At 37.9% G+C, this 144,179-nt stretch overlaps 4 protein-coding genes, 1 long non-coding RNA gene and 5 pseudogenes across 6 annotated transcripts; 3 read left to right on the top strand and 7 right to left on the bottom strand.

Annotated features, from left to right (window-relative positions):
* OR6C284P (olfactory receptor family 6 subfamily C member 284, pseudogene) lies at positions 14,490 to 15,425 on the top strand (annotated as a pseudogene).
* On the top strand, positions 18,224 to 106,309 carry LOC132345396 (uncharacterized). 2 transcript variants are annotated; one of them, XR_009494743.1, is made up of 3 exons: positions 18,224 to 18,285; positions 19,647 to 19,742; positions 105,939 to 106,309. It is a non-coding gene; the product is annotated as an uncharacterized lncRNA (long non-coding RNA). The 2 variants fall into 2 exon arrangements; XR_009494742.1 differs by lacking the exon at positions 19,647 to 19,742 and having other exon boundaries at positions 105,931 to 106,309.
* Positions 26,332 to 27,261, top strand: OR6C374P (olfactory receptor family 6 subfamily C member 374, pseudogene; annotated as a pseudogene).
* On the bottom strand, positions 34,650 to 35,576 carry OR6C4C (olfactory receptor family 6 subfamily C member 4C). Its single transcript, NM_001389852.1, has one exon. The coding sequence runs from the start codon at positions 35,574 to 35,576 to the stop codon at positions 34,650 to 34,652; it is 927 nt and encodes a 308-aa protein (NP_001376781.1).
* OR6C366P (olfactory receptor family 6 subfamily C member 366, pseudogene) lies at positions 47,588 to 48,644 on the bottom strand (annotated as a pseudogene).
* Positions 57,292 to 58,227, bottom strand: OR6C38 (olfactory receptor family 6 subfamily C member 38). Its single transcript, NM_001390113.1, has one exon. It carries the CDS (start codon positions 58,225 to 58,227, stop codon positions 57,292 to 57,294), a length of 936 nt encoding a protein of 311 aa, NP_001377042.1.
* On the bottom strand, positions 67,981 to 68,902 carry OR6C295P (olfactory receptor family 6 subfamily C member 295, pseudogene; annotated as a pseudogene).
* OR6C2F (olfactory receptor family 6 subfamily C member 2F) lies at positions 87,956 to 88,891 on the bottom strand. The gene has a single exon (NM_001390331.1). It carries the CDS (start codon positions 88,889 to 88,891, stop codon positions 87,956 to 87,958), a length of 936 nt encoding a protein of 311 aa, NP_001377260.1.
* Positions 104,144 to 105,482, bottom strand: OR6C281 (olfactory receptor family 6 subfamily C member 281; the record flags this gene model as incomplete). The annotated part of the gene is given in 2 exon segments (XM_010805245.3): positions 104,144 to 104,158; positions 104,160 to 105,482. Coding segments are annotated over 2 exon segments (942 nt in total), but the record flags the coding sequence as incomplete, so codon positions are not given.
* OR6C362P (olfactory receptor family 6 subfamily C member 362, pseudogene) lies at positions 121,225 to 122,144 on the bottom strand (annotated as a pseudogene).

Below are 144,179 nucleotides of genomic sequence, written 5' to 3' on the forward strand. Positions count from 1 at the left end.
AGGCTCCAGTTTCATCCACCTCATTAGAACTGATTCAAAAGTATTCTTTTTAATGGCTGAGTAATACTCCATTGTGTATATGTACCACAGCTTTCTTATCCATTCATCTGCTGATGGACATCTAGGTTGTTTCCATGTCCTGGCTATTATAAACAGTGCTGCGATGAACATTGGGGTACACGTGTCTCTTTCCCTTCTGGTTTCCTCAGTGTGTATGCCCAGCAGTGGGATTGCTGGATCATAAGGCAGTTCTATTTCCAGTTTTTTAAGGAATCTCCACACTGTTCTCCACAGTGGCTGTACTAGTTTGCATTCCCACCAACAGTGTAAGAGGGTTCCCTTTTCTCCACACCCTCTCCAGCATTTATTATTTGTCGACTTTTGGATCGCAGCCATTCTGACTGGTGTGAAATGGTATCTCATAGTGGTTTTGATTTGCATTTCTCTGATAATGAGTGATGTTGAGCATCTTTTCATGTGTTTGTTAGCCATCTGTATGTCTTCTTTGGAGAAACGTCTATTTAGATCTTTGGCCCATTTTTTGATTGGGTCATTTATTTTTCTAGAGTTGAGCTGTAGGAGTTGCTTGTATATTTTTGAGATTAGTTGTTTGTCGGTTGCTTCATTTGCTATTATTTTCTCCCATTCTGAAGGCTGTCTTTTCACCTTGCTAATAGTTTCCTTTGATGTACAGAAGCTTTTAAGTTTAATTAGATCCCATTTGTTTATTTTTGCTTTTATTTCCAATATTCTGGGAGGTGGGTCATAGAGGATCCTGCTGTGATGTATGTCAGAGAGAGTTTTGCCTATGTTCTCCTCTAGGAGTTTTATAGTTTCTGGTCTTATGTTTAGATCTTTAATCCATTTTGAGTTTATTTTTGTGTATGGTGTTAGAAAGTGTTCTAGTTTCATTCTTTTACAAGTGGTTGACCAGTTTTCCCAGCACCACTTGTTAAAGAGATTGTCTTTAATCCATTGTATATTCTTGCCTCCTTTGTCAAAGATAAGGTGTCCATAGCAAATGAAGCAATTTTAATTAAAAAAAAATTATACATGTGTTCCCCATCCTGAACCCTCCTCCCTCCTCCCTCCCCCCTCCCAAAACCTGTGGGACACAGTAAAAGCAGTCCTAAGGGGAAAGTTCATAGCAATACAGGCACACCTCAAGAAACAAGAAAAAAGTCAAATAAATAACCTAACTCTACACCTAAGCAACTAGAAAAGGAAGAAATGAAGAACCCCAGGGTTAGTAGAAGGAAAGAAATCTTAAAAATTAGAGCAGAAATAAATGCAAAAGAAACAAAAGAGACCATAGCAAAAATCAACAAAGCCAAAAGCTGGCTCTTTGAGAGGATAAATAAAATTGATAAACCATTAGCCAGACTCATCAAGAAACAAAGGGAGAAAAATCAAATCAATAAAATTAGAAACGAAAATGGAGAGATCACAACAGACAACACAGAAATACAAAGGATCATAAGAGACTATTATCAACAATTATATGCCAATAAAATGGACAACGAGGAAGAAATGGACAAATTCTTAGAAAAGTACAACTTTCCAAAACTGGACCAGGAAGAAATAGAAAACCTTAACAGACCCATCACAAGCACGGAAATTGAAACTGTAATCAAAAGTCTTCCAGCAAACAAAAGCCCAGGTCCAGACGGCTTCACAGCTGAATTCTACCAAAAATTTAGAGAAGAACTAACACCTATCCTGCTCAAACTCTTCCAGAAAATTGCAGAGGAAGGTAAACTTCCAAACTCATTCTATGAGGCCACCATCACCCTAATACCAAAACCTGACAAAGATCCCACAAAAAAAGAAAACTACAGGCCAATATCACTGATGAACATACATGCAAAAATCCTAAACAAAATTCTAGCAATCAGAATCCAACAACACAGTAAAAAGATCATACACCATGACCAAGTGGGCTTTATCCCAGGGATGCAAGGATTCTTCAATATCTGCAAATCAATCAATGTAATACACCACATTAACAAATTGAAAAACAAAAACCATATGATTATCTCAATAGATGCAGAGAAAGCCTTTGACAAAATTCAACACCCATTTATGATAAAAACTCTCCAGAAAGCAGGAATAGAAGGAACATACCTCAACATAATAAAAGCTATATATGACAAACCCACAGCAAACATTATCCTCAATGGTGAAAAATTGAAAGCATTTCCTCTAAAGTCAGGAACAAGACAAGGGTGCCCACTTTCACCATTACTATTCAACATAGTTTTGGAAGTTTTGGCCACAGCAATCAGATCAGAAAAAGAAATAAAAGGAATCCAAATTGGAAAAGAAGAAGTAAAACTCTCACTGTTTGCAGATGGACTCCACTTTTATGCAACACCAAAGCAGTATTAATTACAGTATGTGGTGGTAGCTCAGAGAAACACATTTCCTTCAGCAGATGATACAGTGAAGAGCTCACCTATTGAAAGCTACACTAATCGCAACAAACAGAGTAGAAATCATGACAATGTCACAACATTTCAGAGCACTTTTCCATGGAGAAGTCCAGGACGTTCATCCACCCACACCTGCTCTGTGGTTTGGTCTTGGCCTCTATAGCTCCTGTGGTCCTGGGAGAGGTGGGTGAAGGGCAAGGAGGCACAGGAGGCACAGCTGTCCTTGTCTGGAGCTTATGTGTTTCCCCTACCCGCAAGGCTAGAGCAGGCGAATCCCTGCAGGACAGGAGGAGGAGCAAAATCTCCACAAGGAAAAACTCTACAATGAAAATGAAGGAGAGCTGAAAGCAGGGAAAGACTGAAGATGAAGGAAAGTCAGATGAGGCAGCCGAGGAAGGGAAACCAATACATAAGGCGGGGAGCAGGGTGAGGGGAAGGCAGTTGATGAGCGGCAGCCAGATGAGGGAAAGTAAGGAAAGCACGGAGGATCTGAAGGTGAGGGAACTTCACCAGGTGAGGGCTGGTGGGAATCTGAGGCCAGCAGGGACACAGTGTGGGCTGCCAGATGGCAGCAGGCTGAGAGTTGTGTGGCAGGAGAGCAAACAAAAAAACAGGCAGGGAAATGGGGAGTGGAGGATTCTTTAGAGCTCTCTTTAGGACTTCCAGGGGAGGCCTTTGTGCACTGAAGAGACAGTGAGAGAATATGGAGCCAAAGATTCAGGAAGAGCTAAGGACCTTCTGTTTCTGTTTTGCATATAGGGTCAATTGTATGGCTTTATTTTTATTTATTTATTTATTTTTTTAGATTTCATATATGAGTGATATCACATGAAATTTGTCTTTCTCGGTCTGGCTTACTTCACTTAGTATGATAATCTCTAGGTCCATCCATGTTGCTATAAATGGCAGTATTTCATTCTTTTTTTGTGGCTGAGTAACATTCCATTGGTCTTCCCCAGTGGCTCATCGGTAAGGAATCCACCTGCAGTTCAGGAGCTGCAGGAGATGCAGGTTGGATACCTGGATCTCGAAGATCCCCTGGAGGAGGGCATGGCAACCCACAACAGTATTCTTGCCTGGAGAATCAATGGGGAGAGAAGCCTAGTGGGCTACAGTCCATAGGGTCACACAGGGTCAGACATGAGTGAAGCAGCTTAGTGTGCATGCATGCGTATATATACAAATAACTTTGCTATACTCCTGAAACAACATTTTAAATCAACTACACTTGAAAAAATAAAAAACCTAAGGAAAACAGTTTTTGTTGAATAGAGATGTACGAGCTCCATTCTGCTCAATGGGCTGACGGATGTCAGGGGAGTGAGGGGTAGAGATGGGGCCGAAGGGGTTTCAGTTCTGATTTCTCTGGTGAGAATACTGCTGACTCTGCTTTCCCTGGTAGCCAATTGCTGGGCCCTGTGCTCTAATCTAAGAAGATACTTTGCTTTATATGTCGCTGTTGTTACCAGCGTAGTACACAGTTAACTTCTTCCACTGGGTGGGAGTGTCAGTATCTGGAAAACAGCTCAAGGATATCCTTTAAAATGTTATCTATAGTCCTTGAGGAGGAACTAAAAGTCCTTGACTTTTTAAATGGCTGAACTATTATTTTGCCTTGCTTGACTGCTTTCCTTTGTTTCGGCATTTTCTCTCTTCTCTAGTTAAATTTGCTCTTGGAACTTGGGGAAGGCCGAGGAGGCTATAGTTTTTCTACAAAGAAGAGGCAAGCAGAGGACATGGAGGGGTGTGTGTGTGTGTGTGTGTGTGTGTGTGTGATGTGTTCCAAAAAGGCCCCATAGGGTCTTGCTTGGTTACAATACTGCTAAATGTATTGTGGGACTACAAATTTTAAGTACATGGGATATTTCTCCTGACTGTAAGGAATATTCCAATACAGAATTAGCAAAAATAGGACAATGATAGTGGGTCACATGTACAAATGCATGTCCACAGGCTTCCCCAGTCCAGTTATGTAGTTGTCATAAAGCAGTGCAGAACATGAAGTATGAAAGTAATTACTAAACTGATTAGTAAGCTGGCAAAAGCAGTGGTGAACAAGAAAACCACCTGAAAGACTGTACAGTTAATTCTAACGAGACTGGCAGCTGATATCAGTCTTTGGTTCACACACTCTTGGTAAGTTTTGGTTATAATCAATCAATATCCTTGGTGGCTTCATATCTATCCTACTTTTAGGACCAGTATAGTCCATTAACCATTACCATATATCCGGCAGATCAGGTACTCTTTTGAGCATTACTTTCTCTTCTGGTCTTGTTTCTAGTCACAATAATTATGTAACCTTATGTCTGTGACACTGAAGTTCCACCATCTGGTGTCTGTTGTATTGGAATCCTATTGTCTCTATTGTCAACGGGGAGCCCAGTTCTAAAATGGCCTCTACTACTCCTTCATGAGAGTAGAGGACTCTCATGGACAGCCAACATTGAGTATTTCCGTGATGCCAATTCTCCTCTCATCAATGCATGATTTAGTGCTCTAAAGAATGTAGGATCCTTTTGGGAAATAGTCAGTTGATGCCTTCCCTAGTTTTGGATAATAAATTCTTTTATTTCTGCATCCCATCTTTTGGTTTCCTTGAATCTTTATTCCTTATTCTGACATGGCAGTTTCAGCATCTCTACCTTTAAAACCTAAGTTCATTATTTGACACATTCAGAGAGTCATGCCAGCAATATCTTAACATGTCCAGGTGTCAAAGTCAAAATATTAGATCCTGAATTCCTCTTTGATATCAAAAAAGTTATCCTTATGCAGCCTTAAAATGTGCACTTCTCTCCAAATTCAACATTGTCAAGATTCATTCTCAGTTCTATCAGTCCAGGTTCTGAAATCTGTTCATTTTTGGAGATTAAATCCATTTCTTTCACAACAGAAAACTACTATGAAAAATGTGGATATTAACATAGATGGAATTCTTAGAATATAACAAGAGGATATCATGGAAAACATCATCTCAATATGTTTGCATACTTAGAGAGTGGATAAATTCTTTGAATTAGTTATCTGTAATGTGTAACAAATTACCCCAAACATAGCAGTTTAAAACAACAGATACCTCACAGTTTCTGTTATGTCAGGAGTCTAGGCAGAGCTTAACTGGGGCCGGGGACTCACACGGCTCTTCTAGGGATGCAATCAAAGTATTATCCAGGACTGTCTCAGCTCGAGGGTTGATTGTGAAAGGATCTGCTTCCAACTGTACTTATATGGCTATTGTGCATGTGTGTGTGTGTGCGTGCGCACGTGCACGTGTGTATGCTCACGGCCAGTCATGTCTGCCTCTTTGGGACCCTATGGACTGTAGCCTGCCAGGCTCTCCTGTCCATGGGATTTTCCTTGCAAGAATACTGGGGTAAGTTGCTATTTCCTCCTCCAGGGGATCTTCCTGACCCAGAGATTGAACCTGCATCTCTTGCATCGCCTTTATTGCAGGCAGGTTCTTTACCACTGAGCCACCAGGAAAGCCTCATATAACTGTTGGCAGCCCACAAGTCTTCATTGGAAAAGACCTCAATGCTGGGAAGATTGAGGGCAAAAAGAGAAGGGGGTGACAGAAGATGAGACAGTTGGGTGGCATCACTGACTCAATGGACAGGAGTCTGAGTAAACTCTGGGAGACAGTGAAGGACAGGGGATCCTGATGTGCTGCAGTTCATGGGGTTGCAAAGAGTCAGACATGACTTAGGGACTGAACAGCAGCAACAGCAACAATGACAACAACAAAGTCTTCACTTGCTGTTGGCCAGAGATATCAGTCCTGTGCCATGTGGACCTCTCTACAGGATACTCACAGCATGGAAGCTGTTATCACCCAAAGTGGGGGCTTTGACAGAAAATGAAATGAGAAGAAAGCCACATACTTTTTATAACCTAATGTCAGAAGTGATATTTTCTGTTTTGTTGCAAGTCACTGTGTTTAACTCACACTTAATGAAAGGGTATTGCTTGAGTAACAGGAATTAGAGATGATAGGGAGGTATTTTAGGGGCTACCTAAGAGTGCTTACCTCACTCTTAGCACTGATCTCAAAATAGAAAAATTGTCATAATCTATAAGGGGATGAATATGGTCAAGAAATTTCATAAAACATCCCAGGCGGTTGGTTGAAATAGCAAGTTATAACAATCATTAAGGAAACTGATAACTTACAACCTTTCCAGAGAAGAGGAGATGTATCCTCAAGTCATTGTAGCATTAGGTCAATAGCTAAACCTGATAAGGGATGTCAAGAATAGAAAATGATAGTGATCTCTCTCTCTTAAACATACTTGCAGAAATCCTGAAAGAAGTATTAATAAATGGAGCCAGTAATACACTAGAAGTATAGTGTAGTTCAAGCAAGATGAATTCATCCCAGAGATGCAAGTTTGGTTTAATATTTGAATAATCAAAACCTAAAATGAAATGATGATATTCATAGATGTAGAAAAGACATATGGTAAAATTCTGTGTCTGTTCAACAATTTTTAAAATATCTAAGCAAACCAAGAGCAGATATGCACTTTCTTGATTTCTTTAAATCAGAACCTACAGCAAATATCATAGTGAAGTATAAAATTGTAGTTTACATCTCTTTTTAACTAAATGGGAAGAAATATGTTTATCATTACTGTTAACCAATAATAAAGAATAGATTCTGATTTATAAATAGTATCTTAGTTTCTATGCTTGGATCGAATTTGTTATTATTGCATCTTATTCTCTCAAAGGACATTAATCCCATTGGTGCTGGATTGAGATTCTTTTGACAAAATGAATTATATTAGATAGATTAGAGACTTTTGAATCAGGTCTTTCAAGGACCTTCACTCCACCCCTTTTTCCCCCCTGGGAATCTGTTGCAGATGGAGGTTATAAAGGAGGTCTTTAATGTAAAAATCTGTGTGCTTGAAAGCATCTCAATTTCTCTTTGTTTTGAATTTTTTATCTTTCAGTTCCTCAGTGTGCAGAGAAATGTTTCTTAATTTAAAAATAAGATAGTCTATGTTGTATTTTAGAAGCCAATATATACTAGCAATAAGTGTGTATGTGTTTCTAACAGCAAGGGGTTAGTAATGCATTTAGATGCTCCTCCTGCTGCGGCTAAGTCGCTTCAGTTGTGTCCGACTCTGTGCGACCCCATAGACGGCAGCCCACCAGGCTCCACCATCCCTGGGATTCTCCAGGCAAGAACACTGGAGTGGGTTGACATTTCCTTCTCCAGTGCATGAAAGTTAAAAGTGAAAGTGAAGTCGCTCAGTTGTGTCTGACTCTTCAAGACCCCATGGACTGCAGCCCACCAGGCTCCTCCATCCATGGGATTCTCCAGGCAAGAGTATTGGAGTGGGGTGCCATTGCCTTCTCCTACTGGAATGTATTTTTTCAAATGGAGATTCACTTCTGTCATCAGATGTCCAGCTTCCAGACAAAACAATGAAGAATGTGAAAGGTAAGAACTGAGTATTTTATTAGTTGAGTAACTTTCCATTCGTAACTGATGGAGAAGATATTTATGTTTTATTTATATAAAACATTTTACTCTGTATGTTTTACTGTAGAAAAGGAAAAAAATTTGTACTAGTTTCAAAATTTGTCTTTGATATTTCACTAAGAAAACCACTAATTTCTGAGATTATTTCTAGAGTGATGAACTTTCATTAGCTTGAAAATATGGGTAATTTTCACTTATGCATCATTAACTTGGCAGAATCCCAGGTACAGGGACTAATATATTATTTAGGGCTTCTTCTCATTTTTTGATTGGGTAATATTTTTTGGATATTGACCTCCGATGAACTGGTTACATATTTTGGAGATTAATCTCTTGCCAGTTGCTTCATTTTCAAATATTTTCTCCCATCCTGAGATTGTCTTTTCATCTAGTTTATGGATTCTTTTGCTGTGCAAAAAAAATTTAAGTTTAATTAGGTCCTATCTGTTCAATTTTGTTTTTATTTTCATTACTCTAGAAGATGGATCAAAAAAGGTCTTGTGCAGTTTATGTCACAGAGAGTTCTGCCTATGCTTCCCTCTAACAGTTTTGTAGTATCCAGCCTTGTGACTGATTCCTTTGATAAAAGTCTATTTGATGGGACAGTATGGTGGAGGCAAGACTGATGAAGAAAGTCTAGTGAAATGGAGAGTCACTATTTGATGGGTATGGTTTCAGTTATGCAAAAAGAATATAATCTAGAGATCTGTGTGCAATATACTGCCTATAATGAGCAAGAAAGTGAAAGTGAAAGTGTTCATCGAATAGTTGTATCTGATTCTTTGCAACCCCATGGGCTGTGGCTTGGCAGGCTCCTCTGTCCATGGGATTTTCCATGGCAAGAATACTGGAGTGGGTTGCCATTCCCTTCTCTGGGGATCTTCCCTACCCAAGGATCAAACCCAGATCTCCCGCATTGCAGGTGGATGCTTTACCATCTGAGACACTTAGAGACATGGTACACTTAAAAATGTAAGAGAGCAAATCTCATGTTAAGTGTACTTTGTTGCTGTTGTTCAGTAGCTCAGTTGTGTCTGACTCTTTGTGACCCCATGGACTGCAGCACGGCAGGTTTCCCTGTCCTTCACCATCTCCCGAGGCTTGCTCAAACTCATGTCCATTGAGTTCGTGATGCCATCCAACCATCTCATCCTCTGTTGTCCCGTTCTCCTCCCGCCTTCAATCTTTCACAGCATCAGGGTCTTTTCTCATGAGTCAACTCTTTACATCAGCTGGCCAAAGATTGGAGCTTCAGCTTCAGCATCAGTCCTTCTGATGAATTTTTCTGCTGTATCCCTAGACACAATATTCATTTGTGGATGTGAGAGTTGAACCATAAAGAAAGCTGAGGGCTGAAGAATTGATGCTTTTGAACTGTGGTGTTGGAGAAGACTCTTGACAGTCCCTTGGACAGCAAGGAGATCCAGCCAGTCAATCCTAAAAGAAATCATTCCTGAATATTCATTGGAAGGACTGATATTGAAGCTGAAGCTCCAATACTTTGACCACCTGATGCAAAGAACTGACTCATTGGAAAAGACCTTGATGCTGGGAAAGATTGAAGGCAGGAGGAGAAGGGGATGGCAGAGGACGGGATGGTTGGATGGCATCACCAACTGGATGGACATGAATTTCAGCATGCTCCAGGAGTTGGTGATGGAGAGGGATGCCTGGTGTGCTACAGTCCATGGGGTCACAAAGAGTCAGACACAACTGAGTGACTGAACTAAACTGATCCTTAGCAATTCATTGTGTATGTCCAAAGAATTGAGATATTTACTTGGAAAACCACAGTATTGTTCAGTAAATTTAACACTAATAAAATAATTTTATCTAATTCATTATCCACATTTCCATTTGTCACTGACACAGTAATGTAATTTTCCCCTTCCTTTTGCCAAGTATCCAAATTGGATAAAATATTGCATTTATTTGTCATGATTCTTTATTCTCTTTTATTTGGAACATCATATGTGTATTTTTTTTTAAGATAGGCATTTTCGTAGAATTCAGTCTCTCTTCATCATCTTTTTCTAATAGAATTTCCTCAGTTTGATTTTCTCTGATGGTCCATCATAGTTAAGCTCAGGTTATTTATCCTCGGCAAGAGTATGAAACAGATGATATTATATTATTCTCACAGAGACAAGTCTGATCACTAGGTCTGATCATTATTCCATTTATCCAGTATATAATCATTCCAGTTTCCTTGGCTATTAAATGTCTCTGAGAATATACCTTAGGACCATGAAAGTATTCTGCTTCTCAACAAAAAACACCCCTTGATTGTCCATTCTTGGCGTTTTTTGTTTGCCTGTTTCCATCTTTCAGTTCAGTTCAGTTCAGTAGCTCAGTCGTGTCTGACTCTTTGCGAGCCCATGAATCAAAGCATGCCAGGTGTCTCTGTCCATCACCAACTCCCGGAGTTCACTCAGACTCATGTCCATCGAGTCGGTGATGCCATCCAGCCATCTCATCCTCTGTCATCCCCTTCTTCTCCTGCCCCCAATCCCTCCCAGCATCAGGGGTCTTTTCCAATGAATCAACTCTTCGCATGAGGTGGCCAAAGTATTGGAGTTTCAGCTTCAGCATCAGTCCTTCCAATGAACACCCAGGACTGGTCCCTTTTAGGATGGACTGGTTGGATCTCCTTGGAGTCCAAGGGACTCGCAAGAGTCTTCTCCAACACCACAGTTTAAAAGCATCAATTCTTTGGCGCTCAGCCTTCTTCACAGTCCAACTCTCACATCCATACGTGACTACTGGAAAAACCATAGCCTTGACTAGACAGACCCTTGTTGGCAAAGTAATATCTCTGCTTTTTAATATGCTATCTAGATTGGTCAGAATTTCCTTCCAAGGAGTAAGTGTCTTTTAATTTCATGGCTGCAATCACCATCTGCAGTGATTTTGGAGCCCCCAAAATTAAAGTCTGACACTGTTTCCACTGTTTCCCCATCTATCTGCCATGAAGTGATGGGACTGGATGCCATGATCTTAGTTTTCTGAATGTTGAGCTTTAAGCCAACTTTTTCACTCTTCTCTTTCACTCTCATCAAGAGGCTTCTTAGTTCCTCTTAACTTTCTGCCATAAAGGTGGTGTCATCTGTATATCTGAGGTTATTGATATTTCTCCCAGCAATCTTGATTCAAGCTTGTGTTTCCTCCAGTCCAGCATTTCTCATGATGTACTCTGCATATAAGTTAAATAAGCAGGGTGACAATATACAGCCTTGATGTACTCCTTTTCCTATTTGGAACCAGTCTGTTGTTCCATGTCCAGTTCTAACTGTTGCTTCCTGACCTGCATACAGATTTCTCAAGAAGGAGGTCAGGTGGTCTCGTATTCCCATCTCTTTCAGAATTTCCCACAGTTTATTGTGATCCACACAGTCAAAGGCTTTGGCATAGTCAATAAAGCAGAAATAGATATTTTTCTGGAACTCTCTTGCTTTTCCCATGATCCAGTGGATGTTGGCAATTTGATCTCTGGTTCCTCTGCCTTTTCTAAAACCAGCTTGAACATTTGGAAGTTCACGGTTCATGTATTGCTGAAGTCTGGCTTGGAGAATTTTGAGCATTACTTTACTAGCGTGTGAGATGAGTGCAATTGCATGGTAGTTAGAGCATTCTTTGGCATTGCCTTTCTTTGGGATTGGAATGAAAACTGACCTTTTCCAGTCCTGTGGCCACTGCTGAGTTTTCCAAATGTGCTGGCATATTGAGTGCAGCACTTTCACAGCATCATCTTTCAGGATTGAAATAGCTCAACTGGAATTCCATCACCTCAACTAGCTTTGTTCTTAATGATGCTTTCATCTTTAGTGATTGCAAAAGACTGTTCCAATGCCAGCCCTCTTTCTCATCTACCAGCTTGTCCTTGGCATTCTACTATAAGCAAGAGCTTTTCCTTTTCATCGACTTTTACTTGATCAATTTATTGTTCATTTGTACAGACTCGTGCATTCCAAGTTTTCAGTGGGTTATAATTCATTGTTGTATTTAATAATCCTGATCCTCAAAAGGTCTCCCATTTTCTCAGACATGTTTAAGCTGACTTCTGTAGGCCTTGAGACAAGCTCCCATTTATTATCTAAGGATTTCCTTATCTTCTGGCATAATAAGATGTTACATGTTCACTTTTTACCTCCTCCATTCAGCCCTAGTTGGCCAAAGTTTTAGGGAGTCCTGGTTCATTTTAATGAGACACAAATATGGACTGTACATGAGCTCAGTGTACTGTGGTATCTTTCTTCTCAGCCATTTTAGTTGTCTGAAGACATATATGGAAGCATATACACATATACTATACTACAGCATAAAAATATCCCCAGATATAAGCATACAAGAGCCTCTTGATGAAAATGAAAGAGGAGAGTGAAAAAGCTGGCTTAAAACTTAACATTCAAAAAACTAAGATCATGGCATCCAGTCCCATCACTTCATGGCAAATAGATGGGGAAACAATGGAAAGAGTGACAGACTTTATTTTCTTGGGCTCTAAAATCATTGTAGATGGTGACTGCAGCCATGAAATTAAGACATACTTGCTCCTTGGAAGAAAAGTTATGACCTACATAGACAACATATTAAAAAGCAGAGACACTACTTTGCTGACAAAGGTCCGTCTAGTCAAAGCTATGGTTTTTCCAGTAGTCGTGTATGGATATGAGAGTTGGACCATGAAGAGAGCTGAGCACCAAAGAACTGATGGTTTTGAACTATGTGTTGAAGAAGACTCTTGAGAGTCCCTTGGATGGCAAGGAGATCAAATCAGTCAATCCTAAAGGAAATCGGTCTTGAATATTCATTGGAAGGACTGATGCTGAAGCTGAAACTCTGATGCTTTGGCCACCTGAAGTGAAAAACCGACTAATTAGAAAAGACCCTGATGCTGGGAAAGAGTGAAGGCAGGAGGAGAAGGGGCCAGAGGATGAAATGGTTGTATGGCATCACTGACTCCAATGGACCTGAGTTTGAGCAAGCTCTGGGAGTTGGTAATGGACAGGAAAACCTGACGTGCTGCAGTCCATGGGGTAGCAAAGAGTTGGACACAACTGAGGGGCTGAATTGAACTGAACTGATGTTGGGTGCATAAATATCTACAAGGGTTATATCCTCTTGTTGGACTGACCTTTTTAACATCTTCTTTTTTTCTCATTCCAGGTTTTTTTTTTTTTTTTTTCTTAAGGTCTATTTGTCTGATGTAAGTATAGATACCCCTGCTTTCTTTTGGTTTCCACTTTCATGAAATATTGTTCTGCATCCATTCACTTTTGTGCTGTGTATGTCCATAAGAGTGAAGTTAAATTTTTGTAGGCTTCACACAGTTGGGGCTTTTTTCTTTTTAAGGATGTATTCACCACTCTATTTTTAAACTTTAATAGAAGTACAGTTGATTTACCACTCTGTGCTTTTTGATTGGAGAAATGTCCATTTACACTTAAAGTAATTGTTGATAAGTATGGATCTACTATTGCCATTTTGTTAAATGCTTCTTTCTGTTTTGCAATTCTTTATTTTCTTTCTTCTTCTCTTCCTTTGTAATTGGGTGATTTTTCTGTAGTGATATACTTAGATTCCTTTATCTTTTGTGTATGTATTAGAGAGTTTTGCTTTGTTTTCCATGAGACTTATAAAAATAGCTTTGTAGCAATATTTTTAAGATGAATAACACTTAGGTTTGAATGCATAATGAAGATCTCCATTTTAGTCTTTCTGCCAAAAAAATATGTTCATAAGTTTGGGTTAGGTCTTTTTTCTTTGTCATTGTATGGTTATACATCTTTTGAGGTAAAAATGGGTTGATTTTTTTTCAAACTGCTTTCAGTTTTTTGTTCTCCCACTCATCTTTCTTGATATAAATTGCTTTTATTTTTGGATATTCAGATTAATGTGTTTCTAAATGTCAAAACCATATCAAAGCTATAGGAAACATTAAAATTATGATAGAAATGTTACTCCCCAATGGGAAAGATTTAAAATATTATATGTGGAATACCAGAGAGAGTTTTATGCTGATGAAATTAATCTAGAGATGAGGAAGAAAATAATGAGAGAGGGAGAGATGCTACCTGAGAAACTAAATGTGTTAAAAAAATTTTTTTTGAGATTATGAGAGATTGGCATCAGAAAATAAGAAAATAACATTTATACAAAGATTATTGTCTCTTGTTTACTATTATAAGGATGTTATATGGCATATCTTATTTAACTCTCAGAATAACACTATGATGTAGTATTATCATTAAAGCCATCTTATTAAGGAAGACAGTGGGAGCACAGATCGGTTCAATGTCCTTCCCAAGGTTTTTCATGCAGTAGAGGACAGAGATATGATTAAGCCCACACAAAATGCTTTTATCTACCCTGTGGTACATTCAGTGGCTTTTGAGGGCATCATTTCATGAAAGATGAATCATCAAGGTATAGAAGGAAATGCATGTGACTGATTTAATTGTCATTTAAAGGCATCCTTTGATCCTGTCTTATTTTGAAATTGTTCCTCAGATCCAATTTCTGTGACTTTCATTTGAAGATCAGACAATGCTACCAAGTCAGTGATGAGAAACCATTCAGCAATAACAGCATTCATCATACTGGGTTTGACAAATGACACACAACTAGGGATTTTGATTTTTGTCTTTTTGTTGGTCACATATATGCTAAGTGTAATTGGGAATCTGACCATAATTTCTCTCATCTTTGTGGATCCTCCTTTAAAAACAGCTATGTATTTTTTTCTTCAAAATTTCTCTTTCTTAGAAATCTCATTCACAACGGCCTGTGTGCCCACATACCTCTACATCATATCAAGTGGGGAAAAAATGATCACCATCAATGCCTGCTTCAGCCAAATCTTTTTTATTGTCCTTTTTGGAGCTCCAGAAATTTTCCTCTTGACTGTGATGTCTTATGACCGCTACTTGGCCATCTGCAAACCCCTTCACTACATGAGCATCATGAACAGCAGAGTCTGCAGGAGCCTCATTCTCTCTTTTTGGGTATCTGGCTTCTTGTTTATCCTTCCACCCCTTGGCCTGAGTGTCCACCTGGAATTCTGTGACTCTTTTATTGACCATTTTTTTCTGTGATGCTTTTCCAATACTGAAGAATGCTTGTTCGGATACAGGGTTCATAGAGCAGCTGGTTATATTCTGTGCTGTGTTGACCTTTATAGCGACCCTTGTGTGCATAGTTCTGTCCTACATATACATTATTAGGACAGTTCTAAGATTACCCTCTGCTCAGGAAAGGAAAAAAGCCTTTTCCACGTGTTTTTCCCACATGATTGTGGTTTCCATCACCTATGGCAGCTGCATTTTATGTATGTGAAACCTTCAGCTAAGGATGAAGTGGCTCGTAATAAGGGAGTTTCTCTGCTGACTACATCTATTGCTCCTATGTTGAACCCTTTCGTTTATACCCTGAGGAATAAACAAGTAAAGTGGTCTTTCCATGACATTCTTAAAAGGTTAATATTTTATTCAAGAAAGTAGCAGAACATTACACCAGAAACTCTAAAGTAACATATGTGTCATTGGTATGTGGATGGCAATTTGTGCCATGAGAGTGAACAAATTTGGGCAAGCATTAAAGAAAACTGAGAACATCTAAGAAAGAATCCTGAAGGGACTAACATTATGTAGCTGAGCATTTTTCTAATCCTCTGAAACTGCTAACCCTTTCTATATCTGCCCAATCTGCAATTTAGCAATTCCACTTAACATTCTCAAATTCATTAGTTTTGCACATGTAACCTATTCTGGACATATCACTGCTTTTTCCTCTTTGCAATAAAATCTGTTTTGAAGTGCCTTTATTTTTCAAGAGAAGTACATAAATTTTCAGGAAATGTAAGCAGCCTTAATTTTAACTTTAAGCCTGTCAATGTTGCTTTACAATAAATAATATGTTAATTTGTATAACTTAGAATATTTTAATATCCCTTCCTATTTGAATGTACTAAAATGAAGATAGAAACAACTGGCCACCCCCTTGGCAATATATAAAAATTGTGACTACATAGTATTTAGAGTTTATGGGTATATTTCCTCCTCCTCTAGTAACTTGTGTAAGAACACTTAAAAAAGGCAGATACCAAGCAAAAATCATTGGCTTAAAGCATCAGATGGTGGTGAAACAGTAAGGATCTGAAAGTCCAGAAATTTGCAAAGGGCAGAACTGTTGAAGGGTGAGCTGAATGTATGCAGCTACTTTTGACCTTTAGAGGTATTTTCAGAGTCATGGCTGTGGTGGGTTAACGGTTGTTTCATATTCTTCAACCTCATTTCCTCCTCATGAGATGTAATTTACTTCCTCTTCCCTTTAACTTGCCTGGGTCTGTTTTTGATCATGAGAGTGTGGTAGAAGTGAAGTTGTATGACTTAAGAGATAAGAAGCTTTGCAACTTCTACCTTCTTTTTTGGGAACACCCTCCCTGGGGGGGATCCAGGTGCCAAATGAAAAGTCTGAAAACCTTAGTCTTGCCAAGCAGTGAGGAAACCTAAGCTAGCCTCATGGAAAGACCATAAAAAATGCCTGGGCAGCCCATCTCTTCCAGGCCTCTCAGCTGCGGTGTCAGACACTTGACTGAAGATGCTATTTTAAATAAAGAGTCCACTGCAAGCCTCATGTCATTCCAACCCAACATATTGTCTGATTACAGCTCAATGACAGACTCAAGTGAGATCTGAAACTGTGTCCCCCTAAAACTGAGTTCCCTTGCCAAGTTAATGATTCAACTCTCTATCCAAAACTTTATTTCCTTTCTTTTCTCACCCTTGTTCACTTTGGGATTGAAGAGTAGCAATGAAAAGGGGACAAGCAGGACCCCAAGGGGGAACTCCAGGGTCAAAGCCTTTCTGTGTTCCATGTTTCTTGTTTGTAGAAAAAGGCCTTGATCTCCTAGAGCTTCACTGAGCTCCAAAGAGCAGACTTGAGAAGTTACTAATTAGGGAGTGAGGGAATGGGGAAAGAGAAGTGTTGCAGGAAGGGGGATTATTTCCAGGGCCTTGTCTAACACTCGGAAATGAATTATCTGAGGAGACACATGTACTTGCAAAGCAAGAGACTTTACTGGGAAGGGTGCTCAGGTGGAGAGTAGGAGGGTAGAGGAACCCAGGAGGACTGCTCTTCCATGTGGCTTGCAGTCTCGAGTTTTATGGAGGTGGGATTAGTTTCTGGGTTATCTTTGGCCCATCATTCTGACTCAGGGTCCTTCCTGGTGGCACACTTATTGTTTAGCCAAGATGTATTCCAGCAAGGAGGATTCTGGGAGGTGGCAGGACACATGGTATCTCCTTTTGACCTTTCCTGAACTCTTCTGGTGTGTGGTGCCTTGTTAGTTCCGTGTTCCCTATTAGGACTCCTGTCATAAAATAACTCAAGCAAATGATTACTCAGCCATCTCCTCAGTGCACAAATGCTTCCTCTAGAAGTCCTAAAGATAGCTCTGGAGGATCCCCTCGCTCCCCATCTCCCTGACTGCTATTTTGTTTGCTTTCCTGCCACACAACTCTCAGCCCGCTGCCATCAGGCAGCCCATTCTCAGTCCCTGCTGGCCTCAGATTGCTACCAGCCCACACCTGGTGAAGTTCCTTCATCATCAGAGAAGATGATGAGAGAATATAGAGCCATATCAAAGGTTCAGGAACTCCTAAGGACCTTCTATTTCTGTTTTGTATATAAGTTCATTTGTATTTTTTTTTTTTTCTTTGTAGATTCCACATGTAAGTGATACTACTTGAAATTTGTTTTTCTCTGTCTGGCTTACTTCACTTAGTATAATAATCTCTAGGTCCACCCATGTTGCTGCAAATAGCAGTATTTCATTCTTTTTTTAATGGCTGAGTTATATTCCATTTCATATATATATATATATATATATAATCTTCTTAGACCAAGTGTCTGTAGATGGACACTTGGGATGCTTCCTTTGTCTTAGCTGTTGTAAATAGTCATGCTCTGGACATCAGGGAACATGTGTCTTTTCAAATTATGGTCTTCTCTGCGTATATGTTGAGGAGTGGAATTGCAGGATCATATGATAACTCCATTTTATGTTTTCTGAAGAAATAATTCTTTTGGTTATTTCAGATGTATATATATGGGTTTCCTGTAAAGAACCTGCCTGCCAATGCAGGAGATGTCAGAGACATGGGTTTGATCCCTGGGTTGGGAAGATCCCCTGGAGGAGGGCATGGCAACCCACTCCAGTATTCTTGCCTGAAGAATCCCGTGGACAGAGGAGCCTGGCAGGCTTCAGTTGATGAGGTCACAAAGAGTCAGACACAACTTAGTGACTGAACGGCAGCAACAACACCACCTGTCTGCATGTCATCTGTCTCAGAAACCCAGGTTAATGTCTCCTTGTTTTATTTTTCATGATTTGGCAAACTTGCTGTGTTGGGGGACTCCACCTGGTGGGATCTAAACACTTTACAAGGAGAAAGGATAGCTTCATATCCTTGGTGTAGGGAACATACCCTTCAGGGATATTTGTGGGAATGATTAAAAGTAGAAAAGCTAATTAGGAAACAATGTAATCAGTTCCTGTGAGGTTTTAAAAACATCATCTAATAGAAAGGATTTGGAATTTCTAACAACTCTAGTCAATAGGAGTAAAATGGAGCCAAGTTCGGAATTTAAAGCTTTGTAGTAGTACTTACAAAAACTGAAATAAAATAAGAAAAGTGAATTTAAATTGCATATTTTGTTTATATCAGTATATTTAGCATAATACATTCATAATAATGTTAATAAATGATAATAAAACATGAAAAAGAATATATATATATATTCATAACTGAATCACTTTGCTGTGTACCTGAAACTAATATGATGTTGTAAATCAACTGTGTGCCAATTAGAAAATAAAGAAAAGAAACATCAGTTATCTGCTTGGAAGTTATGTCAGGGAGGATAAATCCAGAACATTTGATTATTTTTTCTCCTCATTAGCATGAATATGAAAACATTAATGTTCATCATCATTATTATTATTATAAAATATTATTTATAGATACTGGCAAAAAGCATCTCATGAGAGACTTTCCTTTGCCAAATAGCTCCTAAAAATATTCTTAGAGTTTCTGTTGTAATTTCCTTGCTTACATTATAATGTCTGTTTAAATGATTCTCTTTGTACAAGTATAAAAGTCGGTATTTCAGCAAAAGTTGTCATGCAAAGCTCTATGCCTGACACTGTCCTCAGAGATGGGTATAGGGGAAAGTGCAAGGTATTTGAGTTCCTTTCCCAAGTGGAACTTATAGTTGGTGGTAAGTGAGGGGAAGACAGATAATTTCAGAATTTGTTGATTATTAGGAAGAAGATGAAAAACAGCTGGCGCAAATTTTAGTAACTAAATGATGACGGGCCTCACTAAATCTGATGATCAGGGGAGGACCTAGAAATAGGTGACCTTTGAGCCAAGCCTACAGTGACAAGAGGCATCCAGGAGCACTGCAGACAGGAGAAGAATAATCTAGAAAGATGGCTCAGTGTGTGCAATGGCTCAGAGCAGGGCTTCCTTGAGGATCAGAGAGAAAACCAGATGATTAGGGAGTAGTCAGACTGAAGCGACTTAGCAGCAGCAGCAGCAGAGAGAGAATGATTGGAGATGGTTAGGAAGTGATGGCTCATGAGTAATAAGAAGGTACTGTTGCATTTTAATATGGAGAGACATGGACTAACCTACCTTTTAAAAATGTCCCTCCAGCTTCCACAAAGGAAAGTGTTTAGAGAGGGGATGAGAGGGTACACTGAAGATCAGTTGACAGACAAGATGGGGATTTTGCTCCCTGTGCTGGTACTGGTAAGCTGTGTTGGATTATAGATGTATTTTAATGTAGAAAATACAGTATTTGCTGATGTACTGGTGTGAGGAAGATGGAAAATAGGGAGCCAAATATATTTCTTAAGTTTTACATTGAATACTTGGTTGACAGTGTTGCTAAAACTGAGATCAAGGGGAGGAAAATGGGTGGGCAACTGAAGAATTTCATTTTGTGAATGTTAAAGGAGGCATTTGACATACAAAAGGAATTCATATATATATTCTATCTATTGCATCACCATCATCATTATCATCACCTGAGCATCAATAAGAATTAGATGTCACTGAAATAATGTGATTAGTAAGGTCACCTTGGGACAGTATGTAATATAAACACAGGAGGGCAGTATGGTCCTTTATTTTTTGATAATTTGTATAAGGGAAGTGGTGGCTCCCCTGGTGGCTCAGAGGTTAAAGTGTCTGCCTGCAATGCAGGAGACCCAGGTTCAATCCCTAGGTTGGGAAGATCCCCTGGAGAAGGAAATGGCAACCCACTCCACTGAGAAGGAGGGAGCACTGAGCTAAGGATTTCAAGGGTGTGGTAATAAAGAAGCTAGGAGTAAAAAGAGTTTTTGAGAACCTGTTTAAGAGTAATTGAGTTTGAAATAAGTGAAGATTAATGAGTGGTTACTGCATTTGATATCAAGGAAGTGACTGTTTCTTTTGATAAAAGAATATTTGATGGTATAAGACTGTGAAGGCAAGATTGATGTAGAAAGAATAGACCTGTGCTGTACAATATAGCATCTATAGTCAGCAATACTTAAAAATTTAAGGGAGCAGATCTCATCTTGTGTTCTTACCAGAATATAAAATCTAAATAGAGGAGTAGGAAACATTAATTTCTAAAAACTCCAAGTACTTCCTGTGAGAAAAAAAAGAGCAGGTAGGCAGCAAAGAGATGAAAACAGACTGAAAATTCTTTGGAGGAAATTTGCTGTAAAATGGAGGAAAGAAAAATATGGAGCCTTTTATACAGAGTGAAGTAAGCCAGAAGGAAAAACACCAATACAGTATAATAACGCATATATATGGAATTTAGAAAATGGTAACAATAACCCGGTGTACGAGACAGCAAAAGAGACACTGATGTATAGAACAGTCTTATGGACTCTATGGGAAAGAGAGAGGGTGGGAAGATTTGGGAGAATGGCATTGAAACATGTAAAATATCATGTATGAAACGAGATGCCAGTCCAGGTTTGATGCACCATACTGGATGCTTGGAGCTAGTGCACTGGGACGACCCAGAAGGATGGTATGGGGAGGGAGGAGGGAGGAGGGTTCAGGATGGGGAACACATGTATACCTGTGGTGGATTCATTTTGATAGTTGGCAAAACTAATACAATTATGTGAAGTTTAAAATTAAAAAAAAAAGCTTCATTTAAATTAACATTTCATAAAAAAAAAAAAAACCCACACACACACACACAAAAAAGAAAAATATGGAGCGATAGATAGGCAGTAAGGTAGTATGAGGGTTTTTCTTTAACTTCTTACATGTAAATTATTTTAAATTTACAGAAAACTTACAAAATTGGCACTTATGTCAAGAATATGTGAATATCTAGGTGTACCCATTGTTAATATTTTCCCCATTTACTTTGCTATTTGCTGTCTAATTTTCTTCATAATTCTCTTCCCTGATGGCTCAGATGGTAAAGAATCTGCCTGTAGTGTGGGTGACCCAGGTTCAATCCCTGGGTCGGGAAGATCCCCTGGAGAAGGGAATGGCAATCCACTCCAGTATTCTTGCCTGAAGAATCCCATGGACAGAAGAGTCTGGTGGCCTACAGTCCATGGGGATACAAAGAGTTGGACATGACTGAGTGCCTAACACTTTTGCTTTTTCTCTTCATAATAATTTTTTCATGATATATGTGCAGGAAAAATATTTTAATCATTGCCCTTTACTACTGCATCCCTAGACAATTTACTGTGTAAGTCCAAAGAATTGAGAGATTTACTTGCAAAGTCATAGAAAGTTCAAGGAATTTAACACTTAGATAAAATAATTTTACCTAATTCATCACCCATATTTCCATTTTGCACTAACCCAATATTATAATTTTTTGTTCCCTTTTACCTAGTATCCGCATTAGATAAAATATTGGATTTAGTTGTCATGATTGGCTGCTTATATTTGGTGCATCATGTGTGTATATATTTTAAAGATGTACATTTTTGTAGAAAGCAGTCTCTCCTCACCTCCTTTTTTCAATAGAATTTCCTCAGTTTGCTTTTCTCTGATGATCCTTCATAGTTATATTCAGATTATTTATCCTCGGCCAGAGTACTACCGGAGAAGGCAATGGCGACCCACTCCAGTACTTTTGCCTGGAGAATCCCACGGACGGAGGAGCCTGATAGGCTACAGTCCATGGGGTCGCTAAGAGTCGGACACGACTGAACGACTTCACTTTCACTTTTCACTTTCCTGCATTGGAGAAGGAAATGGCAACCCACTCCAGTATTCTTGCCTGGAGAATCCCAGGGACAGAGGAGCCTTGGTGGGCTGCCGTCTATGGGGTCGCACAGGGTCGGACACGACTGATGCGATGCAGCAGCAGCAGCAGCAGCAGCAGCAGCAGCAGCAGAGTACTATCAGTTCAGTTTAGTCGCTCAGTTGTGTCCGACTCTTTGTGACCCCATGGACTGCAGCATGCCAGGCTTCTCTGTCCATCGCCATCACTTGTCTATCACCATTAGAGTACTACACCCATGGTATTTTATTGTTCTCAAGGAGACACTTCTGATCACTCTGTCTGATTCCTATTTGCCTTTTCCATTGTATAATCATAACAGTTCCCTTAACTAATAAGCAGTCTATGGGAATATACCTTATGACCATGCAAGTATTCTACTTCTCAACAAAAATTTCCCCTCAAGTTTGCATTTATTGATGTTTTTTGCCTGATTCAGTCTTAAGTGATTCTAAAAGACTGATGTCCAACTCTGACAATCAATGTGTATTTATTTGCTTATTCCTATAATAGATATAAAATAATGTCAGCCTAACTTTTCCCAAAAGTTTGATTTTACCACCAGAATCTCAAACTTAGAACTTTTTTTACTAAAAATAGTTCAGAATTTATTTACAATTCTTCCTGCCCTCCTTTCAGACTGAGACTGAAGATGTATGGTTAAGTAATTTCTCGCTCTCTCTTATCTCAGTTTTATTGAGATATAATTGACATATAACATTGTATTAGTTTTAGGTATATAATGTAGTGATGATATTTTGCATATTTGATATTATAAAATGATTGCCATAAATTTAGTCAAGTTTACCACTTCACATTTTTTCCGTATTTCATTGTGGTTGGAAAATATATTTGATATGATTTCAATGTGCTGAAGTTTATTAATAATTGTGGCCTAACATATGACCTTTCCTAAAGAATATTCTAGTTTTGCTTGAAAACAATGTGTATTCTGCCCCTTTGGGATGGAAGCTTCAGTAAATATTAAGTCCATCTGGTCTAATGTGTAGTTTCAGTTTAATGTTTCAGTATTGATTTTCTGTCATGATGATCTATCCATCCATGATTGATTGTGGGGAATTAAAATCTCCTACTATTATTGTATTGCTGTCTATTTCTCCCTTTAGGTCTGTTATTTGTTGGGTCCCACGTTGGGTTCATAAATATTTACAAATGTTATATTCTTTTATTTGATTTACTTTGTTATCGATATATAAACATCTATCTCTTATTGCAGACTTTTTATTAATGTCTGTTTGATGTAAGTGTAGATACCTCTCCTTTCATTTGATTTCCATTTTAATGAAATATCATCCTCTAATACTTCCAGGCTGACCTTAAAAATGAAGTGAAAGTTTTGTAGGCCTCATACATACAATTAGGGCTTTTTGTTTTTAAGATGTATTCAGCCTCTTTATTTTTTAAATTGAGGTATAGGTGATATACCACTCTATTTTGTTTGTTTTATTTTGTTTTTTGACTGTTTTTTAATTGGAGAAATGTCTGCTGACAGTCAAAGCAGTTGTTGATAAGTATCAACTTAGTATTACCATTTTGTTATATGTTTCCTTCTGTTTTGAAATTCTTTTTTCCTTTTGTCTTCTCTTGTTCCCTCCCTTTGTGACTGGATGATTTTCTGTAGCGATATACTTAGATTTCTTTCTCTTTCTCTTTTGTGTATCTATTACAGGTTTTTGCTTTGTGTTTACCCTAATACTTATAAAAAAAAACTTACATTTGTAACAGTCTATTTTAAGTGAATAACAACATAAATTTGAAGGCATAATCTCAGTTTTATTCTTCCTCCAAAACAAAATGTTGATAAATTTGGATTAGTTCTTTTTCTTCTCTGTGATTGTAACAGTTAAGGTATTTATTTGAGATAGAAATGGGTTAATTTTTTTTCAAATTGCTTTCAGTTTTACCTCCTTCCTCCCATCTTTCTTGACTGAAATTGTTTTTGTTTCTGAATGTCTAAATTAACATGTTTCTAAGTAGCAAATCTCTGTGAAACTATATGAAACATTATGATAGAAATGTATGATAAATATATGATAAAAATTGTATGTGGAAAACCATAAAAAATTTGTATGTTCATGAAATTAATCCTGAGGTGTGGAAGAAAATACTGATGGAACAAATCTACCTGAAAAGCTAAAGGCATTTTTGATTTCTTGTGAAGGCTGAGTTTTGCATGTATATTCACTGGTGAACTTAATTAATAAACATGTAACTTGTTAAGATTATAGTACCAATGTTAAGTAATGAATCTAGTAATGCATGGAGTAAAGGCTTAATTTTTATTTTATTTTTTAACTTTACAATATTGTATTGGTTTTGCCATATATCAACATGAATCCACCACAGGTATACACGTGTTCCCCATCCTGAACCCTCTTCCTTCCTCCCTCCCCATACCATCCCTCTGGGTCGTCCCATTGCACCAGCCCCAAGCATCCAGTATCATGCATCGAACCTGAACTGGTGACTCATTTCATATATGATATTATACATGTTTTGATGCCATTCTCCCAAATCATCCCACCCTCTCCCTCTCCCACAGAGTCCAAAAGACTGTTCTATACATCTGTGTCTCTTTTGCTATTTCGTATACAGGGTTATTGTTACCATCTTTCCAAATTACATATATATGTGTTAGTATACTGTATTGGTGTTTTTCTTTCTGGCTTACTTCACTCTGTATAATAGGCTCCAGTTTCATCCACCTCATTAGAACTGATTCAAATGTATTCTTTTTAATGGCTGAGTAATACTCCATTGTGTATATGTACCACAGCTTTCTTATCCATTTCTCTGCTGATGGACATCTGTGTTGCTTCCATGTCCTGGCTATTATAAACAGTGCTGCGATGAGCATTGGGGTACACATGTCTCTTTCAATTCTGGTTTCCTCAGTGTGTATGCCCAGCAGTGGGATTTCTGGGTCATTAGGCAGTTCTATTTCCAGTTTTTTAAGGAATCTCCACACTGTTCTCCACAGTGGCTGTACTAGTTTGCATTCCCACCAAAAGTGTAAGAGGGTTCCCTTTTCTCCACACCCTCTCCAGCATTTTATTGCTTGAAGACTTTTGGATTGCAGCCATTCTGACTGGTGTGAAATGGTTCCTCATTGTGGTTTTGATTTGCATTTCTTTGATAATGAGTGATGTTGAGCATCTTTTCATGTGTTTGTTAGTCATGTGTATGTCTTCTTTGGAGAAATGTCTATTTAGTTCTTTGGCCCATGTTTTGATTGGGTCATTTATTTTTCTGGAGTTGAGCTGTAGGAGTTGCTTGTATATTTTTGAGATTAGTTGTTTGTCTGTTGCTTCATTTGCTATTATTTTCTCCCATTCCGAAGGCTGTCTTTTCACCTTGAATATAGTTTCCTTTGATGTGCAGAAGCTTTTAAGTGTAATTAGGTCCATTTGTTTACTTTTGCTTTTATTTCCAATATTCTGGGAGGTGGGTCATAGAGGATTCTGCTGTGATGTATGTTGGAGAGTGTTTTGCCTATGTTCTCCTCTAGGAGTTTTATAGTTTCTGGTCTTTCATTTAGATCTTTAATCCTTTTTGAGTTTATTTTTGTGTATGGTGTTAGAAAGTGCTCTAGTTTCATTCTTTTACAAGTGGTTGACCAGTTTTCCCATTCCACTTATACAGTGCTTATCATCTCCTATGTATCACCGTAAGATTGTTATGCCTTATCTGATTTAATTCTCACAATAAGGCTACAATGTAGTATTATTGTTAAACTCATCTTATTAAGGAGGAAAATTGGGAGCACTGATTGTTTAAGTGACCTTCCCAATGTTGCTCATATAGTAGATGACAGAGATATGTTTGAAGCCACAAAAAATGCTGCTAGCTTCCATGTGGTGTATCAGCTCTTCTGTCATCCATTCAGTGGAGTTTGGGGTCATCATATCATGAAAGATGAATTATCAGGTTATAGAAGGAAGTGCATGTGATTGGTTTAATTGTTATTTGTAGTTATTTTGATCCTGTGATATTTTGAAATTGTTCTTCATATCCAATTTCTGTGTTTTTAATCTGAAGAATGGGCAATATACAGAGTCAGTGATGAGAAACCATTTAGCAATAACAATATTTATCATACTGGGTTTGACAAATGACCTACAACTAGAGATTTTGGTTTCTATCTTCCTGTTGGTAACATATATGTTTAGTGTCATTGGGAATCTGACCATAATTTCTCTCATCTTTGTGGATTCTTGTTTTAAAACAGCTATGTATTTTGTTCTTCAAAATTTCTTTTACTTAGAAATCTCATTCACAATGGGCTGTGTGCCCAAATACCTCTACATCATATCAAGTGGGAACAAAACCATTACCACCAATGCCTACTTCAGCCAGATCTCTTTTATTGTCCTCTTTGGGGCTACAGATTTTTTTTCTCTTGGCTGTGATGTCCTATGACCACTATGTGCCATCTGCAAACCTCTGCATTATATGACCATCATGAGAGTAGAGTCTTGGAAGTCTTATCCTCTGTTGGGTATCTGGCTTCTTGATTATCCCTCTACCCCTTGGCCTGAGTCCCTACCTGGAATTCTGTGACTCTGTTATTGACCATTTTCTCTGTGATGCTTCTCCAACACTGAAGAATTTATGTTCTGATACATGGTTCTTAGAGCAGCTGGTTTTATTCTGTGCTGTGTTGACCTTTATAGTGACCCTTGTGTGTGTAGTTCTGTCCTACATATGTATCATTGGATGATTCTAAGTTTATCTTCTGCCCAGGAAAGGAAAAAAGCCTTTTTCCATGTTTCTTCCCACATGCTTGTAGTTTCCATTATCTATGGCAGTTGCATTTTTATGTACGTGAAACCTTCAGCTAAGGATGAAGTGGCCATTAATAAGGGAGTTTCTCTGCTCACTATATTGTTGCCTCTGAGAAATAAATTTCTCATTTATCCCATGGGAAATAAACAAGTGAAGTGCTCTTTCTATGACATTCTTAAAATATTTGTATTTCATTCAAAGAAGTAGTAGAACAGCATACTGGGAATTCAATCAAATCATGCTCTCACTCCCCCTGCTGCAGCAGGGTCCCTAATAGAGCCTTGCCAGAAAAAAAGAAAAAAAAAAAAAAGAAAATCAAAGCTATGTCATGAGAATATAGATGGAAATTGAAGTCATGAGAATGACACATTTTGATAGGCATGAAACAGAATTGAGAAGAAAGAATGCTGAAGGACCCAGCATAAGGGCATGAACGTTTCTCTTCTTCTCTGAAACTGCTAAAACCTCTCTCTTCTTAATTTGGAATTCAGCCAATTCTTCTTAGTCATTTCAAATATGCATCTGTCATGAGACTTGTGTGTCACTTTTGGTATTTATCACTTCTTTCCCATTTTTGCTATACATTCTGTTTTGAGGAGTCTTCCCTTTTCAAGAGGGAAATATGTGAATTTTCAGGAAATGAAAAGCTCTCTTCTTCCTCAGACCAGACTTGTCAATATGTTGCAGTATAGCCTTTGAAGAGTAACTGCTCAAAGAACAACTAGAAAAGCCAAAATACAACACAAAAACCATTGGCTTAACGTACTCAGGTTGCTGCTGAAACAAGATTCTGCAAATGGTGGAACTGTTGAAGAGGCAGTTGATTGTATGCAGCTACTTCTGCCCTTAGAGGCATTTTCAGATTCATGGCTGTGATGGATTAAAGATTGCTTCACATTATTTAATGTCAGCCTCTCCATCAGGGCACAAAAGGTTTCTTTTCTCTGTTTTGGCTTGGCTGGGTTTATAACTCTGCTAGTCTATAATCTGTGATGAGAGTGTAGTAGAAGTGATGTGACAGTGGCTGATCAGTCTACAACAGCCCCACAACTGGGATCCTTGAAATTAACTGTCATTTTGTCAGGATTTTGGACCATCTGCAGTTGACATTTGTGCACCTTTTCACACAAGGCCACCCAGTAATCAGCTGGTAATCAAAATATGTGTTGGACATTTTACATACTCAAGTGTTTATAGCTGACATTCGTCTTTGGAACTAAATGTTTTAAATAGGTGAAATATTTCTACTATTTATACGGGATGTTCCCAATAAGCAACTCCCACCATTTGGAAAATGGTAATGAGATGAGTGCATAACCTGAGTGTATGACCTCTCAAGTGGTTGGTGCATATGATAAACAAATATAAATGAAAGCAAAAGTGCTCAAGAAAATCAATTAATTTTACAGACTGCTCTCCAATGAAGTAAGTTAGTCTTTTTTTCCTTTCTTTGGTAGAGGGAGGTATTTATCATTTATTCATCGTGATAAATGAAGTTCAGGCATTTACTTTGCAATACAAGGAAGGAAATATTCAGTTCTAGAGGATAGTGAAAGTCCCTCAGTTGTGTCCGACTTTTTGTGATCCCATGGACTGTACAGTTCATGAGATTCTCCAGGCCAGAATACTGGAGTGGGTAGCCTTTTCTTTCTCCAGGGGATCTTTCCAACCCAGGGATGGAACCCAGGTCTCCCTCATTGCAGGTGGATTCTTCACCAGCTGAGCCACAAAGGAAGCCCCACCCCCCCAGTTCAAAAGAAACATATCACCAAAATAGCACTTTTTTCCCACTCCATTTCATAAATTACATTCAAGCAACAACTGCTTTAGAATAAAAATAGATATGAATGGCATTTTGTATTTTGATTAATATGTCTTAGTTTTGAACACATTTCTGAAACTTTGATAGTAGCATCTAAATTTTTTTGTAGGACCAAAGTACTATTTATTTATTTGGCTGTGCCGGGCCTTAGTTTATGGCACGTGGGATCTTTGATCTTTAGTTGAGGCATAGAGGATCTAGTTCCCTGATCAGGATTTGAACCCGAGACCTCTGCATTGGGAAAGCAGAGTCTTAGCCATTGGACCACCAGGAAACTTCCAAAGTGCTATTTTTAAGCCTTACCCTTAATTACCATTTCTTTCCTTTCATTTCATAATTACCAGAGTACATGAAAGTAAAATTTATATTCTTAATAAAGTAGCAGACTATAGTATGATTAATATTTTGTTTATTGTCTTCACCATTTATTTTAGTTTACTGCCTTCTAATTTGCTTAATGACACAAGCATTTGAGTATGTCTTTTAAAAGGGTCTTCAAATTTATCTTTTGTGTGGCAAGGCTTCTGAGGCGTTCTTTTATTTTACGATCACATTTAAATGTCTGATTTCTTAAGAGGTAAAATTTGGTTTTCTGTCTTGTTTCAGGGCTTCCGCATTGGCTCAGTGGGTAAAGAATCTGCCTGAAATGCAGGAGACGCAGGAGACTTAGGTTCAATCCCTGGGTTGGGAAGAACCCTGGAGAAGGAAATGGCAACCCACTCCAATATTCTTGCCTGAAAAATCTCATGGACAGTGGAGCCTGGCAGGCTGCAGTCCATGGGGTCACAAAGTCAGATACGACTGAGCGACCAAGCACATCTTGTTTCAGCATTCTTGGAGATACCCATCTTTCTCTAGTGTAGGAATATACTATCATTTCCTTCTGTTAATCTTCTCCCCACCTGTAACACTTATTATCTAGATTTGGTATCTGCATTTATTTTTTGGTGCTTATCTACCTACCTATCTATTGTTTTCCATTATCAACTTAATGTCTTGTTTTCTACTGCTTTCAGTTCAATTAAGTTCAGTCACTCAGTCGTGTCTGACTCTTTGCCACCCCAGGGACTGCAGGGTGCCAGGCTTCTTTGTCCATCACCAACTCCTGGAGCTTACTCAAACTTATGTCCATCGAGTCAGTGATGCAATCCAACCATCTCACCCTCTGTCATCCCCTTCTCCTCTAGCCTTCAATCTTATCAGGGTCTTTTCCAAAGAGTCAGTTCTTTGCATCAGGTGGCCAAAGTATTGGAGTTTTAGCTTCAGCATCAGTCTTTGCAATGAATATTCAGGACTGATTTCCTTTAGGTTTGACTGGTTTGATCTCCTTGCAGTCCAAGGGACTCTCAAGAGTCTTCTCCAACATCACAGTTCAAAAGTACCAATTCTTTGGTGCTCATGTTTTTTTATGGTCCACCTCTCACATCCACACATGACCACTGGAAAAACCATAACTCTGACTATATGGGACTTTGTCAGCAAAATATATTTGTTTACTTTTCTGTATCAGAGACATTACTTATTAAAAAAACAGCTTTTTAATATGTCTAGGTTGGTCATAGCTTTTCTTCCAAGGAGCAAGAATCGTTTAATTTCATGACTGCAGTCACCAATCTGCAGTGATTTTGGAGCCCCCCAAAATAAAGTCTCTCACTGTTTCCATTATTTCCCCATCTACTTGCTATGAAGCAATAGGACCGGATGCCATGATCTTAGTTTCCTGAATGTTGAGTTTAAGCCAACTTTTTCACTCTCCTCTTTCACTTTCATCAGGAGTCTCTTTAGTTCTTCTTTACTTTCTGTCATAAGGGTGGTGTCATCTGCGTATCTGAGGTTTTTGATATTTCTCCCGGCAATCTTGATTCCAGCTTGTGCTTCATCCAGCCTGGCATTTCACATGACATACTCTGCATATAAGTTAAATAAGCAGGGTGACAATATACAACATTGACATACTCGTTTCCCAATTTGGAACCAGTCTGTTGTTTATCTACTGCTTTATGGAAAGGTTTATCAGATCTGATGTTCTAGCTCATTATTTTTGTTTTAGTTCTTTCTTTCCTGGTATTAGTCTCATCTTTATTTCATTTATGTTTTTCAGCAGTATTTTTTACCTATTTTTATAATGTTTTATCCTTCGTTTAATCAGTATCATTCCTATCTTTATGAGGAACTTATACTTATTTTAAGCTCTTGATGCTTTTTTTCTTTGGCTCATATATTGTCTTTTGTGTAATCTTGTCCCCAGGCCTTACTGTACCCCACAGTGGATGCATTCCTCAGATGGGTAGTTCTTTTGGCTTCTGAACTCATGACCTCTGCATAGCTTCAGCTATCCTGTCCAGTGATGTATGGGCTGAAGCTTAAGTCCTGGTCTGTGACCTTCTGGATGAATTTAAAGAAACGACAAAGCTGATCCTCAGGGCAGAATGTCCAAGTCATTATGGAACAGTTCTTACCTTACTTGGGTTCTTAAAAAGTTCTTTAAAAAATTTCTAAGTTTTATTTTAAACTCTTTGCAAGAAGCAGCATTCAGAAAAGACCATCTGTTTAGATTTGTAATTCATAAGTCCACAACCTTGGGGATTTTGGGGAGAGGATAGAGGAATGAACACCCAGTGTTTTTATTATCTCCTTACCCTAGCACTGCTCTGATGTTATCTTGAGAATACTAGGTAGGTAAAGCTGTTTCTTTTGATTCTTGTCTACAGTGGTGACAGGAGAGATAAAGCCTACCAACCTACACATTTAGACATTTAACATTCCAAAAGTTCATCTGCAGAATCAGTAAATTCATTCCTTTGCTTTGTGACTTGAGTTACATACCCAGTAAGTATTGACATAAAGCTAGCAAGATGAACAGTTTCAGAAGGGCATGACTTGTCTTTTTATTTTTCTTTCTCTCTTTTTTGAACAAGTACATTTAAAAGGTGATACATTCCTTCCAAAATTCATTTCTAAATGTTTATATTATGAAGGCTGACTGAAGCCCTGGCTAGTGTCCTTGTACTTTGATTTACACCAAGTACTCTTATTCTTCATCTCATTTATACTCAGAGATATCCAGGTCACATGGGGTTGATGGCAGCCTAGTCCTAACAATCTGCTGCCAAGTGTTCTGCCTTGTTTTATCAAATGTGTGAATAATCTAGCTATCCAAGGATGCAAGTGGACATAAGAGGAATGGAAATAAACTGGTCTTTTGCACAGGGATTTCAAATCGAATGACCAGCATTTTTACAGTCCTGCTTATGTTAATACAATCAATTTAGTGCTTATTCTTACTAGTTAAGCCTGAGTTTCTTGAAAATGACATTGATTATATTGACATCCATATTGTTATAATGGACGTCATTTCTTAAGCATAATAATGACTTAAAAATTTTATGCCTATTATTTTATTTAATTCTCACAACTACCCTATAAGATAGACACTATATTATCCACATTTTAGAGTTGAGAAAAATAAGCTTTAGGCAGGTGAAAAAGTGTTCCAAGCAGACTTGGGTAGAAGGTTGAAAATCTGGGATTTGAACTAAAGCCTGTATTTTCAACCACTATATGGCATTGTCTTCCATTTCACCATGGGCTCTGGTAGAAATGTGGGTATGGGGGAAGTTAACGATTCAGGTGTGATCATTTGAGAACATTTCTTTATTAATTAATAATTCAGTATATTTGGAGTAAATTAAAAGACATCATTAATCCTTAGCTCAAACGGTAAAGAATCTCCCTGTGATGCAGCAGACCAGGGTTCAATCCCTGGGTTGGGAAGTTCCTCTGTAGAAGGGAATGGCAATCCACTCCAGTATTCTTGCCTAGAGAACTTCAAGGACAGAGAAGCCTGGCAGGCTACAGTCAGTGGGGTTACAGTCACAATCCCTAGCTTAGCCATCAAGGAAACCCAGATATTCAAAATAGCCATGGCTTACAAAAAAGGTCATTTATTAAAAGTATTATACACTCTTCACTATCTTCTGTGGTTTTGGAAACTTTCTCTCATGGTCAGGCTGGTACAGTTTTTTCCTTAAGTGATTAAGAAGCATCATTCCACTCAATATTATTACCACATATAAAACATGTGAATACATCAGATGATGCTCCATTTGCATCTCAATCAGCATTCTGCAATGAATTAGGGTGTTACTAAACTATGTATAAATAATCAGCTTTCCAAAATGTCCTAAGTTCCATTGACATTGAGTTCCTACCATCACCTCTTCAAATTCAGTTTGTTGTTACCTAAAATCCATGTGTGGATTGGTAGGGTAGTCTGTTCCCAGTTGGTTGTGAAGAGTCATAATTTGGAACATTCTAGATATAAAACTGTGTGATACTTTGTATTTTTTCACTTTATGAAACAGGTATCCATGGGTTATGTAAAAAAAGCAAAAATTTGGGGAAAAGTTGAAAGAATGAAGCCATATCACAAAATTTGTCCTTTATAAACCTAACAAAAGTAAACAAAAAGATGAAAATTAAATTGTGATTGAAAAAAAATTTTTCAAAGACTACCAAAGAGAGAGAGAGAGACAGAGTGGTTAACTCAGTCATTAACTTAGAAAGATGTCAGCTATGATCAGCAACAACAGGTAAGAGGATGGAAACCTTTCCTCTAGAACTCTAACCAAAACTTCTAGAAAATGAATGTGTAAGTTGACAAAATCTTGAGAGTTTTTGCCCCATTTGGAGAAAAGTGGACCTAATTTACAGGAGGATGGTAGTCTCAATGGCTACATTTGTAAGATAAATGAAAAAGAGAAGCAGAATAAAAAATATTTTCCCTTTAATAGAAGCATGGCTCCACATCATGCTAAAGCTGAAACTCCAGTACTTTGGCCACCTCATGCAAAGAGTTGACTCATTGGAAAAGACTATGATGCTGGGAGGGATTGGGGCAGGAGGAGAAGGGGACGACAGAGGATGAGATGGCTGGATGGCATCACTGACTCGATGGACGTGAGTCTAAGTGAACTCCAGGAGTTGGTGATGGACAGGGAGGCCTGGCGTGCTGCTATTCATGGGGTCGCAAAGAGTCGGACACAACTGAGCGACTGATCTGATCTGATCTGAATGCGAGATTTCTTTAGAAACAATGCTAATACAAAATTGTAAAATTTAAAAATAAAATAAAATTAAAAAAAAAACCATAAAAAAAAAGAAACAATGCTCATAGCATCACTTCCTTTCTTAAAACGTCTCTTGGCTTACCAGTGTCCAGTTTACTCCAGAAAACAGCTAATTCTTTCCAGTTGTTCTTTTTAGACTTTCTCATTCATCCTTCTCTATTAACACTTACCATATTCTTTTATTTTTTGTAATCTTATGACTTGGGGCTTCCCAGGTAGAGCTAGGGGTAAGGAACACGTATGATAATGCAGGAGACATAAGAGATGCTGGTTCAATTCTTGAGTGGGGAAGACCTCCTGGAGGAGGGCATGGCAACCCACTCCAGTATTCTTGCCTGGAGAATCCCATGGAAAGAGGAGCCTGGCAAGCTACAGTCCATAGTGTCACAAAGAGTCAGACACAATTGACGCGACTTAGCACACATGCACGCACGCAAGCTTATGACTTATAAGTAAACTGCAAACTTGACAATTTACAGTTTATATACATTTCTATCACATTACACCATAGATTCCCTGAAATTAAGACATATGCCTTTCATATTTTTATCCTTAAGTGCCAGGTCAGCACTTGAATTATGGTAGACACTCAATACATATTTACTGAATGAAGTATATCTTTCCTTGAAGTGTATTTTGTTTTGTTAAAACTTTACAATCTTTTTGATGGTGTCCTTGAAGGCTTGTTTCACTTGCTGATTTCTTAGAGTATAAATGAAGGGATTTAACAAGGGAGTAATTGAAGTAATGAGCACGGCTATTCCTTTGTTGAAAGCACCTTCTTCTTTTGCAGAAGGATTAATGTACATAAACATGCAGCTGCCATAAGAGAGCGAGATGACAATCCTGTGGGAGGAACAAGTGAAAAAAGCCTTTGCCCTTTGCTGAGCAGAAGGAATCCTCAGAATGGTCCTGATAATATATGTATAAGAAAGTGTCACCAGCACCAGAGTAACCACCAAAGTCACAACTGCCAAGGAGATGACCATCAGTTCTAAGAGGCTTGTGTCAGAGCAGGCGAGCTCCAGGAGGGGCCCATAGTCACAGTAATAGTGATTCAGAACATTGGAAGCACAGAAATCCACCTGGCTCATTAAGATGATTGGGGGAAAGATAGCCAGGAATCCCCCTAGCCAGGAGCAGAACACAAGTTGTATGCAGACTCTGCTGTTCATGATGGTCAGGTAGTGCAGGGGTTTGCAGATGGCCACATAGCGGTCATAGGACATAGAAGCCAGGAGGTAAAACTCTGTTGCCCCAAGAAATATAGCAAAAAAATATTGAATTAAGCATCCAGCAAAGCTGATGGCTTTATTTCCTGTTGTCATGCTGGTCAGAAATCTGGGAATGAAAATGGATGTGAAGGAAACTTCTAAGAAGGAGAAATTCCGGAGGAAGAAATACATGGGGGTTTGGAGGTGAGAATCTACTAGAGTGAGAATGATGATAGTCAGATTTCCTAGGACACTTAGCATGTAGGTGAGAAACAGAAAGATGAATATCAGTGCCTGGACCTCAGGTTGATTTGTGAGGCCCAACAAAATAAACTCAGTAAATGTTCGGTTTTTCATTGTTGACCTTCAGTAGATCTAAAGGGAATAGGTGAAAATGATGAAAACTAAAGTTTTTTGGGGCTGGGGAGATAAAGCTCATTGTAATCAACAGAATCAGATCATATATAACTCTCCATCTAGTTGGGCCAAACTAGTGTCCATTGGACTAGACTTGTTCCATGTAAGCCCCTCTGTTGCTCATGTAAATGACCTTATTCCTAAAGTCTTTGTAATTCCTCAAGTTGATCTATTCCTGCACACATAAGAGAATTATTACAGAATAATTACTTAATTTTTTTCAGAAGAATAAATTTTTGTACCCATCTTTTCCTTACAAAGTCTCCGTATTGAAGTCATATTTCTCTGACTCTGATAATCTCATACCTCAGGGCACTTGGTAGAAATATCTCTATCTGATGCTATTTTCTGTGCTTCTCTCTCCCCTCTGTTGCTTTTCCTATACTGTTTCCCCTTCCCTGTAATATTCCCCCTCCTTGTACTATTTAATGTTTAGATGAATACCTGCCACAGATCCTCATCTCCATTACTATATAAATCTCTGACTTCCCTTGTTCCAGCAACCAATATGGTATGGGGAAGGAGGTGGGAAGGGGGTTCAGGATTGGAAACACGTGTACACCTGTGGCAGATTCATGTTGATGTATGGCAAAACCAATACAATATTGTAAAGTAATCAGCCTCTAATTAAAATAAATAAATTTAATTAAAAAAAGAAATTTCCCCAAGTAGATAATTCTGAAGATCTTGATGCATAACTGATATTTCTAGACCCTCCCCCCTTCCCAGGTGGTGCATTTGGTAAAGAATCTGCCTGCTCATTGCAAGATACACAAGAGAAATGGGTTTGACTCCTGGTTTGGGAAGATTCCCCTGGAGCAGAAAATGGCAACCCACTCCAGTATTTTTGCCAGAAAATTCCATGGACAGAGGAGCCTGGTGGGCTACAGTACATGGGGTCACAAAGAGTTGGTCATGACTAAGCATGCACACACCAGTTCTTTTGTAGGGTGAATTTGTAACAGTGCTTTAGGACTTAAAGACCTTTAGTTCAATATTCTATCATTTTATTTTGACTACATGAGCAAGTTTAAGGCATTAATAAATCATATTCATTAGCATTTACTTTTATTTCTCTGCCATTTTCAAAGTCTCCTATACACTGATTTGGACTATATTTCTTTTTTTTAAATTTTATTTTATTTTTAAACTTTACAATATTGTATTAGTTTTGCCAAATATCGAAATGAATCCGCCACAGGTATACCCGCGTTCCCCATCCTGAACCCTCCACCCTTCTCCCTCCCCTCCCCTCCCTCTGGGTCGTCCCAGTGCACCAGCCCCAAGCATCCAGTACCATGCATCGGACCTGGACTGGCGACTCGTTTCATACATGATATTATACATGTTTCAATGCTATTTTCCCAAATCTCCCCACCCTCCCCCTCTTCCACAGAGTCCATAAGACTGATCTATACATCGGTGTCTCTTTTGCTGTCTCGTACTATATTTCTGAGAATAGAAGTCTTGAGAGATCCACAGGCAGCATCTCAGAGTAGATTTTGCTCAAAGCCTCAAAGAGTCCTCAGTGGCAAACCAAGGATGATCAATTTATCATGCTTCAAATTTTCTTGGCATACAGAACCCAGGAAGAGGAACACTCATGTTTCTGACAATGAGTCCTTGTACATAAATTGGTAATCCCCAAGGAAGCAAATTTTACTGGTGGTATCCTGTGTGCCTCTTTAGGTTTTTCTGATTAAGAAGCAGAAACAAGGTAAAATACCACTCTAATTCACACGTGTAAGAGTAAGGAAAATTAGACCCTCACAATCATTTTTGTCAACCTCTCCATTATTCCATATAGCTTTTGGAGGTATTGACCTATATCCTGCTACAACCCTGCCTTCCTTGTCTGTACTAACCTGTGGTCTTTGGCAAATGCTTCATTTTCATCCAGATTTTCACAGTTGGAGGATTTAATCGATCCATATTTATAGAATAATAGCATCATTCACTTTAAAACATTCAGTATTCTCACCCTCATTGATCTGATTGACTGTAGTGGGCTGTTTACCTTGTTGTCCCCAAGAGGTAAATCAAAGGTGAGATGTGCCATGTGAGTCTCTGAGTTGTATAAAATTTAGTATTTTTTAAAATTGGCTTCCCATCCACATTCAATTATTCTTTCAATGGAAGTACCCAAGTTTTTAGAGCTTAACTGGAAAGGAAGTGTATTACTTCCATTCTTTGAATCTGAATCAGAATCAAATCACAGTTTCTGAGACATAGACTTCTTCACATGTATAATTAAAAAAAAAAAGTGCAAATAATCACCTCCTTCTCCTGGCAATAATAGAATTAAAAAAGAGGACTTTAATAAGCTGAAAATGTTTCTGTTCTAAGAAAGATTATTGCAGAGTCCTTAGAAGGCAGGGTATGGGTGGGCTTCTTTGCAGTTTCTGTGTTCATTAGAGTGACATGGACTTTATTTGCTCTTTTTAGAGCAGGCACATGGGGATCAGTTTCTTAAAGAAGTTAAAGATGCCCTGTGGACCCAAGTATAAAAGTTGCAAATAAACTTCAGTTGACAGTTTGGAGAACAAGTTGTAAACATGTAGCTGAGGAGAGAAGTTCCTGAGAGACCATAAGGGTGTCATGAAAGAATCTGCGACAGTCATGAGGTTTGTGATGTTGAGAGTGATGGAGTGATAACCCAGGGGATTGGTGTGCCTGCCCGAGTCATTATTCCTATTATTTTTCCCTTTAACAAACTAGTTGGCCAGTGCTCAAACTTGATATAAATGAGTGTCACTTCACAGTGGATTATCACAACCTTGGGGCTTCCCTGGTGGCTCAGTGGTAAAGAACCCATCTGCCAATGCAGGAGATGTGGGTTCGATCCATGGGTTGGGAAGATCCCCTGAAGAAAGAAATAGCAAACCAGTCCAGTATTCTTGTCTGGGAAATCCGATGGACAGAGGAGTCTGGAGGGCTATGTCCATGGGGTCTCAAAAGAGTTGGATACGAATTAGCAACTAAACAACAACAACAACTTTAATGCCATGGTATCCTCCATTAAGATCTGCATGCTTATTATTTCTGAAATTAATACTCCATCCAATTAGCACCTGGAAAATATTTTTCTATGGAAGATTTGATTTTATGTATACATTCTAGAGGTCTACAGGCTCACAGAAGCTATTTGCCTTCACCTTCTGAAGGAATAGTATGTTTTCACTTGCCTCCCTGTGAGATATTCTAACAACCTTGCCTATTGCACATAACTCTGCAGGCAAGCTCTTAACCACATCCAACTTATTCCAGGAATACAGCTGTGACATTATATTGACAACATCCTTCTGCAAGGAAATTCAAACAATGCTTTCACATGGGCTAAACAAAACTTTTCATAGAACTTTCTAATCAGAATTGGTCCACTGCATCGTATAAAATTCAAGGCCCCGCTACTGCACTAAAATTCCTGAACAATACTCCTCAGCCCAGGAATGATTTATACCTGATGTAGTAAGGAACCAATTCTCCAGTTTTATCAGCATTTGCTATTTTAAAGGAGTCTCAGTGTTTACATGCTTAATTGGTTCTCAGAAGCAACATGCTCCTCATTTAGGAATTTGATTTCAGTCCATTATGCTGCTTCTTACAAATGGAGTCACTTTGTTTTGCTTTAAAAAATTAATTAATTTTAGAATTATCATAATTGAATACAACATTGCATTAATACAAGATAATGAGTAGATATTTATATATATATTACAAAATGATCACTACAATAAGTCTAATTAATATCTGTCACCATACATAGTTATAGATTTTTTTCTTTTTTTTTTTTCAAAGACCAAATATTTTTTTACTGTGTCACACTACTTCTTTAACACATTCAAAAAAGTTCCAAGGTATCAAATAATTTACTTAGTTGAGGAGACTCTAAAGACATGATATTCAAAGGAGAGAAAACGTTTTTAATCATGAAAAAGCATACTTAGGAAAAATAAGCTTATAGGTTTTACTCTGGAAACACATCAACTAAAAATACAAAGAAAAATTAAAAGAGATACAAGTTATTGAGTACAGATCTCCCTAGACTTACAATGATGTTACGTCCCAATAAACCTATTGTAAGCTGAAAACGCATTTCATCCATCTAACGTACTCAACATCATAGCTCAGTCTGCTACTGCTGCTGCTAAGTCGCTTCAGTCGTGTCGGACTGTATGCGACCCCAGAGACGGCAGCCCACCAGGCTCTCCTGTCCCTGGGATTCTCCAGGCAAGAACACTGGAGTGGGTTGCCATTTCCTTCTCCAATAGATTTTTTTTCTTATGATAAAAGCTTTTTAAGATAGACTCTCCTAACAACTTTCAAATATACAATACAGTACCAATAACTATAGTCATCATACTATATAGTACATCTCCATAACTAATTTATTTTATAACTGGAAGTTTGTATATTTTGGCTCTCTTTACCCATTTCTCCTAGCTCCATCCCCCACCTTTGGCAATCACCAGTCTGTTCTCTGTATCTATGAGTTTAATTTTATTTATTGATTTACAAAAATTTTTATTAGAGAATAGTTGATTTACAGTTCTGTTAGTTTCAGGTGTACAGCAAATTGACTCAGTTATATATAAACACATATGTGCTCTTATTTAGATTCTTTTTCCATACAGGTCATTACAGAGTATTGAGTAGAGTTCCCTGGGCTATTTAGTAAGTCCTTAATGGTCATCTATTTTACTTTTTATTAAATGTTTTGTTTTGTGTTAGAGTATATCCAATTAATGTGATAGTTACAGGTAGACCAAGGCAAAGGGACTTAGCTACATATACACACACATATACACATATATGTATATACATGTACATATATGTATAAATACACATATATACACATGTATCCATTCTCCCCCAAACTTGCCTTCCATCCAGGCTGAAACATGACATTAAACAGAGTTCCCTGTGCTATATAGTAAGTCCTAGCCTGGAGAATCCCAGGGATGGCGGAGCCTGGTGGGCTGCTGTCTATGTGGTCGCACAGAGTCGGACACGACTGAAGCGACTTAGCAGCAGCAGTTATCTATATTATATATAGTAGTAGTGTGTACATATTAATTCCAATCTCCCAATTTATCCCACTCCCCCTTACCCCACCTGGTAACTGTAAGTTTGTTTTCTATATCTGTGACTCTATTTCTGTTTTTTAAAGTATTCATTTGTACTTTATTTTTAGATTCCATACGTAAGGAGTATCATATGATATTTGTCTTTCTCTGCTTGTCTTACTTAAATTAGTATGATAATCTCTAGATCCATCCATATTGCTGCAAGTGGCATAATTTAATTCTTTTTAATGGCTGAGTAATATTCCATTGTTTCTATCTATCTATATACACCACATCTTCTTTATTCATTCTTGTGTCAATGGACATTCAGTTTGCTTCCATATCTTGGCTATTGTAAACAGTGCTCAGCGAACACATGTAAGAGAGATCAAGCATTATTTGTTTTTCTCTGTCTGATCTATTCCACTTAGCATAATGCCCTTAAGGTCTCTCTATGTTGTTGCAAATGACAAGATTTTCTTCTTTTTTATGGCTAAATAGTTATATATATTTTCTTAATTCATTCATCTGTTAGAGGATACTTAGGTTGTTTCCATATCTTGGCTATTGTAAAGAATGCTGCAATGAATGTGGGGGCACAGGCACCTTTTCAAGTTAGTGTTTTCATTTTCTTCAAATAAATACCCAGAAGTGGAATCGATGGATCATATGATTTTTTTAGTTTTAATTTCTTGAGGAAACTCTATACTGTTTTTCATAGTGGTTGAATATAAATTGGCTTGCTCCTAATGGCTTGCCACCCCAAACCAAAAATCACTAAATTGCAATAAAACAGGCACTTCTATCAGTGTCATTCAACTGTCCCAACCCCCCAAACTTCTTCACTGGAGAGGCTTTGGCTACCTTACCTTGGTCCTTTTGGAGTCCCTGAATCAGTCATTGTTCGTGGGTTTCTGCTGCAAAAAACTGCCTTCTCTGGCTGCACATTTCACAGCCTTAGGATGGCAACTGTTGGCTGTATAGTGGATCTTTCTTGGAATAAGTGCTTTTACAAATCCTGAACCTTTGACTCTGCACCCAGTTGTTCATTATGCCTTGGGTCTTTGAAGCACCACCCCACAAACTTGGCATGGCCACAAAGGCCTCATTATTCAAATGAAAATGCTACTTAGAGAGCCAAACTTGGGCCTTCTGGCAAATCTCACCCACAGGAGGAAATGATCTCCATGTCCTCAATCCTTTGCTAGATGCAGTGGTGCCTGAAGAGGTCACCCCTCCCCCATATCCATTGGTCATTTGGGGAGCCTCTTGGGATTAACTGAGTGATCAGGAAATGGAATTTGCATACTTTATAGACTCAGCACCAACATCACACAGGATGAAGCCCACTGAAAATCTTCTGCACTAGGACATCCCTAATCAAAGGTGGGACCCAGGGGTCAGCACAGTAATTTTATTTATTTATTTTTAATTTATTTTAATTGGAGGCTAATTACTTTACAATATTGTAGTGGTTTTTGCCATACATTGACATGAATGAGCCGTGGGTGTACATGTGTTCCCCATCCTGAAACCCCCTCCCAGGTCCCTCCCCATCCCACCCCCTCTGGGTCATCCCAGTGCACCACAGCACAGTCATCTTAATATTGGAGGATGTGATGGCCAACAATTGGCCCCTTCACATTTTTATAGACTCTTGGTCTGTTGCCGACCATGTAGTCACATGGTCTGGCTAATGGCAGCAACAACAATCCCTTATCGAAGTTGTTTCACACTCTCCTTTGGGGTAAAGAACTCCAGGAATTTCTTGCATCACAGATACCCAAAATGCAAATCAAGGTTGCATACTAAAATTCAATTTTCAGGGCCTCATTACAACGCACAGGCTGATAAATTAGCTTGGATTTCTGAAGTACACACTGGTACAGTCTCAGATCTGATGCCACTAATCTCTTCTGGTGGGCCCATGAAATGCCAGTCCATAGTATGGCCTCTGCTTTCAAGGCCTGAGAAGAATTAAAGGGACTTCCCTTTTCCAGTGGGATCATAAGATAGCACAGTGACTAATCCATGCATCTTATGAGGGAAAACGTGCCCCTGCCTATATAATGGAAGAAGATTATCTCCCTGGGGGATGGCCCTTAGCCAGTGGCAAATAGATTTATGAGGCCACTGTCTCCCTCTGCTGTTAGTTACTATTCTTGGATCATGGTAGACACCTGGAAATAGTATTCCCCTCTCCTTCCAGACATGCTAGCATTGAAGCCACAATACCAGACCTCAATGAGGCTTTTCTTATACTTTTACTAAAATGAGCTAAAGCTCTTGTTGGTAGTTTGTCAAGAGACTATGCTAGAAAATGGATGAATTAATGAATGATCTCAAGGGAGCCTGACCCAGAACAATGTTGCCCAACACGTTTCTTTGTTCTACTGATGATAAGAATGGTCTCTCTGATATTCAGCACAAATTGAGTATGTTTTCCCACTTTGTTAGCCTAAATATTGAAACCATTTAGGTCATCAGAGTCTAAATTGAAGGTGACCACAGTCCTTGAGACTTCAGATTCTGCCCCTGCTTCAGCATGGTTGCTATCCTGTGGTCCATTGCATCTGGGCTGACTTGTTGGCTGCTGCCAGCTCTCAAAATCTGTGTACTGCTGTTCACTATTTAGCTCTCAGTTCTCTAAAACCTGATGAAAGGAAAATGATCCTTGTTCTAATACTCACATGCTGGTGATCATGTACTGGGGACCCTTGCTGATTTGCTACCTCCTGGGGGTGTGCTGGTCCTGTCTTCAATATCCTGCAGTGGATTTGAAATCCAGGTCCCTCAGACTAGTGCACTCTGCTGTGATCCTAAGGAAAAGGGTCCTGGCCTTTGGGGAACCACAATTTCCTACAGTGGCAGCCTTCCATAACAACTCTAGTGGGAAGGTGTTCTAATGCGGTTAAGAAATAAATTCTCTTCAGTGTGATCTCTAGACTTAAAGCACTCTAGTCAAGGCTTCCCTGGTTGTCCAGTGGCTAAGACTCTGAGGTCCCAATGCAGTGGGCCTGGGTTCGATTCCTTGTCAGGGAACTAGATTCCACATACTGCAACTTAAAGAGCCTGAAGAGCCTGCATGTCACAACTCAGACTCAGTGCAGCCAAATAAATAAATTAGTAAATAAATATTTACCAAGAAAAAGCAATCCAGTCAAAATTCTAGCAGGATTTTTTGTAGATATAGATAAGTTGATTTTAAAACTTACATATAAAGAAAGGCAAAGAAACTCAGATAGTATAAACAATTTTGAAAAGAATAACAAAACTGTAGCATCCACACTATTTAATTTCCAGCCTGTAATGCAAAATAGATAATTTTTTTGGTATGTGTGTGTGATCAGTTGGTTCTGTATTGCTGTTGAGTGGGCTGTGATCATACACTGTTTTCAACAGTAGTCATTTCAATATCCTGCTGCATGGATCTTGTTGATTTCTTTATATTAGATAACCCAGTTGCTGAATCATTTGCCATGGCATATACTGCATGACTTTTACAATCCTGAAGACCACATATTAGGTACTGTAAGGCAGACAAACTTAGATAAAGTTTACTATTAAAGTTTGCAAATTGTCATTGTCCTAGATTTCTAAATCTGGGCTACAAAAGCATGTCTTTGTTTTTTGTTTTTTTATTTGGTTCTACCTTAGATAATTATATTTTAAAATATGGATGTAGATTGTTTAATTTTGTAAAAATAATTTGTCATTGTACAGCAGGATGTGTTTACAGTGGTACATACATTCTCTTAACTGAAGGAAATCTAAGGTTGTTTTGCCTTGATAGTTGAGATAGTTTGTCCTTATGTCTAAGTAAAACCATTGGAGGAGCTCCATGAAGCCCTAGATTCCTTATTAATCAGACATTCCACTGACATTGGCACTATGATTGGAGCTGAGCCTATTGAGATTCAGAGCAATCTGTTTAAATCTCTTTCCCAATTTTTGTAATACTTTTTAAAACCAGAATCCAAAGAAGTCTTAAGGCCAACCATGGAAGATATAATAGGAAATCACATTATGCACCATCCTTGCAACATTCTTGTCCTCCAAGGTAAACATAATACCATTGAGGAAATAGCTCGACAAATTCAAAACTCAGGATTAACCAATGAAGAAGAGGCAAATATGGGACCAATTATATGAACACTAGTTTATTTATTTTCATCTCCACCTCTCAAGCTTGTCCTATAAAAACTGTTCAACTACACAAAGCAAACTTTTTCTCCTGTGGATCAAAATGACTGGAGGACTCTTGTAGCAATCATAGAACATTCCAGGAACGATATGTACACATTTTATATGTGTACTCTTAGAGTCTGCTTACTTCGAGGGGACCAGACATTCACTGGTTTGCCACAATCCAATCTTTATAAGCTTATGGGAATGATTATAAAAGATTTCCAGAATTTCATATTACCTACTCTCCCAGTTGATGATATATGCTAGGTAAAGGCTCAATTGTTGGTGGGTACAACTCACTTCATCTTAAGGCATTTTTCTGGACAATAATACCTGCTGTATTTGTAGCATCTGAGATAATCTTTATCCAAGAATAACCCTTATCTGTGGGTCTCAGGAATTGTTCCTACATGTTGAAACATCTTATTGTTTAATTTTATGATACACAAATGTATTTTGAGTCTTGGTTTTTGATTTATTATCTTTTTGTAATGTTCTCCCATTGTTGTAATTCTTGTTGAGTGGTTATAACCCATTTTACTCTTAAAAATTACATCTCATTTCACATTTTAATCCATTAACCAACAGTGAATATAGGACAACTGTTGAACATACACAGAAGGCCACTTGTACAGATGGAGTAGGAGGATGGAAGCCTTAGAAGTGAGGTCTTTAGAATGCAAGAGGACTCGATAGAATGTTTAACAGACAAACATTTGAAAATAAGATATGGCAAATAGTGTTAAATAAAAAGGTAATTATGTGTCACTAGACAATTAAAAAAGCTGTTCAAGAAAATAATGTAATTGTATGGTACCACTGTATTTATTGAAGATGGAAATGGCAACCCACTCCAGTATTCCTGCCTGGAAAATTCCATAGATAGAGGAGCCTGGAGGGCTACAGTCCATGGGGTTGCAAAAGAGTTGGACACGACCGAGTGATGGAGGCAATTGCTTTAAAGTGTTCAAAGTCTCCCACCTGTGCATTTAAAATACAATTGATGTATAACATAGGGATCTGTCACCCAGTGCTAGGTGACAACCTAGAAGGGTGGGATGCGGGTGGAGGGGGGAAGATTTAAGAGGCAGGGGACGTATGTATACTTATGGCTGGTTAATGTTGTTGTATGGCAGAAATCAATTATCCTCCAATTAGAAATAAATTTAAAAAACACAATTGAGAAAGCTTTTCAGAAGAAATCATAAGACACTAATTTTAGGGAAAATATCAAACAGCACAGATGGTGGATTATTATTATGAAAAGAGGCACAGTGAAATGCTTCCACTTGCCAGGCAAGTAGATTCAACATTTTTCTTGTTCTCATTATTTCCTTCAGTGTCTACCTTGCATGTCTAAGACTTTAATTTCTTTTAAAATTAGGTATGACAGTCTTTTCCTTCTCTACATGACCTCTAGTTGTCTGGCATTACTAGATTGAAATAATTTTGAACTTGACTTATAAAGCTTTGAAAGTATAGTGAACCTTTTTAACACTGCCAATTCAACTGCTTTGCTTCCAATTCTGACAATTTTTAAGCCTATAATTTTTGACTTCCAGGGGGACGTTTTACTTCCTTTTCTATATCTCTTTATTTCCTTTCTCCCTTTTTTCCTTTCTCCTTCCCTTCTTCTTTTCCACTGTCTCCCTCCTCTTCCTCCTCTTTCATCTCTCTGATGGCTACTATTGGCAGACTTTATTTCAGAATATCCTTGATTAGAAACTATTTTTCAGACTGTTTCCTAAGTCTGTGCTCTTCAATCACTCTGAGATAAAAGCCAGACATTTATGTCCAAGCCTCACTTGTTCCTTGGATAGCTTGCTCAAATTTACCTTTAAATTAATCTTACATTCCACATGTCCTAAAGCTGAGTCCATTGGCACACTGATAAACAAATACTTCTCATACATTTATTTTTTCATCTGTGTTTCAAAACAAACTTGATTAAATATAATTTGTAAGTATTAAGCTGACAAATGTTTTTCTCTTGAATCCTTCATTTGATTTATGGCTTTATCAACCATGCAGTCTTCCATGCTGGAAAACTTTCTCATTTCTGTCCACTACATTGCTTGGATTGAGATTGTAATTGTGTCCTTTCTCTCTATTTTATGGACCATAATGAAACGTTTACTATTGTTTGTGAATGCTATTCTTGAGTAATTGCTTGTCACTCATCTTGTATGTAAAAGTTAATTTATTCACTGCTTTATTATATTCCTCATAAAGCAAAATTGATATATTACTTTCTTATAATTTCTCTTGGCTCAGTAATACTTAGTTAACTCTTAAATGTGCAATAAATATCTTCACTACTGGGCTCCTACCATTCACTCTAAATTAATATCCTCCTACTGTTCCCATTATACACCATTTTGCCTCTCAAATGTCTCAAAAGTGAGAAATCAAATGTCTCAAAAGTGAGAAATCATGATATCAAGAGCAAAGTTGTCTCAAATCATTTTTTATACATCTCATTTATTTCTTTGTAATAGCATTTATTTAGTTTCATTATAATTTATATGTTTTTATATCTCTCTATGATACTGGCCTGGAGGTTCTTAGAAATTTGGGAGCTATGTTTCTTGTATTTCTATTCTCAGTGCCCAGAATATCCTTTGAAACATAGTCAACACTTATTAGATATGTATTAACTCAATTATTTGTTAATTTTATTAATTAAAATAATAAATTATGATTATTAAAATTTTGTAATTTTTTTATGGTGTTCTTAAAAGCTTGCTTCACCTGCTGATTCTTTAGGGTATAAATAAGGGGGTTCAACAAAGGGCTAACTGAAGTCATGAGCAGAGATATTTCCTTGTCGAAATTCCCTCCTTTTTTTGGTGATGGGTTCATGTATAAAAAGATGCAGCTGCCATAAGAGAGTGAGATGACAATCATGTGGGAGGAACAAGTGGCAGAAGCCTTTGTCCTTTGCTGGGCAGAAGTAATCCTCAGAATGGTCCTGATAATATATGTACAACAAAGTGTCGCGCCGCGCGCCTGCGCGGGCGGAAAGCGGGGGCGGTGCGGTGACGCGCGGCGCGGGCGGTCCTCGGGAGCGCGCCGCCCTCAAAAAAAACCAAAAAAAAAACCAAAAAAAAAAAACAAAGTGTCACCAGCAAAAGAGTAGCCACCAGAGTCAAAACAGCTGAGAAGATGACTACTAATTCTAAAAGTCTTGTGTCTGAGCAGGCAACCTCTAGGAGGGGTCTATAGTCACAATAATATTGATTCAGAACATTGGAGGCACAAAAATCCATCTGGCTTATCAGGATAATTGGTGGCAAGATAGCCAGGGCTGCCCCTAGCCAGGAGCAGAACACGTTGTATGCAGACTCTGCTGCTCGTGATGGTCAGGTAATGCAGGGGTTTGCAGATGGCCACATAGTGGACATAGGACATAGAAGTCAGGAGGTAAAACTCTGTTGCTCCAAGGAGTATAGCAAAAAAAATACTGAGTCAGGCAGCCAGGAAAGCTGACAACTTTATTTCCTGTTGTCAAGCTGGTCAGAAGCCTGGAAATAAAACATGGATGTGAAGGAAACTTCTAAGAAGGAGAAATTCTGGAAGAAGAAATACATGGGAGTCTTGAGGTAAGGGTCTACCAGAGTGAGAATGATGATAGTCAGATTTCCTAGGACACTTAGCAAGTAGGCGAGGAACAGAGAGGTGAATATCACCACCTGGGTTCAGGTTGATTTGTGAGGCCCAACAAAATAAACTCAGTAAATGTGGTTTGGTTTTCATTGCTGACCTTCAGTAGATCTAAAGGGAAAAGGGAAGGTCAGTGATCAAAACTGGAGTTTCTCAGGCTAGGAAAAATGAAGTTAATTGAAACCAACAGAATCAGGTCATATTATCAACTCTTCATCCAAATTGGCCCAAAGTGGCATCCCACTGGACTAGGAATGGCTCATTGGAAGACCCAGGGTTCCTATGTAAGTGGCTTCATTCATAAAGCTCTTTTTTGGAAACTGCATATTTTAATGGATCAATATTTTCACATTAAAACATGAATAAAAATGATTAAACACAAAGAATGATCTAAAATACACACAGGAATGATGTGCATAGAGAATTCATATAATGAAGTTAAAAACAGCAAAACATAAAATATTGGTTCAATTAATAAAGCTTTTGTCATTTCTCCTATTCCTGGGTTCTTAACACAGACATGTCACACAAGAATGACTCTGCCTGTACATGTCCTTACTTATAAAATATTCATAAATTTCCTACATTTAAATAATTTTATCTGATTTTAGTTCTCTATGTCTTTTTTACTTCTATGTTCTTGGTATAAATTTTTCTCTTTGTTCTTCTTTTCTCTTCTTTTTGTGTTCCCCTTCATACACTACCCGATACTTCATCATATATGTAGCTGACTCTCATCTCCTTCACAGTCTAGTTGCCTGGTTTCCTCTTTAAAGTAACCTGTGGAAATTCTCCCAGTACAGGCAATGTTACAAACCCCCAATCCAAAGCTGTTTGTTTTTGTTACCTTCCTGAACTTTTTTCAGATGAATGTCTATTTGGCCTTTAAGATTATGAGACTGTTTCAGAATGCTATCATTTTATACCATAAGTTTTTTCCTATGTCCAGGCTTCTGCCATCACTAAATTGTATTGATATGCATTAAGCCTTATGCTTTATGGGCTTCCCTGGTGGCTCAGATGGTAAAGAATTTGCCTGCAATACAAGGGACTTGGTTTGATCCCTGATTCAGAAAGATCCCCTGGGGAAGGAAATGGCAACCCACTCTAATATTCTTGCCTGGAGAATTCCATGGACAGAGGAAATTGGCAGGCTAGAGTCCATGGCGTTTGCAAAGAATTGGACACGATTGATGACTAACACTTTCACTTTTCACTTACACTTCATTGCCAGAGTCTGCTGGGCACTGATTTGGCATACAACTGGGGAGAGAGATATTGTGGCGGTCATAGGACATAGCTCCCAGAATGGATTTTGCTCAAAGTTTTGAAGACTGCTGAATGGTATCTAGGAATAGAGGCTAGTTATAAATCTCAAAAATATGTGTTTTCACTGTTCGTAGAGCACAGAAATGAGGAAATTGATGCCAGTATTATTGGTTATAATTGTTCTTTGTAGATATATTGGTAGTCACTAAGGAAGGCAAACTTGATAGTTACATGTTTTTGCACCTGTAGCCTTATCTGATTAAAAATATTCTTGTGGCAAAGGACATTTTAAGGGATCCTTTAATCAACCTGTATGGTTAGTTAGAAAAGTCATATACTTTCAGACATCACTGATATCCCATGATGGCCATACATGAATATTGAGAGACCAGGTAAGGTGAAACCTGAATCTGGTTTTCTCAGATCTGGATCTTATTTCCCTGGTTGTACTCACCTGAAATTTTTAACAGTGGCTTTACATTTTCTTTCAGAATTTCACAATGGTAAAATTTCATGGTCTATGTCCACTAATGATTCCATCAGTGATTTTGGAAACTAGAAACATAAAGGGCTTATACTGTTCACAATTTGAATGACTGTGGTGGTCTGTTTACCTGGTTGATACTAAAAGGTGAATCAAATGTGAGATTCACATATGAATCTACAAATAGCAAAAAATTAGCATAATTTATTTGTATTGTCTTGCCTTATCCTGCCATGCTTTTTCATGGAAGTACTCAACCTTATAAGGCTTAACTAAATAGAAGAGAATTATTTTCTCTATTACTTCAAATAATTCAAATTAGATTAAACTTCAGTTCTTGAGAGACAGGGTTCTACTTAACAGGGGCTAATAGCATACCAAAAAACTATAAAAAGTAGTAATGATAGGATTAAAAAGGGGGACTGATCAGACTGAAAATACCCTAAATTTTCTGATTTGTAATAAATTATGTTGCTCTCCTTAGAAGCCAGGATATGGACTTCCAGGTTTTATCTGTTCCTTTTAGAGAATGCACATGGGGATCAATTTCCCTAAGAAGCTAAAAGTGCCCTGTGGACTCAAGTTCAGAGGTGTTAATGAGCATCAATAGTTGACAACTTTGTGAGCAAGTTGTGGACACATATTTGAGAGAAGAAAGGCCAAGGAGACTATGTTAAAAGTACAATGAGAATATCAAATTATCACATTGTATGTCTTAAAAGTCTCAATATTACATGTCAATTATATTTCAATATATTTGGGAAAAAAAGACCAAAAAGAAAAAAAAGGTACAGTGAGAGAGTCAGCTACAGCCTAAGAATCTGAGAGAGAAGATGAGAGTAATGAAGTGAGACCTTTGAAGATGGCTAGAAAAATTACCACTCGGTTATCACTGAAACATGCTACCACATTGGTGACACAATTTGAGGGTCATTGAAGAGCCCCACATTCTGAAAATACTTTGTGAATCATTTTTCTAAAATCAGCACAATTAGGGGCTCTTTCATTTGTAGGAGTGTGAGTGGCCCTGTACAGTACCTCTAAGTTCATTAAAAATTAAGCCATGTCTCAAATTATGATTGTCATTCATCCACCACCTGCCCCCAAATATAATAAAATATTATCTTATTTTCTGTCCATTTTTTTCTTCTTGTTCATCTTTTTGATATTATAAGATATTATAAGAACGAAGTACAAAGATTATACTCAAAAAGGAAAAAAAAAACATATGTTGTGAGAAACTTCATTTTGGATAAATGTTTGTGTTCTCAGAGATTTCAAAAGATAAAAAATCAATGGCAATACTAACACCACAAACATTAATAGCAAGGCCAAGGAGCAAATTATGAATAACTGTGCTATTAAGTGATCTCTACTTCTTTTTGAGTAGGGGGTGAGTCTGTTACATGAATTAACTTCTTCAATTATCTCAGAAATCTTTTGAATCTGGATTTATTTGTATCTCCATTTATATATGAGAAAATTTCAACAAATTAAATTTCTTACATTTACAATTTTATTACTTTATGGATCCTTAAACAATATAGCTTTGTGTTGCCTGTTTTCAACCTTTATAAAAATGGAATTACATTGTATGTATTCCTTCGTGTCTCACTTCTTTTGTTCAGTTTTATGCATATAGTTAATTTGTGTTGCTGCTGATAGCTGTAACTCATTCATTTGCATTATAATATTCCATTGTATCGGAGAAGGCAATGGCACCCCACTCCAGTACTCTTGCCTGGAAAATCCCATGGATGGGGGATCCTGGTGGGCTACAGTGCATGGGGTTGCAAAGAGTTGGACATGACTGAGCGACTTCACTTTCACTTTTCACTTTCCTGCATTGGAGAAGGAAATGGCAACCCACTCCAGTGTTCTTGCCTGGAGAATCCCAGGGACGGGAGAGCCTGGTGGGCTGCCATCTATGGGGTTGCACAGAGTCGGACACGACTGACGCGACTTACCAGCAGCAGCATTCCATTGTATGAATTTGCCACCATTTATTCATTTAGTTATCAGGGATTTATTTTTCATTTTGGAAACACTATGAAGTGCACAGTTCTACTGACACATGTATTCCACAAGTGGAATTGCTCGGTTATTGGGTATGTATTATTTCAACTTTAATAGTAATGCTGAATTGATTTCAAAGTGGTTGAATTGTTTACAATATCCAATTGCTCTCTGCTCCATAGCTTCCTTACTTGGACTTCAGATTGTCCGTGTTTACCTATCTGATTATATGATGTAGAACTCATGTGATCTTAATTTGCTTTTCCCATGATTGTTAGTGTAGGTGAAGAATTTTCTATAACAATATTAGCCATTTATATTTCTCTTTTTTGAAGTCCTTTTTCCAATCTCTTGCTCACCTTTTTTTAATTGGGCTATCAGTCTTTTCTCTATTGATATGTTGGAATTCTTTATATATTTTGAAGATAAATACTTTTTGGATTATATGAGTTGCAGATATCTTACTATTTTTCACTCTGTTACTGATTTTCATTTGTGAACAGATTCTTAATTTTAATGCAGTCAAATTTATCAATTTTTTGTTGTACCTAAGTTAAGAAAAAATTTCCCTAACCCACTACCATGAAAATATTCTATATAATCTTCTTTAATTTTTTGACTTTCAGGTTTATGTCTATAATTCATTTGGAATTGATTTCTTCTGTAATTGATATCCAATTTCACTTTTTCCCATATAGACATCAAATATTCCCAGAGTTGTTTGCTGTTAAGACTGTCCTTTTCCATTTTAGTGATAACTTTATCATAAATTAAGGGTTCACATATATATGAGTCAATTTCTAAGTTCAATTATCTTCCATTGGTCTATTTGTCTATTCCTACAACAATAATACGCTGTTTTAAATAACTAGGGCTTCCCTGATAGCTCAGCTGGTAAGGAATCTGCCCAAAATGCCAGAGACCTGGGTTCAGTCCCTGGGTTGGGAAGATCCCCTGGAGAAAGGAAAGGCTACCCACTCCAGTATTCTGGCCTAGAGAGTTCCATGGACTGGATTGCAAAGAGTTGGACATGACTGAGCAACTTTCACTTTTTCACTTTAGAATAATTAGTGATCTCTGATAATTTCATTTTGTTATCCTTCTTTTAGAGTGTGTCATTATTTTTTATCCTTTGTAACTCAGCAGAAATTTTGCCTATCAAGTATTACAAAAAAAAATCTATGAAATCCTTACTGAGATTGCATTATACCTATAGTAAACTTGTGAAAATTGGTATCTTTAAGATGTTTTGTTTTCTAGCCCATAAGTACGGTACAGCCATTTATTTGAATCTTTAAAATGTCTGCAAATAGAATGTTATCTTTTTCTCCAATAAATCTTGCATATATTCATTCACCACTATTTGATTTGTAAATGATGTCTTATTTTAGTTTCATCTTCTACTGGTTTGTTTTTGGCATATAGATAATACAATTGATTTTTGTATGTTGATGTTATACACAGTAACTTTAAATTGAAACTAAAGTATGGAATATAATACTAATTTATTGTTGATTTTTAAATATTTATTTCTATTAATTTTATTCTTAAATGTACACCGAGGTATTCTAGATCAGAGGCAGATTTCATATTTACCTCTCAGGTCAGTTCAGTTCAGTTCAGTTCAGTCACTCATTCGTGTCCGACTCTTTGCGATCCCATGAACCACAGCACGCCAAGCCTCCCTGTTCATCACCAACTCCCAGAGTTTACTCAAACTCATGCCCATTGAGCCAATGATGCCATCCAACCATCTCATCCTCTGTTGTCCCCTTCTCTTCCTGCCTTCAATCTTTCCTAGCATCAACGTCTTTTCAAATGAGTCAGCTCTTCGCATTAGGTGGCCAAAGTATTGGAGTTTCAGCTTCAATATCAGTCCTTCCAATGAATATTCAGGACTGATTTCCTTTAGGATGGACTGGTTGGATCTCCTTGCAGTCCAAGGGACTCTCAAGAGTCATCTCCAATACCACAGTTCAAAAGCATCAATTTTTCAGCACTCAGCTTTCTTTATAGTCCAACTCTCACATCCATACATGACTATTGGAAAAATCATAGCCTTGACCAGACAGATCTTTGTTGACAAAGTAATGTCTCTGCTTTTGAATATGCTGTCTAAGTTGGTCATAACTTTCCTTTCAAGGAGTAAGCGTCTTTTAATTTCATGGCTGCAATCATCATCTCCAGTGATTTTGGAGCCCAGAAAAATAAAGTCAGCCACTGTTTCCACTGTTTCTCCATCTATTTGCCATGAAGTGATGGGACCAGATGCCATGATATTAGTTTTCTGAATGTTGAGCTTTAAGCCAACTTTTTCACTCTCCTCTTTCACTTTCATCAAGAGGCTCTTTAGCTCTTCTTCACTTTCTTCCATAAGGGTGGTGTCATCTGCATATCTGAGGTTATTGATATTTCTCCCAGGAATCTTGGTTCCAGTTTGTGCTTCATCCAGCCCAGTGTTTCTCATGATGTGTTATGCCTATAAATTAAATAAGCAGGGTGACATCATACAGCCTTGATGTACTCCTTTTCCTATTTGGAACCAGTCTGTTGTTCCATGTCCAGTTCTAACTGTTGCTTCCTGACCTGCTTATTTACCTCTCAGTAAATAAATATGGGGCTTTCCTAGTGTTTCAGACAGTAGAGAATCCCCCTGCAATGCAGAAGACTCCAGTTTGATCCCTGGGTTGGGGAGATGCCCTGGAGAAGGGCAACCCACTCCAGTATTCTTGCCTGGGAAATCTCATGGACAGAGGAGACTGGCAGGCTACAGTCCCTGGGGTCGCAAAGAGTTGGGACATGCCTGAATGACTAACATTTTCAACATTTGGTGAGTAGCTATGTAATCCTCTGATCTTAAGAAAGTGCATCTGATTCTACCTTTATTAGTAAACCTTTATTAGCCCACAGGACAGAGGAACCTGGTGGGCTACAGTCCTTGGGGTCTCAAAGAGTTAGACGTGACTGAGCGACTAACACAAATAAATAATAAGCATATTAGATCTCCTCACCCTAAGTCTAATCACTGCGGTGACATGATGACAGCCAAGTCAGATATCCTGTGTGAGCAATTCTAAACCCACAGGCAATGCATGCATGCTAAGTCGCTTCAGTCGTGTGTGACTCTGTGCGACCCCATGGACTGTAGCCTGCCAGGCTCCTCTGTCCATGGGATTTTCCAGGCAAGAATACTGGAGTGGGTTGCCATGCCCTCCTGCTGGGGAATCTTCCCAACCCAGGGATCAAACTTGCTTCTCCTATATCTCTGGCATTGGCAGATGGGTTCTTTACCACTAGCGCCACCTGGGAAACCCATAGGCAATAGATGAGGAGAAATAATTCTCCACTTACAAAGGAAAAGGAGGCAGTTGTCCGCTCCCTTCCAGAAAGGGTCTTCTCTTTAGCCATTTGATAGGTAAATAAAATGTCTCCAGTAGTCAGATAGATCCATGCAGGTCTTAGCTTTTACAATTTAGAGATGGCAGCCAAGTTCCTGAGTTTCCTTTTTCCTTGATGTGTAAAATAATTAGGGAAACAATCCTAGTCTTCCTGGAACCTTGGTGTTTAACCTAAAGACAGTATTTGGCTGTAACCATTTGACTTGCTAGGGGAGATAGAATTTTTATTATCTTTTTAGATCAGAGCAATTAACTAGCCAAATGGCTGCAGACCTAATTCTTAAGGCAGGAGAAGAGTTGGGAATTGGCATTCCCAACTGCCAGTTAGCATTCCCAAGTGCCAACGAAAAGAATTAACATTTACAGGAACCATAAGAAATCCAGGGAAAATTCATACTCCCACATTTACCTGAATACTCTTCTAGACTCATATATCTGCCTTTCATTCTCTAATGTTTCTTGATGAATGGAACTTTCCTTACTGTAAAATATTTCAGTTTACCATACTTTAAAAAAGTTATTTTTTTAGGCTTTTAAAACAATGGTTAATGCTTTCTGTTTTTAGTTTAAAAAAATATCCTTAGCCACATGGAACTCTGTTCAATATTCTGTAATAACCTAAATGGGAAAAGAATTAGAAAAGATTAGAAAAAAATAGTTACATGTGTATGTATAACTGGTGGCGAGGGAAATGGCAACCCCCTCCATTAGAGTCGGACATGACTAAGCAGCTAAAACAACAACCACAGCATATGTATAACTGAATCACTTTTCTGTACACCTGAAACTAGCAGAAGATTGTTAATCAACTATACTCCCATATAAAAAAAATTCTTTACCCCTAGATCATGGAAATATTCTTCTAGTTTTCATCTAGAAGATTTATTATTTTTCTTTTCACATTTTTAAGATTAGAGTCTGATCATCTATTAAGAAAAAAGCCTTAAGGTGTTGTAGTTAATTACCGTAATATGTTGTCTTAGATATACAGTCATCAATATCAAAGTGGCAAACAAGCACATACTTGACAGAAAGTGTATCCTAGAAGGAAATAAATCTGTGCATATGACTTCACAAATAATTTTCCCTTTTGAAGACAGCTTTATTGAGGTATAATTGATATTCACATATTTAACATATGTGCAAAGTACATATTTTCACAGAAATTCACATTATTTAATGTATACAATGAGGTCAGACATATTCATACACCAGTGAAACCACTGTCACTGCTGCTCCTGGGAGATCTGGGACTCGCTTAGGACATATCAGTCAGTAAAAGAGGAGTAGCTGAGCACCAATATAATAGTACATTGATATTACTTACATTTCTTGGTTCTGTAAGTAACAGACATATGGTTATAAATATTTACAGAGAATTTCCCCCATGTATTCCTGGAGATAGGTTGAGCTAAAAGGATTATCAATACATGTATTAATGGTAGGTACTAAGTGTAACAGAATGAGGTTGTGGTGTATAAAACCATGGCTAACATACCATTAGAGAAAAATAAATGAATACCAAGGAATACTTTTACAATTTTTTCTTTTGTACTCAGTAATCATTTTAGTCATTTGAAATAGGATGCAACCCTTTTGATCATGTCTTTGAAAGCTTGTACCACTTGTTTGTTCCTCAGAGTATAAATGAAAGGATTCATTACTGGGGCAACAGAGGTGGTAAGAACTGACACCACTTTATTAATAGCTACCCCTTCTTTTGCATGTGGTTTAATATAGATGAAGATGCAGGTTCCATAAGTGATGGAAACCACAATTAAATGGGAAGAACATGTAGAAAAAGCCCTTTTCCTTTGCTGCACAGAAGGGAATCTGAGAATGGTCCTGATGATGTATGTATAGGACATGATTACACACACCAAGGTGAACAGGAGTGTCAATACAGCCAGTACAAAGACAAATCGCTCTAGGAACTCTGTGTCTGAGCAAGTAATCTTCAGGATGGGAGCAGCATCACAGCCAAAGTGATCTATGACATTAGAGTCACAAAACTCAAGCTCAAAGCCCATGCCAAATGGTGGGAGGACGATGATTAGAGCAATCATGTAACAGCCAATGAGGAACTTAATGCAGACCGTGTTGTTCATGATGGTCGTGTAATGCAGGGGTTTGCAGATGGCCATGTAGCGGTCATAGGACATGGCCGTCAGAATAAAAAACTCAGTCACAGCCAGGATAACAACAAAAAATAATTGAGTGGCACATGCATTGTAGGTAACAGTGTTGTCCCCAGATGCCATTGTGTAGAGGAATCTGGGAATGCAGACGGTTGTGAATGACACTTCCAAGATGGAGAAATTCCGGAGGAAAAAATACATGGGTGTTTTGAGGTGAGGATCTACCAGAGTGAGAGTGATGATGATCAGGTTCCCAGCAACACTCAAAAGGTAGGTTAGAAGCAAAAAGATGAACAGCAGAATCTTTAGATTCGGGTCATCGGTTAGTCCCACAAGGATGAACTTTGTTATTGCTGTGTAATTTTTCATCCCTGATTCCTGACAGTGGTTGTGTCTGTGTGTTAAAAAAAAAGAGAGAAATTAGATCAGAGAACTAGACTGTTACATGAGTTAGCAGAGGGATGACATGAAATTCCTAGCTAATGTTAACTTAGTTACATAAGCCAAGGTTTTATTTTATTTACCTGTGAATCAAGAATGCTATTTTATTTACCTGTTAATAAAGAATGCTATTGGAGCAGGGGTTAATTAATCATTATTGCTACTGGATTCTCACTGCTGAGCATTGTACTGGATACTAGTCAGAAGGCTCTACTAAAGATTCTTATTACTATATCAATGTAGTATTAATTCAATAGTAAAGGAATTATTTGGTTAACAACTTAATGGAAAGGAAGCTAGGCTTTATTATCAGTGTTAATGAACAGAAAAACACTGTCATAAAAATACACATGGTTTGTAATTTCCTGACAATAAAACCTCAAGCTGTGCTGTCATCTTGGTTCTATGTGGGATACAGGGGTGACTACAGTTAAGGTTGTGAAATTAAATTTTTTCTTCTCTCTGCCTCTCCTTCCTGGCTTGTGATGATAATCCACATTCTCCTCTAAAGTGCCTCACATCTCTCTGCTCTCTTCCCTTTTAAACCACACGGATGTATGCTCATAAGTCTATTCGAAAGATAGAATCAGAGTAATTTTCAAAACCTTACATAAGATCCATTTCTCTGTTTACAATCACTCACTGGAGTTCCAGAACCCTTGGAATAAAAGTCAGACTCCTTACTCTGGTTTATAAGATACTTCATGATCTCATTGGTGTGCAATGCTCCTAATTTTTGTCTAGCTTAGCTGTTTGGGTCTTCTGTTCCTTGAAGATGCCAAATTATTTTTCATTTCCGACCTTTTGCCATTTTCTCTCTTCTAGAAATGCTCTGTTTGCATTCTCGTGTGACTGGATCTTATTTTTCAGGTGCCAGCTTAAACATAATCCCCTCAAAGTTGCATCTCTCAGGATCCTATATGTATTTTTTCTGCCTCCAATGTCGTGAGCACTTTCTCTGTTTATTTCTTTTATTATCCATTTACTTTTTACTCTACTTGATAACAAGTTCCGTGAGAACACAGATGGATTTATTTTGTAAACCACTGTAAACCCAGGGCTAGATTTTTTTTCCTGGCACGTAGCAGATATGCAATACAAGTTTACTGAGTGAATGAGGCCGGGCATTTTGTCCTCGATGATTGATTGACTAGTTTCATTTAAAGTGTAACTGAAAAGTTACATCATTCATTTATCTTTTAGCTTTAGTCTTAACTTAAGGATCTCAGTGTATTGAGGCAATTCTAGAAATCATAAAGATAAATGATATATTTTAGTCATCATCTCCCATGATTACACTAAACTACATTATCTGTACCTAAGATCTAATAAGAATTAATCTTTTAAAGCTACTTGGGGTTAACGGTGGTGTCTTGAAGGAAGGATTGTTGAGGGAAGGAGGTGGCTTGGTGGCAAGGTTTTCACTTTGTTCATCTCTTTGCCTCATTTTCTCAGAAGGAACTTGGCCGAGGAGAATTGTCACCCAGTCCTAGGTCTCCTCTGAGAGAGCCCATCTGGGTTAATTATAAGATGTAGGGATGGGACTTCCCTGGTAGTCCAGCAGGAGGATATGGGACTTCCCTGGTGGCCAAGACATTGGGATATGGGGATATGGGTTCGAACCCTGGTTCAGGAACTAAGATCCCACACGCTGCAGGGCAACTGAGCCCATGCACCACAACTACTGAGCCTGTACTCTAGAGCCCACAAGGCACAATTGCTGACGCCCATAGGCTCTAAAGCCCATGTTCCACAACCAAGAGAAGCCACTACAATGAGAAACCCACACACCACAACGAGAGAATCACCTCTGCTCAGTGCAACTAGAGAAAGCCCACCCACAGCAATGAAGACCCAAAGAAACTTTAAAAAAAAAAAAAAAAGAGGTAGGGGTTAAGACTGGAAGTTCTGGAATAAAATAGATACCAGGGCTTGATGCTTGGGTTCACACATGGTCATGAAACTTTGGAAAGTTCAGTAATGGGCTCTGTTTCCTGGTCTGTGTCATGCAAATAATAATTGTATGTTTTTCAAGGGTTAGTATAAAGATTAAATACATGAATTCTTCCAGGCTCTTAGCATCCTGCCTGGCATAGAACAGATATCAAATACATTCTATTCACTCTATTTCTTCTTCCAGGACCTACTGCCTCTCCCTGTGTTCACATACCGTCTCATACTTTTCCCCACCTTATCCCTAGATTTACCTCTCAGCTCTTACTGTATTCTGTATACATATTTTAAGTTTGCTATTATCTTTGAGATTAAATACAAAATTATAAGGTCCTCTTAAGTTCCACGAATGTAATATTCACTGATAAGTCTGTTTACATGGAAGTAATTCAACTATATACAATGTAACATGTGACTTATTCTCTCTGAATCTCAAACATTCATGATCTATACTGTTAATACTTTCTAATGTGATTTCTTGCCCAAGTCTCTTAATTCAAACATTGTTCCTTGGGATATTCACTTCCTCTCAGTAACTGCAGCTTTCATATTCTCTCCTTGTCCTAGGGTCCTCTTGTTTCATTTCATTGTACTTGAGAACTCCCCAGAAATTCCTCCAACTCATTTATAAGAAATCTCTTTATGGCCTCTACATGTTGCCTTATCTCTTTCTCTTTGAACTATTGCAAAGGAACAAGAGAGAGAGAGAGAAAACAACAACAACAACAAAACAAAACCTTAGTCAAATGGATGCCAGGTTACAGTAAATGAAATGGTCAAGGACTTAAGAGAGCTACATAAATTGAGATACAAATCACCTTAATAATTATTTTAGCCTAATTGTAAAGATAGAAATCAGAGGGTTAGCAGTCACCAGGCTCACTAGGAGCAAAATCTAAGGAAGAATCTCAGTTTTCTAAATCTTATTTCTATGCTTTTTTTGCACTGTGCTAAATTTATGAGAGAATTTCAGTTTTTTTTTTTTTGGTTTCCCTGATTTCCACTCACCCCTTAGGAAGTTTGCCACTTCTAATGTGTGTGTGTTTTAATCTTCCAAGGGTACTCAGTCCATTCTAGCCGATTCCTCAGTCTCTATATTACTTCAGGGAACACTTACCATCAGTGCTGTAGGAGGAAATAAATTCACCTAGGGTTTTATAAACTGGTAACCATATTTATGTTACTCACTTCAGGCATATTTATGTTTTTAATTGAAGAATAAACTTGTCATGAGGAAATTGCTGGGATAAGAATTGGCTTTTAATGGAGATACCAGTGTAGAGAATTCCCTTTTCATTGTATTCAATTTAATTCACAAACTTCTTCAAGGAAGGTAATATTTATAAGGCAGGTACTAAATGTCAATAATTATGTTAAACATTTAGAGTACATCATTTAATTTTCAAAGCAGCTCTCCGAGGCTGCTTGTAATTTAATCCTCATTTTACAATTGAGGAAATCATGGTCCAGAAATATTTAGAATTGTGCCCAAGGTCAATGACTTAGGATACGGTAAAGCAGGAATATTAACTGTCTGTCTATATGACCCAGCTCATAACCACTATAAAACACTGCCTTCTCAACTGTTTATTTGACTGATTTATTTCTCCTCTTTATCTTTTGAGAAACAGAAAACGGCCAACATCTTCTCTGTGATGCTGTCAAGTAACTTTCAGGGAATGAAATAAATCAATGACCAGGGTGTATTTATTTCTGAGTTATGGGTTATAGTAGAATGATAGTTGGTCTTCAACAGTAATAATTCATTACATTTGTAGGGTTTCCTGGTGGCTTGTACAGTAAAAGAATTTGCTTGCCATGCAGGAGATGCTGGTTCGATTCCTGGGTCAGGAAGATCCCTGGGTCAAGAAGATACCCTGGAAAAGGAAATGGCAACCCACTCCAGTATTCTTGCCTTGGAAATCCCATGGACAGAGGAGCCTGGTGGGCTACACAGTCCATGGGGTTGCTAAGAGTCAGATGGAGTGAGCAACTAATGTGCACATTTGTAGCAAACAGAATGTTTCCCATTTGCAGTCACTGTCTCTAGGGCCTCTGGTTTCTCTCATCACTGGGGTGGAACAAGATCTTCCCAGGAGAGCTCAATTAGTTTAGAACATGAATGTTTTCTCTTGGATGTTTCCACCCATTTCCCATAATGATATTCAGGCGAGTTTCCCCTGAGACTAGGGAAATGTGGCTTTTCCCTTCCCACTGGGGGTGCAGTGTCCATTTCCAATATGTGCTCAGATCTCACTTCAGAGTCCACTGTCTTGCATTGCTGGACAACGGTCTGATTTGGGTGTGTAATAAATGGTTGGCCAGTTAACTGCTTCTTTCTCAGGTACTGTGGAACCACTCAGGGAGTGACCACACCCGACCAGATGTGAAAGTTGAGTAGCATTCCTGTTATCTTTTCTTGTCTTTTGATCTAGATTCCCAGTGCTCACATGTGGTGTCCACCAAGCTCTCGTCAACCTGGGATAATCCTTGTGAACTCACAATATTCTAACTTCGCTCCTTGCAAATATCTGTTATTACTTTAGTCTCACCTGAAACATATTGGGTAAACTCACGCAGAATAACATACAAAAGTTCATTGATGTATTGTGGCATCTTATTTATAGCCACTGTGCAGATGATGATTGCAGCCATGATGTTAAAAGACGCTTGCTTACTACTTGGAAGTAAAGTTATGACCAATCTAGATAGCATATTAAAAAGCAGAGATATTACTTTTCCAACAAATGTCCATCTAGTCAAGGCTATGGTTTTTCCAGTGCTCATGTATGGGTGTGAGAGGTGGACTGTGAAGAAAGCTGAGCGCCGAAGAATTGATGCTTTTGAACTGTGGTGCTGAAGAAGACTCTTGAGAGTCTCTTGGACTGCATGGAGATCCAACCAGTCCATCCTAAAGGAGACCAGTCCTGGGTGTTCATTGGAAGGACTGATGCTGAGGCTGAAACTCCAATACTTTGGCCACCTCATGCGAAGAGTTGACTCATTGGAAAAAGACTCTGATGCTGGGAGGGATTGGGGGCAGGAGGAGAAGGGGAAGACAGAGGATGAGATGGCTGGATGGCATCACTGACTAGATGCACATGAGTTTGGGTGAACTCCGGAAGCTGGTGATGGACAGGGAGGCCTGGCATGCTGTGATTCATGGGGTCACAAAGAGTCGGACATGACTGAGTGACTGAACTGGACTGAACTGAACTGAACTGAACTGGAGGAGGAAATTGCAACCTACTCCAGAATTTTTTCCTGGAGAATTCCATGGACAGAGGAGCTTGGCAGGCTGTACAGTCCAGGGGGTCACAAAGAGTCAGACACGACTGAGTGACTAACACACACTTATTAATAACACAATGTTTTACCCTGTCAAGTATATTTTGTGGTACTTCTCATTAAATACAGGGAATTATCTCTAATGGTAGATATTCAAGCTTTTGAGCAAAATAGATACATTAGGGAGACATTTTTGCTGGATTAAGAGAAAAGGAAGTCTTAGGGTTTCACACATGGGAGACTATATTCTTCCCCTAAAAATTTACTGTCCTAGCCTTCAAAATTTTCCAGAGGACACCTTTATAAAGTCTTATCAGAATTCAAATGTCACTTGTCAGAGAATAGAATAACATTGGATATAACTATTGATTTCTATTGTGAAACACTGTTCTTAATTCTTCTGGACCTGGGTTTTGAAACACCTAGGTCAAAGCTTTCTGTCTTGTAACTTTGAACCAAGTAAATCATACTCACCTTTCAGATAGCTGCTCATGGCTTCTGTGCAATTTAACCACAAAGATCCTTAGGGTGACTCAGAGCTGAGAAGACTTTGTTAGCTGATGGTGTGTCCTACAATATGTTTCACGCACTCACACACTTGCACTCACTGGCAAGTGTGTGAGTGAGCAGAGATCTCTTAGGGTCCCATTGCCCACAGTTTCCCAGGGATTTTTTTCTCAGATGTCCTTTTATCTTCTATAGTCTTATAAGGATACAAAATGAAAGATATTTTCTGACTTAATTCTAGGAAGAATGCTCATATGTTCTGTATAGTTAAAAGAATTAAAGACTCTTGTCGTTGGTGAGAAGCTCTTTTTGGTTTGGGCAAACTGATATCTTGACCTCTGCACAGAAAGAGAGCACTCTCTGCAAATTACATATTAACAAGAATGGTATAAGTTATATCTGGTCCCCAACAGGTTAGCAGGGATCATCTGAAACAATACAATGCCTTGGGATCATAGGTTCAAAAGTCACTAATTAACCTATAGTGTAATTAACTTTGGGTGGAAAAAATACTGTTCTCAATTGGGACTGTGTCCTTGGAGAAAGGAAGATGCAACAATAGAATTAGAAATAGGTCAGGTGCAAAACAGTAAGTGTTTGTTGTTGATGAATCATAAGTGTGGTTTCTTTTCACCATTTTTTTCATTGTTTAAGGAATTCTGCTGAGTTCAGGGAAGAAGCTTTCAGGAATGCAAAGTTGCTGCTCTTGGTGAAACCACACCGTCTATTGTGGGAGAATTAGCTGTTCCTTTGATTTTGGGCACCCATTCATCTCATGTGTGTTTTGCCCAATTACACGACTTGTTATTATAAGTACTTAGGAGATTGCACACTCATAATTCTAAAGTAAAACAATATACCTCACTATCAGATGGTTTTATTTTTTTGTAAGTAACATGGGTAGGAAAGAGCAAAACTAACGATTTCAGGTCTACTTGGACACTCCACAATTCACTTCCATTCATAACTCACTAAGAATTATCAAGAATGAATTTTGAATTTTATCAATTTTAAAAATATCTAGTAAATTAGACCCAATGGACATGAATTTGAACAAGCTCTGGGAGATGGTGGACAGGGGAGCCTGTCATCCTGCCATCCATAGGGTCAAAAAGACTTGGACACAACTTAGCAACTGAACAACCACCAAATTCAGTCAGTTCAGTCTCTCAGTTGTGTCTGACTCTTTGGGACCCCATGGACTGCAGCACACCAGGCTTCCCTATCCATCACCAACTCCCAGAGCATGCTCAAACTCATGTCCATTGAGTTGGTGATGCCATCGAACCATCTCATCCTCTGTCATCCCCTTCTCCTCCTGCCTTCAATCTTGCCCAACATCAGGGTCTTTTCCAGTGAGTCAGTTCTTTGCATCAGGTGGCCAAAATATTGGAGCTTCAGCATCAGCCTCAGTCCTTCCAATGAATATTCAGGATTGATTTCCTTTAGGGTTGACTGGTTGGATCTCCTTGCAGTCCAAGGGACTCTCAAGAATCTTCTCCAACATCATAGTTCAAAAGCACCTGTTCTTTGGTGCTCAGCCTTCTTTATGGTCCAACTCTCATATCCATACATGACAACTGGAAAAACCAAAACTATTGATTAATTTCCTTAAACTTTATAGTACCATTTAGGCTTTTTATTTTTTCAGGTCATTTTAAAAAGAGGTAGTTCATTTTACTAAGATTTACATTTACTGATATAATATTTTTATGGCATTTTTATGTTTGCTATCTAAGTTGTAGCTATCAAAGTCTTTCCATTTTTAATATTATCTATATCCTCCTTATTATTTGTTTATCAATTTTACCAGAACATGAAAACCTTATTAGTTCTATTTTTTGGGAGAGCACTTTATTAATTTCCCTCATGCTGTATCTTTGTTTTTCACTTCATTAATTTCTGATCCTGTCTTTATATCTTATCGTTATATTTTAATATATTTACTTAGAGTTTTAAAAAATTCCATTAAAGTTGAAAGTTTAACTTTGGTCATCTTTTCCAAATATGTGCATTTAAGTTTAAAAATACACCTCAAATCTGGCTGCTGATACAGAATCTCCAGTGACATTTAAATTTCAAATAAACAGAAATATTTCTTTAAAAAATGCCTGAAATTAACACTTTCAGAGAATGATACATGCCTAAAAGTGTCATATTGGTATTCAGTTTTATGATAGATACATTCAATATAAGCTTATATTTTAAATTGTATGAATTATGAATGAACTTGCATGAATGATGAATATGAATTAAATACAGATGTGAATAAAATGTAAATATAAGATTTTAATAAATATAAGATTTTAATATTAATGAAATATAAATGTATTTTATATAGTATATGTAAGTTCATTTTTGATAGAATATATTGTATAAGTTGTATTTGTATATATACTTTTATATATTTCCATGATGAATACTCATATTCATTATATGAGTTTTTAAAGCTTTGTAACAGCAGAATGTATAAAAAGATATTCAGTTAAAGCTCATTTTCATCACCTTATCCTTATATGCTTGGTTACCTATCCATATATTTTCACTATTTTTCCATTGTTTTAATGAATTTTTAGGCATATGTAAAATTAGATGATAAGTTTTCATCTTTTTCTAAACAGAAAGGATGTATGCACTATTTTGCATCTTTCTTACTTTAAATATATAGCATAATGGAAAATTTTCTATGTCAATACACAAAAAGCTAACTTAATTTTTTAAATAGATGTAAGGTATTCTACAGAATGGAACTTCTGTTGAATTGATCAGTCTTCTATTGAAAAACATTGCACTTAATGCCTTTTGCTATTACAAGCAATGCTGAAAAGAATGACTTTAAATGAATATTACTTCACAGATTTATTCACATACCACAAATTGGGAGAAAATATTTGATTTTCAAATATCAAATATTTAATAAAGGACTTGGATCAAAATATACAAAGAGTTCTTGCAGCTCAGTAAGAAGACAAGCAACCTGGAACTTGCTTATCAGTCCAGTGGCTAAAACTTCACGTTTCTCATGCAGGGGGCATGGGTTCAATATCTGGTGAGGGAACTAAGAACCATGAATGCCATGTAGTGCAATCAAAAATTAAAAAAAATAAAAGACAAGCAACCCAATTAAAAATGGGCTAATTATTTGAATAGAAATTTCACCAAAGAAGACATACAAACATATGATAAACACAGGAAAAGATGCTCAATATCATTCATCATTAGGGAAATACCAATTAAACCCATAATCAGGTGCCATCACATACTCATGAGAATAGCCATAATAAAAAAAGAGTCACAATTCAAGTGTTGGTGAATATGTCATGAAACTGGACCCTTTACACATTGCTGGTGGGACTAACATGTTACAGATTTAGAAAACAGCTCTATAGGTACCATACAACTCAACAACTCCATTTTAGTTACAGAGAATGAAAACGTATGTCTCACAATGACATGGAAACAACCCAAATGTTCAACTGGTGAAGGAAAAAATGAATGTAATATATCCATGTGATGGAATACTATTTGCTATAAAATGGAGTAAGCTTCTAATAACTGCTACAACATGAATGAACCTCAAAAACTTTATGCCAAATAAAAGAAGTTAGACACAAATACATATATGTTTCCATTTGTATGAAATGTCCAGAAAAAGCAAATTTATAGAGGAGGAAAAGAGATCAGTGTTCGTACTGGAGGTGAGGGGATGAAAGTGGTGACTGACTGCCGATGGTCATCAGAAAAATATTTGGGGTGATGGAAATGTTCTAGAATGGATTATAGTGGCGATTGGACAGCTCTATTAATTTACTTGAGTGTATTCAATGGTACAATGAAAACTTGTGAATTTTATAATAGTTAAATTACATCTCAATAAAACTGTTAAAATTATAGGAAGTTGTTTTACACTTTGATCTTTTAAGCTCACTAATCTTAGTTCTTTGAAATAGATGCAACCCTTTTGATCATATCTTTGAGAGCTTGTACCACTTGCTTGTTCCTCAGAGTATAAATGAAAGGATTCATTACGGGGGCAATTGAAGTTGTTAGCACTGACACCACCTTGTTTATAGCAACCGCTTTTTTTGCATGTGGTTTGATGTAGATGAAAATGCAGCTTCCATAAGTGATAGAAACCACAATTATATGGGAAGAACATGTAGAAAAAGACGTTTTATTTTGCTGGGCAGAAGGGAATCTGACAATGGTCCTGATGATGTATGTATAGGACATGATTACACGCACCAAGGTGAAAATGAGTCTCAACACAGTCAGGACCAAGAAGAATCACTCTAGGAACTCTGTGTCTGAGCAAGTAACCTTCAGGATGTGAGCAGCATCACAGCCAAAGTGATATTAGAGTCACAAAACTCAAGCTCAAAGCCCATGCCAAATGGTGGGATGATGATGATTAGAGCAATCATGTAACAGCCAATGAGGAACTTGATGCAGACCATATTGTTCATGATGGTCGTGTAATGCAGGGATTTGCAGATGGCCACATAGTGGTCATAGGACATGGCCGTCAGGAGGAAAAACCCAGGACAATAAGAAAAAATAATTGAGTGGCACAAAGATTATAGGTAACTGCATTGTCCCCAGAGGCAAGGGTATAGAGGTATCTGGGAATACAGACAGTGGTAAAAGAGACTTCTAGAATGAAGAAATTCCGAAGAAAGAAATACATAGGTATTTTAAGGCGAGAATCTATAAAGGTGAGGGTGATGATTGTCAGGTTCCCAATGACACTCAGCAGATAGATGATGAACAAAAAGATAAAAAGCAAAATCTGTAAATTTGGGTCATCTGTCAGTCGCACCAGGATGAATGTTGTTAACACAGTGTGATTTTTCATCACTGATGTCTGACTTCTGCACCTTCTGTTGGTTAAAATAAGGTAGATATTGGATATGAGTAGGGTTTAAATGGCTTAGAAATGCGAGTAGAGTAAGAATGCTAGGCAAGACAATATAATTTTATTTGATAATGTGATTGCATTGGTGACTCATGCTCGTCCAAGATTGATACAATAGTGTGGCCAAAAGCTGGTATTAAACATTCTTATCATTATACTTATAAGTCTGTGATACAAGGACTCCCAGATTACAGCCGTCTAGAGAACGAACCTCTTTCAGATGACATCAGTCATGTAGAAAAGGAAAAAATAAAGGCAAAAGCATTATTTATCATGAATCATATAAAGACCCCAGAGAGGCAGCACAACACATTGGCTTGGGGCATGGACTCTGGAGCCTGATTTTCTGGGCTCAAATTATCATTATTTAGCACAAGACTTTAGGCAAACTATTAATCTCTGTGTATCATTTTCTTTATATGGAAGAATTATTCCATGGAGAATAACTGAATTTATTGAATAGTGTTGTTAAAGGAATAAATGAGTCAATATGTTTAAACAACTTAGAAAATTACCTGAAAATAATGAATATCATATATGATTATGTTATTATTATTCTATACAAGACTTCAGAATGAATGTCGATAATCCTTCTGATCATAAATACTGTGTATCTTCTTTCAGTGGAATGTAAACAGAGTTGACTATAATGAAAGGTGGGATGTTCCCAAAGCTTTTTCTATAACTCTCTGTCTTTTCTGAATTCCACAGCCAAACATGCTCATTTAACAATTGCAAAGAAAAAAAGATTGCTTTTCTACTCTCTTTACTTTCAAAACTAGAAAAAATAAAACGAGGCATCTTCTACATATTAACCAGAATGCTCTTTTAAGCTGATACATTGAACTGTGTTATTTCCTGGTTTCAGTTCCTTCCGTGGTTTCCTTCTGAACTTGAAACTAAAGCGAAATTCTCACTTTGGCCTGAAAAATCCCAGGTGACCTGGCTCCCTTATCTCTCTCCAACCTCAGTCTTTCTACTCTTTCTCTCATTCGGTAGGTCCCATTTAGCGTGCCCTTTTTTAGTTCGTCCAGCTTTAGAGAGGAGGTCCTATGCTCCCTAAACAAACCTGTGAACTTGGGGTTTTCAGAACATCACTGTTTATCTTATGTCACACCTTTGCTATTTGCAGTTATGTATTTTTCTTTTAAGCTTCTCTTTATTCTCTTACCCCACTGCAAGACACACAAGAACACAGATCATGTTTGTTTTGCTCACTATTAGTGGATTGCCTTGCAACACATCTGGCACTCAGGAAGAGTTAAATATATATTTTTCAAGTCAATAAGAAGGACTAAGCATTTTATACATGGAAAAGTTGGCTGATTTCCTTTTTATTTTTTTAATTTTTTAAAAATTTTATTTTATTTAACTTTACAATATTGTATTGGTTTTGCCATATATAAAAATGAATCTGCCACAGGTATACATGTGTTCCCCATGCTGAACCCTCCTCCCTCCTCCCTCCCCATACTATCCCTCTGGGTCGTCCCAGTGTACCAGCCCCAAGCATCCAGTATCATGCATCGAACCTGATTTCCTTTTAACTGAAACATCATTCATCTATTTCCATATAGTCTTATTTACCTCCCATAATGTCTTGAAACTTATTGAAGCTATTTTTGGCATCAAGGGTAAAGAGATCACTTTTACCTGAGTCCCTTCAACTGATGTGGGTGCATTCTTGCTCAGTCGCTAAGTCTTGTCTGACTCTTTGTGACCCCATGGATTGTAGCCTGCCAGGTTCCTCTGTCCATGGGATTTGTCAGGCAAGAATACTGGAGTGGGTTGCCATTTCCTCCCCGAAGGGATCTCCTCAACCCAGGGATTGAACCTCTCCCATGGCTCCTGCATTGGCAGGCGGATTCTTTACCATTGAGCCACCTGGAAAGCCCCTCTTCTCAACTGACACTAGGTGTCTTTGCCTTGGCCCAAGAGTAAACCATACAAAAATTTTTATATTATTAAGATTAATGTGCAGAAATGATTTGTGGAAATGAGCTACTATAGGACTGAATTCTGTTCAAGCCCTTGAGTCTACCCCTATTCCCAGTTCTTCTCTAGGAGGTTGGTTGAGACTTCAGGAAAGGTAATTCCTGAATCAGGAGAGTTCAGTTACCTGGGTCATTTTGTAAATGGTGATGGTGAAGGACTGGGGTATTGGAATCAGTCAGATTATGGTAATGATCTGGGTAATGAGCCAAATAATGGATCAGTGCCCTCTGCTTTCTTTATTTCATCATCCAAAAAGTGCAAATATTAATATCATGTGCCTCATTGAATTATGGTGAGAATTAAGTAAGATTAAACCCAAGGTTCTTAGCATAGTTTTAGGGACATTATTAATACTAAATAAAGGCTGAGTATTTTCACTCTTCTTTTTCCCTTAAAAAGGAGTTGTGTGTGCTAAGTGCTTTCTCTCTTTGGTTTTGTTTGTTTTTGGCTGCGCTGTGTCTTCACTGCAGCCTGCAGGCTTCTCTTCTTGCAGAACATGGGCTTTGGAATACACAGGCTCACTAGTTGGTGGCTCTCAGGCCTTTCTAGTTGTGGCATGCAGGCTTAGTTACCCTGTGGCATGTGGGATCTTGGGCTTCTCTGGTGGGTCAGTGGTAAAGAATCCACCTGCCAGTGCAGGAGACCTGGGTTTGATCCCTGAATTGGGAAGATCCCCTGGAGAAGGAAATGGCAACTCACTCCAGTACAGTCTTCTTGCCTGGGAAGCCCAATGGATAGAGGAGCCTGGCGAGTTGCAAAAGAGTCAGACATGACTTAGCAACTAAACAACAACGACATAGGGGCTCTTTGTTCCCTTACCAGGGGTTGAACCTGCATTCCCTGCATTAGAAGGCAAATTCTCAACCACTGGACCACCAGGGAAGTCTCTTACTTTCCCTCTTTGGTTAAGTGAAGTTTGGTACCCTTTCCATTCTTTCCTTCACTGTGATCATAGTTCTATCCTCCTTAATTTATTTCCCAGACTTCCATAAACTTTTCTATCCACTTTTATTTTGAGGACTTCTGGAGTCTCACAAGTAGTGCCTCCTTGGAAAGTCTAATTATTAATAGAGCTCTTCATATATGTAGCACAGAGTATGATCTCTTCTTTCCAAGAGAGAAAGAAGTACTTGTCATTTACTGTTTGCAGTTTGTGGCATAACATGCTGACCATATTTCTTAATCCATTCACCTCTTTTTGAACTCACTCTACACATGCACATAAATTTATCTTCTGGACTTGTCCTGGTACCCTGACCTTTCAAGACTTTCTGCCAAATCAGAATACCTCATTCAGACTGTGCTGCAAACTTAGCTGTCTCTTCCACACTCTCTTATTTATTTCCTTTTATCTCTTTGTTTATTAAAAAAAGCACCCAAACTTAATGAATACCAGTCCCCTTTATATAAAAATGTTATTTATAAATTATGAACAGATTAATACAATTTTAAATGCAGCTGATACTGTCAACCATTTTGTTCAGTCCTCTAATTCTGATATTTAGGACAAATTGTTGGAAATAAATGTATAACTGTCTCATAATTGGCAAGAAAATAAATTTGTCTCCTGAATCTTAATTATATATTTTCTTTCCTATAAAAGTGTGAGTAAAAAAGTTTTAGGAATCTGTTTTGTGATATTCAGATTTTCTAACTCTAAACTGTTCTCTAGCTTCCAACAATTACTAGTTCACGTATTTCGGTTTCTTGGTCTCTAAAATTCTCTGGAAAACTTAATAAGTGAATTACGTATTATATGAAAGGTTAACCACTTAGTGAGGGTGTCTTCTTATTTGGAAAGCTTCTTTCTAATAGCTTTCTTGTTGTAAAGTCAGAACATGGTTCAATATTCAATTTTCAAAAGCTACATTAAGTTTTTAAAAAATTCAAAATATTTTGAACTATTGATTCTAGAGATATTTTGTTTTAATTGGAAAGTATATTTCTGATAATAAATTTCAATCATAGAAAAGATGCTCCTGGAAAAGGAAGTCCATTTTTCTTCCTTCAAATTAACTTCCAAATTTTATTAGGCGAACAGCTAACATTTCATAAACTAGGTGCCAGATGTAGTGTTACATACATTACATAGTTTATCTCAACATACCAGACCACCTGACCTGCCTCTTGAGAAACCTATATCCAGGTCAGGAAGCAACAGTTAGAACTGGACATGGAACAACAGACTGGTTCCAAATAGGAAAAGTAGTTCGTCAAGGCTGTATATTGTCACCCTGCTTACTTAACTTATATGCAGAGTACATCATGAGAAATGCTGGGCTGGAGGAAGCACAAGCTGGAATCAAGATTGCCAAGAGAAATATCAAAAACCTCAGATATGCAGATGACATGACCCTTATGGCAGAAAGTGAAGAAGAGTCTCTTGATGAAAGTGAAAGAGGAGAGTGAAAAAGTTGGCTTAAAGCGCAACATTCAGAAAACTAAGACGATGGCATCCGGTCCCATCAGTTCATGGCAAATAGATGGGGAAACAGTGAAAACAGTGGCTGACTTTATTTTTCTGGGTTCCAAAATAACTGAAGATGGTGACTGCAGGCATAAATTAAAAGACACTTACTCCTTGGAATAAAAGTTATGACCAACCTAGACAGCATATTAAAAAGCAGAGACATTACTTTGCCAACAAAGGTCTGTCTAGTCAAGGCTATGGTTTTTCCAGTGGTTGTGTATGGATATGAAAGTTGGACTATAAAGAAAGCTGAGCGCTGAAGAATTGATGCTTTTGAACTGTGGTGTTGGAGAAGACTCTCGAGAGTCCCTTGGACTGCAAGGAGATCCAACCAGTCCATCCTAAAGGAGATCAGTCCTGGGTGTTCATTGGTAGGACTGATATTGAAGCTGAAACTCCAATACTTTGGCCACCTCATGAGAAGAGCTGACTCATTGGAAAAGACCCTGATGCTGGGAAAGATTGAGGGCAGGAGGAGAAGGGGACGACAGAGGATAAGATAGTTGGATGACATCACGAACTCAATGGACATGGGTTTGGATGGACACTGGGAGTTGGTGATGGACAGGGGGGCCTGTGGTGCTGTGGTTCATGGGGTCACAAAGAGTTGGACATGACTGAGCGACTGAACTGAACTGAATGTAGCAACTCTCTGAGGTCTGTAGTATTGTAATTCACACTTTGAAGATGAGGACTAAGTATTGTTGTTTAGTTGCTAAGTTGTATCTGACTCTTTGTGACCCCATGAACTGTAGTCTGCCAGGCTCCTCTGTCCATGGAATTTCCCAGGCAACAATATTGGAATGGGTTACCATTTCTTTCTCCAAGGGATCTTCCCATCCCTGGGATTGAACCTATGTCTCTTGTGTTGGCAGTTGGATTCTTTACTGGTCAGCCTTGAATGAAGCTCCTCATAAGTATTAGGGAACCTAAATTACCCATCTAGATTACCAATCCATCAAAGGTATGGTAAAGTGGGGATATAAGACAAATAATTTGATTCCAGAGATTCAGTTCTTAAACATTTAAGAATACTGCCACTGAAACTTCCTTCCACTTTACCTGTGTATAGCTTTTCATTATTGGGCAGATGGGAGGGCATGGATAACTGACTTCTCCATGTTCTCATTTCCCCTGTTTTTTTGAGTCGAGAATCAATCTTTTATATGATGCCACTTCTGCCTATTTGACCAAAGTAAATGTCAGTTAACTAATTGAATCTGAATTAGGACCAGTAGTAGGCAGACAACTGCTCTTTAAAACCTATGATTAATCACACTCTAGCTATTCAAATGTTTCCCATCTGTATTCTGTCTCCAGGGCTCCTGATTTTTCCCTTTTAGAACAGGATCCTCCCAGTAAACACCAAGTAGTTTTTTTGCAAGAATGGTTTTCACTTGGTTGTTGTAAAATATTTCCCACAAAGAGCCTTGAGGTGGGTTTCCCCTGAGTCTAAGGAAACATGGCTTTGCCCTCCACAGTGAGGGAATGGACTGTGTCCAGTTGCAGAGTTTTCAGATGTACCTGATTTACAGATGGCATTATGGGGATGTGAAATGGCTTTTGTTAGCTGCTAGCTGCCATTCTAGGTAATACAGTCACTCAGGGACTGATCATAGGAGACTTCATGTGCAAGGTCAAATCTTTGACCTCCAACTGTCTTTCCATCTTATCTATCTGATTCTATCTCTTATTTTTGATTCTGGTTTCAGGTAGCCTCATATGATACCTTGCCCTGGACTATTCTTTGGTCCCTGAAAACTTCCTTATTTTTCCCTGTCAGTAGCTACTTTTTCGATATCTCAATTTCATCTGGGAAATAAATTAATAAACTCCTGTGCAGTAGCATAGAAATGTCCTAACTTAATGTATTCATTGACCAATAGCCTAATGTGTTTATATACATGGGGACAAATGTGTTATAAAATATAAAGCTCATTAAAGAAGATTATATTCTCAGCTTGGAGATTTAGATTGTGTAGTGGAGAACAATGAGGGAGACATTATCATCAGATTGAGAGGAAAGGGCTTTCTTGGAACTTTTCCTATTGACTGTATCCTCTATAAATCATCAGTCTCTGTTCTTAACCCTTCTGTCTTTCATGAACATTATTCAAAGATCTTGTGCAAAATCATGTCACATGTCATAGGACAAGGCAATATCTCAGAACTATCTGTTGATTCTTCTTCTGGAATATTGTCAACATTATTTAGTACCTAAATTTGAGTCTATTAGTTTCGAGTGGTGAATATCTGTCAAAATCAATGAACTTACAGGACAAATTTTATTATACTTTACAGTTGTAAATTTAATTATTCAAAAACAAATATGTCAACAAAGGAGAGCAATGATACAGGATGAAGGAAACAGGATGTTGTGAAAGAAGTTGAAGGAAACTTCATTTAAAATGGAGGCAGAAGGCCAGAAGGAAGAACCTTCACACACTACAACTTGACATCAATCACAGACCCTGACAGGAAGAATTTTCCTTGCCCAGCAACAAGCCCAGCCAATGGAAACTACTGCACTATACTTATTTACTTATTATTTATTTATTTATTGAACTCCTTTCCTTACCAAGAACAGACTTGTAGTTGCTGAAGGGCAGTGGGTAAGGGAGGGTAGGAATGGGAATTTGGGATTAGCAGAGGCAAACTATTATATATGGGGTAGATAAACAATGGACCTATGGATAAATGGATAAACAAATGGACCAACTCTACAGCACAGAGAACTGTATTCAATATCATTTGACAAATCATAATGGAAAAGGATATATATGTGTATAATGGAGTCACTTTACTGTACAGAAGAAACTACACAACATTGTAAATCAACTATACTTCAAAATTTAAAAAATACTCACTTTCCTTACAAGGAATTTCATATGAAACAACCCCTTTCAACTTCCACTCTTTTCTCTACAAAGTAATGTTTCTCTTATTTGCTTGTTAGACTTGCCTATAATTTTTGCTATAGCAGCTTGTCCCAAATTACAGTCTTCTGCTAAAGTCATTATGCTGATAAAAATATCAGCTTGGTTATACTCACCTCTTTGATGGTCCTTCATGGCTTCTGAGTGCACTTTAATCACAAAAGTCCTTCGTGTGACTCAAAGCTAGACAAGAATGGATGACTGAAGGCAAGTAAGTGTAGACTTCACCACATTATTTGTGTGCACCTCACATTAGTATTACACAAAAGTTCTGTGAGAATGTTCGCCTCAGTAACCAATGCCTATTAATTTCCAGTCACCTCTTCTTTTAGGAAATTTTAAAGAAACACATTTCAGTTTTATGGTTCCACTCTATCATAGGAAAAAATGTTCATGTATTCTGAAAAGACTCTGATGCTGGGAAAGATTGCGGGCAGAAGGAGAAGGGGACGACAGAGGATGATGGTCGGACGGCATCACCGACTCAATGCACATGAGTGTGGGTGAACTCCAGGAGTTGGTGATGGACAGGAAGGCCTGGTGTGCCTCCCGGTTCATGGGGTTGCAGAGTCAGACATGACTGAGTGACTGAAGTGAGCTGAACTGAATTATGGTTAACTGAGAAGATGGAAAGACTGTGGAAACTGATTGCAACTCTCTCCAGTTTGAGAAATTGAGATTTTGGCCTTTTCAAACAGGGAGACAGGTTTCCTCCTAAAATTTACATTTACAAGAACAGGATTAGTTATATCTGCTGAGTCCACCATAGATGTGAAGGGAACAACAGACTAAACAAACTCAAGGTTCCATTGGGAGCCCAGGTTCAAAAATCACTAATTAATCTACAGTGTATTGAACTTGAAGAAATTCTTTGAAATAGAAGTTTTCATCATACATCAGGGGGAGGTGTGTCTTTGGAGAAACGAAGATGCAATGACAGGTCATCTGCCAAACAAAAAGAATCAGATGAAAAGTCAAAAGACTTGATTCTCTCCACATGGCCTAGAGATAGTTCAGATGAATTTAGGAGAGAAGCTGCTCAGAATTCCCTGAGGGAAGCCAGACTGATTTATTTATAGCTTCCCTGGTGACTCAGATGGTAAACAATCCACCTGTCAATGGAGGAGACACAGGAGACTCTGTGTTCGATCCCTGAGTTGGGAAGATCTCCTGGTGAAAGAAATGCAACCCACTCTAGTATTCTTGCCTGGGAAATCCCATGGATGGAGGAGCCTGGTGGGCTATAGTCCCTGGGGTTGCAAACAGTCAGATACGACTGGGCGACTAACACTTTCATAGTTGATTTACAATGTTCTGTTAGTTTCTGCTGTACAGCAAAGTGACTCAGTTATATACATACATATATCCACTATTTTTAAGATTCTTTTTCTGTATAGGCCATTATAGAATTTTGAGTAGTTTCCTGTGTTTTACAGTAGGTCCTTATTAGTTATCTACTTTATGTATATAGTAAGGTATATATGTCAATCACAATCTCCCAATTTAGCCCTACTCCTTTTTTCACCCTGCTAGAGCCATAAGCTTGTTTTTTACTTCTGCAATATAGAGTACAAACTAGTGGTTACCAGTAAGGAGAGGGAAAGGGAAAAGAAAGGTTATTACAGGATTATATGAAAGCATATGTGTGGAATTTTTGAAAATTGTAAAGCACTATAGAATTTAAAGAATCATTCAATTAAAAAAGGATGAGTTTTATGGTTTGTGAATTATATATCAATAAAGCAGTTATTTTTATTTATTAAAATTATTTTTATTGAGGTATAGTTGATTTGCAATTTTATGTTAGAAGCAATTATTTTTCAAAAATGGATGGATCTTCTAGACTGAAGAAACTGCATTGCAGAAATTCTGCTGCATGATCTCATGTTGACTGAACAGAAGGCCTGAAATATTAGAAGAGGACAGTGAGAAAGAATTTTTACACTGGATGACTAAAGTCCTAGAGTGCTATCTTAAGAAGATTTGACTAAAATCTGTCCTCAAGGAGGCACTGAAGAATTTTTTTGAGGAATGTGAAAAGCTCAAATTCATTTATGGAAGATTATTCTGGAAAGAGTATGAATGTGGATTTAAGAAGTAAGAATCTTGAAAGAAGGTGGAAAGACCAATTTGGAGAAATGATCAAAAAGCACAATGCTGATTCTCCATGTTAATTGCCTATTTGTGTCAAGAGCAGTATAATTCCAGTCATCCAGACTGAAACTCTGTAAGAAACTTATACTTTGCTTTCATCTAGTATTAACGCCAGCAAATATCATTAATTATTTCTAATTTTTATATTTGTCTGAAACATTTTGCCCAGGTGGAAATATTAACCCAAAGAGTTTTAAAAGACAGACATATATTTGTTGATCCAGTTTTCTTAAAGAAATGCTCTCTGCTTACTTTTCCACTTTTCTAATCTTTTCTGAGTCTAAGGTGGGTTCTATCCCCTTATTGGTCCTAGCAGAACAGAAAGTAGTATTGCGCTTCCATCATATACACAGACATATATGCTCAGTTGCTCAGTCATGTCTGACTCTTGTAATCCCATGAACTGTAGCCCACCAGGCTCCTCTGTCTATGGGATTTCCCAGGCAAGAATACTGGAGTGGGTTGCCATTTCCTGCTCCAGGGGAGCTTCCCATCCCAGGAATCAAAGCGGCATCTCTTGTGTCTCCTGCATTGGCAAATGTATTCTTTACCATTGCACTATCATTAACTTTTTAGAGGTTCTTAAACATCCAAAGTAACATATTTTCTCTCTCTTCAGAACAGCCACTTTGGGATCAATTGTGCTGAGAAACAATACATTCCTTAGGGATCCTGGTTCTGAGGGACTAATAAAGACATTTTGTTGCCCTCTCCAAGAACAAAGTTAAGTAGATGTTTAAGACAAGTCATCCCAGAGAGATTGGTAACAAAATTGCAATGAGAGCATCAAATACAGGTCATCAGGAGACTAAGGAGAAGAATGAGAGACAGAACAATGGAGTTGGGAGGGGTCTTTTGATTGAGTGGCTGGCAAAACACATCTTTATGTCTTCATTCAATTCCATCACTTAAGTCTCCACGGATTTTTCTCAGCATGGAGAAATAGTTGCTATTTAACTTGAGGATTTATATTTATTTTTAAATAGATTTTATTTTTTTAAGAACTTAAAAAAAAAGAACATTTTAGATTTATAGGAAAATGGAGAAGGTAGTGAGCTTCCCAGGTGGCCCTAGTGGTAAAGAACCCGCCTCCCATGTCAGGAGATGTAAGAAACATGGGTTCGATCCCTGGGTTGGGAAGATCCCCCAGAGAAGGATGTAGCAGCCAACTCCAGTATTCTTTCCTGGATACTCCCATGGAGAGAGGAGCTTGGAGGGCTACAGTCTGTAGGGTTACCAAGAGTCAGACACAATTGAGCTCCCACAGAGTAGATAGTAAGGGTGATTCCTATATACTATATACCCAAATTATCCTTTTAAAATCTTACATTAGGATGATGCATTTGTTACCATTAATGAACTAGTGAAAAAGTGAAAGTGAAAGTCTCGCAGTCGTGTTCAACTCTTTGTGATTCCCCATACTGTGCTTGGAATTCTCCAGGCCAGAATACTGAAGTGGGCAGCCTTTCTTTTTTTCATGTGATCTTCCCAACCCAGGGATTGAACCCAGGTCTCCCACATTTCAGGCAGATTCTTTCTCAGCTGAGCTACAAGGGAAGCCCAAGAATACTGGAGTGGGTAGCCTATCTCTTCTCCAGGGGATCTTCCCAACCCAGGGATCAAACCTGGGGCTCCTATTTTGCAGGTGGATTATTTTTTTTTTAATATAAATTTATTTATTTTAATTGGAGGTTAATTACTTTACAATATTGTATTGGTTTTGCCATACATACAGGTGGATTCTTTACCAACTGAACTATCAGGGAAGCCCAATGAACTAGTACTGATACATTATTATTAAATAAAGTCCACAGTTTATTCAGATTTCCTTAGCTTACACAGGTATTTTTATTTTTATTGTTTTTTCTATTCCATGACCTCATCTAGGACACTATGCTACATTTAGCGTTCAGATCTCCTTAGGCTCCTCTTACCTGTGACAGTTTCTCAGACTTTCTTATATTTGAAAACTTTGGCAGCTTTGAGGGTTGCTGGTTAGATATTTTATTAATATAAGATGCCCACTATTGGAAGTTGTCTGACAAGATTGGGAAGAAGACCACAGAGGTAAAGTGACATTTTTTTTTCACATGCTGTCAAGGATACATACTATCAACATGATTTATGGTGTTGATCTGGATTATCTGACTGCTGTAGTGTTTGTCAGTTTCTCCTCTATAAGAGGAGTATCTATATGAACTATTTGGGATCCTTCTGCACAATATTTCTCCCTCCTTTGTTAATTTATTCCATCATTTGTTTGTATCAGTATGGACTCTTGGTGTTTTAGAAATTTTAAATGGAAAAAGAAGAAAGGTCTTGGAGAATAGAGTCCCATTTTCCCTGAATATTTTTGAAGTATAGAAGAAGCTTGCACTCATGCTATGGCCATTATCATGTAAAGAACAATTAAAATATAGAAATAAAAAGTACATTTTAGCAATGAGGTGATGGTTAATAAACATAGATAATATTGTGAAAGCACAAAATTTTATTTTCACAAGTGCAGAACTACAAAGACTGTCATTACCATTTAATAGAAAGATTTTTAATCATTTGATCCAAGGTCCTTGTGTAACTGTTACTGTTTTACCATTTCTATCTTCTGTAAGTCTATTACTTTTTTCACACTATACCTGGATTTTATCTTCAGTAGTCTAGGATAAGCAACAAAACACTCCTTAGAATATCCTTCCCAAATCATGAACTTTTTGATGTTTTTATCAACCCTCCTAATTTATAACTTTCTCCTTAAATCAAGGGATAATAAAAGTTTAGATACTGGAGAACTTAATTAACTAAGATTTACTTATCTTATCCTAAATTCAGGGCTTGTTCTTCTTGGGTCTATGTCGAAGCACCATTACTGGTAATGTCAGTAGAAGTCTCCAGCCTTTGGAAGTCTTTTTATGTCTCTTCTGTAATCATGTATTTCAGGATGTAGTACAGCCAAATAATTTTTAGAAAGGTCAGCAGAAATATTTTTGTATATAAATTGATTTAAAAGAAAGAATATAATTATCTTCACTGATTTTGAATTTTCTCTATTAATACTGTCTACTCATTCTTGAAAAATAAACATTTTAAAATGAGAAAGAGAGTTTTAGTATTTTAAAGATCATTTTTAAAGCTTTGGTAAAGAATCTTTAATGACTAATGACTCTTGTACAATTGAACACTAGATACTGGAAGTATCTTCCCAATGAGTATTAGATATTGAAGTCTTCCCAATGAGTGAGAAATGCTGTCTGGGAATTTATATTCTGTATCATGAGATGGCCATATGATCAGAAATATAATTTTATTTATTTAAATTTCTTTTTTATGACATGGGTTATTTTGGGGAATCTGGTCTCTGGAACATGCATTAATTGAAAAAAACATACTGAATGAAATAAGCTTGAAGAAAAGAAGAAAAAGCTTTATTTTGGCTTTTGTATTATAAGAGAAAAATCTTGCTGGGGTTGGATTAGCTTGATGAATCTGCAGAATATAAAGAAACCATTTATTTGAAGATGGTGGAGGAATAGGTGGGGGAGACCACTTTCTCCCCCACAAATTCATCAAAAGAACATTTAAACGCTGAGTAAATTTCACAAAACAATTTCTGAATGCTGGCAGAGGACATCAGGCATCCAGAAAAGCAGCCCATTGTCTTCAAAAGATGTTTTATCAATGGTGCTGTATAGAAGGAGAAGTCTTGAGACTACTGTAAAAATAAGACAGAAAACCAGAAGCAGGAGGATTAAGTCCAAATCCTGAGAACATCAGAGAACACCTGACTCCAGGGAACATTAATCGATAGGAGCTCATCAAACGCAACCATACCTACACTGAAACCAAGCACCACCAAAGGGCCAACAAGTTCCAGAGCAAGACATACCACACAAATTCTCCAGCAACACAGGAACACAGCCCTGTGCTTCAATATACAGGCTGCCCAAAGTTACTCCAAAACTATCGACATCTCATAACTCGTTACTAGACACTTTATTGCACTCCAGAGAGAAGAAATCCAGCTCCACCCACCAGAACACCAACACAAGCTTCCCTAAACAAGAAACCTTGACAAGCCACCTATACAACCCCACTCACAGTGAGGAAACTCCACAATAAAGAGAACTCCACAAACTGCCAGAATACAGAAAGGACACCCCAAACTCAGCAATATAAACAAGATGAAGAGACAGAGGAATACCCAGCAGGTAAAGGAACAGGATAAATGCCCACCAAACCAACCAAAAGAGGAAGAGATAGGGAATCTACCTGATAAAGAATTCCGAATAATGATAGTGAAAATGATCCAAAATCTTGAAATCAAAATGGAATCACAGATAAATAGCCTGGAGACAAGGATTGAGAAGGTGCAAGAAAGGTTTAACAAGGACCTAGAAGAGATAAAAAAGAGTCAATATATAATGAATAATGCAAAAAATGAGATAAAAAACACTCTGGAGGCAACAAATAGTAGAATAACGGAGGCAGAAGATAGGATTAGTGAATTAGAAGATAGAATGGTAGAAATAAATGAATCAGAGAGGAAAAAAGAAAAACGAATTAAAAGAATGAAGACAATCTCAGAGACCTCCAGGACAATATTAAACGCTCCAACATTTGAGTCATAGGAATCCCAGAAGAATAAGACAAAAAAAAAAAAAAAAAAAAGACCATGAGAAAATACATGAGGAGATAATCGTTGAAAACTTCCCTAAAATGGGGAAGGAAATAATCACCCAAGTCCAAGAAACCCAGAGAGTCCCAAATAGGATAAACTCAAGGTGAAACACCCCAAGACACATATTAATCAAATTAACAAAGACCAAACACAAAGAACAAATATTAAAAGCAGCAAGGGAAAAACAACAAATAACACACAAGGGGATTCCCATAAGGATAACAGCTGATCTTTCAATAGAAACTCTTCAGGCCAGGAGGGAATGGCAAGACATACTTAAAGTGATGAAAGAAAATAACCTACAGCCCAGATTACTGTACCCAGCAAGGATCTCATTCAAATATGAAGGAGAAATCAAAAGTTTTACAGAAAAGCAAAAGCTGAGAGAATTCAGTACCACCAAGCCAGCTCTCCAACAAATGCTAAAGGATATTCTCTAGACAGGAGACACAAAAACGGTGTATAAACTCGAACTAAAAACAATAAAGTAAATGGCAACGGGATCATACTTATCAATAATTACCTTAAACGTAAATGGGTTGAATGCCCCAACCAGAAGACAAACACTGGCTGAATGGATACAAAAACAAGACCCCTACATATGTTGTCTACAAGAGACCCACCTCAAAACAAAGGACACATACAGACTGAAAGTGAAGGGCTGTAAAAAGATATTCCATGCAAATAGGGATCAAAACAAAGCAGGAGTAGCAATATTCATATTAGATAAAATAGACTTTAAAACAAAGGCTGTGAAAAGAGACAAAGAAGAACACTACATAATGATCAAAGGATCAATCCAAGAAGAAGATATAACAGTTATAAATATATATGCACCCAACATAGGAGCACCGGAATATGTAAGACAAATGCTAACAAGTATGAAAGGAGAAATTAACAATAAGACAATAATAGTGGGAGACTTTAATACCCCAATCACACCTATGGATAGAACAACTAAATAGAAAATTAACAAATAAACACAAACTTTAAATGATACAATAGGCCAGTTAGACCTAATTGATATCTATAGGACATTTCACCCCCAAACAATTAATTTCACATTTTTCTCAAGGGCACACGGAACCTTCTCCAGGATAGATCACATCCTGGACCATAAATCTCACCTTGGTAAATTCAAAAAAGTTGAAATCATTCCAAGCACCTTTTCTGACCACAATGCAGTAAGATTAGATTTCAATTACAGGAGAAAAACTATTAAAAATTTCAACATATGGAGGCTGAACAACACGCTGCTGAATAACCAACAAATCACAGAAGAAATAAAAAAAGAAATCAAAATATGCATAGAAGTGAATGAAAATGAAAACACAACAACGCAAAACCTATGGGACACTGTAAAATCAGTGCTAAGGGGAAAGTTCATAGCAATAGAAGCATACCTCAAGAAACAAGAAAAAAGTCAAATAAATAACCTAACTCTACACCTAAAGCAACTAGAAAAGGAAGAAATGAAGAACCCAGGGTTAGTAGAAGGAAAGAAATCTTAAAAATTAGGGCAGAAATAAATGCAAAAGAAACAAAAGAGACCATAGCAAAAATCAACAAAGCCAAAAGGTGGTTCTTTGAAAGGATAAATAAAATTGACAAACCATTAGCCAGACTCATCAAGAAACAAAGGGAGAAAAATCAAATCAATAAAATTAGAAATGAAAATGGAGAGATCACAACAGACAACACAGAAATACAAAGGATCATAAGAGACTACTATCAACAATTATATGCCAGAAAAATGGACAACGTGGAAGAAATGGACAAATTCTTAGAAAAGTACAACTTTCCAAAACTGAACCAGGAAGAAATAGAAAATCTTAACAGACCATCACAAGCACGGAAATTGAAACTGTAATCAGAAATCTTCCAGCAAACAAAAGCCCAGGTCCAGACGGCTTCACAGCTGAATTCTACCAAAAATTTAGAGAAGAGCTAACACCTATCCTACTCAAACTCTTTCAGAAAATGGCAGAGGAAGGTAAACTTCCAAACTCATTCTATGAGGCGACCATCACCCTAATATCAAAACCTGACAAAGATGCCACAAAAAAAAAAAAAAAAAAAAAAAAAAGAAAAGAAAAGAAAACTACAGGCCAATATCACTGGTGAACATAGATGCAAAAATCCTTAACAAAATTCTAGCAATCAGAATCCAACAACACATTAAAAAGATCATACACCATGACCAAGTGGGCTTTATCCCAGGGATGCAAGGATTCTTCAATATTTGCAAATCAATGTAATACACCACATTAACAAATTGAAAAATAAAAGCCATATGATTATCTCAATAGATGCAGAGAAAGCCTTTGACAAAATTCAACATCTATTTATGATAAAAACTCTCCAGAAAGCAGGAATAGAAGGAACATACCTCAACATAATAAAAGCTATATATGACAAACCCACAGCAAACATTATCCTCAATGGTGAAAAATGGAAAGCATTTCCCCTAAAGTCAGGAACAAGACAAGGGTGCCCACTTTCACCATTACTATTCAACATAGTTTTGGAAGTTTAGGCCACAGCAATCAGAGCAGAAAAAGAAATAAAAGGAATCCAAATTGGAAAAGAAGAAATACAACTCTCACTTTTTGCAAATGACATGAGCCTCTACATAGAAAACCCTAAAGACTTTACCAGAAAATTACTAGAGCTAATCAATGAATATAGTAAAGTTGCAGGATATAAAGTCAGCACACAGAAATCCCTTGCATTCCTATACACTAATAATGAGAAAATAGAGAAAATAAGGAAACAATTCCATTCACCATTGCAATGAAAAGAATAAAATACTTAGGAATATATCTACCTAAAGAAACTGAAGACCTATATACAGACTATAAAACACTAGTGAAAGAAATCAAAGAGGACACTAACAGATGGAGAAATATACCATGTTCATGGATTGGAAGAATCAATATAGTGAAAATGAGTATACTACCCAAAGCAATCTATAGATTCAATGCAATCCCTATCAAGCTACCAACGGTATTTTTCACAGAGCTAGAACAAATAATTTCACAATTTGTATGGAAATACAAAAAACCTCGAATAGCCAAAGCAATCTTGAGAAAGAAGAATGGAACTGGAGGAATCAACCTGCCTGACTTCAGGCTCTACTACAAAGCCATAGTCAGGAAGACAGTATGGTACTGGCACAAAGACAGAAATATAGATCAATAGAACAAAATAGAAAGCCCAGAGATAAACCCATGCACCTATGGACACTTTATCTTTGACAAAGGAGGCAAGAATATGCAATGGAGAAAAGACAATCTCTTTAACAAGTGGTGCTGGGAAAACAGGTGAACCATTTGTAAAAGAATGAAACTAGAACACCTTCTAACACCATACACAAAAATAAACTCAAAATGGATGTATAAAACTCTTAGAGGAGAGCATAGGCAAAACACTCTGACATAAATCACAGCAGGATCCTCTATGACCCACCTCCCAGAATATTGGAAATAAAAGCAAAAATAAACAAATAGGATCTAGTTAAAATTAAAAGCTTCTGCACAACAAAAGAAACTCTAAGCAAGGTGAAAAGACAGCCTTCAGAATGGGAGAAAATAATAGCAAATGAAGCAACTGACAAACAACTAATCTCAAAAATATACAAGCAACTCCTGCAGCTCAATTCCAGAAAAATAAACGACCCAATCAAAAAATGGGCCAAAGAACTATTTAGTTCTTTAGACATTTCTCCAAAGAAGACATACAGATGGCTAACAAACACATGAAAAGATGCTCAACATCACTCATTATCAGAGAAATGCAAATCAAAACCACAATGAGGTACCATTTCACGCCAGTCAGCATGGCTGCAATCCAAAAGTCTACAAACAATAAATGCTGGAGAGGGTGTGGAGAAAAGGGAACCCTCTTACACTGTTGGTGGGAATGCAAACAAGTACAGCCACTATGGAGAACAGTGTGGAGAATCCTTAAAAAACTGGAAATAGAACTGCCATACGACCCAGCAATCCCACTGCTGGGCATACACCCGAGGAAACCAGAATTGAAAGAGACATGTGTACCCCAATGTTCATCGCAGCACTGTTTATAATAGCCAGGACATGGAAGCAACCTAGATGTCCATCAGCAGATGAATGGATAAGAAAGCTGTGGTATATATACACAATGGAATATTATTCAGCCATTAAAAAGAATACATTTGAATTAGTTCTAATGAGGTGGATGAAAATGGAGCCGATTATACAGAGTGAAGTAAGCCAGAGAGAAAAATACCAATACAGTATACTAACACATATATATGGAATTTAGAAATATTGTAATGACAACCTTGTATGTGAGACAGTAAAAGAGACACAGATGTATAGAACAGTCTTTTGGACTCTGTGGGAGAGGGAGGGATGGAATGATTTGAGAGAATGGCATTGAAACATGTATAATATCATATAAGAAACAAATCACCAGTCCAGGTTTGATGCAGAATACAGGAAGCTTGGGGATAGTGCACTGGGATGACCCAAAGGGATGGTATGGGGAGGGAGGTGGGAGGGGCTTTCAGGATTGGGAACACGTTGTACACCCATGGCGGATTCATGTTGATGTATGGCAAAACCAACGCAATATTGTAAAGTAATTAGCCTCTAATTAAAATAAATAAATTTAATTAAAAAAAAGAAAGAACCCATTTATTTGGCAAATTCACAATTGTTACTTCTGAGTTATTAAGATTTAAATTTAATTTACCTTGGTCTCAAAACACTAATAGTCTCTTACTTCTTTGTGAGAAATACAACTTGTTTTATTGTGTCTTTAAAGGCCTCTTTCACTTGTTTATTTCGAAGTGTGTAGATGAATGGATTAAGCAAAGGGGCAACTGAAGTTGTGAGCACAGACACCACTTTGTTGAAGGCCACTCCTTCCTTTGCTGAAGGCTTGATGTAGATGAAGATGCAGCTGCCATAGGTGATGGAAACAACAATAATGTGGGAAGAACAGGTGGAAAAAGCCTTTTGCCTTTGTTGGGCAGAAGGGAATCTTAGAATGGTCTTGACGATGTATGTATAGGAGAGGACCACACACAGTAAGGTAAAAATGAGTGTCAGCACAGCAAAACTCAAAGCAATTCTCTCTATTAACACTGTGTCTGAGCAAGTTATCTGTAGAATAGGAGATGTATCACAGCCAAAATGATCTATCACATTCGAGTCACAGAATTCCAGCTGGAGGCCCATGCCAAGAGGTGGGAGGATGATCAACAGGCCAGCCAACCAACAGCAGAGAACGAGGGCAGTGCAGACTCTGTTGTTCATGATAGTGGTGTAGTGCAGGGGTTTACAAATGGCCATGTAGCGGTCATAAGACATGGCTGCAAGGAGAAAAAATTCAGTTGCTGCAAAGAGGACAACAAAAAATAATTGGGTGGCACAAGCATTGTAGGTAACAGTATTATCTCCAGTTGCCATAGAATACAGGAATCTGGGGATACAGACCGTGGTGAATGAGACTTCCAAGACAGAGAAATTTCGGAGGAAATAATACATGGGCATTTTGAGATGGGAATCCAAAAGTGTGAGGGTGATAATGATGAGGTTCCCAGCTACACTCAACATGTAGGTGAGAAACAAAAATACAAAAAGCAGAACTTGTAGTTTTGGGTCATCTGTCAGTCCCAGGAGGATGAATGTTGTTATTGTATGATTTCTCATCACTGCCTCCTGTCAAGTCAAGAGTGAATCCACCTGAAGAAACAAATGTCATAAGAACATAATATTAGAATACGAATGAAATATCCCAGCAAGCCAGTTCACATGCACTTTTTTCTCTTACTTAATAATCAGTTTGTTAACAGCGACTTTGACATCCTACTGAGACATTTATAAGAAATACCTATTGTGAATCTTACACCTCTGATTCTCCAAATAGGAAGTATATTTAGGATGTAGCTCAGATGGTTATGTGTCTGCCTACAATTTGGGAGACCCGGGTTCGATCCCTGGGTCAGGAAGATCCCCTGGAGAAGGAAATGGCAACCCACTGCAGTATATGCATGCCTGGAAAATGCCATGGACCGAGGAGCCTAGTGGGCTACAATCCATGGAGTGGCAAAGAGTCAGACAAACTGAGCGACTTCACTTTTCTTTCTTTCTTTCTGGTGGTCTAGTGGTTAAGACTCTGAGCATGCAGGGGTCCTGGATTTTATCCCTGGTTAGTACTTTGGCCACCTCAAGTGAAGAGTTGACTCATTGGAAAAGACTCTGATGCTGGGAGGGATTGGGGCCAGGAGGAGAAGGGGATGACAGAGGATGAGATGGCTGGATGGCATCACTGACTCGATGGACGTGAGTCTGAGTGAACTCCAGGAGTTGGTGATGGACAGGGAGGCCTGGCATGCAGCGATTCACGGGGTCGCAAAGAGTCGGGCACGACTGAGTGACTGAACTGAACTGAACTAGGGATGCCAGCATCCCACATGCCACAATGAAGAGCCCACATGCTGCAACTAAGACCAGGGCAGCCAGATAAATTAATAAACAAACAAATAAGCATTAGAAAAAGAAAGTATACTTAAAAAGAGATGGAGAAGGCAATGGCACCCCACTCCAGTACTCTTGCCTAGAAAATCCCATGGATGAAGGAGCCTGGTAGGCTGCAGTTCATGAGGCCGCTAAGAGTTGGACATGACTTAGCGACTTCACTTTCACTTTTCACTTTCATGCATCGGAGAAGGAAATGGCAACCCACTGCAGTATTCTTGCTTGGAAAATCCCAAGGACAGAGGAGCCTGGCAGGCTACAGCCCATAGGGTCACAAGAGTTGGACATGAGTTAGTGCTATCTTTCTTTCTTTCTTTTATGTATAATAATCTGCAATCATTAAAAGATTTGCAGTTCAGTGAGTTTGGAAAAAATGTATATATCTGTGAAACCACCACCACAACCAAGATACCTCAAGATGCAATGCAAGATACATTGCATTTCCATCATAAAAAATCTCCCTCATTTCCCTTTGCAATTCAATCCATTCCTTTACTCGTGGCCCCCCAAATAATCATTAATTTGCTTTTTGTCAGTATAAATTAGTTGTCAAGAATTTTGTATGATTGGAACCAGTTTTTAAATCTGATTTCCACTCAGGATGTTTTTGAGAATCATCTATATGTTTGCCATATATATTCCCTTTTAATCTGCTCAGTCATGGTGGACTTTTGGGTTGTTTGCACTTTGGAACTATAATAAATAAAGTTACTATAATAAAATTGATATTCACTCAGTCGTGTCCAGCTCTTTATGACCCCATGAATTGCAACCCACCAGGCTCCTCTGTCCATGGAATTCTTCAGGCAAGAATGCTAGAGTGGGTAACCATTCCTTTCTCCAGGGGATCTTCCCAACCCAGGGATCAAACCCAGGTCTCCTACTCTGCAGGTGGATTCTTTACCAACTGATTTACCAGGGAAGACCAATGAACTAGTACTGATACATTATTATTAAATAAAGTCCACAGATTATTCAGATAATCTACACTTACTCACACAAAGAAATACTTAATAGGCATCTATTACATAAAGAGCATAATATCAGAGACTGGAGATCCAACAATTAACTGGATCTCTTCCCTCTAGGAGTTTTCAGGCTACCAGTGAAAGTGAAGTCACTCATTTGTGTCCGACTCTTTGCAACCCCATGGACACCAGGCTCCTTCGTCCGTGGGATTTTCTAAGCAAGAGTACTGGAGTGGGTTGCCATTTCCTTCTCCAGGGAACTTCCCGACCCAGGGATGGAACCAAGGTCTCCCACATTGTAGACAGACACTTTACTGTCTGAGCCTGTGGAAGATAACATTTCACTGTAGTGCAAACTCAATAATGTGGTAACATAGATAAAAGTGAAAACACACTTTAAATTTTGGATGATAACTGCTCATGCTAAGTTTGTTCCTTAGCACTATGTAACTATTCATATTTTTCTATGCTCGTTCAGTTTCTTTAGGTTCTTTTCTTTCTACTAAAATCGTCAGCATTATCACTTACCTTAGGTGAGTTATCAAGGTGCACTGCTCAGGGTTCACAGACATGCTTTTGAAACAGAAATCCCTCCCTTAGCACATGGGGAAAATGATTTACTGGAGAGATAGTATGTTGTTATTCTGAAGGAACATGAAGTTAGAATTTTCCTGCCACAGTCACAACATAGTAGAAATGAGTGTTGATTACTTTTTGCATAATTATAATGAACTAAAAACCCACATTTAAGATTTTACTGAACTCACCCTTTGCATATAGTTAGGGAATGTGGAAAAAAAGACTTTCATGACAAATTAAACACTGACAATTTTCTGACAATTTTTATAAGCAGCAGCCATTGAGGAAACCACAGTCTGAGGAGCATTGAGTTAGTGAGGAGCTTTTATTCACTTCTTTCCCTAATCTCACATTTCACCTGCCTCAGCTCCCAGTCTCACTCTCCATAGAGACCTGCATGGATGGACACACACACACACACACACACACACACACACATCCTCTCACAGGCAAATCTGACAATCAATAGAAATTTCCTAGATTTTCAAAGATCCCTGTCTCAGTCTCCATTTCCCTTGCCAACTCTAAAATGACATCTGATCCTAGAGTTCCAAGTTCTTCTTTTAGTTCAAAGGGAAAAGAGATAGTGCAGAGAAAAGGAAGACTTCTCTTGAGTTTTGTTAGGGAATACTTGCTCTTCCTGGGTTGGGAGGCGATCTTCTCCACAAATTCTGTAATAGGAACATTTCTTTTATATGTTTAGTATGCTACCAGTGCACAGGGAACATTTGAGTGAATGACAAAATAGTCCTTGGTGACCTAGTTTCCAAAGTACTAATGAATTGGTGGAAGCTTAATCAACAGTGCAAAAACACACGTAGCAATGGAGACAGTGTCCTCAGAGACACTGAGGGTGGTCTGATGTCATCCGAATTCTGTTTTGATTTCTTTGCAGAATCGTAAGATTATTCCTAGAATTTGAAAATCGATTTAGCACTTTATATATTATGTATATATATATATATAAAATAAAGTAAAGTAAAGTGAAAAAAAAAAACACTCTTACCCTCTTTTTACAGAGGAGGAAATTAAGGAGAAGAGAAATGAATAATCAGGATGCCCTATAGTGGTGATGCAAGTTTAGAACAAAAGTTTATCTGAGTACAAAGATACTGCTTCTTCCTCCATGCTACCTTAGTTGCTTGTTCTGATACTGAAGATTCACTAGCATTTAAATATCGAACTTGATATTATAGGGATACTTGATCTGATTTTCATTTTTTTCATCTTCTACTTATGATTTTTCTGGTAGGCAATGAAACGATCTTTGGTATTTGAAACAATGGAAAGTTTTCACTCCAACTATTGGACAAAAAATTGCCTCTTTCCAGGATATGTTTTTTGTTTTTCTTTGGCTTATTATTGTCCAGATACTGGGAAATGTTGAGGGCAGGAGGAGAATGGGGCAACAGAGGATGAGATAATTGGGTGCTATCACTGACCCAATGTATATGAGTTTGAGCAAACTCTGGGAGAGTTTGCATAAGGTTGCAAAGTGTTGGACATGAATGAACAATGAACAACAAATTACTGTCCAGTGACCTTGAGCAAAGCTTTCTGTTTGACTATCTCTGCTGTCATTTCTGGACATTTTCATTCTTGATGCTCATGTCAGATGATGCAGCAGAGGAGTGGTCTTGCTGCCTTAACTGGGGCAGGTATTTCCTCTCCTCAGGCCACTCACTACTGCTCCATGCAGTTTTCTCACACTGAATAGACATGACACATCATACTTCTCCCACTATGGGGAGAGAGTGATTGAAAATGTTCCTTGGCAGAGGAATGGGCTGGGGAGAAAGAAGATCTTTCTCTTTGTATTTATAGTACATTTTTGAAAAACATCCTGATGGACTATGGCAGAGATGGTCTTCCTGATGAATTGTCCCAGTGATCATTAGATAGTGCCCATTTTTGCCTCTTGTTACTTTTTTGCTTAAAGTCTATTTTTGCCTGATATGTGTATGGCTTGACAACTTTCTTTTGGTTGTCATTTGCCTGGACCATTCATTCTCCATTCTTTCACTTTGAGCTTTGTGTTTGTTTTTAAAGCTGAACTGTGTCTCTTGGAGGGAGCATGTAGTTGAGTCTTGTTTTTTAATCTATCCAGCACTCCATGTCTTTTGATTGGTGAATTCAGTTGGTGAATTCAATTACCTTTAGGATGATCATTGATAGATGAGTACTTGGTGCTGCCATTTTGACTTTTATTTTCTGGTTGCTCTATGTCTCCATTTCTTTCTTTTCCCTTGTGTTTCTGTCTGCCATTTTGGCTTGGTAGTTTTTCTATGATGTTTCTCTTTTTTATGCTTTGCATCTGTGCTCTAGATTTATGTTTTATTGTTACTATGGGGTTTGTATAAAATGTCTCGGAGATAAAATAGCTCATTTCTCTACTGATAGCATCTTATCATTATTTAACCTATATGGATTCCATCCTTTCTTATTCCCTTTTTGTGTTTTGATGTCTTAAATTATCCCTTTTTATATGGTGAGTTTGTTTCCAAATTGAGGTAGCTAAAGCTATTTTTTTTCTAATTTCCCTTATGCTATAACAAAGTGGTTAAAAATCTGTTCTGATAAAGAGTTTCAATTTTCTGATTCTGTCTTTCTATTTATCACCTTACTAAAAGTTTTGTGTGCTTTTGCCTTTTTGTTTCTGGTAGAAGAGCTCTTTTTGTCATTTTTTTTTTTTAATATAAATCTATTTATTTTAATTTGAGGCTAATTACTTTAAATACTGTATTGGTTTTGCCATACATCATCATGAATCTACCATGGGTGTACATGTGTTCCCCATCCTGAATCTCCCTCCCACCTCCCTCCCCATACCATCCCTCTGGGTCATCCCAGTGCACCAGTCCCGAGCATCCTGTATCATGCATCGAACGTGGACTGGTGATTCATTTCACATATGATATTATACATGTTTCAATGCCATTCTTCCACATCATCCCACCCTCACCCTCTCCCACAGAGTCCAAAACACTGTTCTATACATCTGTGTCTCTTTTGCTGTCTTGCATATAGGGTTATCGTTATCATCTTTCTAAATTCCATATATATGTGTTAGTATACTGTATTGGTGTTTTTCTTTCTGGCTTACTTCACTCTGTATAATGGGCTCCAGTTTAATCCACCTCATTAGAACTGATTCAAATGTATTTTTTCAAATGGCTCAGTAATATTCCATTGTATATATGTACCACAGCTTTCTTATCCATTCATCTGCTGATGGACATCTATGTTGCTTCCATGCCCTGGCTATTATAAACAGTGCTGCGATGAACATTGTGGTACACGTGTCTGTTTCAATTCTTGTTTCTTTGGTGTGTAAGCCCAGCAGTGAGATTGCTAGGTCATATGGCACTTCTATTGCCATACTAGTTTGCATTCCCACCAACAGTGTAAGAGGGTTCCCTTTTCTCCATACCCTCTCCAGATTTTACTGCTTGTAGACTTTTGGATAGCAGACATTCTGACTGGCGTGGAATGGGACCTCATTGTGGTTTTGATTTGCATTTCTCTGATAATAAGTGATGTTGAGCATCTTTTCATGTGTTTGTTAGCCATCTGTATGTCTTCTTTGGAGAAATGTCTATTTAATTCTTTGGGCCATTTTTTGATTGGGTCATTTATTTTTCTGGAATTGAGCTGCAGGAGTTGCTTATATATTTTTGAGATTAATTCTTTGTTGCTTCGTTTGTTATTATATTCTCCCATTCTGAAGGCTGTCTTTTCACCTTGCTAATAGTATCCTTTGTTGTGCAGTTCAGTTCAGTTCAGTTCACTCGCTCAGTTTTGTCCGACTCTTTGTGACCCCATGAATCTCAGCACGCCAGGCCTCCTTGTCCATCACCAACTCCCGGAGTTCACTCAAACTCATGTCCATCGAGTCAGTAATGCCATCCACCATCTCATCCTTTGTCGTGCCCTTCACCTCCTGCCCTCAATCCCTCCCAGCATCAGAGTCTTTTCCAATGAGTCAACTCTTCGCATGAGGTGGCCAAAGTACTGGAATTTCAGCTTTAGCAAAGAACACCCAGGGCTGATCTCCTTTAGAATGGACTGGTTGGATCTCCTTGCAGTCCAAGGGGCTCTCAAGCCTCTTCTCCAACACCACAGTTCAAAAGCATCAATTCTTTGGCACTCAGCTTTCTTCACAGTTCAACTCACATCCATACATGACCACTGGAGAAACCATAGCCTTTACTAGATGGACCTTTGTTGGCAAAGTAATATATCTGCTTTTCAATATGCTATCTAGGTTGGTCATAACTTTCCTTCCAAGGAGTAAGTGTCTTTTGATTTCATGGCTGCAGTGATTTTGGACCCACCCCCCGCCCCCCGCAAAGTCTGACACTGTTTCCACTGTTTCCTCATCTATTTTCTGTGAAGTAATGGGACTAGATGCCATGATCTTCGTTTTCTGAATGTTGAGCTCTAAGCCAACTTTTTCACTCTCCTCTTTCATTTTGATCAAGAGGCTTTTTAGTTCCTCTTCACTTTCTGCCATAAGGATGGTGTCATCTGCATATCTGAGGTTATTGATATTTCTCCTGGCAATCTTGATTCCAGCTTGTGCTTCCAGCCCAGCATTTCTCATGATGTACTCTGCATAAAAGTTAAATAAGCAGGGTGACAATATACAAACTTGACGTACTCCATTTGCTATTTGGAACCAGTCTGTTGTGCCATGTCCAGTTCTAACTGTTGCTTCCTGACCTGGATATAGGTTTTTCAAGAGGCAGGTCAGGTTGTCTGGTATTCCCATCTCTTGAAGAATTTTCCACAGTTTATTGTGATCCACACAGTCAAAGGCTTTGGCATATTCAATAAAGCAGAAATAGATATTTTTCTGGAACTCTCTTGCTTTTTTCCATGATCCAGCGGATATTGGGAATTTATATCTGGTTCTTCTGCCTTTTCTAAAACCAGCTTGAACGTCTGGAAGTTCATGGTTCACATATTGCTGAAGCCTGGCTTGGAGAATTTTGAGCATTACTTTACTAGCATGTGAGATGAGTGCAATTGTGTGGTAGTTTGAGCATTCTTTGGCATTGCCTTTCTTTGGGATTGGAATGCAAACTGACCTTTTCCAGTCCTGTGGCCACTGCTGAGTTTTCCAAATTTGCTGGCATATTGAGTGCAGCACTTTCACAGCATCATCTTTCAGGATTTGAAAATAGCTCAACTGGAATAAGGAGCTCATGATCTGAGCCACAGTCAGCTCCCAGTCTTTTTTTTTTTTTTTTTTTTGCTGATTGTATAGAGCTTCTCCATCTTTGGCTTCAAAGAATATAATCAATCTGATTTCGGTGTTGACCATTTGGTGATGTCCATGTGTAGAGTCGTCTCTTGTATTGTTGGAAGAGGGTGTTTGCTAAGACCAGTGTGTTCTCTTGGCAAAACTCTATTAGCCTTTGCCCTGATTCATTCTGTACTCCAAGGCCAAACTTGCATGTTACTCCAGGTGTTTCTTGACTTCCTACTTTTGCATTCCAGTCCCCTATAATGAAAAGGACATCTTTTTTTGGGTGTTAGTTCTAAAATGTAGGTCTTCATAGAACCGTTCAACTTCAGCTTCTTCAGCATTACTGGTTGGGGCATAGACTTGGATTACTTTGATATTGAATGGTTTGCCTTGGAAACAAACAGAGATCATTCTGTCGTTTTTAAGATTGCATCCAAGTACTGCATTTCAGACTCTTTTGTTGATCATGATGGCTATCCCATTTCTACTAAGGGATTCCTGCCCACAGTAGTAGATATAATGGTCATCTGAGTTAAATTCACCCATTTCAGTCCATTTTAGTTTGCTGATTGCTAGAATGTCGATGGTCAACTCTTGCCATCTCCTGTTTGACTACTTCCAATTTGCCTTGATTCATGGACCTAACATTCCAGGTTCCTATGCAATATTGCCCTTTACAGCATTGGACCTTGCTTCTATCACCAGTCACATCCACAACTGGGTATTGTTTTTGCTTTGGCTCAATCCCTTCATTCTTTCTGGAGTTATTTCTCCACTGATCTCCAGTAGCATATTGTGCACCCACTGATCTGGGGATTTCCTCTTTCAGTATCCTATCATTTTGCCTTTTCATACTGTTCATGGGGTTCTCAAGGCAAGAACACTGAAGTGGTTTGCCATTCCCTTCGCCAGTGGACCATATTCTGTCAGACCGCTCCACCATGACCCACCCATCTGGGATGGCCCCACAGGGCATGGCTTAGTTTCACTGAGTTATACAAGGCTGTGGTCATAGTGTGATTAGATTGACTAGTTTTCTGTGATTACGGTTTCAGTGTGTCTGCCCTGAAATACCCTCTTGTAACACCTACCGTCTTATTGGGTTTCTCTTACCTTGGACGTGGGATATCTCATCATGGCTGCTGCAGCAAAGCTCAGCCACTGCTCCTTACTTTGGATGAGGGGTATCTCCTCACCACCGCCCCTCCTGACCTTGAACATGGAGTAGCTCCTCTAGGCCCTCCGGTGCCTGCGCAGCCACCGCTTTTTGGATGTGAAAAATATGGAATGCGTCACGAATTTGTGCCTCAGCTGGTAAAGAATCTGACTGCAATGCAGGAGACCTGGGTTTGATCCCTGGGTTGGGAAGATCCCCTGGAGAAGGGAAAGGCTACTCACTCCAGTATTCTAGCCTGGAGAATTCCATGGGTTGCCTAGTCCGTGGGGTTGCAAAGAGTCGAACATGACTAAGCAACTTTCACTTTGTTGTGAAGAAGCTTTTAATTTTAATTAGGTTCCTTTTGTTTATTTTTGCATTTATTTCCAATATTCTGGTAGGTGGGTCATAGAGGATCCTGCTGTGATTTATGTTGGAGCGTGTTTTGCCTATGCTCTCCTCTAGGAGTTTTATAGTTTCTGGTCTTACATTTAGATCTTTAATCCATTTTGAGTTTACTTTTGTTTATGGTGTTTCTAGTTTCATTCTTTTACAAGTGGTTGACCAGTTTTCCCAGCACCACTTGTTAAAGAGATTGTCTTTTCTCCACTGTATATTCTTGCCTCCTTTGCAAAAGATAAGGTGTCCATAGGTGCGTGGGTTTATCTCTGGGCTTTCTATTTTGTTCCATTGATCTATATTTCTGTCTTTGTGCCAGTACCATACTGTCTTGATGACTGTGGCTTTGTAGTAGAGCCTGAAGTCAGGCAGGTTGATTCCTCCAGTTCCATTCTTTCTCAGGATTGCTTTGGCTATTCGAGGTTTTTTGTATTTCCATACAAATTGTGAAATTATTTGTTCTAGCTCTGTGAAAAATACCGTTGGTAGCTTGATAGGGATTGCATTGAATCTATAGATTGCTTTGGGTAACATACTCATTTTCACTATATTGATTCTTCCAATCCATGAACATGGTATATTTCTCCATCTATTAGTGTCCTCTTTGATTTCTTTCACCAGTGTTTTATAGTTTTCTATATACAGGTCTTTAGTTTCTTTAGGTAGATATATTCCTAAGTATTTTATTCTTTTTGTTGCAATGGTGAATGGAATTGTTTCCTTAATTTCTCTTTCTATTTTCTCATTATTAGTACATAGGAATGCAAGGGATTTCTGTGTGTTGATTTTATGTCCTGCAACTTTACTATATTCATTGATTAGCTCTAGTAATATTCTGGTGGAGTCTTTAGGGTTTTCTATGTAGAGGATCATGTCATCTGCAAGCAGTGAGAGTTTTACTTCTTCTTTTCCAATTTGGATTCCTTTTATTTCTTTTTCTGCTCTTATTGCTGTGGCCTAAAATCCAAAAATATTGAATAGTAGTGGTGAGAGTGGGCACCCTTGTCTTGTTCCTGACTTTAGGGGAAATGCTTTCAATTTTTCACCATTGAGGATAATGTTTGCTGTGGGCTTGTCATATATAGCTTTTATTATGTTGAGGTATGTTCCTTCTATTCCTGCTTTCTGGAGAGTTTTTATCATAAACGGATGTTGAATTTTGTCAAAGGCTTTCTCTGCATCTATTGAGATAATCATATGGGTTTTATTTTTCAGTTTGTTAATGTGGTGTATTACATTGATTGATTTGTGGATATTGAAGAATCCTTGCATCCCTGGGATAAAGCCCGCTTGGTCGTGGTGTATGATCTTTTTAATGTGTTGTTGGATTCTGATTGCTAGAATTTTGTTAAGGATTTTTGCATCTATGTTCATCAGTGATATTGGCCTGTAGTTTTCTTTTTTTGTGGCATCTTTGTCAGGTTTTGGTATTAGGGTGATGGTGGCCTCATAGAATGAGTTTGGAAGATTACCTTCCTCTGCAATTTTCTGGAAGAGTTTGAGTAGGATAGGTGTCAGCTCTTCTCTAAATTTTTGGTAGAATTCAGCTGTGAAGCCATCTGGACCTGGGCTTTTGTTTGCTGGAAGATTTCTGATTACAGTTTCAATTTCCGTGCTTGTGATGGTCTGTTAAGATTTTCTATTTTTCCTGGTCAGTTTTGGAAAGTTGTACTTTTCTAAGAATTTGTCCATTTCTTCCATGTTGTCCATTTTATTGGCATATAATTGCTGATAGTAGTCTCTTATGATCCTTTGTATTTCTGTGTTGTCTGTTGTGATCTCTCCATTTTCATTTCTAATTTTATTGATTTGAATTTTCTCCCTTTGTTTCTTGATGAGTCTGGCTAATGGCTTGTCAATTTTATTTATCCTTTCAAAGAACCAGCTTTTGGCTTTGTTGATTTTTGCTGTGGTCTCTTGTTTCTTTTGCATTTATTTCTGCCCTAATTTTTAAGAAATCTTTCCTTCTACTAACCCTGGGGTCCTTCATTTCTTCCTTTTCTATTTGCTTTAGGTGTAGAGTTAGGTTATTTATTTGACTTTTTCTTATTTCTTGAGGTATGCCTGCATTGCTATGAGCCTTCCCCCTTTATCATTTCTTATAAGGCAGGTCTGGGCTTCCCGGGTGGTGCTAGTGGAAAAGAACCCATCTGCCAATGCAGGAGATGTAAGAGTCATGGGTTCCATCCCTGAGTGTGAAAGACCCGCTGGAGAAGAGCACAGAAATCCACTCCAGGATTCTTTCCTGGAGAGTCCCAGGGACAGGGGAGGCTTGTGAGCTACATAGTCCATAGTGTTGCACAGATTAAGACATGACTGAAGTGACTTAGAATGCATGCATAAGGTAGGTCTAGTGTTGATGAACCGCCTAAGCTTTTATTTGTCTAGGAAAGTCTTTGTTTTCCTTCATATCTGAATAATAACTTTGCTGGATAGAATATTCTTGGGTTGCATTGTGGATGTTTTACTGGTTGTAGATTTAAGGGGAGAGACAAAGTTGTTTTTCACTCCACTATTTTGCTGACGTCACCTGCTCATTTCTTCAAAAACTTTTTCAGTCCTTTCTAGTTTTAAAAGGAGACTCTATACAACGTATAAGACTTTTTGAATTTATTTCAGTTTCCTGATGCTCTGTTAATTTTGTTCAGTGATCTATTTATTTGCATGTTTTATGTAGAGAACTTTTATTGCTGCTTCTTCCAGTTAACAAAATTTTTCTTCTGTAATATTTAATTGATATTAAAACTACTCAATGTTTATTTTTCTCAATGGTGCAGTTTTAATCTCTGTAAATTTGATTTGAATATTTTAAATAATTTTAATATTTTTACTTAAAATATTCTTTTTCTATAGTCTTCAACCTACTGGGTATAGTTATATTGCTATTTTAACTATATTCTATTTTAATTATATTATCTATGCCATTTTGGGGGTCTGTTTTTATTCATTGTTCTCATTATATGCTGGATTTCCTGCTTCTTTGAATGTCTGGTAATTTTTATTATGTCAGACATTATGGATTTTGCCTTCTGGAAGCCTCGATGTATCTGTATATTTATGAAGATTCTTTAAGTTTATTCTGGTAATATTTAAATTATTTAGAAACAGTTTTATCCTTTCAAGTTCTGGCCTCTCAAATGTTTGGACAGGACTCTATTTGGCCCAAATGTGCAAATTAAATGTGCATTAATGTTTTTAAACACCATCCTTGTAGAAAAGGGGGACAAAAAGAAGCAAATGTAGAAAAATATGGGAAACCTATTGAAAATGTGTTCATTTCCCCAGTACCCATCAACTCCCTACACTGGATGAAGTTGAAATTCCAAAACTTCTTCTTTATGTTGTTGAGGATGCATCCAAAGACTTAGGGAGATTGGAATACTGAAGTAGATTTATTATGTAAGACTTCCTTGCCTACTGTATAAGAATGGCCCTGCAAGTTATAGGGTACATTCCATTCATCAGCCTCTGCGAAATACATTGTTGATGAGGAGACTTGGCTTCCTGAAGTACTCTGTAGTGAATATTCTTTGAAGGCAAGGGATGACAATGGGAAATATTGCTATCAAAAAGAGCTCCCTGAATTCGATGGAATGATGGAAACCTGTAGTGTAGGCATCAGGTGGCATCACTTAAACCTAACAGATAAAATAAGTGTCATTATCATCGTGGCCAGAAGAGTGGAAATGTTTGATCTGAAGAGGTCTTTAGTGTTGTTTAGATGACCATACTGTCTGTAGGACTAAAATAGGTGGTCACCCACAATGGGGAAATAATAGACTCTTCGATAAATGAAGGGATAAGCTGTATATTCACATGCAAAAGAGTGAAACTAGACCCTTATCTTACACCATAAACAAAAATCAAATCAAAATTAATTTATGACTTATATATTAAGACCTGAATGTGTAAAACTCTTAGAATAAAGCTCCTTGATAATGGCAGTGATTTTTTTGAATATGACACCAAAAGCTCAAGCAACAAAAACAAAATTAAATGAGAAGCTAAATCAAACTAAAAAGCTTCTGTACTGAAAAGGAAAGAATAAACAAAGTGAAAACACAACATGTGGAATGGGATAAAATGTTTGCAAGCATATATCTGAAAAGGGGTTCTTAGCCTCAATATACAAGGAACTTGTACAACTTAATAGTAAAGATATCTCAACAAGTTAAGCAAAAAATGGGCAGAGAACTTGAATATACATTTTTCCTAAGAAGATATAAAATAGCCAGCTGGTACATGAAAAGGTGCTTAATATCACTAATCATCAGGGAAATGCAAATCAAAACTTCAATGAAATTTCACCTCAGACCTGTTAGAATGGCTATAACAACAATAACAATAAAATTATAATAAAAAGATAAGTATTGGTAAGTATGTGGAAAAAGGGAACCTTGGCACTCTGTTTAGTACTATAATATATATATTAAATATAAAAATAGCTTTATAATATACCATAGAAGTATATTATGATCCAGTAGTCCCTCTTCTGGTTATGTAATTGAAGGAAATGAAATTACATATTTCATTGAGATATTTGCACTCCCAAGTTTCTTGTGGCATTATTTAAAATAGCCCCAAACATGTAAACAACCTAAGTATCCATAGATGGTCTATGAATGGATAAAGAAGAGGTGGTATATATAGAAAGGAATAACATTCAGTCATAAAAAGAAGGAAATTCTGCCATTTCGACAACATGGATGGACCTTGAGGGCGTTATGCTAAGGAAAATAAGTAAAACAGAGGAAGGAACACAAATACTGTATGATATCACCTGTGTGTGGAATCTAAAAAGATCAAATGCATAGGAACAGAGAACAGATTGGTGTTTGGCCAAGGCTGAGGGAAATGCGTAAAGGGTGTCAAGGGTACAAAATTCTGGTCATAAGAATAAATATGTCCTGAGGATGTAATGTACACTATGGTGACTTGAGTTAAAAATACTCTGTAGTTTATGTAAACGTTGCCAAGAAACAACATCTTAAAGTGGTCTCATCACATAGAAACTGTAATTATGTGAGGTGGTAGATCTTATCTAAAATTATTGTGGTAACCATTTCTCAATATATACATATATCAAATCATAATGTTGTATAACTTAAGCTAATACAATGCTATTTGCTAATATATATATATATAAATGAAACTGGAAAAAAACAAAACAAAGGGCAGTAATGCCCAAAATTAAAAAAAAAATTAAAACATCAAAACAGTTTAACAGCAAGTATAATGAAATAGTTCCATTTTAGTCTGTAGCAAGGTGGGGTGCATTATAAAAAACAAGATTAGAAAAATTTCATCTACCTATTCTTTTATTTATTTATTTTTTGCTGTGCTGGGTCTTTGTTGCTGTGCAGGCTTTTCACTAACAAGTGGGGGCTATTCTTCATTGTGGTGCGCAGGCTTCTCATTGCCTTGACTTCCTTTGTTGCAGAGCACAGGCTCTAGGGTATAGGCTTCAGTAGTTGCAGTTTGTAGGCTCAGTAGTTGTAGCTTCTGGGCTCTAGAGCACAGGCTCAATAGTTGTGGCACACAGGCTTAGTTGCACCATGACATGTGGGTTCTTCCCAGACCAGGGATCTAACCTGTCTCTCCTGCATTGGCAGGCAGATTCTTTACCACTTGAGCCACCAGGGAAGGCCAACTTATTCTTCTTGATAGTGGATGCTAGATCAGGAAGGAATCCTAAGATAAATAATTTTGCCCCCAAAGAGCTGTAAAACTAGAGGAATGAATAGAAAAAAAATCCATCTCATATTTTTGTTACTGTCTTTCTGTGGTTCAGCTATCAGGATGGTGAGGGGTTGTATAGATTCTGGAAATCTATATTCATTCCTACTTATGAAAGTAAGCCATAAGGAATGAAGGCCTATTAGAATTAAGGCCATAACACTTTTTTTCAGGCCATGGTTCTTAGAGAAATAGAAAAGAAATTTCAGTGATTAATCAGACTGTACCTTTAGTTCTGCTCTGTAGATCTGAATTAGAACACATAGTAAAAGATGAAATACTTATGTATATATATTTTTACTTTATAAAATATTTTTAGTCACCTACTTTTTGGAAAGAAATGCCATTTTTTAAAATAGAGTCCCTGAAGGCTTGTTTGACTTGCTTATTCCGTAGAGTATAAATGAAAGGGCTCATCAAAGGGATAATGGAAGTGTTGAGAAGGGACACCACCTTATTAATGGCCACACCTTCCTTTGCTGGTTTGATATAGATAAAGATGCAACTCCCATAAGTGATGGAAACTACTATCATATGGGAGGAACAAGTAGAGAAAGCCTTTTTTCTTTGCTGAGCCGAAGGGAGTGTTAGAATAGTCTTGATGATGTTCATGTAAGACACAATTACACAGACTAGTGTGAGTATGAGGGTCAGCACTGCTATGATTAAAACAAGTTGCTCTATAAATTGAGTGTCTGAGCATGCAATCTTTAGAAGAGGAGATGCATCACAGCCAAAATGGTCAATGAGATTGGAGTTACAGAAGTCTAGCTGAACTCCCAGGCTAAGTGGTGGGAGTATGACAATTAGCCCAATCAGCCAACAGCAAAGGACCAGAATGGTGCAGACCTTTTCACTCATGATGGTGCTGTAGTGCAGGGGCTTGCAGATGGCCACGTAGCCGTCATAGGACATGGCAGTTAGAAGAAAAAATTCTGTTGCCCCGATGAGGATGACAAAAAATAACTGGATAGCACGAGCATTATAGGTCACTCGTTTGTCTCCAGTTGTCATGCTGTACAGGAATCGAGGAACATAGACAGTTGTGAAGATTATTTCTAAGATGGAGAAATTCCGAAGGAAAAAGTACATGGGTGTTTTAAGGTGAGAGCTCACCAGAGTGAGGAGGATAATGACTAGATTTCCAGCAACAGTGGAAGTGTAGGTGAGAAACAGAAACACTGAAAGAAAAACCTGTAGTCTTGGGTCGTCTGTTAATCCTAGTAGGATGAATGTTGTTATTGCAGAATGATTTTTCATCACTATCTTCAGATACATAAGAAGTCTGTATTAATAGATTATAAGTGTTTAATCTGAGGAATAGAATATAAAAATAAATTTCAACAAGCTATGTAGAATACAGTAGTGAATCAGGAAGCGGCTGCTGCTGCTGCTAAGCCGCGTCAGTCGTGTTCGACCCTGTGTGACCCCATAGACTGCAGCCCACCAGGCTCCCCCGTCCCTGGGATTCTCCAGGCAAGAACGGGGGTTGCCTGGGAACTCCAGGCAAGGAGTGGGTTGCCATTTCCTTCTCCAATGCATGAAACTGAAAAGGGAAAGTGAAGTCGCTCAGTCCTGTCCGACTCTTAGCGACCCCATGGACTGCAGCCCACCAGGCTCCTCCATCCATGGGATTTTCCAGGCAAGAGTACTGGAGTGGGGTGCCATTGCCTTCTCTGAATTAGGCAGCAGGTGAACATTTTAAAGCTTTTACTTGATCATCAATAATCATGATGTAGAAAAGTGATTGAATCATACTTCATTTCCCTGGACTCTACATTAAATTCGTTTTCAGAATGTTCATGAAAAGCATTCATCTGAAATTTTATTTCCATTCTAGTTACAGGATCAGTTTTAACATCTATGTCACAGTCCTCTGAAATTTTGGCAGCCACCGTGGTATCTAATCCTCAGTATAGAATAGGAGACTCACAAATGTTGAGTAATAGAAACAGATGCATAAAAGTTTTATCTTCCTAATTGTTCGTACAACATGTCAACAAGTCATTCTTTTACCTTATGGTAATAAAAACACCACAAGTGCCTTAGTTGTACTATTTTTTATGCTTTGCAAAAGTTATCCTTTTCAAATAATTTCTTAATCTTGTTTTTACTATTTGAGTGACCTAGGAACAGTCTTGATGCTGAAGCTGAAGCTCCAATACTTTGGCCACCTGATGTGAAGAACTGACTATTGGAAAAGACCCTGATGCTGGGAACAATTGAGGCAGGAGGAGAAGGGGATGACAGAGGATAAGATGATTGGATGGCATCACTGACTTGATGGACATGTGTTTGAGCAATCTCCAGGAGTTGGTGATGGACAGGGAAGCCTGGCGTGCTGCAGTCCATGGGATCGTGGAGTCGGACACGACTGAGCTACTGAACTGACTGAACTGAGGAACAGAATGAGAGTTACCATGAAATTTCCTAAGTCCTATCCCCCTCCAGAATTTCTACTTTGAGCCCCTTTCATAATAGATAATGTGCTGAAAGATTAATTTGTGTCTCTCTTGTGTACCAGTTTTAACAGCATGCTTTTTTTTTTTTTTTTGTCCTGAATTCCTGTTTCAACAGGAATTCCATCTGTTGTCTAACATTCCACCCATCCTAAGCCTTCACAGATCACTGACCAATGGGATGTTCTGATGGTTTTCTGGGAAAACAGAATCCTGACCTTAGGCTTCCATGATCCTTATTGGGGTTCTATAGATTTTGCACAGATATTTAAGCTCCCCAAATCCTTCTGAGGCTATATCCTCCAAGATGCAGAAGAGTGAGAATATATCTTAGGGAAAGAACTCCCTTCTTTGCCATGATTTCTTTCTCTGAGGACACACCTCATCCTTGAAATGTTACTTATCATTTCTACTACTCTCATGGCTTCAGGAAACCTCTTTGTTCTTAGTCGTCTGGCCCAAGGATAGACTCAGGCTCTGCAGCTATTCCCACAAAGAACAGGTATCATCAGGCATTACTATTAACAAAGACTAAATGACGTGGAGAATAAATAAAACCTGGCTATTAAGTGTGCATGTTCTTAAAAGCAGATAAAGAATCACAATCCATCCTTTTGAGTTTCTCTATGTGATGGCCTCCTGTGTTATTTCATGTTAAAGAAGTCATCGTTTCACTGCCTACCAGGAAGCCCTTGTGCACTTTTCATTTCTCACATTTCCTATCTGTTCACCCACCACGCCCAGTGAGGAGAGTGATAATGAAATTTTAAGAAGTGTCAGAGCTAGAATTTGGGCCAGTTCACATCAGATCCAAAGCTTAATTGTTTCTAGGAAATTGTAATTTTAGGATTTTTAGTGTCAATTCTAATAATAACACATTAATTAAAATATCAGCTTTTCAAATGTCTTGGTTGCAAACAGTATTTCCAGGGCATCAGGTTTACTTTAGTAAATGAATAGAAGAAATCTCCCCATAAGACACCATTTTTTTTTTGGTAACATGAATGTTTTTTCATGTGATGTTTTAAAATATTACTCAGAAAATACCTTAAGTGATGTTTCCCTCTGAGTTTAGAGAAGGCATTATGTCTTTTCTATGGAGGAGGATTGCCACAGCATGATAGGATTTTTAGACACCTTCACAGGAAAAGTCAGCTCACCTACTGTCATGGGATAAAGGGTTTGCCAGAGTGTTGGAAACCTTTGAATAATGTGAGCCCATCAGATGGCTCTCTAAGGCTAAGACATGATGCTTTACTGAGAGTCACGTGTCTTCCCACTCATACTGCTAATGTTCATCTCCTCAGCTGCTTCTGCCTGCATAACCCAGGGCCTACATCCTTGTCAACACACTGACTCCCAGTTAATACCATATTACGTATTGTAAGAATGTTTAATTTAGTGTTCGCAGTTCAGAGGAAATGGCGGAGTGAGATTTTTAGATAACTTCACATCATTGTTTGAATCACTGCTTGAAGAGGAAAATCATTAACGTAAAGAAATTACATTTAATACTGCACTTTTAGGCTAGGACTGTTTCACATCTTGCTATGAAGAATTATAGAAAATTGATATTTTTCATTTTTCTATTTAAAGATAACATTGCTTTTGTCCTTCACAATAAGATACACACGTATTTATCTTCTACATTCCTCTAGAGGGCGTCCCAGGTGGCACTAGTGGTAAAAAGCCCGCCTACCAATGCAGGATATGCAAGAGATACGGGTTTGATCCTTGGATGGGGAAGATCCTCTAGAGAAGGGCAGGGCAACCCACTCCAGTATTCTTGCCTGGAGAATCCCATGGACAGAGGAGTCTGGTGAGCAACAGTCCATGGTGTTGCAAAGAGTTGTACATGACTGAAGCAACTTAGCAGCAACAGCAGCATTCCTCTAGAACTCATAGAATAGTATATGAAAGAAAGGAAGATTCCCTAGAAACACATTAGAGTCCAGTATTATTAATGTGTCTCCATTTGGTCTTACCCTTCTTACCTTAATTCTAATCACTTCCCCCCAAAAAATGCTCAAGAGTTGTGTTCAGGTTTATTACCATGTTATACAGAAGAAAGTGGCAGCTCAGATTGCTTTTCAAATCCTCTCTGAACGTGAAGATACTTCTTGGACTCAGGTTATTCCATCAGAAAGATCTCACTGCCTTACCCAGGGACTGCATTTACAACTACTTCCATGGTTCCATTTTTCAAACTTTTAGGTACATAAACAACAAACATTTCATACTTACTTTCTGGTTGTTTCCCATAACTTTTCAGGAAATTTAATGCAAAATTTCTTTTTGAGTCTGAGAAACATTAGATGCTAGTGGCTATAATTTTGAGTTAACTTTGACATCCCCTTGAGCCCCACATTTTGTTCCAGGTAAGAGTGTCTGCAAATGCAAGGCAATATGCAGTGACCTACAAACCAGGACCTTTGCTTTTACCATCACCACATGGAAAATGGAATCTGATGAGAGTTCTTATCTCTCATTAAAATACTATTAAAACTTCTCTGAAGTCTGTGACTGAAAGAATGGAAAAACAATGGCAAACAATTGCTAGCAACTCTCCCTGGCTGTAGAAGTGAAGATAGTCAGAGGTCTCTGTGCAAAGAAATGAGTTACTGTATATGTATTCATGAATAGAAATAGCATGTGCTTTACTGATTTTATTTGTGTAAGTGCACAGGGAGCCATTAAGGGAACAAGCAGAAATGTCCTTGGTGACTCTAATTAAACTACTAATGAATCTACAGTAAAATTAACTTTAGCAAAAAGAAAAAAATTACCCAGATCTTGTGGGGCAGTGTCCACAGAGATAAGAAATGGAATCATAATGGTCATCAGTTGCTGGAAAAAAGTCAGATGATAATTTGACAATCTGATTCTCATCATATTTGTTTTACATGGTCTAAATGCTGGGATCCATAATGCTTTTTGTACTGGACACACTCATATAATTTACTCAAGGAAGTCCTTCCTATATTATTAGTTTTTAAGATGTCTTATTTCATCAGTTAGGAGAATTAATATTTGCTTATTTCATTCTACTGATCATATAGTTCATCCACTGGTCCTACTTAAAGGTGAAGTGAAGCAAAATGAAAGTTACTTAGTTATGTCTGACTCTTTGTGACCCCATGGACTATATATATAGTCCATGGAATTCTCTAGGCTAGAATATTGGAATGGGTAGCCTTTCCATTCTCCAGGGGATCTTCCAAACTCAGGGATCAAACCCAGGTCTTCCACCTTGCAGGTGGATTCTTTACCAGCTGAGCCACAGGGAAGCCCAAGAATACTGCAGCAAGTAGCCTGTCCCTTCTCTAGTGGACTTCCCAACCCAGGAATCAAACTGGGATCTCCTGCATTGCAGGCAGCTTCTTTACCAACTGAGCTACTGGGGAAGTCCAGAATAAACATTTAAAATTGATAGTACTATCACCTCCCTATGGATTGTAGCCCACCAGGCTCCTCAGTCCATGGGTTTCTCCATGCAAGAATACTGGAGTGGGTTGCCATGGCCTTCTCTAGGGAATCTTCCACATCCAAGGATTGAACCCATATCTCTTGCATATCCTGCATTAGTAGGTGGGCTCTTTACCACTAGTGCCACTTGGGAAGCCCCTTAAATTAGTAGTCATATACTGAATAAGCACACTCTAAACATGCTGGTACCATGCTAAACCCAAAGGTGTCATTTTTCTTAGCAAGAATGCAGGGTTTGGGTGTATGATGCTCAGTGTACACCATTGACCAAAAGTCCAGAGATTGCTCACACTCTTCCACAGTGCTCAGCAGTGCCAGCTTTTCACAAAGTTCAGGAGTTGAGAACTGGAATGTCTGAGCTGGAGTCACATGTCATGGCCTGTGCTGATTTGGAGGCTTCTCCTCATCCAAGATAAACAGTAAAAATCTCATCCACCCTCATAGAATCATAGCCAACACTTCCAATGTGGAAATATCTTCAGATCTTTTATGAATGTGGGTCAGTTATTGAGAGAGGAGGGCAGGCCCTCAAAAGCAGCAATACTGGAGATTTTACTGAGCAGAGGGAAATAGGGACTGAGGTAGGAAAGGGGAGACCTAGGGAAACCGGGATTTATAGACAGACAGGCTTGGAGAAATGGAATCAGGGGCACACTGACATAAGACTCTGTCTGCACTTCCTGTTTTTTTTTATTGATCTATTTTTCTGTACTATTGCCAGTATAATTTCAATATTTTTATCAGGAGTGTTTTTATTTATTTATTTATTTTCAGTCTGGGTCCTCTGTATTTCCATATAAATTTTAGAACCAGAAAGTCAATTTATAGAAAAATGATTTGCTAGGGTTTTGATGGAGCTTGTTTTAAATCACTGGATCAACTTGAAAACAATTTACATTTTAGAGTATTGTCTTTCAACAGTATACCTGTTCATTTAATTTCTCTTAATATTTTGTAGGTTTTTCTTTCAGGTACCTATGTGTCTGAGTGTTGGGCTGTGGGTGGTGGTGGATTGGTCACCATGAGAGATCAGGAAGGCCTATTTAAGTGCCAGTCATGACTGCCCCTTCTCTGCTCAGATGCCACTTAATTCCTGGGCCACCTCTCGTCTCAAAGGAGCTGGTCCCTTGGTACTGGCAGCCCACACTCTCCTGTGGAGCTGCACTGTGATGTAAGGGGGGTGGGTGGGTGGATGGAGAGCTCTCTTGGCTCAGGCTAGGGTGGGTGACAGGGTGGATGTGAGAAACCTGCCCGCCTCTGGTGGGTTCTCTCTGCTCTGCCTTGGTAGCAAGCAAGCGTTGTGCACTTCTCCCAAGCTGAGCCCAGGCTCTCCACAGCCTTCCTATTTGTCTCACGGGCCCTCCCACTAGGCAAGGGGCTTGTCTTCCCTTGTCAGACCCCAGGGATAGGGAGCACAATGTGTGGCTCAAACTACTCACTTGCCAAGGAGGAAGCCGCCCATGTAATCTCCCCTCAGTTCCATCCCAGGGGCCCAGATCCCAACCTGATGGTCATTTATCTTCCCTTCCTACTGGATTCCTTGTGGCTCTTTCTTACAGCCTTGGTTGTCCAGGAATCTTTCCTCCTGTCTCTAGTTTTCAGTGAGGATTTCTCCACATGTATGTGTGATGTATTCATGAGAGAAGATGATTGCTGCATCCTATTATTCTGCCACTGGATCCAATCCCCTGCAGCAAGTAAATTTTCTGAGTGCAAGGAGAGAGAGTAGAGAAATAAGGAATAGTTAATAAATAATAAGAGTTGATCCATTAAAAATGGATCCATAAATTTTAATATCCATACAGTGTGTTATACAGATAAAGGAGAAGAGGTGGAAAGAAAAACTTGATGAAATTATAGAGAAAAAATTTTCCTTGTGTTCAATAAGCTTTTAATCACCAAGTGAATATCAAGATTGAAATAAAAGGAAATATGGACAGTTTCCTCCACTGGAAATTCCTCTGGTGTGCCACAGGAGTCACCCCCGACTGACTTGGAGAGGCAAGGATGAATCCAGCCAATGGGAATTCCACAGCAGGGCCCAGGACCCACCCATACTGTCCAGGGAGGACTGGACAGTTCCTGATAATTATAATTCCATCACTGGGCCTCAGGACTTGCCCCTGCTGACTTGGAAGGGCTGGTGGGTTAGAGGACTTGCCCCCTCTGACCTGGAAAGGTGCAGACAGATCTGGTCACTAGCAATTCTGCAAGGGGGTCCCAGAACTCCCCTGCTGACCTGGAAGGGTGTGGACAGATTCTGCTACTGAGAATTCTGCCAGTGGGACCCAGGACCGATTCTTGCTGTTCTGAGATGGTTCAGATAGCTTCCACAACTGGGAAATCCATCAGTGGGTGTTGGAACCCACTGGACTGGCCCAGGAAAGTGTGGATGGCTCTCTCTACTAGGAAATTTACTAGGGGGTGCTGGGACTTGTCCCATTGTCCTGGGAGGGTGTGGATATCTCCCCCTGCCCCCACTAAGAAATCTGTCAGCAGGAGCGAGGAGTTGCTCCACTATCTGGAGAGTGGGCAGAAACCTCCCATTACCAGGAAATTTGTGAGTGGGTACCAGGACCCACCGCATGTTCTGAGAGGGCACAAATAACTCCCCGCAAGTAGGAAATTTGCCCAAAGCAGTGGCTGAAACCAGAGCTGAGCCCCAGGGGCTATGTGGCTGATGAAGAAGAACCAAAATCTCTCCTTGTGGCTGCATGAACTGCCAACTTACACATCTACAGATAGCTTTCTAAATTCAGCACCTGTGAAACATCCAAAAAGACAGCAAGTGCTCTTATAGCAGAAATGGGTCTGTCTTTAGTAGCTGTTTGCTCTGTGGGTACGTACACATGAGATTAGGGATGGACTAGATAGAGTTCGTGGAGAAGGCAATGGCAACCCACTCCAGTACTCTTGCCTGGAGAGTCCCATGGGCGGAGGAGCCTGGTGGGCTGCAGTCCATGGGGTCGCTAAGAGTTGGACACGACTGTGTGACTTCACTTTCCCTTTTCACTTTCATGCATTGGAGGAGGAAATGGCAACCCACTCCAGTTATCTTGCCTGGAGAATCCCAGGGACAGGGAAGTCTGGTGGGCTGCTGCCTATGGGGTCACACAGAGCTGGACACAACTGAAGCAACTTAGCAGCAGCAGCAGCAGCAGCAGCAGCAGCAACAGATAGAGTTCGAGCTGACTCCATATCTCCCACAGTAGGTCTAGGCACATGACTACTGCAGTGCTGGGATCTGACATCAGTGGACCTGTACTGGTGGCCGGGTGAAAGCAATGCCTGAGAATTATGAGGCCAGTTCCTGGCATATCCACAGTAAAGGCAGGACCAAGAGCAGTGCCAACAACACTATAATTTGTGAGCCCATACAACAGGTAAAAGGGACTACAACAGAACACATTCACATGAAAATAGCTCTGAACGAGAAAACTCAATGTTTTTACTCCCAGTGTGAGTGCTCCAATTCCACCTGGTAGGAAATTGTGATTCTGATCTGGTCACACCACAGATCAAAATCACAGCTAAGAAATAGATCTGGGAACTTCTACTCCAAAAACTAGGAAGTAGACCTGCTTCTGACAGGGCAATGAAATCCGCAGAGCAAAGGGGAGGTCCTATTCAACATCCAGGGCAGGCTCTGATCACCAATCAATCTTCCTATCAAGGGGATAATGGCACAAACCTCTAGACTAACCTTACCCACCAGAGGGCAGACTCCAGAAGCAAGAGAACTGAGGATCCTACAGTCTACGGAAAGGAGACCACAAAGACAGTAAGTTTGACAAAATGAGATGACAAAGATGTATGTTGCAGATAAAGGAGAAAGGTAAAAACCTATAAGAACAACTAAATGAAGAGGAGATAAGTAATCTATCTGAAAAAGAATTCAGAGTAATGACAGTAAAGCTGATCCAGGATCTCAGAAACAGAATGGAGGCATGGATAGAAAAAATACAAGAGAAGTTTAACAAAGACCTGGAAGAACTAAAGGACAAATAAACAGAGATAAACAAGGCAATAACTGAAATGAAAGATATACTAGAAGGAATCATTAAATAAATGAAGTAGAAGAATGCATTAGTGACCTGGAAGACAGAATGGTGGACATTTCTGCCACATAACAGAGTAAAAAGTGAAAAGAAATGAAAAGTGAAAGTTGCTCAGTTGTGTCTGACCTTTTGTGACCCCATGGACTATATAGTCCCTGGAATTCTCCAGGCCATAATACTGGAGTGGGTGACCTTTCCTTTCTCCAGGGGCTAGAACTTAGGTCTCCTGCATTGCAGGTGTATTTTTTACCAGCTGAGCCACAGGGAAGCCCAAGAATACTGGAGTGGGTAGCCTATCCCTTCTCCAGCAGATCTTCCTGACTGAGGAATGAACCAGGGTCTCTTGCATTGCAGGCGGATTCTTTACCAACTGAGCTATCAGGGAAGCCCAACAGAGTAAAGAAAAAAGAATGAAAAGAAATGGGGACAGTCTCAGAGGCTTCTGGGACAACATTAAACATACCAACATTTGAATCATAGGGGATTGAGAAGAGAAAGTGCTTGAGAAAATATTTGAAGAGATCATAGTTGAAAACTTCTGTAATGTGGAAAGGAAAGGAAAGGACCCACACAAGTCCAGGAAGTGCCGAGAGTCCCATACAGGATAACGTGAACGTGAATGTGAATGTGAACGTGAAGTCACTCAGTCGTGTCTGACTCTTTGCGACCCCATGGACTGTAGCCTACCAGGCTCCTCTGTCTATGGGATTTTCCAGGCAATAGTACTGGAGTGGCTTGCCATTTCCTTCTCCAAGGGATCTTCCCAACCCAGGGATTGAACCTGGGTCTTCCGCATTATAGACAGATGCTTTACTGAGTCACCAGGGAAGTCCATACAGGATAATCCCAAGGAGAAACATACCAAGACACATATTAATGAAACTAAGATTAAATACAAAGAAAAACAATTAAAACCAACAAGGGAAAAGAAACAAATAACATACAAGGGAACCCCCATAAGGTTGTCAGTTTATTTTTCAGCAGAAACTCTGCAAGTCAGAAATAAGGTTCAAGATATATTTAAAAAGATGAAAGAGAAGAAAAACCACAACCAAGAATATTCTGCCTAGCAAGGCTCTCATTCAAATCTGACAGAGAAATCAAAAGCTTTACAGACAAGCATAAGTTAAGAGAAGTCAGAACCACCAAAGCTATTTTATGCAAATTGATAAAGGAACTTTCCTAGGCAAGAAACACAAGAGAAGAGAACAAAAGAGGAAGGGAAGAAAAAAGGCCTACAAAGCCAAACCCAAATAATTAAGACGATGGCAAGAGGAAGATACATGTAGATAATTACCTTAAATGTAAATGAATTAAATACTGCAACCAAAGACTTAGACTGGCTGAATGGGTACAAAAGCAAGGACTGTATACATACTGTCTACAAGAGACCAAGTGAAGACATAGTGACATGTGCAGACTGAAGTGAATGGTAGAAAAAGATGTTCCTTGCAAATGGAAATCAAAAGAAAGTTGGAGTAGCAATACTCATAACATAAAAAAATAGACTTTAAAATAAAGACTGTTCTAAGGGACAAGAAAGAACACTACATAGTGATCAAGGGATCAGTGCAAGAAGAAAACATAACAATTATAAATATTTATGCACCCAACATAGGAACAATTCAATACATAAGGCAAAATGCTAACAGCCATAAAAGGGGAAATCAACAGAAGCACAATAATAGTGGGGAACTTTAACACCCCACTTATACCAATAGAGAGATCATCCAGACAGAAAATTAATAAGGAAACACAAGCCTTAAATGACATATTAAACCAGAGAGAATTAATTGATATTTATAGAACATTCTATCCAAAGGTAGCAGATTACACTTTCTTCTTAAGTGCACATGGAATATTCTCCAGGATAGACCACATCTTGAGTCACAAATCAAGCTTTGGTAAATTTAAGAAAATTGAAATCACATCGAGCATCTTTTCTGAACCACAATGCTATGAGATTAGAAATAAATTATGATAAAAAATTATAAAAAACACAAACACATGGAGGCTATCTGGATGTGAGAGTTGGACTATAATGAAAGCTGAGCACCGAAGAATTGATACTTTTGAACTGTGGTGTTGAAGAAGACTCTTGAGAGTCCCCTGGACTGCAAGGAGATCCAACCAGTCCATCCTAAAGGAGTATCAGTCCTGGGTATTCATTGGAAGGACTGATGTTGAAGCTGAAACTCTAATACTTTGGCCACATGATGTGAAGAGCTGACTTATCTGAAAAAACCCTGATGCTGGGAGAGATTGAAGGCAGGAGAACGGGACAACAGAGGATAAGATGGTTGGATGGCATCACTGACTCGATGGACATGAGTTTGGGTAAACTCCAGGAGCTGGTGATGGACTGGGAGGCCTGGCATGCTGCAGTTCATGGGGTCGCAAAGAGTCAGACACAACTGAGCGACTGAACTGAACTGAACTGAAACAACAGGATACTAAATAACCAATGAATCACTAAAGACATCAAAGAGGAAATTAAAAATACCTAGATAAATGACAATGAATGCAGTAGTCTAAAACCTATGTGATGCAACCAAAGCAGTTCTAAGAGGAAAGTTTATAGCAATATAATCTCACCTCAAAAAACAAGAAAAATCTCAAATAAAAAACCTAACCTTATGTCAAAAGTAACTAGAGAAAAAAGAAAAAACAAAACCCAAAGCTAGTAGAAGGAAAGAAAGTGCTTTCCTTAAGTAATTGCTAGTTTTTATAAACTATACACAAATTTTATTTTATTTGTGATTACCCTCAGTAAATTTTTTGGTTTTGTTTATGCTTTGCCATGTTCTTTTTTATGATTTTTAATAAATATATATAAAATTTACCATCTCAACTACTTAGAAGGTACAATTCAGTGGTATTAAGTACATTCCTTTCATTGCGTATTTCTCTTAATACAATAACACATGTATCTAAGCCTGATATTATAAAATCTAGTAATTACTATTTATTTTAAATTATAAAGTACTTTCTAGTTGTTATCTAAACTTGCCATTTATTCTAAAATTAAATTAGCAAAAGTAGAAAAGTTAGGCCCAAGTATAACAACCAATCATAATAGTTAGGCTACAATTTTCCAGAAATTTTCTATATAAATATATTCATATTAATTGATATATTTCAAAATGTGAAACTGTCTTTATGAGTTGTTTTCTGAAATATTCTATATTTAAAAATTTAAAATAATCTTTTGATCTCAATAGTCATAAATTAAAATAATCATTTGGGGAATTATGTAATGTTTCCTTTAGAGCATTCCATTATAGTTTGAAATCAAGTCTAACAATTGAAACTTCATGACTCCTAAAAAATTTTCTTCCATTAAAAAGTGACTACCTCATGCTGATATGGTATTATATAATTTTGCAAAATTTAGAAAATGAATTTATATAGTTTCTTTCAAAGTAAACTATAAGCTGTGATGCAAAATGCAGTTTTTACAAATATCTTTGTCTATTTACTATATTCCCTAGAAATAAGCATTATTGTTATTCCTTTTGCATATACTCACAACTTACTCTTATGTGTTGCAAATATTTTCCCCACTATTTTATTCATCTTTAATTTAATGGATTTTTTTTTTTTGAAATAGAATCTCATGTTAGAGGTCAGAAAAATTTATATGTTTCTGATTAATTCATTTTTTCTATATATTCCTCACACTTTGTAGTTTTGAAATGAGATGCTCTTATATTTTTCAAATTATTTTTGTTTAATAATAAAGTTAAATATTTTAGTTTTGACTCTCATAGTTTTCTTTCAAACTTGCTTGTTCTGTTCGATATCTTCTGAGGAGGATTTACCTATGGTTTTGTATTATGTGTGGTTACTCTGAATATATATTTTGCTTATACTATCTCATTTTATTTTTTAAAACTTTGATAAAAATATATAAAATTTACCATCTCAGCTCCTTTAAGGGTACAGTTCAGCTTTCCTTGTAAACTTCCCTGGTAAACCTGGTAAAAAAAAAATGGTAAATAATCTGGTGGTAAAGAATCTGCCTGCAACGCAGGAATCCCTGGGTCTCTCTCTATGGAAGATCCCCTGGAGAAGGGAATGGCAACCCATTCCAGTATTCTTGCCTGGAGAATCCCATGGACAGAGGAGCCTGGTGTGCTACAGTCCATGTGGTCACAAAGAGTTGGACGACAACTGAGTGACTAACACTCACTTTTCGGCAGTATTAAGAACATTTCTTTTCTGTGCTTTCCCTTAATATTCTAACATTCACAATCGGTGTTGTGTTTATCTTGTAATACCTGGGAATAGTTGATATCTAGACCATACTTCCTAACAATGCTAGTAACTCAGCCTGATTTTTGTCTTTCTTTTTCTTGTTTTGTACTAGTTCCCAGGATACTCTTGACTAGTATCTTATGCTGAATGGCAATACTTATCTTTTATTATCAACATTAGATCAGATTCAAGTACTGTTACTGATTTATTACACCCCACTACTGTTACTCTGCAGGTATTTTCCTCTCTAGGTTAATGCATTTTTCTTTCTTGCTAGGTTATACCATTTAGGATTTCTATTAGTTATAGTAAAAGCTAAAATTTTGAGTCCTTTTATTTCCTAAATTGCATTGATTTAGTCTCATACTTAAATGGTTCCTATCTCATATACATAATTTCTAACCTAGAGGGGGAGGATGGGGAGGGAGGTGGGAGGGAGTTTCAAAAGGGAGGGGATATATGAGTACCTATGGCTGATTCATGTTGGGGTTTGACAGAAACAGAAAAATTCTGTAAAGCAATTATCCTTTAATAAAAAATAAATTAATTAAAAAAGAAATAGTTTTCTGAGACCAACTTCATCTTCTTATATGAAGAATTCCAGCAATATGTTGATATTAATACAATACAGTACATTGATAGGCTATCATTCTTAAGCACTGCTTGGAGTTTTATACTATTCTTTTCTAAATTAAGTTTTATTGGAGTGTAGTAGCTTTACAATGCTGTTAGTTTCTACTGTACAGCAAAATGAATCTGCTTTACCTATACATATAACCCCTCCCTTTTTTGAACTTCCTTCCCATTCAGCTCACCACAGTGTATTAAGTAGAGGTTTCTGTGCTATATAGTGGATTCTCATTAGTTATCTGTTTTATGCATTATATGTATATATGTTAATCCCAATCTCCCAATTCATCCTAATACTCTTTCCCCCCATAGTATCCATACGGTTGCTCTCTACATCTGTGTCTCTATTTCTGCTTTGTAAATAAGTTCATCTGTGTGATATATCTAGATTCCACATGTAAGTGATATTATATGATATTTGTTTTTCTTTTTATGACTTAACTTCACTCTGTATGACAGTCTCTATATCTATACATAATTCTACTAATGGCACTATTTTTTTCCTTTAGATAGGTGAATCATAGTCCATTGTATATATATAGCACATCTTAATTATCCATTCTTATGTTGAAGGATATTTATATTCCTTCCATGTCCAAGGTGCTGTAAATGGTGCGGCAAAGAACATTCAGGTGCAATGCTCCAGTTCCAGTTCCCAGCCTCTGTGAGAGCTGGTGAACATTGATTCTAGTCTGGAGTATATAGGGTTGTGGCACCAATGTCTGTGTGGTTCTCACTCTATCCAGTCTGACACAGATCTGCTGTTTCACCCTCCTCTGACAGCCTCAAATGCTTCCTTTTTGTCTCAACCAAATTCTCCAACAGTGAGGGGCCTTCCTCAGATGTGGGAATCTTTCTCCTGGTTCAGCTCCCCCACCCCGGGGTGCAGGCCCAGTCCTTCTTTCCCTCCTTTTCCTTCTACCTTCTGTTATTTTATTCTACCTAGTTATTCTTGGATCCATACAGTCCTTTCCAATGACCAAGGTCTTCTGGTAGTGTTCAGCCAGTGTTGTGAGAGAATTGTTCCATCTGTGGATGTACTCCTGATGCATCCATGGAGAGAGATGCACTCCATGTCCATCCAGTTCTCCACCATCTTGGAATGCTGAGAAATATTTTTCCTTATTCTCAGATACTCCTCTAAACCAATTCAAATTCCAAAGAAAAATCTAGGTAATTGCACTGTAAAAGAAAGCAAGAGAACTCAAAAGGCATGTAATTATATATATATTATATGGAGCCAATCTTCTTCTGGCTTTTAGAGAAAATTCAATAACTTATCTCTTGCAGACTCTGTAAATTTGATCTCTAGAATTCATTTGATTTTTGCTTCAATAAGTTGCAAACATCACTTTTTTTTCATTGCTATACCACTTTATTTTATTTTTTTAATTTAATTTTATTATTATTATTATTATTTTTTTTACTTTACAATATTGTATTGGTTTTGCCATATATCAATATGCATCTGCCATGGGTGTACACATCACTTTTTATCTTAGGGAATTTATACTATATTTTCTTTCCCACATTTCTTTTGTTCAAAGTATAGCAATACTGTACATAGAATCAACTTAATTAGCAGAAAGAAAAGACTAGTGACTCCACTGACCTTTCTGAGATTTAGTTTGTATCAGTAGCATGACCAGTAACAGTACCAAAGGCTCAGTTGGAAATAGAAACTAGAATAGAATAGTAAACTGCAATTTGACATTGTATAAAATAATAATTATTGAACTCAAATAAGGAATGTTTTAGATGGTGAAAGCAGCTTTATTCAAGCAGGAAAATTCTGTGGAAGACATAGACTGTACTTTGGTTTTGAAGTAAGACAATGCAGCAAATTCTTACATTATAATTCAACTCATAGGTATAGGTAGACAATATCTCTCAGAAACTCAAAATTTAGCAGTGTAATTAAAAATATTTTCATTTGGGGTCATATAAAATACGACTATTTTTCTTATTCATCACATAAAGAATAATCAAAATGTATTGTCTTACTCTGTGAAAACATATTTTGTAAAATAATTATAAATTATATCTTACTTTATAATTTATACAATCTGTTCACACATTAAAAATTATGACACTTATGAAACTATATTCTCAGGAGCATAATACTATATCTATTATAATTGAACTATTTTTTAACTAAATAATTGATTTCATCATTTCTTTCAAGTAGTCAGTTTTGTTCTAAAACTATAACTACAGCTCCATACATTTTATTAACATGCCAAGTCTTGAAAATTTATCTAACATACAGCTCATAGAAAGCCTTATTGAAAACATTTGTTTCTTACAATGTGATCTGTGAAAAATATCACATTTAAAATACTGCATTCCTGAAATTGATAAACGAACAGATTTGTAGAGCAGAAATTCTAGCAGGAAATGATAGCTTGGAAGGAGGCCCTAAGTTGGCTGAAATTGCTATATAATCTAAAAATATAGACAGAATAAGACAAACTAGACCAAGATTAAAAGGAAAACATATTTTCCTTTATACATTTTAGAATTTTCTCATTTGTTTGAAGTAAACCAAACTATCTGGGCCATATTTTTAAAGGCATGTTTCACTAGCTGGTTTCTTAGGGTATAAATGAAGGAATTCAGCAAAGGGGCAACTGAGGTATTGAGCACAGCTACTCCTTTGTTTAAGGTCACTCTGTCATTGGCTGATGCTTTTATGTACATGAAGATGCAGCTTCCATAAGAAATGGAAACTACAATCATGTGGGACTAACAGGTAGAAAAGGCTTTGGTCCTTTGTTGGACAGAAAGGAATTTGAGAATTTTCTTGATGATATAAGCATAGGAGAGAATCACTAACATCAGTGTGGCCATCAGTGTCACCATAGCCAAGAGAAAAGACATGAGCTCTAGGAAATGTGTATCTGGACAAGAGATCTGTAGGATGGGAGAAGAATCACAAATAAAATGATCAATGACATTGGAATCACAGAATTCCAACTTGAGTCCTAAGATCACTGGAGGAAAGATCATCAGGAATCCAGTTGCCCAAGAGCTGAGTACAAGTTGGTGGCAAACTCTATTGCTCATGAGAGTGGTGTAATGGAGGGGTTTACATATGGCCACATAATGGTCATTAAGACATAGCAGGTAGAATGTAAAATTCAGTGATTCCCAGAAAAAAAAAAAAAAAAAAAAACTGAGTCATACAACTCATATAGGAAATAGTTCTGTCCTTTGTGACAAGGCTCACCAAGAACCTTGGAATGCAAACAGTTGTGAATGAAATTTCTAAAGAGGAGAAATTGTGTAGAAAGAAATACATCGGTGTCTTAAGGTGGGAATCTAGCAGAGTGAGAAGGATAATGGTTAAGTTTCCTGTCACACTGAACACATATTTGAAAAAATAGAAAGAGAAAAACTACAATCTGGAATACAGGGTCATCTGTCAGACCCAAAAGAATGAACTCTGCATTGAGTGGTTCCCCATTTTTCTCATAGGGGTTTTATCAAACCTAGAGAAAAAGATCTTAAAAAAAATTAATAGGATTGGATGTGAGAGTCAATAAGAAAAAAAAAAAAAAGATGAGAGAGAAGCTAACATGAAATTTATGCCAACAATATGCTAAGCACCGTGTTTGGGAATGTACATAAATTTTCTTGTTAATATCTGCAAACCCCTCTATGAGTAGAGTATTACTATCCCCACTTTTTAGAGAAAGAAATTGAGGCTTAAAAATTTTTTCTGAGGTACATATCTATATCTCAGCTTTTTTAATAGAAATATGTTGAATCTTTAGTGAAGATAAATATTATAAAGACACAACAGATAAAATCCTTCTGAATCCCTTGGGTGAGATCTAAGCATTTATATTTCTACAAAGTTTAAAGTTCATAGGCAATGAAGATGTACTGTGTTGGTAATTCAGTGGGGTGTTGAACCCAAAGCCTTTTACATTCAACACCTTTGCTACTTTCAACTTTATCATAATGAATATCCACTACAAGGTCTTAGTCTTAAGTGCATGAATAAATTTATAGTGTTTGTGAATTCACTTAAAATCTATGGAAATTATATATGAAGAGGGCATATATAGTTTTTTTTTTTTAAATCTTCTGCATGTCTTCTTAGCCTCCTTGTAGATAAGATGTGCTACTTCCATATGAAGTTTACCATTTACATGGTTCCTAACAGATAAAATTACTGTAAAACTTTCAATTGATGGCAATAATGCTTTTTCTCAACATGTCCAAATAGTCAGCTTTCTTTTAAAATCTATCATATATTGTATCTAAAATTTCTTACCATTCTATGTTTCCTTTACTTTCTTTAGTTTCTATATCAGAATTTAAGTCTGTATAGTACAATTATGTGTTGCTTCCTTAATAGCTGTCTCTTAGGGTGATTTAAAAAGATAAACTCTGGTTCTTTGAGAGGATAAATAAAACTGACAAACCATTATCCAGACTCAACAAGAAACAAAGGGAGAAAAATCAATAAAAATAGAAATTAAAATGGAGAGATCACAACAGACAACAAAGGATCATAAGCGACTACTACCAGCAATTATATGCCAATAAAATGGACACCTTAGAAGACATGGACAAATTCTTAGAAAAATACAGCTTCCAAAACTGAACCACGAAGAAATAGAAAATCTTAACATACCATCACAAGCATGGATATTGAAACTGTAATCAGAAATCTTCCAGCAAACAAAAGCCCAGGTCCAGACGGCTTCTGAATTCTACCAAAAATTTAGAGAAGAGCTGACACCAATCCTACTCAATCACTTCCAGAAAATAGCAGAGGAAGGTAAACTTCCAAACTCATTCTATGAGGCCACCATCACCCTAATACCAAAACCTGACAAAGATGCCACAAGAAAAGAAAACTACAGGCCAATATCACTGATTAACATAGATGCAAAAATCCTTAACAAAATTCTAGCAATCAGAATCCAACAACACATTAGAAAGATCATACACCATGACCAAGTGGGCTTTATCCCAGGGATGCGAGGATTCTTCAATATCTGCAAATCAATGTAATACACTACATTAACAAACTGAAAAATAAAAGCCATATGATTATCTCAATAGATGCAGAGAAAGCCTTTGACAAAATTCAACATCCATTTATGATAAAAACTCTCCAGAAAGCAGGAATAGAAGGAACATACCTTATCATAATAAAAGCTATATATGACAAACCCACAGCAAACATTATCCTCAATGGTGAAAAGTTGAAAGCATTTCCCCTACAGTCAGGAACAAGACAAAGGTGCCCACTTTCACCACTACTATTCAACATAGTTTTGGAAGCTTTGGCCACAGCGTTCAGAGCAGAAAAAGAAATAAAAGGAATCCAAACAGGAAAAGAAGTAAAACTCTCACTTTTTGCACAAGACATGATCCTTTACATAGAAAACCCTAAAGACTCCACCAGAAAATTACTAGAGCTAATTAATGAATATAGTAAAGTTGCAGGATATAAGATCAACACACAGAAATCCCTTGCATTCCTATACACTAATAATGAGAAAATAGAAAGAGAAATTAAGGAAACAATTCCATTCACCATCGCAAGGAAAAGAATAAAATACTTAGGAATATACCTACTTAAAGAAACAAAAGACCTATATATAGAAAATTATAAAACACTGGTGAAAGAAATCAAAGAGGACACTAATAGATGGAGAAATATACCATGTTCATGGATTGGAAGAATCAATATAGTGAAAATGAGTATGTTATCCAAAGCAATCTATAGATTCAATGCAATCCCTGTCAAGCTACCAACGGTATTTTTCACAAGCTAGGGCAAATAATTTCACAATTTGTATGGAAATACAAAAAACCTCGAATAGCCAAAGCAATCTTGAGAAAGAAGAATGGAACTGGAGGAATCAACCTGCCTGACTTCAGGCTCTACTACAAAGCCACAGTCATCAAGACAGTATGGTACTGGCAGAAAGACAGAAATATAGATCAATGGAACAAAATAGAAAGCCCAGAGATAAATCCACACATCTATGGACACCTTATCTTTGACAAAGGAAGCAAGGATATACAATGGATTAAAGACAATCTCTTTAACAAGTGGTGCTGGGAAAACTGGTCAACCACTTGTAAAAGAATGAAACTGGAACACTTTCTAACACCATACACAAAAATAAACTCAAAATGGATTAAAGATCTAAGTGTAAGACCAGAGACCATAAAACTCCTAGAGGAGAACATAGGCAAAACACTCTCTGACATACATCACAGCAGGATCCTCTATGACCCACCTCCCAGAATATTGGAAATAAAAGGAAAAATAAACAAATGGGATCCAATTAAACTTAAAAGCTTCTGCACCACAAAGGAAACTCTAAGCAAGGTGAAAAGACAGCCTTCAGAATGGGAGAAAATAATAGTAAATGAAGCAAGTGACAAACAACTAATCTCAAAAATATACAAGCAACTCCTACAGCTCAACTCCAGAAAAATAAATGACCCAATCAAAACATGGGCCAAAGAACTAAACAGACATTTCTCCAAAGAAGACATACAGATGGCTAACAAACACATGAAAAGATGCTCAACATCACTCATTATCAGAGAAATGCAAATCTATGAGGTACCATTTCATGCCAGTCAGAATGGCTGTGATCCAAAAGTCTACAAGCAATAAATGCTGGAGATGGTGTGGAGAAAAGGGAACCCTCTTACACTGTTGGTGGGAATGCAAACGAGTACAGCCACTATGGAGAACAGTGTGGAGATTCCTTAAAAAACTGGAAATAAAACTCCCTTATGATCCAGCAATTGCACTGCTGGGCATACACACCAAGAAAACCAGAATTGAAAGAGACACCTGCACCCCAGTGCTCATCGCAGCACTGTTTATTATAGCCAGGACATGGAAGCAACCTAGAAGTCCATCAGCAGATGAGTGGATAAGAAAGCAGTGGTACATCTACACAATGGAGTATTACTCAGCCATTAAAAAGAATACATTTGAATCAGTTTTAATGAGGTGGATGAAACTGGAGCCTATTATACAGAGTGAAAGAAGCCAGAAAGAAAAACACCAATACAGTATACTAACGCATATATATGGAATTTATAAAGATGGTAATGATAACCCTGTATGTGAGACAGCAAAAGAGACACAGATGTATAAAGCAGTCTTTTGGACTCTGTGGGAGAGGGAGAGGGTGGGATGATTTGGGAGAATGGCATTGAAACATGTATAATATCATATATGGAACGAGTCGCCAGTCCAGGTTCAATGCACGATACTGGATGCTCTGGGCTGGTGCACTGGGACCACCCAGAGGGATGGTATGGTGAGGGAGGAGGGAGGGGGGTTCAGGATGGGGAACATGTGTATACCCGTGGTGGATTCATGTTGATGTATGGCAAACCCAATACAATATTTTAAAGTAATTAACCTCCAATTTAATAAATTTATATTTAAAAAGAAATAAACAAACAAAAAAGTAAGCAGTGGTACATCTACACGATGGAGTATTACTCAGCCATTAAAAAGAATACATTTGAATCAGTTCTAATGAAGTGGATGAAACTAGAGCCTATTATACAGAGTGAAGTAAGCCAGAAAGAAAAACACCAATACAGTATACTAATGCATATATGTGGAATTTAGAAAGATGGTAATGATAACTCTGTATGCGAGACAGCAAAAGAGACACCGATGTATAGAACAGTCTTCTGGACTCTGTGGGAGAGGGAGAGGGTGGGATGATTTGGGAGAATGGCACTGAAACATGTATAATATCATATATGGAACGAGTCGCCAGTCCAGGTTCAATGCACGATACTGGATGCTCTGGGCTGGTGCACTGGGACCACCCAGAGGGATGGTATGGTGAGGGAGGAGGGAGGGGGGTTCAGGATGGGGAACATGTGTATACCCGTGGTGGATTCATGTTGATGTATGGCAAACCCAATACAATATTTTAAAGTAATTAACCTCCAATTTAATAAATTTATATTTAAAAAGAAATAAACAAACAAAAAAGTAAGCAGTGGTACATCTACACGATGGAGTATTACTCAGCCATTAAAAAGAATACATTTGAATCAGTTCTAATGAAGTGGATGAAACTAGAGCCTATTATACAGAGTGAAGTAAGCCAGAAAGAAAAACACCAATACAGTATACTAATGCATATATGTGGAATTTAGAAAGATGGTAATGATAACTCTGTATGCGAGACAGCAAAAGAGACACCGATGTATAGAACAGTCTTCTGGACTCTGTGGGAGAGGGAAAGGGTGGGATGATTTGGGAGAATGGCATTGAAACATGTATAATATATGTGAAATGAATTGCCAGTCTAGGTTTGATGCATGATACAGGATGCTCGGGGCTGGTGCACTGGGATGACCCAGAGGGATAGGATGGAGAGGGAGGTGGGAGGGGAGTTTAGGATGGGGAACACGTGTACCCCTGTGGCAGATTCATGTTGATGTATGGCAAAACCAATACAATATTGTAAAGTAATTAGCCTCCAATTAAAATAAATAAATTTATATTAAAAAAAAAAAAGATAAATGGAGAAGGCAATGGCAACTCACTCCAGTACTCTTGCCTGGAAAATCCCATGGATGGAATTGTCTGGTAGGCTGCAGTCCATGGGGTCGAGAAGGGGTCAGACATGACTGAGCGACTTCACTTTCACTTTTCACTTTCAAGCATTGGAGAAGGAAATGGCAACCCACTCCAGTGTTCTTGCCTAGAGAATCCCAGGGACGGAGGAGTCTGGTGGGCTGCCGTCTATGGGGTCGCACAGAGTCGGACATGACTGAAGCGAATTCACAGCAGCAGAAGCAAAAGTTAAAATTTGATCTAATCCAGAGGGTTTGTGTGAATATCACAATAATTTCCAGAATTAAATGAGGAAAGATTTAGAGTAATTAATGATATCTTCTGTGTCAAATGCTGCTTAATATTATTGTCTGCTAAATGAAAATAATCTGTTCTTCTTCACATATATTCTCATTTAATAAGTATCTTAATAACTTCTATTTTTAATTAATGAATGGATGTATTTTTTTAAGAGGATATAATCGTGCAGAAGAAATTGATAACTAAAATGTGGCCAAATTTTGATTAGAAGTGAGGATGTCTCTTTTTTGAGATCATTTTATTAGTCTTCTTTTCTCAACTTTTTCATTGTTAAGTTTATGCAGTTAATAAAAACCCCAATGGACAGATTTAAATCATTTTATGAATAGACACCATTTATATATGATATATTTCTATACAAAAAAGATGAAAAACAATTATCCAGAAAGAAAAAAATCAAACTGCTTATAAATATCTGCCTTTGATTTCCAGAAAATTACCTTAATTCACAATTAAAACAAAAGATCCAACCTCTAAAGCACTTACCTTATTTCCTGCATTGTCCTGTATTTTTGCCTAAGACGTGAAAAGGGAGAGAAAATGGATTATCAATCTACTCAAAGTCTAAACAATATTATTTCATCAAGAAATTGAAAGAAAAATAGCTTTTAAGTTATAACTCAATGCCAAAATGTGGAATGTATTCTATGCTTCTGTAAAATTTCTGCTCCCACCTCACTCTTGTATGAAAATGTAAACTGAGGCCAACATTCTGGACTTGGGTAGTAGAAGCTACTTTATTTGATTTTAGCCAAAATAAGATAAATTCTCTAGAATTTACGTGAATAAGTCCAAATGATATCATATATATTATTAGTATAATACATTCTTATATTCCTTACATGTTGAAATAGAATTAGAAAAAATCCAGGCACTTTTGACAAAAGTGTTGGCATATCCTCCAAATAGGGAGATGTTTTATAGTTAATTTCACACACTAATTGAAGAGGCTTTCTTTTATAATTTATTTACTTACTTACACATTCAAGGGATTCACTGAGAAGGTAAAAGATGCAAAACTACACAAAGAAAAGTTACCCTTGGGACTAATGAACAGAACACACTAATTATATGCAATAAAACTGACTTGTATAGCATATTATCATACAGTGTGAAGGGCGTATCACCTATAGAGAACTGAGGTTATTAAACATCTCTAAGACAGCAAACAAGAACAACTGGTGGGTCAGGATCATAGTCATTATTCAGTGATTAGCTTTAGTATTTAAGGTTAAAGGTATACAAATTTTGTTAGTTTTACCACATTCACAAAATTTTTCATTCAGTCAATCCTTGTTGAGATGACTGAAAAGTTACTAATTTTATCATGAATTGTGGCATGCTCCAAGCTGATTAATTTGGGTATCAATGACCTTAGTATGTAAGACTCAACTTAAGTAGAGCAGTATTTAAGACTCTAAGAAACATGACTGAGTGAAAGGAGATATGAGGTTAAATGGTGATGTAAGAATTGTATCCAAGGAATGTAAAAACTATATGACACTTTTAGTGACTCAAGAAATTAAGGAAGAATCACATTCAGACATTAGTAACTTTATGGTATTTCTTCCAGGTGTGTTAAAATAAAAACGTTAAAGGTAACGGTATTCCTACCCTTGACTTACCATGTATGAGAGAAAGAGAAACCCCATGAAGTGAAAAAAACCCAGCATTATCCCACTCACATACACTCAAAGAGAATGGCAAGGGTTGTATACCCCTATCTTGCCCCCTCTCTCCTCTCTTCCCCCTGGTAACCACTAGTTTGTTCTTTAATTGTGTAAGCCTGTTTCTGTTTTGTTATATTCGTTTCTTTCATTTTATAGATTCCTTAAGAAAGTGATAGCATACAGTGTTTCTCTTTCTGTGGCTGACTTATTTCACTTAGCGTGATACCATCCCAGTCCATCCACCGTGAGATATTACCTCACACCTGTGTCAGAATGGCTATCATCAAAAAGACCATAAAAAAACGTTGGGGGAATTAAGACAAAAGGGAACCCTAGTACACTGCTGCTGAGAATGTGAATTGGTGCAACCATTCTGGAAAATGGTTTTGTGGTTCCTCAAAAGACTAAAAATAGAACTGTCATATGATCAATCAGTTCCACTCCTGGGTATTTATCTGAAGCAAATGAAAACACTAATTTGAAAAGATACTTGCATGCCAATATTTACGGAACATTGTTTACAACTGCCAAGATATAGATGCAACCTAAGTGTTTATCAACAGATGAAAAGATAAAGAAGGTGCTGTATATATATGCATACAATAGACTAGTATTTAGCCATAAAATAAAGAGATGTTACTTTTGAAATACTAGCATTTATATACAATTTAGAAAATGAAAAAAAGATATTATAATCCCTTTTCTCTGAACAAATTTTGATGTCCAAGAGGAAGGGATGGGGGTGGCAGGAGGTGGTAATGAGTTACACTATTCTTGTTTAGGTTTTATTTTCTCCAGCTTTATTGAGATATGACTGACATATACAATTTTGTAAATTAAGTTGTACAATATGTTGATTTCACACTTGTATGTTGCAAAATGATTACCACCATAGAATGAACTAACAACTCCATCACATTACATAGTTACCGTCTCCTTTTTTGAGGTGAAATCATATAAGATCTACTTTCTTAGCAACTTTCTTGTATATCAGATCAGATCAGATCAGTAGCTCAGTTGTGTCCGACTCTTTGTGACCCCATGAATCACAGCACGCCAGGCCTCCCTGTCCATCACCAACTCCCGGAGTTCACTGAGTCCATCGAGTCAGTGATGCCATCCAGCCATCTCATCCTCTGTCGTCCCCTTCTCCTCTTGCCCCCAATCCCTCCCAGCATCAGGCTTTTCCAATGAGTCAACTCTTCGCATGAGATGGCCAAAGTATTGGAGTTTCAGCTTTAGCATCATTCCTTCCAAAGAAATCCCAGGGCTGATCTCCTTAAGAATGGACTGGTTGGATCTCCTTGCACTCCAAGGGACTCTCAAGAGTCTTGTCCAACACCACAGTTCAAAAGCATCAATTGTTCGGCACTCAGCCTTCTTCACAGTTCAACTCTCACATCCATACATGACCACAGGAAAAACCATAGCCTTGACTAGACGAAGCTTTGTTGGCAAAGTAATGTCTCTGCTTTTGAATATGCTATCTAGGTTGGTCATAACTTTCCTTCCAAGGAGTAAGCGTCTTTTAATTTCATGGCTGCAGTCACTATCTGCAGTGATTTTGGAGCCCAGAAAAATAAAGTCTGACACTGTTTCCACTGTTTCCCCATCTATTTCCCATGAAGTGATGGGACCGGATGCCATGATCTTCGTTTTCTGAATGTTGAGCTTTCAGCCAACTTTTTCACTCTCCACTTTCACCTTCATCAAGAGGCTTTTTAGTTCCTGTAATACAGTATTATTAACTATAATCACCATGCTGTACATTACATCCTCAGAATTTATTTGTTTTATTACTAAAAGTTTGTACTCTTTGACCCAACGTCTGCTTATCTTTGCAAGAACATATAATGGAGAAAAGACAGTCTCTTCAATAAGTTGTTCTGGGAAAACTGGACATATACATATAAAAGAATGAAATTAGAACCCTCCCTAACACCATACCATGATCAAAATGGACTGAAGACCTAGATGTAAGGTTAGACACTATAAAACTCTTAGAGAAAATCAGAAGCAGAACACTCTTTGATATAAATCACAGCAAGATCTTTTTTGACCCATCTCCTTGAATAGTACAAGTTACAATAAAGCAAAAATAAATAAATGGGATCTAATGAAACTTAAAATCCTTTACACAACAATGGAAACCATAAACAAAACAAAAAGACAACACTCAGAAATAGAGAAAATATTTGCAAACAAAGCAACTGAAAAGGAATTAATCCCCAAATATACAATTAGTGCGTGCAGCACCTTACCAGAAAAAAAACAAAACAAAACAAGCAAACAAAAAACAAGAACAAACATCCTAGTCAAAAAATGGCCAAAAGAATTAAGTAGACATTTATTCAATTAACAGATACAGAAGGCCAACAAACACATGAAAATATGTTCACCATCACTTAAGTATTCAGTTCAGTTCATTCACTCAGTCATGTCCGACTCTTTGCTACCCCATGAACCACAGCAGGCCAGGCCTCTCTGTCCATCACCAACTCCCAGAGTTCACCGAAACCCATGTTCATTGAGTTGGTGATGCCATCCAACCATCTCATCCTCTGTCGTCCCCTTCTCCTCCTACCCTCAATCTTTCCCAGCATCAGGGCCTTTTCAAATAAGTCAGCTCTTTGCATCAGGTGGCCAAAGTATTGGAGTTTCTGCTTCAGCATCATTTCCTCCAAAGAAATCCCAGGGCTGATCTCCTTCAGAATGGACTGGTTGGATCTCCTTGCAGTCCAAGGGACTCTAAAGAGTCTTCTCCAACACCACAGTTCAAAAGTATCAACTCTTTGGCTCTCAGCTTTCTTTATATTTCAACTCTCACATCCATACATGACCACTGGAAAAACCATAGCCTTCACTAAATGGACCTTTGTTGACAAAGTAATGTCTCTGCTTTTAATATGCTGTCTAGGTTGGTCACAACTTTCCTTCCAAGGAGTAAGCGTCTTTTAATTTCATGGCTGGAGTCACCATATGCAGTGATTTTGGAGCCCAGAAAAATAAACTCTGATACTGTTTCCACTGTTTCCCCACATATTTCTCATGAAGTGATGGGACTGGATGCCATGATCTTAGTTTTCTGAATGTTGAGCTCTAAGCCAACTTTTTCACTCTTCTCTTTCACTTTCATCAAGAGGCTCTTTAGTTCTTCATTTTCTGCCATAAGGGTGGTGTCATCTGCATATCTGAGGTTTTTGATATTTCTCCTGGCAATTGATTCCAGCTTGTGCTTCCTCCAGCCCAGCATTTCTCATGATGTACTCTGCATATAAGCTTAAATAAGCAGGGTGACAATAAAAAGCCTTGACATGTTCCCTTTTCTATTTGGAACCAATCTGTTGTATTAGAGAAATGAAAACAAAACTACAGTGAGGTATGATCTCATTCCAGTCAGAATGCCCACAATAAAAAATTCTACAAACAATATATGCTGGAGAGAGTGTGGAGAAGACAGAATGCTCCTACACTATTGGTGGGAATGTAAATTGATACAGTCACTATGGAGAACAATATGGAGATTCCTCAAAAAATTAAAAATTAAACAAACATATGGCCCAGCAATCCCACTCCTGGGCATATACTTGGAGAAAATAATAATTAAAGAAGATATGTGCACTTGAATGTTCATTGCAGCACTATTTACAATAACCAGGGCATCGAAGTAACCCAAATGTCCATCCAGAGAGGAATGGAAAAAGAAGATTTGGTATATATATACAATGGAATATCAGCCCGAAAAGGAATGAAACAGTGTCATTTGCAAAGACATAGATGGACCTAGAGACTGTTATATAAAGTGAAGTACGTCAGAAAGAGAAAAACAAATATCATTTAATATCACTTACATGTGGAATCTAGAAAATGTTACAGATGAACTTATTCTCAAAGCAAAAATAGAGACACAGATGTAGAACACAAATGTATAGTCCTACTATGGGGTGGGGGAAGGGATGATGAGTGAATTAAGATATTGGAATCTACATATACACACATTATATATAATATAGATGACATCTATAATATAGATGACTAATATAGATGACTAGATATAGATGATATCTAGTGTATAGCACAGGAAAACTGTATTCAATAACTGGAGTAGGGTATTAAAAGATGAGTAACACTTATTCTTAAATATGAACTAATATTGATAACAAAAAGAAAGCATTACCATTCAGCATAAGACACTGTCAATAGTATCCTTCAAGTTAGTCCAAAACAAGAAAAAGAAAGTAAAAAATCAGGCTGAGTTACAGCTTTGTTTGGAACTATTCTCTGGATGTCAATTATTTGTGGACATTAAAAGAAAAACCAATATTGAATATGTGTGTTAACCTATAATATGCAGTAATAAAAATGTACTTAATACTCCTTTAAAGAAGCTGAGATAGTAAATTTTATTTTATATGTATTTAGTCAAAATTGTAAAAAAATAAAATGAGAAAGTATCAACAAAAACAAATATATATTGAGGATAATCACAGAATAAAAAGAAACACAGGTCAATTCTCTTCACAAGATGTTGAAAAGAATGAGCAATTTTGAAAACTATGAAAATTAAAAATAAAATATTTAACTGTAAAAGTGAAGTTGTTCTGACTCTTTGCCTGCCAGGCTCCTCCATCCATGGGATTTTGCAGGCAAGATTACTGGAGTGGGTTTCCATTTCCTTCTCCAGAGGATCTTCCCAACACAGGGATTGACGCCAGGTCTACCTGCATTATAGACAGACGCTTTACCATCTTAGCCACCAGGGAAGATCACCATTTAATTGTACTACTAAACAAAAATAGATTGTAAAATATAATATTATCTCATTTAAAAGTATAAAGTATGAAAAATGTCATAATCAGAAAAATATGAATTCTTTCTGAAATGTAACTTGAGATTCTATTTCAGGAAAATCCACAAACAAGTTGAAGACCAGTAAAAAAAACTGGGGAAAATAGTCACAACCCACATAACAGTCAATATGTCAATATACACAGAAGTAATAACAGTAATGCTCACTTTTTTGTGGCATCTTTGTCTGGTATCAGGGTGATGGTGGCCTCATAGAATGAGTTTGGGTATTTACTTTCCTCTGCAATTTTCCTGAAAAGTTTGAGCAGGATAGCTGTTAGTTCTCTAAATTTTTGGTAGAATTTACTGTGAAGCCATCTGATCCTGGACTTTTGTTTATTGGAAGATTTTTAAAATTATGATCTCAATTTCCATGCTTGTGATGAGTCTGTTAAGACTTTCTATTTCTTCTGGGTTCAGTTTTGGAAGGTTATATTTTTCTAAGAATTTGTCCATTTCTTCCAAGTTTTCCATTTTATTGACATATAATTGCTCATAGTCTCTTTTGTATTTCCGTGTTGTCTGTTGTGATTTCTCCATTTTCATTTCTAATTTGATTGATTTGATTCTTCCTTTTTTTTTCTTGATGAGTCTGGCTAACAGTTTATCCATTTATCTTCTCAACAAGATTTTAGTTTTGTTGACCTTTTCTATAGTCGCCCTTGTTTCTTTTTCATTTATTTCTGCTCTGATTTTTATGATTTCTTTCCTTCTACTAACTTTGGGGTTCTTCTGCTCTTCTTCTAGTTGCTTTAGGTAATAAGTTAGGTGGTTTATTTGATGTTTCTCTTATTTTTTGAGGTAGGCTTGTATTGCTAGGAGTTAACAAGGCCCAAGGATGGGGAAGCCTGGTGGGCTGCCATCTATGGGGTCGCACAAGAGTCGGACACAACTGAAGTGACTTAGCAGCAGCAGCAGGAGATGGGAGAAAGGGGAGGACTTACAAAGGTTGGAATAAACAATGGATAGGAGGCACAGTGAGGATTTGTAGTTCCGGAGGGAAATAGGTCAAAGATTAGAAGGTAATGAGTTATAAAATCTATATGATAGAAGGATTGAAGATATTGGTAAAGATCTAGTTTATAGCCAGGTCTAGTTTATAGCCAAGGTCTAGTTTATAGTCAGGCCAATGAGAGCTCAAATAAGAAGTTATACCCAGTGGAATATTACTCAGCTATAAAAAATAACACATTTGAGTCAGTTCTAATGGGGTGGGTGAAATTGGAACCTATTACACAGAGTCAGAAAGAAACACCAATATGGTATATTAACGTGTATATATGGGATTTAGAAAGATGGTAATGATGATCCTATGTGCAAGGCAGCAAAAGAGACACAGATGTAAAGAACAGACACTTGGACTCCATGGGAGAAGGTGAGGATGGAACGATTTGAGAGAATAGCATTGAAACATGTATATTACCATATGAAAAATAGATGAATGGTGCAAGTTTGATGCATGAAGCAGGGCACACAAAGTTGGTGCTCTGGGACAATCCAGAGGGATGGAGTGGGGAGGGAGAAGGGATGGTGGTTCATGATGGAGGGATATGTGTGGACCTGTGGCTGATTCATGTTGATGTATGGCAATAATGTTCGTAGGTCTGGTGCTGTATAGAGCAATATTGCATAGGCACCTGGAATGTTAGGTCCATGAATCAAGGCAAATTGCTGCTACTGCTGCTGCTAAGTTGCTTCAGTCGTGTCCGACTCTGTGCGACCCCATAGACGGCACCCCAACAGGCTCCCCCGTCCCTGGGATTCTCCAGGCAAGAATATTGGAGTGGGTTGCCATTTCCTTCTCAAATTGGAGGTGGTCAAACAGGAGATGGCAAGAGTGAACATCAACGTTTTAGTAATCAGTGAACTAAAATGGACTGGAATGTGTGAATTTAACTCAGATGACCATTATATCTACTACTGTGGGCAAGAATTCCTTAGAAGAAATGGAGTAGCCATCATACCCAACAAAAGAGTCTGAAATGCAGTACTTGGATGCAATCTCAAAAACGACAGAATGATCTCTGTTCGTTTTCAAGGCAACCTGTTCAATATCACAGTAATCCAAATCTATGCCCCCACAAGTAATGCTGAAAAAGCTGAAGTTGAATGGTTCTATGAAGACCTACGAGACTTTATAGAACTAAAACACAAAAAAGATGTCCTTTTCATTATAGGGGACTGGAATGCAAAAGTAGGAAGCCAAGAGATACCTGGAGTAACAGGCGAATTTGGCCTTGGAGTACAAAATGAAGCAGGGTAAAGGCTGACAGAGCTTTGCCAAGAGAACACACTCATCAAAGCAAACACCCTCTTTCAAGAACAGAAGAGAAGACTGTACATGTGGTCATCACCAGATGGTCAATTATGAAATCAGATTGATTACATTCTTTGCAGCTATCGATGGAGAAGCTCTATTCAGTCAGCAAAAACAAAACTGGGAGCTGACTGTGGCTCAGATCATAAGTTCCTTATTGCCAAATTCAGAATTAAGTCGAAGATAGTAGGGAAAACAAATACCATTCAGGTATGACCTAAATCAAATCGCATACATTTATACAGTAGAAGGGACAAATAGATTCAAGGGATTAGATCTGATAGAGTGCCTAAATAACTATGGATGGAGGTATATGACATCGTACAGGAGGCAGAGATCAAGACCATTCCCAAGAAAAAGAAATGCAAAAAGGCAAAATGGTTACCTGAGGAGGCCTTACAAATAGCTGAGAAAAGAAGAGAAGCAAAAGTCAAAGGCGAAAAGGAAAGATATACCTATTTGAATGGAGAGTTCCAAAGAATAGCATGGAGAGATAAGAAAGCCTTCCTCAGTGATCATTGCAAAGAAATAGAGGAAAACATTAGAATGGGAAAGACTAGAGATCTCTTCAAGAAAATTAGAAATACCAAGGGAACATTTCATACAAAGATGGGCACAATAAAGGACAGAAATGGTACAGACCTAACAGAAGCAGAAGATATTAAGAAGAGGTGGCAAGAATACACAGAAGAACTATACAAAAAGATCTTCATGACCCAGAAAACGACAATGGTGTGATCACTCACCTAGAGCCAGACATCCTAGAATGTGAAGTCAAGTGGGGCTTAGGAAGAATCACTATGAACAAAGCTAGTGGAAGTGACAGAATTCCAGTTGAGCTCTTTCAAATCCTGAAGATGATGCTGTGAAAGTGCTACACTCAATATGCCAGCAAATTTGAAAAACTCAGCAGTGGCCACAGGACTGGAAAAGGTCAGTTTTCATTCCAATCGCATAGAAAGGCAATGTCAAAGAATGCTCAAACTACGACACAATTGCACTCATCTCAAGTGCTAGTAAAGTAATGTTCAAAATTCTCCAAGCCAGGCTTCAACAGTATGTGAACCATGAACTTCCAGATGTTCCAGCTGGATTTAGAAAAGGCAGAGGAACCGGAGATCAAGTTGCCAGCATCCGTTGGATCATCAAAAAGGCAAGAGAGTTCCAGAAAAACATCTATTTCTGTTTTATTGAGTGTGTGGATCACAGCAAACTGTGGAAAATTCTGAGAAAGATGGGAATACCAGACCACCTGACCTGCCTCCTGAGAAATCTGTATGCAGGTCAAGAAGCAACAGTTAGAACTGGACATGGAATAACAGACTGGTTCCAAATCAGGAAAGGAGTATGTCAAGGCTGTATATTGTTACCCTGCTTACTTAACTTATATTTAGTGTACATCATGTGAAATGTCGGGCTGGATGAAGCACAAGATTGCTGGGAGAACTATCAGTAACCTCAGGTATGCAGACTATATCAACCTTATGGTAGACAGCAAAGAACTAAAGAGCCTCTTGATGAAAGTGAAAGAGGAGTGTGAAAAAACTGGCTTAAAACTCAACATTCAGAAAACTAAGATCATGGCACCCCATCTCATCACTTAATGGCAAATAGATGGGGACAAAATGGAAACAGTGAGAAACTTTATCTTTTTGGGCTCCAAAATTACTGCAGATGGTAATTGCAGCCATGAAATTAAGACACCTACTCCTTGGAAGAAAAGCTGTGACCAATCTAGATCAGTTGGTCAATCTAATACCTGGATCAATCTAATATCTTAGCATGTTAAAAAACAGAGATATTACTTTACCAACAAACGTCCATCTAGTCAAAGCTATAGTTTTTCCAGTAGTCATATATGGATGTGAGAGTTGGACTATAAAGAAAGCTGAATGCTAAAAAATTGATGCTTTAGAACTGTGGTGTTGGAGAAAACTCTTGAGAGTCCCTTGGATTGCAAGGAAATCCAACCAGTTAATCCTAAAGTAAATCAGTCCTAAATATTCATCGGAAGGACTGAGGTTGAAGCGGAGGCTCCAATACTTTGGCCACCTGATGCGAAGAACTGACTCACTTGAAGAGACTCTGATGCTGGAAAGATTGAAGATGGGAGAAGAAGGGGATGACAGAGGATGAGATGGTTGGATGGCTTTACCGACTCAATGGACATGAGTTTGAGTAAGCTCTGGGAGTTGGTGATGGACAGGGAGGCCTAGTAAGACATGACTGAGAAACTGAACTGACTGAACAGAACTATAGGGAGGGCTTCCCTCGTAGCTCAGCTGGTAAAAATCAGCCTGCAATGCAGGAATTCACGGTTTGAATTCTTGGGTCGGGAAGATCCCCTGGAGAAGGGATAGGCCTACCCATTCCTTCTTCATTTTTTCTCGATTTGTTTTCTCCACTAATCTCCCATAGCCTTTTGGGTACCTACTGACTTGGGGAGTTCATCTTTCAGTGTCCTATCTTTTTGCCTTTTCATAATGTTCTTGGGGTTCTCATGGCAAGAATACTGAAGTGGTTTGCCATTCCCTTTTCCAGTGGGCCACGTTTTGTCAGAACTCTCCACTATGACCCGTCCATCCTGGGTGGCCCTACACTGCATGGCTCATAGTTTCATTGAATTAGACAAGGCTGTGGTCCGTGTGATCAGGTTGGTTAGTTTTCTGTGACTGTGGTTTTCATTCTGTCTGGCCTCTGATGGAGAAGGATAAGAGGCTTATGGAATCTTCCTGATGGGAGAGACTGACTGAGGGGGAAACTGGGTCTTGTTTTGATGGGCGGGCCATGCTCAAGAAATCTTGAATCCAATTTTCTGTTGATAGGCAGGGCTGTGTTCCCTCCCTGTTGTTTGACCTGAGATCAAACTATGGTGGAGGTAATGAAGATAATGGTGATCTCCTTCAAAATATCCCATGCGTGCACTCCTGCACTCAATGCCCCTAACCCTGCAGCAGGCCTCCACTGACGCATGCCTCTGCTGGAGACTCCTGGACACTCACGGGCAAGTCTGGGTCAGTCTCTTTTGGTCTCTGCTCCTTTCTTCTGGGTCCTGGCTCACAAAAGTTTTTGTTTGAGCTCTCCAAGAGTCTCCCCAGTTCTGTGTTAAGTTTTGGCAGCTCTATGGCGGGGTTAATGGCGACCTCCTCCAAGAGGGCTTATGCCATATCCAGGTCTTCTGCACCCAGAGCTCATGCCCTGAGGCAGGCCACTGCTGACCCCTACCTCCACAGGAGACATTCAAACACAGTGCTGGCTCAGTCTCTGTGAGGGCTCTGGGTCTTGGTGTGTACAAGGTTTGTTTGAGCCCTCTGAGCATCTCTGGCGGGTATGGCATTTGATTCTAAATGCAATTTTGCCCCTTGCTGGGGCTTTTCCTTTGCCCTTGGATGTGGGGTATCTATTTTTGGTAGGATCCTACACTCTCCTGTCGAAGGTTGTTCAGCAGCAAGTTGTAATTTTGAAGTTCTCACAGGAGATGAGCACGAGAGATGATTATTATATGGCCCTATAGTTATTAAAGTCAAAAATTACAAAAGTATAACTGTGGAAAACTGTGGAGAAATAAAAGTTAAAATATGTAAATATTGCTAGTTGGAAAAATGTGGAGAAATGAAAGTCAAAGTAAGTATACTATTGCTATCAAGTGGCATAAATAGGATTCTAAACTATTTTTATTGATTCAAAATGGAACTCTTTGTCTAAGTAAGTGTGTCTGCAGAGGCACCAATAGTATTTCAAGGAATAACCCAAGGAATACTACCCAGCATTAAAATTGAGCAAGATATATGTCATATACAAAGTACAAAGTTAAAAGCAAAATATAATTCATTATGCTACTGCTGCTACTGCCAAGTCGCTTCAGTCGTGTCCGACTCTGTGCGACCCCAGAGATGACAGCCCACCCGTCCCTGTGATTCTCCATGCAAGAACACTGGAGTGGGTGGTATTGATAAATGATATCAATTGTAATTTGATAAAATACTAAAAATATGAAATTAAATATAAAATTAGTGTACTGATATATGAAATAAAGAGGAAGCAAAAATTTAAAAAGAAGTACAAGCAATAGATCTTCAATCTCATTGAGAAAAGCCTGCCTCCAGGCACTCTTCTTGTTACTAATCATCTTGCTGTGACTTATGTCAAAGAGGTACTGCCTATATTTTCCTCTAAGAGTTTTATAGTTCCTGGCTTTACATTTAAATCTTTACTCCATTTTGAGTTAATTTTGTGTATTTTGTTAGAAAATGTTCTTGTTTCATTCTTTTACATGTTGCTGTCTAGTTTTCCCAGTACCACGTACTGAAGAAGCTGTCTTTTCTCCATTGTATATTCTTGCCTCCTTTGTCAAAAATATGTGCCTATAGGTGCATTGTCAGGAGCTGCGTTAGGTATTACTGACAAAATGGAGGCATAGCCCCAATGCCCTCTCCTCATTCTGCAGGCACGGCCCTGGGATGAAGGAGTTAGGTCTTGTGATTCTGACTTGTTCTTTCCTTTCTTCGGTTGAGTTGGCTGGAAAGAATATTAAGGTGCTTATTGTTCTTGAGAGAAGCATGAGAAAGCACAAAGCCTTCTGCTGTTGTGCCCAGAAAATAATCTATAAAGTAACTATTGGCATTTGTTCAAGGATCTTTACAAAGAATGTTCCAGGATGAGCATGTAGGCCGCAGCTTGAGGCCATGGGAAGGACTGTTATCTGAGACCTGTTTGTGAGGGGAATGTTTATGGCAAAAGAAGTTTGCTGAGCTTAGGGTTTAGGAATAATTAAGAATAGCTAGAAACCTTTTTAGGAGATAGTGATCTTAAGACGCTAGGGGCAAATAGGATTTAGAAAGATAAAAAATAAACTGAGGAATGTAGCATGAGTTACAATGTAATCACAAGTTAAGTATAAGACACATAAGAGGAAGTAGATAATAGATAGTAAAGCTGATTCTGAGAGAATTCCTGAAGCGGGAACTCTGTTTGTAGGGCAACAATGATTTCTGGAGACAATAACTCTGGGTGGGGGAAACTAAAAATGTCAAACCTCTGACTTAACGCTTTGGTCAAAGTATAAAAGAAAACTTGAAGCTTGAAATAAACATGTAGTCCCGTACTTCGAGACAGAGGCTACATCATTGCCTGTCGACACCACTCATCCCTTCAGGCTGATTCCCTGGCTGCTGGAGATGGACTCTGGCAGTGCATATGTTTATCTCCAGGCTTTGTCTCTTATTCCATTTGTCTCTATTTCTGTTTTCATGCCAACACATAGTATTTTAATGACTGTAGCTTTGTAGTATAGTCTGAAATCAGGAAGCTTGATTCTTCCAGTTCCATTTTTGCTTCTCAAGATTGCTTTGGCTATTTGCAGTCTTTTGTGTTTCCATACTAATTGTGAAATTTTTGTCCTAGTTCTGTGAAAAATGCCATTAGCAATTTTATAGGAATTTCAATGACTCTGTAGATTACTTTGGGTAGTATAATCATTTTCACAATATTGATTCTTCAAGTGCAAGAACATGGTATAGCTCTCTATCTGCTTGTGTCATCTTTGATTTTATTCATCAGTGTCTTATAGGTTTCTGCATACAGGTCCGTTGTGTCTTTAGGTATGTTTATCCCTAGGTATTTTATTCTTTTTGTTGCAATGGTGAGTGGAATTGTTTCCTTACCTTGTCTTTATGATATTTCATTGTTAGTGTATAGAAAAGCAAAGGCTTTCTCTGTGTTAATTTTATATCTTGTTACTTTATTATATTCATTGATTAGCTCTTGCAATTTTTGATGGAATCTTTAGCATTTTCTATGTTTAGTATCATGTTATCTGCAAATAGTGAGAGTTTTGCTTCTTCTTTTCTAACTTGGATTACTTTCATTTCTTTTTCTCCTCTGATTGCTGTGTCTAGGACTTCCAAAACTATGTTGAATTTAGTGGTGAGAGTGTGCACCCTTGTCTTGTTCCTTATCTTAGAGGACATGCTTTCAGTTTTTCACCATTAAGAATAAAGTTTGCTGTGGGTTTTTTGTATACGGTCTTTATTACGTTTAGACAGGTTCTTTCTGTGCCTACTTTCTGGAGAATTTTTATCATACATGGTTATTGAATTATGTTAAGAGCTTTTTCTGCATCTACTGAGATGATTATATGATTTTTATCTTTCATTTTGTTGATATGGTATATCACATTGATTGATTTGCATATATTGAAAAATTCTTGAATCCCGGGATAAATACCACTTGATCGTGACGTATGATCATTTTAATGTGTTGCTGGATTCTAGTTGCTAGAATTCTGTTGAGGATTTTTGCATCTATGTTCATCAGTGATATTGGCCTATAACTTTCTTTAGTGTGTGTGGTATCTTTGTTATCTTCTCAAAGAACCAACTTTTAGTTTTTTTGATCTTTGTTATTGTCTCCTTTATTTCCTTTTCATTTATTTCTGCTATGATCTTTATGATTTCTTTCTTTCTACTAACTTTGGGTTCCCCCCGCTTCTTTTTCTAGTTGTTTTAAAGTGTAAGGTTAGGTTGTTTATTTGATGTCTCTCTTGTTTCTTGAGGTAGGCTTATATTGCTATAAATTTCCATCTTAGAACTGCTTTTGCTCTATCCCATAGATTTTGGACATGGTTGTTTTCAGTGTCATTTGTTTCTAGGTATTTCTTTTATTTCCTTTCTGATCTCTTTGTTGACTTGTTGGTTATTTAGCCTCCATGTTTTTGTGCTTTTTACAATTTTTTCCCCCATAGTTGATATCTAGTCTCAAAGTGTTGTGGTCAGAAAATATGCTTTATAAGATTTGTTTTCTTGCATTTACTGAGGCTTGATTTGTGACCCAAGATGTGATCTATCCTGGATAATGTTCAATGTGCCCTTGAGAAAAAAGTGCATTCTGGTGTTTTTAGATAGAAAGAATGTCCTGAAAATATAATTAGGTTCATCTGGTGTGAGATTTAAGGCTTGTGTTTCCTTATTAATTTTCTGTCTGGATGATCTGTCCGTTGGTATAAGTGAGGTATTAAAGTCCTTTACTATTATTGTGTTACTGTCAATTTCACATTTTATGGTTGTCAGCATTTGCCCTATGTTGGGTGCATAAATGTTTATAATTGTTATATCTTCTTGTTGAATTGATTTCTCCATCATTATGTAGTATCCTTCCTATCTCTTGTAACAGTTTTTTTTTTTTTTTTCTTATAACAGTTTTAATTTTAAAGTCTCTTTTTTATGATTTGGGTATTGCTACTTCATCTTTCTTTTGATTCACATTTGCATGGAATATCTTTTTCCACCCTCTGATTTTCAGTCTGTATGTGTCCTTCATGAGAAGGACTAGCTTTCAGCTAGAGAAGCTTCTTTAGCATTTATTGTAAGACTGTTTAGTTGGTGCTGAATTCTCTTAGCTTTTGTTTGTTTATAAAGCTTTTGATTTCACTTTCAAATCTGAATGAAATCCTTGCTGGGTAGAGTAATCTTGGTTGTACATTTTTCTCTTTCATCATTTTAAATATATCCTGCCACTCCCTTCTAGCCTGCAGTGTTTCTGTTGAAAAATCAGTTGTTAGCCTTTTAAGGATTCCTTTGTATGTTGTTTTTGTTTTTCCCTTGCTGCTTGTAATATTTTCCCTTGTGTTTAATTTTTGTTAGTTTGATTAATATGTGTTTTGGTGTATTTCTTTTTGGGTTTATCCTGTAAAGAACTCTCTGGGCTTCCTTGAGAACTAAGACCTTGGGAACTTTTTTCCGTATAAATC

Source organism: Bos taurus, chromosome 5 (assembly GCF_002263795.3).
Source record: "Bos taurus isolate L1 Dominette 01449 registration number 42190680 breed Hereford chromosome 5, ARS-UCD2.0, whole genome shotgun sequence".
Lineage (NCBI taxonomy): Eukaryota > Metazoa > Chordata > Mammalia > Artiodactyla > Bovidae > Bos > Bos taurus.

Coding starts and splice junctions, on each gene's coding strand:
- OR6C2F (NM_001390331.1), bottom strand. CDS start 88,891: ATGAGAAATCATACAATAACAACATTCATCCTCCTGGGACTGACAGAT.
- OR6C38 (NM_001390113.1), bottom strand. CDS start 58,227: ATGAAAAATTACACAGCAATAACAAAGTTCATCCTTGTGGGACTAACC.
- OR6C4C (NM_001389852.1), bottom strand. CDS start 35,576: ATGAAAAACCGAACATTTACTGAGTTTATTTTGTTGGGCCTCACAAAT.